This window comes from Aptenodytes patagonicus, chromosome 1, assembly GCF_965638725.1.
Source record: "Aptenodytes patagonicus chromosome 1, bAptPat1.pri.cur, whole genome shotgun sequence".
NCBI classification, from domain to species: domain Eukaryota; kingdom Metazoa; phylum Chordata; class Aves; order Sphenisciformes; family Spheniscidae; genus Aptenodytes; species Aptenodytes patagonicus.
Genome location: NC_134949.1, coordinates 198021659 through 198165837, shown reverse-complemented (window position 1 = coordinate 198165837; position 144179 = coordinate 198021659). Strand labels below are relative to the sequence as shown.

The following is a 144179-nucleotide window of genomic DNA, read 5'->3' as shown; positions in this document are numbered from 1 at the left end:
CTATCCCAGTGTTGCTAAAGTCCATGCAGTCCCAAGAGAGTAGGCAGGAGCAGCTGATATCTCCTGGCCACCTCAAAACTAAGACATATGGAGAGAATCGCTGATGAATTTTGAGATGTATCATGTGACAGGTGCTTTTGGCTCTGGTTGTCTGCAATGAGGGGGAAGAGGTGGAGAGGGTCTCAGATGGATAGTTTTCTAGTGGATGTTTAAATATGCCTAGCCATGAATCATTCTTGTCTATGCTGACCACAGAGCATCACATCTGTTGTTTTTATGGTCAAAAAAAAATAAAAAAAGAAAATGACTAATACATCCTTATATAGACAAGCCACTTGAGTCAAGCCTAAAGCAGAGTCTGCTAATTGGACAAAACCATGGCTCGTAATAGCATTTTAACATTTCTCCTGCTTAATGTTTGTGTTTTGGTTAGTTACTGGAGGGTGTTAACCTAGAAGTGGTCACCACAAGGGTTTGAAGTTACAGTAACACCCCATTAAGCAGAACATGGCAAATTCACTTCACACCTGGCTTGCCACTGGTAGCATTTCACACTGAAGGCTGCCAGCCAAGCCAAACAGCAGCACAGGGATCCATGCAATGACTGACAGTTTTACAGCCAGGAAAGCAGGCAACGTTCTTCCATCTCTTGAAGAAAACATGGGGGGGATTCAGGCAAAGACTGTGAATCGACCATGTCCATATCTGCAGCTTGGATAGGTCTTCTCTGCCAGCATTCAATGTACAGGTACGTGCACACATATGCTCCACGATGGGCAAAGCTGCCCGGTGCATGTGACAAGAACAGCAGCAAGCCAGTCTTCATACACCACCTGGAGTCCTGCACATAGATTCAAATCCCAATAGTGGTAAAAACACATGATAAAAGCACACAAAACACTGAAGCTGCGGCAATAGATCCAGTGAAAGTGTTGGCTTGTAGGACGCAGCCTCGCCTTTCTTTGCTATTGCTGAATTAGAGCCTATGAGGTTTCAATCATGCTCTGGGTAATACTTCTGTGCACTCCAGAGCACACTTCATGGCTGGGTCTGTAGTTTTCAGTCCTCTTTGCCCTTCTTCCCTACTGATGCACTCAATAGATTACACCACTGTGGCTTCAAATCTCCTCTGCTACCATTCAACCAGTAAACATACAGCAAGGGGGAAAAAAAAATCTTTCCGTATTCCTGTAGTTCCCCAGGCTCAGCTCCCAAACTTCCTCTGAAATAATGCCAGCTGCTTTACATAGGTGCTATTCCTGGTTTTATTTATGTATGAAAATTTATTTAACCTACAGGGTGGGGTTTGCTTCTTGTCCACCGAATAGTGCCGCCTTCAAACTTGATCTGTTTGCGGCATCCAAAATAGAAACATTGCTCTAACAGTAATTAGATCAGAGTTTAAAAGGATCAGATCCTCATTAAGGCTTTTCCTCAAAGACTTTACAAGCTTAGAGCTTGAAGCTAATCTTCAGTGTCAGCTGAAAGGGAAGCCAGGGGGGTTGAAAGAGGGGAACAACAACCGTAACTTGCATTGGTGGCTATCAGTGAAAAGAAACAAGGGTTTAGTGCTGCAAATAGTTAAATCCATAAGATCCTTGAGGGAGAGCCACAGCCTTGAGACTCTCTTAAGTATCCCTGCTTTCAACAAGACTTCAGTGTATTGTAAAGCAAAAGCTGAATGCCCTGACTTTCCCACCCTCCCTCTCCCCCCAAAGCAGCTGTCACTGCAGGCAGCCACATTGAGCATGTGGAATATCTTTGGAGGAAAAATCCATAATGAGGGTGCCGAACCAGCCAGATTTGCCCTGGCCTGGCTTAATTCAGTCTTCCAGAAGCTTCATCCTCTCTTTTTTCTCTCTGTTTAGTCTTGGTTGTTTTCCCTTCGTCCTGCCACACTGGTGCCCCTTCTTCCACACCCTGTTTCTAAATAGCGCAAATGAGTCACAAAATATCCTGGTGAGTTAGCAAGGGTTTTATCATCCATGTTTTATAGATAGAAAACTGAGGGACAGAAATATTAGGTACCTGACCTAATCAGTTCTAAGAATGGCACAGACCCAACCTACAAAACCATCTTTCCTGTCTCTATCCATTCATTCACACACAACCCTTGCACAATGTGTTTCTTGTTTACTTTTCTGTCCTTGCAATCAACTTCCTTTCCTTGCCTCCTGTCTATATCTTCAGTTTCATTACCCCTCCACTTCTTAATGATCTTATTTCCTTCTTGATCTTTTGCTACAGTCCTCACTCCCGTAGGTCTTTATTGGTACCCCAAAACATCCCCTTAGCAGGGTTCAGTAGATTTTCTTTGTGTCAAAGCTTTGCACAACCCAGGAAAGCCTTACATTTAAAAGGTATGAAAGGCAGCAAGAAACCTAATAGAAACTGTCAGATTTATTTCAAACTATAGAGATGGGTTCAGGGTACAACTGATTCTTAGGGCCTGGGATTTAATATGGTAGATGAGCTGGAGGAAGTAATCCAATTGATCTAAGTCTTAAATATGGCCCAGCTCTGCTTGCTAATTAAAAGGAATAATTATGCATAACCTATAAAAGCATTTGATTTCGTTTTAATGGCTTTTGCAAATTGCATTACTGGATCATTTGTTTACAAGAGCAACAGATTGTAAAACAAATCTATCACCTCTTACCCCCGTTATCACACTGATTATGATGAGCTGTGCAGAATATAAAACTGAGTAGAAACACATCCATATCTTTGATAATGCTGAACTTCAAATTTTCGTCATATAAAAAGATCAGTTTCCTCTTTAATACCCAAGATGCTTGTGGTCTAAATCTAACAGTATTAAGAACTGTATCTGTACCAGGTGAATGACATCAAAATGCTGGTACACAAATGAACTGATTATAAAGATTCATGAGACAAAGCGCAGTCTAAAATTAGGGGCCACTGGTCTACTATGAACCCTGTTCATGAGCCACTGAGTATGTGTGATATTACCCCTTGTCTTACCTCCTGACACTCCTCAAATATGAAGGAAGCACCTAAAATAATTTTCAGTGTTGCAACAATGCTTCTTCCGCATTACACTTCACTTCCATTTATTAAGATGAGTTATCCACTTCATGCTAAACCCTGACATCTTTTTAGTCACTAATTAGCTAAATTCCCATCAGACCTGCTGCTACACAGTTCTGAGATTTGTGTAGTCAGTCAGGCCTGGCCTAATCAGAGTGGTTTCATTCTACAATCAGTCCTCAAAGGTATAAAAGTACATAAAAGGATAAGAAAAAAAAAAAAAAAACAGAGTGTTACCTCACATTGACTCAGTAAGTCTATGGGAGGTCTGAATAAAGACTGGGTAAGAGCCGAAGAAAGAACCTGATAAATCAGCACAACACAGATGACATCGTCAGTCTATATAAATGCTTTTCTGATAAAATAAAAAGAAGGTACCAAGCTGGGAGAAATATTTTAAGTGCCTCCAACTTAAACAGAAGTAACAACTAAAAAGAGATTATGCATTCTGTACAGAAAGTCAAGGATCTTAGATGTCAAAGCAAAACAACAACCAGAGTGAAGGACTCTCTAGTTCAGTGGTTCTCATAATGGAGAAGGAGGGGAAAGAAGAGCAGACTATCCAGACTTCACCCCCCACCACTTTTTCCCTCTCTCTGACAGCCCCCTGAGGATCATAAGAATTAGCTGAGCCATGGGGAGCCTGAGGCAAGCATGGTGTGGATGCTGCAGCCAGCCCATGGACCAGTCCCATCTCCCACCTTCATGTGGGATCTGGGGCCAGGCCCACGTAGGGATTTGCCAGAACAGGAATTCAAAGATCACTGTAGGGAGAGAAGGCAGCGTGAGTAGATACTACCGACTGCTACACTCAGGGAAAGGTAGAAAGTTTGGAGGGGAGGTTAGCAAGGCAGAATAGAGGTTATGTTTCTGGGAAGATGGGGGCTGGAGAGGGGGTAAGAGGAAGGATTTCAAATTATTGAAATGTAAATTATTATCTAGTTGAATTATTATTGAATTGAAATCAATTCAATAGTTCATTAATTTTTGAAATTATTTAAAACTATGTTGAAGAGAGGAAAAAGGAAAACCTGACTGAGAAATGCTGTTCTGCTTTACAGATGAGCCATTACACCTGCTGAGTGAAAACAAAAGGGCTAGGACCATCACCTTATGCAAGATAAAGAGATGCACCTGCTAAGTGAAATAGATGTTCTGCTCATACACTCCAGCTAAGGCTCTGGGCCCAGATCCAGCCAGTAACAAAAATCATAACTTCTTTTTTGCTTCTGACTTCTTATTCCACTTTTAAATTATAAACAAAGGTTTATACAGTTTGTTTGGTCATGAATCTGGCCCCTCAAAATGGCCCTTTAAGATTTAAAAACTTCTGGAATTTGTACCAAAAAAGAAAGCAGTGATATGAGAAAGAATGAAGAATCTGTGCGGCGAGACACCACCATCTCAGAAATGCTAACAGAGAGCTTTTTGCCCATGCTAATGAATAGCAAAACAGATCATATTCCTATCTGCACTAAAATCAGAGTACTTTGTTTAAATCTTTACTGCTTGTTAAAAGAAAAAAAAAAGTAAACAGTAGGGATAAAAGAGGCAAATAAGTCTCATGGGGCCAAAATCTGCTTTCTGAAGCAAACATGGCTCATCTGGACTTCCATCAGACTCCTCAGAAACATCTTAGTTCAGGCTGTGCCTGCAAGTGAGCAGGCACTGTACCTAACATAAATATTGCCATCCAGTCAGAATGAGACAGATACCTTTTTGCATGTCAAAACTTATTTAGTAACTCAACACTGATATACAGGTATTGTGGAGCACCTTTCATCAAGCTCACAGAACCCCTCGGTAAGCACATAAAATGTCTGAATGCAGTCAAATTTTGCCTTTCTTGCCTCATCAATTTTTGCCTTCCCAGCCATAAACGCTGAATTTCATCCCTATTCTGGTTTGCTGGGATGCAGCCACCCTGCCACCCAAACCTCTCTTCAGCATCCTACTTCTGTGGCCTCTACACAAAACACGCAGCAGCAGCTACCTAAAATAAAAAATGACCAAAATCTCCTCCTGAATTATGAAGACACACACAACTCTTAAATTGTGGTGTTTAGCACAGGACTACTGTGGTGTTTAGCACATGGCTGTCCTTCGCTTTGTCTTCCCTTTGCATCATTTACACCCATATGTCCCAAACCTGCTGCTGGATCAGCCTGGGAAGACATACACAATTGAGCAGCCCTAATGACACTAATGACCCCTCTCTCAGGATCGGGGAAACTGTCCTGAGAGCACGGGACCTGGTTCTTGCATCCTCGTTACGTGGATTTGTGCTTTGCATGAGGCAGAAGTCCTGCTGAAGTCAGTCAGGAGCAAGGAGAGATGGGTGAGAAGAAGCAGGACAAAACCATTCTGGTCACACCTAACAATTTTAGTCAGGCAAGCAACATAACCATTTTTAACAGGAGATTTAAGTTTTGAAACTCTTTATTTAGCGATTACCAAAAAAAAAAAAAAGTACAGATAATGGAATGCAGCAAAAGAACAAAACCCCTAAGCCAGGGAGTGCTTTCTGTTTGCCCATGCTGGAAGAGGTCTGCACCTCCAAACTGCCTCAGTCCATCATGGAGGCACAACCTGCTCTGCAGGAGGGAAAGTGACAGGCACTCACTTCTGCCTTCTCCACCTCAGCACAGTCATACACCCACACCTAAGCACCCACACCAGCCCTTCTCCACCAGCAGGAGTCCACGTGGCTCTCCTCTGTGCTGGGTCACTTCTTGGGTTGCTTAGGGCCCCCATCCACTCAGGCGCTGTGATTTCCAGCCGGCACTGGTTAAAAGGAGGGATCTCACAGGCAGGTGGCCACACATAGGACCAAATGCCTTAAGCACTCCACGGCCCTCTGCTTGGGTGTCCCGCAGGGGTGTGGTGGGCTGACCATGGCTGGCTGCCAGATGCCCACCCAACCACTCTCTCACTCCCCTTCCTTAACAGGACTGGGGGGAGAAAATAGGATGAAAAAGCTTGTGGGTCAAGATAAAGACAGGGAAATCACACACCAGTTACCATCATGGGCAAAACAGACTTGACTTGGGAAAAATTAATTTAATTTATTGCCGGTTAAAATAGACTTGGGTGCAGAGAAACAAAGACAAAAGAGGGAAAAAGACGAAAGAGAGAAAGAGAAGGAGAGGGGAAAGGAAGGAAAGAGGAAGGGGAAGGGGAAGAGGAAGGGGAAGGGGAAGGGGAAGAGAAGGGGGGAAGAGAGAGATAAAAGAAAATGGAAAAAGGAAAAGAGTGACAAAGAGAAAAGAGAAAAAAAGAAAAAAAAAGGGAAAAGAGAAGGAAAGAAAACAACCCGGCAAGTCAGGACTAGCTGTTACTCCCGAATACCCTGCAGCAGTGCAGGGAGGGCCCCGCAGCTGAAGCCAGGGGAGGATGAGGAGCGGAGCAGAGCAGAGCAGCCTCAGTTGGGGAAACTGAGACCCACTGCTTAAGCTCATTTGGAGGTCTACTCTTCAGATAAGAGAAGATACCTAACTCACTTTAAAGATTGTCATGACATATGGCTTGCGATGATTCGTCATGATACATGGTTTGAAATGTACTGTCTTTATTTTAAGTTGATTTGTAGATTGCAAAGCAAGGCACATTTGTTGTTTATAGTATAAATGCAGTAATCTATGAAGATCTTCACCGACTAAACAATTAACATCAATTCTGGCTGTAGGATTAGTCCCTTACTAAAAACACTTTATGAATACAACATCCTGGAAATATGCCTCACATATTCCTGAACGAGACTTCAAGCCCACCACCACACTAGACATGCACATGGGACGCATGCACAGTGAGCCTGCACTTGAAGCTCTGCTGCCATGAGATAAAGGTGAGAGTCATCCTACGCTCTTGGACCTGGAGAAAAACATATTCTAGCACAAGAGACCCCCTGGTTTTCTGCGCAAGGTGAATTTTATCTGAACTGCCACATAAACTGTCTCAGTTCTGTATTTCAGTATCACACTTTGGTGCCCTTAAGCTGTCAGAGCCTGTTGAGATGCAATATAATGTTTTATTTCTTTCATATATCTTGAATGAGAGGCTCCTATGTAGGAGACTGTGAAATAAATTTCTGTCTCCATCATGCTCTGTCTTAAATGATGGGTCTGAGACTCTGGAACACGTAGCCCTCTATATCTGAAAGGTTTGGGTAAGAGGTGAAGTGCAGGTATCCCTGTGTAACTTAAATATACTTGAACAGGCTATCTCAAAACACATTCTCTGACTTCATATCTCTCCCTTATGCCCCATAAATGAAATCTCTAGACAGTTATTAGGTTTTCCCTAATTTGTTTTTGTGGAATGAGGATTCTCCACATTTGCACCTAACTTCCTAGGTATGTATCTTCATAGATGCCTCTTTCTCTCATGATTCAGATATTCTTTTAAATGAAATGTAATATACAAAGTGTGCTTTTTATTCTATTTATACTTTTAACTCTTAGACAAACAAAAAATTTGTTCCAATTCTCTGGTTGTGATTTCTTGTTGGTTGGTTCATTGGTCAGCTCTAAGCTCAGCGACCAAAATATTGAAAGGGTTTTCAGGAAGTCACCTAGTGGTGCCCAAAGGCAGAATTGACTATACATCAATCGTTTTTGGCAGCTGCTTGTCTAACCTGTTCTTAAAAACCTCCAGTGATGGATATTTCATCATCTCCCTAGGCAACCTGTTCCAGACCATAACTACCCTTATCATTAGAAAGTTTTTCTTTCCAGTATGTAGGATCACCTACTGGAAGACATGTCAGTCGCTGAGAAATGGTTTGAGATAATGCTGTGCTGTCATCCAAATCCACCAGGTGCTTACTTAGGCCCGACATTTGGTCAGGAATACGCCATGCTTGAAAAATACAGAAATGTTTTTGAGCCACTCCCCAGGCAACAACTGATAGCAACCGGTTCAGATTCAATTAGCTATTGGCCCCTTAGAGGCAATAAATATCTCAGTGGCTGCTCCTAGATATCTTCCACGCAATGAATAGGAATGAACTGGAACCAACACTTCTCCAAAACACTTAATTCTTAAAGAATAGCCATTAAGGGGAAGAAAAAAAAAAAAGGAAAAAAAGGTGCCCGGATCAAATACTGAAAGCATCCAGACCCTGATGAGATCCAGATGGCATTGTGAAACAGATCAGATTAGACTGGATTAAGCCAAATATATATTCCAAGTTCTTTTGTCAATGAGCAAAAAGAAGAAGCTTCCAAGAAGGCCTGCTGAGTTTGTAATTTAAACTGGCACTCCCTGCAACATAACCAAATCACTTTAGTGATAGGCAGCCTCGTGAATGCATGCTTATTTTGTGCATGGCTGTTCTAATGCAAAAAAATAGAGCAATTGTTTAATGGCACACGAGAAAAGGCATTTCCAATGGTGTTCTGACCAGCAGCTCTTATTTGGTGTGCACATTTCATGAAGGAAAATGGAGGCCAGGAGAAACCAATCACTCAATCCATTTTGGCTAATTCAAATTTCCGTGCCTGAGATTCCTGACTTTACAAAGAAAGAGACAGAGATGCATCTTATTTCTTCATTAACTTTTGTAAGAAAAATATTGAAGCTGTTCTCCTACTCCATTGAAAAAGTTTTCCATGGAAACCAGATAATGAGAGTTAAAAAAGAAAAAGAAGAAAAAAAAAAAAAACCAAAAACACCCCCTAGAAACTCCAAGTCTCAATCACAAGCCCTTCATTAAAATTTTATTCTATTAAGATCCTAGCACTCACTTGGTCCTCATCCAAATGATGGCTGAGAGATCTCGCTGAGCCACCTACTTTTTTGCTTCCATTATCTGTCAAGAAAATCAGCAAGATCTGTGCTTGTGTGAAGGCTCAAACACGTGGAGGGAGGCTACGATGTACAGGAAAATCCTGTGACCCCAAGGAAGAAGTGGATGGCACATGAAGCAAGCCAGATGTGAGAGCAGATGAACACTGCGGTGGTTTTCAGTGGTCCCACACTGGACTTCCAGGGGACTTGTGCCTGAATTCAACCCCTCTAACTCGAGCACGTAACTGAAGTGCCTCTTCACCCTTGGTGACCTCATTAGTCAGTGGAGGAAGACAGATATTTCCAGCCCACCCAGGGCCTGCGCTGCTCTCAGAGGTCTCACTCTTCCACCACCGTTGACAGGGGAAGTTTGGAGCATCCAGGCTCCTAAATTAGATGTTTCCTTTAAGTGTTCAAAATTAGGATGCAATCAGGGCTTACTGCACGGTGGGATAAAAACAGGGCATCTTAGCTAGGCAGCTTAATGCCTTGTTCAATGTATGATGGCAATCGGGGGACACAGGAACCTATGAAAGAGTGGGGAGGCCTGTAAGCTGTTCTAAGAAATAACCTCTAAGAAAGTTTAGAGTTGACTCCAGAGTACAGAAAGGGCTTTTCACCCCTTTGAGATTCTTCAGGACTTGGACAACATGGCAATCCTGTCTCCTCAAGACTCAGCTGGAGAAAGGCGATGCAAGAGCCCCCTGACCAGAGTACTCCCTGCAGACACAAGAACCCCTGGGCAAGCCCTCCTCCTGCCTGACGGCATTTCAGACCACTTCTCCTACAAGACAGCTGCAACAAAGGCATGGGGCATTCAGAGGAGCTCTGCCTGGTTTTGGCCATATAGTCACCATCTTGGCAGGCTGGGAGATCAGTTCATTTTGGTAGATGTGATCAGAATATGTCAATAGAGTAGGTCCTAGAGCAAAACTGAACTAATACCTAGCTAAGGGTCTACTTTCTGGCTCTGTGTGTGTTTGTGCACATATGCATGTCTGCATGCACAAATCCCTGTGGATTCCTCACCAAGGACCTAAATCACTCAAGTCAAGACTGTCCCCAGATAATGCATCCCAGGTTTTAGATTGAACCTCTCGTTTTCTGGCAGTAGGAACTTAGTCAGCATTTTGGTAGTGTTCACACACTGCAGACATGATCATTAAAAAAGGCTTACGGTTGGCTGCAGCCAAGACTCCCTGTTAGACCCCTTCATTTTGCAGCACTAAGGCTGTGTCCTGGAGAGCCTGTGGCAGCATCCCCTAATCCTTTAAACTCAACCTTTCCAGGTTACCGAGGACAAGCAGTCAGAGGATCGGTATGGTTCAGCCTGTGCTTTTTCAGTTGCATGTTAGACTACCTCTCTTTCACTGTCCCCAGCCCGAAGCTGATCTTTCAGGCTGCAGTGGCTCTGGTGTTTACCTCGCAGAGGTCTGCAAAGAGGGCAGCTGCCTGCGTGCCCCAGGGCAGCGTGGCCTGGGAGGAAGCACAGCCCCAGGTGCAGGAGAGCTGTTGTCCGGGTGAGCAGGCTCTGCTTCTGCAGCTAAGCAGCCTGGCCTTGAAGCGGCCCCTGCCCGGCTGGGGAGAGAGCACCCAGCTGAGCCGAAGGGCTTTCCCTCTCAGGCACTGGGGCGGCCCCGTCCCCATAGGTCTGGGAGCACATTACTGTCATCTCCATCCTTCATCCCATCCCAGCCACTGCTTTTCAGCACAAAAAGGAATAGCAACTAGATGTGAATGTAGGGAAAGCAGAGGGTCCTCACCTCTCCACAGATGTTATTTTGCCCAAACCATTGAGTCTGTAAGAAGGAAAAAATTAGAAAGAAGAATTATTTAATCTTAGTTTGGGCATGACTAGTAATTAAGAAAAGCTTTGTACTACCAATCCGTACATTGTCATGAGATCCTATTTCTTGATGATAAACAAACCTAGAAACTGTGGTTAGACAGGGATATTAGATTTTACTGGTTGAAAATATAACTAAAGATTATAAGCCTAGAGCTATTAATTGGTCTGTCTTCCATGTATTGAACAGCAAAAATTGCCCTGGCACTAATAGCTGGGAAAAGAAGAAAAAGAAACGACTAAAGTTGTCTCTCTTTTTCCTTCCCACCATGAAGTCATCCAGAGCCAGTTCCTTATCCTAATAAGGGCTAGTTAATAACTCATTTTAGAAAGAGTAAGTATGCACGCTTTCATCTTGCACCATGATTACTTGCTAATGATAAAAATAAATCTGTTCAGGCAGGAACTTAGGGGGGTTTAGAGTGGCCAAAAAAGTCACAATTTCCTGAAAGAGTATGCTGAACAACTGACATTAAGTTATTTTCCCAAATCCGTGTTGAAAACCAGCCCAGCTGCAGGTCTGACACTTTGAGGTAGGTCAGAGCTCTATGGTCCCCTATGAGTTCAGCCACATCAAAATTATAAAAGGTACATCCAAAGGGAAGCCAGTCAGTGGGAACTCAAGGATTAATTAATGGGTCTGGTACCCCTCAGCCTTCAGATTCCTCTCCTGCAGAGACAAAACCTGTACAGAGCAAAAATCCACTTCAGTATTCTCTTCTCCCTTTGCTCCTCACTGAAGGCAGGTCAGATAAGCTTGTTCCTTGTGAGGCTGCTTTCCCTGTTTGATATAAGGTGCTTATTTCAGCTGAAGCAGGAATTAATATTAATCATTCATTGCCACCACAATCTTGACTCATCCAAAACTGCAGGGGTAGGTTTTCTTTACAGCTCCAATTAAAAATAGAGGTGGCCTTATCCTTCTAAAAAGGAACTGTTGGCAATGAAATACAAATGACAGAAACTTTGATGCCTCGGGATCTTCCATCATTCTTTGCTGTGAGGCTCAAAAGGCCAGCAGGTTCCTGACAAAAATGTATTCAAACGCAGATACCCACTAAGATTGGCTTTGCAGCTACTATAAAAAGTTTATTTATTTCTCAGTGATCAAACTGTTGTTATGATTGGCTGGAATTTGCATGTTTCCAAAATAAATGACTGGCTACAGGGGATGCTTTAATGGGTGGGGCACTGGTATCCAGCCATAAAGGAGTATGCATTTTTAAATAAAATTATATACTTGTAGTTGCATTTTGGCTTTTATTTGCAATGGACCAAACCACAATAATTTCTCAACAAAAAATTCAACTATTAACTACTGAGCCCTAACCAAACTTGGACCCCAAAATGAATTTGCCCTGAAGGATTAAAGTCAGGAGATCACTTCTGCTAAGATGTGATGCTATGAAGTGTTTCAAAATACAAGCACTGGGACATAAGGTTGGCTTTGGAGCAATCTGCCAAGCAGGCTTTCGCTTCCCACTCGCCAAGGCAGGGAGGATCTGATTTGGTGTAGATGTCACAGTTTATGCAATATCACCCAGCAGAAAACTAAAATGCACGTGTCCCACACTGACTCAGCAGAATGGGGTTACAGGGATGTGGTCTGGTGAGGAGGGATCACGCACAAGCTCAGGTCACTGGTTTCCCCTTCGTGGCCTTCCTCCTCCCAGGCAAACACCCTGTGAGCTGGCAGCTCCTCGGGGTGCCACGTAGCCTACACCCAGGGCAGCACAGCAGATGTGCGAGCACCCAGCCACTACTGCCCCCAAAATGTGCCCATGGGTATGGGACCAACAGCCCAGCTACCGGGGACCCTCTTTGTGAGTTCAGGGATGCTGACACATGTGAATCATCCTCCTTCCCTCTTTCTGGGTTATTCCTTCCCTCCCCCAAAACCACTATTCCTCTGCCTTCCCCCTGCATTCCGCTCCCACCAGACCCATGTCATGAGTGGCACTTCTTAATCCTTTCTAGGGGCCCCCACTTCCCAGCCACGAGCTGTTAAGTGAGAGTGCAAAATCTGGCATGTCTTGTGTGTAATGAATTCATGCTCCTCTCTTCCTGAGCTCAAAACTCAGCTGGTGGGGACAGCTCTCATCTTTCTTTTTTCTTTTCAGTTGCTTGCGAAGGGACCACCCTTCATGTCTGACTCACCACCTCGCAGGCAGGCCCAGAAGGAGTTAACTTCCTTGTCACCCTGCTTTGAGGTTTCCTGCTTTGTTACTGCAAAGACTCTTCATATAGCGATGCAAAGGAAAAGCGGGGGGGCGGGGAAGCCCTTCTGGTTGTAACACCTGGTCACGATCTGCTTGCGTGAATAAAAATTACACTCCCGTTTCTGTCGAGTTGAAGACAATCAGGACTACTTCCCTGCAACCAGAATTAAATAAGCATACAGCCAGGCTGAGTGGGGAACAGGGAACTGCACAGTGGTCAGTGTTTGAGATATAAGCCCCCTCAGCTGCTATCAGCTTCAGCAGCTCTGTCTATACTGCTGCAGTGGAAGGATGTACAGACCAGCCCACAGTCACAATGCTTTGGGACTAGCCCCTTGATGGCAGACAGGCTATGTCTGTACTGCACAGCACATGACCCTGGATCTCTGTCACAGTGGTCCCCTATAACAGTATTATTATTTTTCATGCTTTTCTTAACTCAGAATATCTGAAGTAGTGAGGACTTGGCTCCACCCCAGGGGCATAGTGTTATGGCACCAAGAGTCCATGTTGCATACTCCTGGGGTGGCAAGAAGGTATGTGGGCATGTTTGAGGATACACAGCCCTCTGAGATAGCACTGGATAGCTGTGTAGGGTGAAGGCACGCACACCTGGTGCCCTCCTGGTGGGCACTATGAGCTGTTCCCAGGACTCTGCCAGGGCTGCGTCTTGGAGACAGATCATTGAAGAAGTTCAAAAGAGAGCCAGGGAATGAGTTAAGCAGTAGAGTCAATCATGGATACAGTGCTCAGGCTTCTTTCCTGGCCTTTTCTATCTAACACTGTGGACATACCCTACGAGGTTGAGGGTGCAGAGTGTCATGCGGACACACACCCTCTCCGGGAATGTCCACAGTGGCATGCCTGCAAGGCTTTTGTCACGGGGAAAGAGGAGCTAGCAAGGATGTAGGATCCACTTAACCCAAATGAGCTAATCCATGGCAGTTATGTATGAGTCTGCTTTCTGTCTGTAGTAAATGCAAAGAGGGCTTGGCTAAACCACAGTGATAGGGGGTTAAGCTGGGTCAGATTTCCTCCCATGTGCCATAGGGTAGGAGCATGCACTCAATTACCATGCCCCAGCTAATGCTCGATGTATTTATTGTGCCACAATATGTTGATCATATGCCTGAGCCTCAAGACATGATTAACATTTCTGGTTTGATTAAGTGAAAGTCCCTTTTGAAGCTGCAAGTGATGCCGCTACAATCTATCAAGCAAATATGTATTTATGAATATTTAAAAATGCTAGTTATGCAAATGTGCACTTAGGGAATTTAAAAATACATGTAATTAATCTCTTTGTGGTTGCTGTGATCTGTTGAGTGAATACTTATCCAAGGAGAATAATCAAGCCAATAAGCCAACAATGACTATTGCAGGAGGATATTCAGTTGTATCTCCCTTCTCCCCAGGTGATGGTAACACACAGTGGTTCTGGAGCAGACAGTTATCTTATGTCTTCAGTCATTTCTCTGCTAGGCTGCAATAGCTCAGGCTGGCTGATGAAGCATTCCCTGTCACAGTCACACCTAATCAGCGCGTTAAGACTCATTACAAAATCATTGCTGCAAAAAAAAAGTGTGCAGCACCTTTTCTAGATTAAATGTTTGTGTTCACATCCTTCATCCCATCGTTCACTTCAGACTATGTCCTCAAAGGTACTCAATGCTTATTTTTGTAATGTCTGACCCCACAGCACCCCATTCTCATTCCCAAGTGCGTGTGATGCCCAAGGAGCATTGTCTAAAGAAAGAGGTCCTGGAAACCAGCCAAGTTGGGATTCACTTAACTTAGCAGAGACACAAAGGAAAGACAGGGTGCTTAAGGTATATAGGGGTTGTTTCCATCATCTAATAGCTTAGCTCCCACGCTTACTCCTGCATCTTGGTCCCCTTGCCACCCATACTGCATGTATATTACTTCACACCCAGGATCTTTTTTGTAGAAGTCAACAAGATAAAACATTAACACAGTAATAGCAGGACAGACATAGCCTAAGAGGCTAAATGGATCAGCAGTGTGTATCTGCTGGGCAGTTAGCATTCACACACTCACTAGCTGTCCAGCTGCTCTCTCGTGACATCCACCTAAGCCTATCAGCCTGTTCTTGTGGAGCAAACAAATGGCTCTAGGAGCCACACATGGTCTCCAGGCTACACAGTGTAAAGGCCCATTGAAGAAAACTGGTATCTTTGAGATTTCTTTCCATTTGATGAATTTGATTGAAATTAGATAATGGATTTAAAACTTATTGGGGGCGGGGTGGGGGAGAGCTAGCAAGAACATACACGCAGAATATATTCTCAGAAGACTTTTGTATAATTTTCTCAGAAGACAGTATTTTAAAAACTATCTTTGCACATAAATCTCCTTGGTTACTTAACTGGTGATCTGTAGGAGATTCTTCTACCTGAGCTGGAGCAGACTAAACACATTTCCCCTTAAGCTTTCAGACATTCTGGGGTGGGCTTCTAGCTAGAGCTATTTCACTTCTTCCCTTATTCCATATCAATTGGTGATTGGCTCTATAATCTGCTCAACAAGGCTTTCATCTGAGATACAAAAGACTGAGGATCAGATCCTCCTCATAACCCATTTGTACAGTGTTTAACAGGCAAGATTAAGAAAGCCTCACCCCATAATTCTCCAGAGACAATGGTTCACCGTGTTACTTAGATCAGAGAGAAGATTTGAACCTGAGGGAGGATGCTTTTGACTGCCAGGGTTCCATTCTTCCTGCCTGCTGGACAAGTAGCCTTCACCAAGACACCCTCTGAGCACACACTTAAGGTTTCACCAGAGAGCATCCACGCCATGACTGGAGCCAGCTTAGCACCCACCCTGTGTGCATGCTTAGGATTTGATTTTCTGGGTTTAGTAACCATGATTTTCAAGACATCAAGAGAACTTGGTTGAAATACCTTTAGATTCAAGGCCTCATGCATAATTGCAGTCATGGTGGGAAAGGCACCATGGCAAATACTGTTCTATCTCCATGGCTTTCACACCATGCTTTGGCTCCTTATCCGGTGACAGAGCTTTGGTCCATATAGGCCCCTTCTTTGGAATAATCTCCCATGAAAACTCTGGGTTCATGTTCTCAGGATTTCTCACTCATTCTGGCATTAGGAGCGTGCCCTTGCCACAAGGCTTGCAGAGGATTCAGTCTGCAGCAGGCCAGCGTCCCTGGGGGTCACTGGCATCTACCGCTGGCCTGTCCATGGAGTCCATCAGACCATACTGCCCACATGCTCCAGCGGTTAGGATTCAGCACAGGAACCCAAGAAAATGAACAACTATTTAGTCAGCATTGACTCACATCCTGAGAATAACACTAAGCCCTAAATATTACACACTGTCAGCAATATATAAGCAGCATAGCCAACTTTTTATTTATTTCACATATCAACTAAGACAAGCAGTCAATTTCCAACTCCAGACTTGCCAGAATAAAACAGAAAGCAGAAAAGAACTAGTTAAATTTTCAGTGACAAAACTGAGAATGCAGTACAAGCATTTAAAAATAATTGCTTTGAAAGCATGGGAGCTGGGTCCATTCTTTCTGGAAGTGAGAAGTATATCAGGATCCTCAAAAAGGCATTTGAACAGGCTACAGACCTGGGATACAGAAAGTAAGGGCAAAATTCATCCTCATGCAGATGTCTACAGCAAGTTTGGGCTGCACTGAAGCCCACAGTCCACATAGTCCTGAGTACTCTCCATCACACAGGTTGTAACACTAGCACTCTGTACTTGTGGTAGCCACCCCATGCAGGAGCAGTGCTGGTCCCAGAGAAGGTTCAGGAAATGCAAGGGCAGCTGGGTACCAATGCAATGCAGCAGACGATACTGCAGATGGTTACATTCACTTAGTCATTCCTTTCCAAAAGCAAGTAAAGGCAGCACAGCCTTTCACAAAACAGTTGGTGAAATCTAGACCTAGGGCCAGGCTTGTGCAGAGAGGTGAAGTTCAGCCTGTAGGGAACAGGCATTAATTTCATAGGTACCTTTATTAGCCACATCTGAATTCGCTACTACCACACTTGTGACCACAGGAGCAGCAAATGCACCTCTAAACCCTGCCTGGAAATCTGATCAGTGTGAAAGGGACCAATGAACTTCACCTTAGTTCAGCAGAACTGACTAAAGTTTAGGAAATGGCAGCCTGTTTCTAATTTCAAACGTCTGTGAGAAAAGGCAAAATCAGGACCATTATGTTCAGCAGTGCACCGACTGACATTTTCATATGCTAAGTTTCAGTCACAAAACCACTTATCTCTAGTGGAAATATTGACACAGATATGAACAGCAACACTAAACACTTTTAGAAAAGCATTTTATTCCTGAGCTTAAGACCTACTGTTTCAAGTGGCCACAACTAGTAGTTCTCTTAAGCAAATTAAGTCCAATTATCTGATGTCTAAATTATAATCCTCTCCCTCCTCAGCTCCATTTGCAGCAATTTTTAGCACAAGAGCAATAACAGTTACGCACACTTACCTAATTATAGATAATGATCTTTATAAAGAGCTGCTAGAATATGCTAAGCATCTTAGCATAAACATACCCATTCATTCCTACAGCAAGAGTATGGTAAAGCCTAGTGATCATGGCAAATAGTACCCCTGTGGAAGCAACCTGCTCAGTACAAAATACTGTTAGTCAAATGACCTACCTCCTCCCTTTCTTCCATCCCATCGGCTGCAGGTGTTTGTTCCCAGCTCAGAGAGAAGATATCAGTCCGTCCCTCACATCAGCAGGTTTTAGGAAAGCATCCTTTATTGCCTCTGATTTGTGACGCTTTCTGTCTTTGCTGCCGTGACACAGGTCAGTCTGAAGACCCATTTTGTCTCAGACCCCACATTGCTCACACTGTTAAATAAAAATGAATGACCAGATCCTTCTGCCAGGGCAGATTAAAGGCACCACTTGTTACAAAAGGGTCAGATTTCCTCAGTATGATGGGGACAGGCAATGTAATAGACCTCAAGTCCTGTCCACTACTCTTCCTTCCCTTCCTTGATCTTTGTAGTCTGATTCTGGACACTGATGTCACACAAAAATTAAACAGTAAGTGAACAAATCCTTTTGGTACCCAATGATTGTGGGTGAAACTATATCTGCACCATACCCCATATACTGAAATATACCCTGTGCTTTATAGATTTTTTCTCACGGAAGGGTTCTTTCTGCTAGGGACAGGTAAAAGGAAGAAATCTCCTATCCACCTATAAAACTAGGAGCCTGAGCCCAAATGGGGTGCTTGTGGACCTGTGGGAGGCCATGGTCACATGAAGAAAAGCCCTACCTCCGAGCGGCCCTATGTCAAGGCACAGCTCTATATCCCTGTGACCTCCAGGACCCCTCATCTACTGCTGCTCCCCAACCCGCAGCAACCCCACAGGTAAAGCAAAAGGCTTCCCAGCAGCAGTAAGCTTTCCAGGTAACTTCAGGGAGCTGGAAAGGGAGAGGATAAATGCATTGTAAATACAGATTCCCTAGCACCTGGGCAGCGGAGCAGGAGACTATCCTGACACTAAGGTCACACCTTTGCCTCTCCTGACATTGCATCTGAGTTGTTCAGGAGCAAACACTGCCAGTTGCCAGGATGGTCTGTGCCACACTTTCCAGCCCTCCCTGCATGACAAAACCAGCTTCATCTCACAAAGGGCAGCTACTGGAAAGACAAGCTCTCCTCTTGCCACCATGAACTCCCATTGGCATGTCTCTGAAAAACAGCTATGCTGCTAATAGAGAGCTAAAAGGAGCTGAAATACAGGTCCTGCATGAGCAGGAGCAGCCACCAAGGGCCTGGGGAGTCCTTTGGCCAGTTTTGGAGGACCCAGCCCCTATTGTGCTGTCTGGAGCACATACACTTTTTCACATCTGAGGACCGGGTCTGCAAGCTCCGGGGAGGCAGGCTGAGCAGCAAGTGCATTTCCTACCCCTCACTACCAGCAGACCTGAAAAACCACAAACCGCAGGGCTGGGAGGGGCTGTGGGAGCAACCTCTTCACAACAGAGTGGTCCAGCATCTGCACCTGATGCAAGAGCCTCCTGAGAGAGATTGTACTCGCCAAAAAGTTTCTGCCGGAGCGGTTTGTGCTCTTGCAGCTTTGACAGCACTGGGCTCACCCCTCTGAGAAATTATTCCTGTTTTGTATCCCTGTGAAATAACAAAAAAGAGGAAGCCTAGTGCAGATCCCAGTTCCCAGTTCTGTGCTCTGGCCCATCAAATTGCCAGCGGCTGCCTCGGGGCAATGGGGGCATTACAGCAGCCTGCGGTAGCGAATTTTGCTACCCTGGTCATCTGGTAGAAACAGAAATTCCTGCACAGGGCATTGTGAGAACCATCACATGGGGCACTTAAAAGATGTATTTCCATGAGTTGTTGAGGGTCTGTATCTCTTGAGAATACAAATAAGCCACTTCTATCAGGGGAAACACACGAGGGAAGCACCTTTGCTGCTGTCAGGAACAAAAAGAGATGCAGCAATAAGAGAAAATTAGAAAATGGCCCCATTAAGGCCTCAGCTGTTTGATGCTGCCAAATTAAAAGGTCTAGTCAGAGAAAGGCATGATGCTGAAACAAAACTGCTTTGAGAAGAGGCCAATCCCATGCTTGGGAAAAGCAGTAGAGATGAGGCTGTTACAAAAGAAGTATGTCTGGTGAAGGACCCGCTTCTACGTGTGGTACACTATCTGTGTGAATATCAGCTCCGATGTAAACTCATATGACAAGTTACTGTACAAAACCTTTCGTAACTTAGAGGTGAGGTTGCAAGACTGTTAACCTTACCGGCGCAAACCTCAATGCTGTGGACAAACCCATCTCACGGCTGCTGTTTGCAGCTTACAGCCAGACCCTTCCCACCGTCTCCGTACAAAACAACCGTACAACATGTTTTTAGGAAAGTCACACTAATAGCGTGCAGAACGGATGAGCGTGTAGCTGGTGTGCTGGGTTATGAAGACTTCCTGCCTCTTACCCAGGAAGGGCATGGTCTGCAGGTGTCATCTGGGGTGAAAAATAAAGCAGCTCCCAGTGACTTATTCCTAGTTACCACTTTAACTTTCAAGGTTTGTGTTAGTGAGAGAAGCCACATTGTATTTATATGGAAATATATAGGTCTAGAGAACACATGTGATAGTAGGAAAGTATATCATTTTGGGCAGGCAGAGTGCAATGGAAGCTACACACACACAAAACCCCACTCCTTGCAGTGACAGAGGAATGGATGGTCTTGAAGATGTGCCTACAGTGCTTTTGCATGACCAACCTTTGCATGCCCCAGGCATGCGGAAAGCAGAGACCCCAGGGCTGAGGGAGGCTTTCCACCTCAGCCAGCTGCTCACCGTAGCAGCTCTGTGAGAATCACCCAAGAACAGCCTCAGCTGGGTGGATTTAACTGTCAAGAAAAATGTTGTTTCCTGCTGATATGAGCAACAGCACTAACTCTCTTCTGCACAGAAATTTATTATTTGTCCCGTTTTACAGATTAAGAAACAAAGAAACAGAAAAGTGCTGTGATCCACCTGACCTAGAGTCAGGCCTAGCACCCATCCGAATTGGCCAAGAGCTTGCACTATCCACTCCTGTGATCCAAGACTTTCTCTTCAAGGGAATACACCAGCAGTATCAATTTTAATAGTGTCAGCCGGGAGTTATTCTCTGGTGAATGTGTACAGACATACATTTTTCAGTACCTGAAACTGCAGATTTTCTACCAAATAGGCTCTGCTAAGTGATCTGAAATACTTGATCAAATAAAATCCTGATTAAATGAAGCTTTCCATAAAATACTTCCTTTGCATAACTATGAAATGTGAAGGGCATGTTCTCTTCTGCATACACAGGCCTCTTGCTGCATAGGTCCAATAGGCATTAATGATCCTAGTGTTGACAACTATTTGCCATAGACCTAATCTGGAACAATAATTCTTACAATGTCCTTGAATAGTTTCAGCTGATTCACCACAGAGCTCATTCTTTACTTTTAATCACTAATCTTTTTTTCCCCAGTTAATACTATGCTTTGCAGAAAAGATGGTGTGCCTGATTTGTGTTATTACTACAAGTATTTATGAAAACGGTGTTTTAATGAGACCAAGGCACAGTGGGTCAGGTCCCCATCTCCAAGGCCAGGGCTGCAGGGCACAGTAATGTCTGTTTTACTAAGCAAAATCTAAGCTAGCAAGATGAGCTGGCAGCATTGTGCATGGGCATGAGACCTTTTCTTCCTCTTATCCTGTCTTTTTCAAAAGAAAAGCAAACCCAGCATGCTCTTCTAACTAGCTGAAAGAATAAGGAAGTTGTTCTATAGCGGGACACATCAATGGGTACTATATTTCACCCAGGGACAGCAAAGAATTCAGTTTCATTACATCATGATCAGTGGAGAGGATGAAATTGTTTTATCTACTTCTAAGCACAGTTTTCATCTGTCTTAGCCAACAGATTAAATAGAAGCAAAGGAGCAGCACCTGCTGTGATTTACAGACTGCTGATGACATCAAACACGATTGCTCAGAGCAAGAAGGTACCCCTGGCTGTGCTGCACTTTCCTGTTATGATGCCCCCAGCAGCACCCTCCAGGCCTCGTTCCCCAGCCACCACCTACTTACCCAGTCTCTGGAGACTCCTCAGCCTACCAAGTGAGCATGTCCCTTGTTACACCAAGTGGGAAAGTTTGCAAGCACTGTTCTCTTATTTTGTGCTCTCTGGTCACATCTACCCTCACACAGGCATCTCCAACAGAGAGGTAGAGCCAACAGAGACCACTCAAAGCTGTGCAGCATAGTGCACACAGTTGCGTGAACATCTTGTAGCCCAGGAACCCCGTAACTTCAGGCCTATGCAAAATATCTTTAGCACAGGCAAGACATGATCATGGTGTAGCTACATCTTGAATACTGTGGCATATTTTGGCCCTTCCATCTCAAAAAGTATATAGCAGAATTGGAAAGGGTAGAGTGAAGGACTGATATAAAGGCAAAAAAATGAAGCAACTTCTGTATAAGCAATAGCCAAGGAGACAAGACCACTTCAGTTCAGAAAAACAGGGACTGAGGGGGAATATGACATCATACATAATGACATGTATCAAATCCTGAGTGGTATGGAAAAAACAGGGAACTTCTCTTCATTTTTCCCCTCATATGCAAAGAACTAGCAGATGGCAGATTCCAAACAAATGAAATACTTCACACACGCACACACACAGGGTTCAGCTGTGCTGCTCACAACTGGCTACTGTGGATGATAAACAGTTTAAAAAGCAACTGAACAAGTTCACAAAACTTGTGCAAACTTTGACAGCTTAGAAAAAAGAAATAATCTATTGACTGCTTTTAAGTACAAGGCGACTCCCCTCCCTCCCAGCTGGGGAAGTGCCTAGACAGGTAACTGTTGGGAGTTGGGAAAACTTTCCCAGGAAAGTGTGCACTTGCCCTTCATATCCTTATCCTTAGGTGCCCACTCTGAGCCTGCTGGGAAGAATTGCCTGCCTAACTTTGGTCTTACCCCTACAGACACTCTTAGGGTGTTTCTCATGACACACAACTCTCTGGTTTCAGACCCTTAGCAAGCTGCTCAGATCATGTCCAGGCAGCCCATCACCTATGGGAGTCACATAGCCCTGCAAGAAATCCCATACCCTCTTCTTCATCTGGAAGAGATATACATAGGATCACAGTTTTGTGAAGGCCCTTTACAGCCACCGTGGTGTTGCAGAGAGATTACCCATGCGTCATAGTGGGATACAGAGGGAAGAGGGGACTGTGCTGGGGGACACTTATTACAGGGAAAAATCCACATAGCAGGCCACTAACAAGCAGAATCCCAGCCCCTCAGCTGCATCAGGCAATAAATAGCAGGAATTACCCTTCACAAGTAGCATGATCCCAGATCCACCCAGGCCCTCTGACAGCTCAGCAGACATCACCAGAGAGGCTGCCATGGGGACTCAGAAGGTCTCTCTTAGAGCCATCCACTCGAGGAGAGGAGAGGAGAGGAGAGGAGAGGAGAGGAGAGGAGAGGAGAGGAGAGGAGAGGAGAGGAGAGGAGAGGAGAGGAGAGGAGAGGAGAGGAGAGGAGAGGAGAGGAGAGGAGAGGAGAGGAGAGGAGAGGAGAGGCGAGGCACTGGGGCAGCCCTTGGGAACACCTTAGCCAGGGCAGTGCACGTGTGGCCATTGTTTCTCTGATTACAGCTCAGGCATGTTGACAGACTGCATCTGTTCCTAAAGTTCCTCATTTATTTCCTAATTATCTTGATGTATAAACCTTATGTACTACCTTACATGTAAGATTTAGTTTTGTGCCTGCTTGCAAAGCTTGTTTCCATTAGATGTTGCTTCACCATAGCTAAGAATAAAGGACCTCAGAAGGAAGGTGCTTAAGTCACTTAGAAGGAGTTGAGCTGTGATTCACAATAAGCTGGAGGTGATGGCAAGTGCATAACATCAGGCAGAGTGTGTTTTCTTTCCAGCACAAATCATTTCACTTGATATTTACCCTCTTTGGAAATCTACAAACACAAAAGCATGAGATAAGTGCTAAGTATTAGCTGAGGGATTGTAACACTTCAAAGAGATGTCGCCACCATGCTGGAACTTCCTTTAGCAATGAGGAAAAGACATTGCCATGAGTAGAGGAGGAAAACATAACCCCTTCTCATTCAGTCACTGAAAGCATAATTGTAAATCACCCTTGACCAGATCACATGAGAGGAAGAAATGCTGTTTCTAAAGTTGTTCATAACTCAGTGCCACTAGCACTAAATGCTCCAAACAGTTGTTTTTAAACAGGGGACAGTAAAATTACAGTCCTTGCCATGCACATCAGCAGTGACAGATAATGCAACTAAACAGCTTCTATCACACTTCTGCAAATTAAATGCAAGTGTTCTCAAAGGGGTGGGTTTGTATTCAATCAATGAACAGCCACAGGGCAATTAATTACTGAGCGTACACAGTAAAAAAATTCCCTTTCTCCGCAGGCAGATGGTTTAAACTATAGACCCTGCACTGCTGCTTGAAGGTGCGCATCCTAAGACCTGTGGCGTTCTGTCCATTTATGTCAATGGGAAGTCTATCCAATTATAATCAATGTGAATATCATTGTCCGAGTCTCTGTAAAATGCAAACACACATACTACAGGTTGGAGGAAATTACAAGTGAGCCATTATAATGATTAAGTAACCGAGCAACCTCTTGATAAGTTCCAAGTAATTTAGTTTTCCCTGGGGCCACGCTGTTGAGTCCATACAGTGAGCAGCGCCGGCAAGACAGCGAGGGGCTGGCTGGGAGGGCAGCCATCCTGCAGCTCTGCTCATGCATGCAGAGTTTCTGGAACATTCACCTCCTTAACCACGCTTCCACTGAGCTCACTTTTTAAAGCTACAATTATGTTACACGCTGCTGCCAAAAAAGCAGCTGACACATGATGAAATTTTAAAGAATTCTATTTGCTCTCTGACTACAGCACTTGTCCTGTCCCACGTTACTTCTCTTGGCAACTCCATAGAAAGTCAGATTTTCTTTGGCCAGTTCCTGTAAATAAGGATTTGGGGAGTGAGCACGTGGCTGCAGACCCCAGGTCTACCAAACTTTCTTCTTTTAAAGCGCTACTTTTCAAGAAACAGGGAACATTCTGCTGAGACGAAGAGCGACATTGACTGACTTCTTTATATTGAAACTATTTCTTGGTCCTGTTTTGCAGATTAAGAAACCAAGTCTTAAAGATGGGTTGCAATTTAGCTAGGAGCAACCCCACAGGAGAGGCACATGGAAATGAGCATCCGCAAGAACTTGGATTAGCATCTGGAAGTGTCTACACTGCCACATTCCTCTGACACAAACCCCTGAAGTGCCAGTGCCTGAGTAGCACTACTCGCTGCGCACAGAAATAACTGCACAGGACCTACACACAGACCTATTAGACAATTTCAAATGTCTCTCACAACATAGAGAAGTACCCAAAAGGCTGGAAGGAAACAAACGGGTATCCAAGCACAGGAGGGGTTCCCTTAGTGAAATCAGGTCCCTGGAACCATCGTCTCCAACATCAAAGTGTACCTTCAGGTGCTAGATACTTCTGCAACTCAGATCCACTTCAGTCCCTGGGGGAAGACATCTTCACAAGTGCCGTCCTCACCTTCATCTGCAAAATAATCAGGTTCTACTCACCCTTTTTTTACGGGTCGTGTGTTCTCCTTAAAAATGTCTCTTAACTTGCAGGAATATGGCAGCGTCCCTGTAATTTAACACACATTACATGCAACCATAGCAATGAGATAGCAAAGCCTTCTGGCTTTAACCACAGCCCACCAATTAATGTTGCGTAGGCAAATGTAGTTCAGAAGCAAATGAAGCAAAGGTTATAAGTGCCACTGTGTCATTTTTCTAAATAGGAGAGAAGTGAACACCATAATTTGAATCTAAGGTCGTTTTCCATATTTTTCATGAAAGAAACCAAATATTTGGCTATGAAAGCAGACCAACTCTTTCAAAAAAGACCTGAATGGCATTTTTTTGTGATATTAATGCTGGCCCATCACCACCAGCACTGTAGTCAAAGGCGTGGGGAGACTGCAGTTGATTTCAGTAGAGCAGGGTTATCCCAATGCCACGTGCCTTTGAAGACCCAGCCCAGAAAGTCCTCCCCATGCACAGGTTGTGCAAAATCAGGGCCCAAATAGCAGAACTTCAAAGTGGGAAGGAAGTAGGTAAAGAAGTGACAGCAGTGAGTTTTGATGAAAGGGGAAGTATCAGTCCGTAGAGAAGCTACTAATAAAATTACTCAGGGAGCAGCCTTGGCCCCATCTTGTTTAATGTTTTTGCAAGTGACTTTGATATACAAAGCAAGCGTGCTGCTGATATTTGCTCATAGCATAAAGGAGACGTCCCATTTTTCTAGGGGAGGCTTGCAAAGCCAAGAACTGGAGGAGCAAGGTGACTGGAGACATAAAAATGGGACGAAATTCAAAGATACTCAACACAAGATCATATATTGATGGAGTAATAGTGAGAACTGCTACCATAAGCTGAGAGCTCATTAACTGGAGATGACTGAGGAGGAGAAGAAGCAGGGAGCATTAGTTAATTATAGGATGACTTAAGCTACCAAGTGATGCAACTACAAGAAAAAGCAAATGTGATGTTAGGATATGTCAGTCAAGGTATTTCCAGAGGAGACAGGTAATTGTTGTCATGGCATAAAGAAGTGGTGCAACATGGAAAGGCAATAACATACAAATGGCTGCACTAGTTCAGACCAAGGGTCCTCCTAGCCCATTACCCTTTCTTACAGGAAGAATAATAATAGGATAAGCACATGTAAGACTTCCTTCTGATACTCTCACAGCCTCAAAACATTTTCAGCTTAGGGGATTTCCTTCACTAGTTGTGGTTTGACTATTAAGCAACCCACAATGGATTTTTCTTCCAAATGATTCTCAATCTACCCTTGAGCCAGCGTAAATTCCTTGAATCCACTGTGTCCTTCAGCAAGGACTTCCTCAGGTTTACTGCTTATCACATGAAGAATCACCCCCTTTTTTTTGTTTTGAATCTAGTTCCCAATAATTTCATTGTGTGGCCCCTAATTCTTGTGCGGGATGAAACCAGGAACAGTCAATCCACATCAACCTTTTCCCAAATGTTGTAGACCTCTATCATATCTTCCCAAGCGGCCTCTCTTCCAGGCTGAAAAGGCCCCCTGTATTCAGTCACTCCATATCCCTGATCATCCCTGCTGCCCTACTCTCAGTTTCAATACACCCTTTCTAAGCTAGGGAGAGCAGGCCTGCACTAATCATTCAAGGCATGGTCAAGTCACGGGTTTAAACAGTGGCATAATGATGTTGTGTTCTCTATTCTCCTCATAATAGTTCCTACATTTGATGTGGATGGGGATTTTTTTGCTTTCTGATGGGTAGAAAAGTGATGTTTGCATGTCTAATTCAGTCATCCATGCCCAAGAAACGTTAGCTTCACCTTGAAGAGGTACTGAAGTACAAAATCAGGCTAAGATAATGAAAGACATGAAGAGTCCATCATATGAGTTGAGTTTAAAATAAAAGTTATTATTCCTGTCTGTACATATCACAGAAAGCACCAGGCAAGGAGCAGAGTTACTGAGGATAAAAGGCAGTGTTAGGGCAAAGATGTAAATTGGGTTTGGATGTAAATCAGGCTTGGATATATTCAGACTGGTGATTAGAAGAAAGCTGGGGACTGACTCTGGAACAGCCTCTCAACAGAAAGGGGGTAAAAAATGAAATTAGTTCCAAGATGGGGCACAGTCAGTTTGTGAAAGGACGGTTGCCTGCAGTACCAGGAGATTCGTAACACAGGAAGGCCCCACCTAGGTATGCATTTAATAACATATGAGGTGCTTCACACCAGCTCCCTCTGCAGCTCCATTTAGGCCTTCCCAAGGGCGATGCTGCTTCCTTTCCTTTTAGCATGGAGTATGTTTCTTTGCACATAGACAACCAGAGACCTACCAAAAGCATCCACAAAGAAGTGAAGGCGGAGGAGGCAAGACAGGCTGTAAAGCTTGCTGCTGGTTAGGGTTACGAGCCATTACCAGATGAAGAATTAGCTTGGGCAGGTACATGGGAGTAGGAAACCTACAGTAATCCTTCTACCTCAGAGCAAAGTGGTGGGAGGAGCAGGTTACATAATCCCTAACCATTTAAATAATTCAATACTTATTAAATACTTAAATCATTTAAGCCATTATTTATGGACTGACTAATCCCCTCATTTATTGCTCCTTGTGTAGACAATCTCAGAGTAACCATTACTGCAAATACCTGAGCTTATAGTAGGTCAGATAACAGGAGTGTAGAACTAGGCACTGGATCGACAAAGAAACTGTTTTGGTTTGGGATAAGGGGCTTTTTCGTAGGAGTTTTTTTTCACTGGCCTTAGCATTTATAAAACCTCAGACTACCACCACATTAAAAAAAAAAAAGCCAGAAGTTTTCAGGCTCACTGTTTCCCTTATCATTCAATATATGACCAAAACACTAGAGGATGCAACATGGAGAGTGAACTAGTCAAAGGTATTGTTGTATACACTGGCATAACGCAGGCACATTTCAGAGAAGTGTAAGGCGACTTTAAGGCATTTCTTTTCTCTTGGGAGGTCAGAAAACTGGGAGGAGACATTTCCGTATGCTCAAAGAGATCCTGTCTCACAGGCAAGAACAGTAAAATTCTTCCTTACTAAATCGCCAGTAGGGATGGCAACTGATTCAAAACAGTGAGACCAGTCCTGTAAATCTCTCTTTACCTTGGCTGTGAAACAGCTGCCAGTCACTTTAATGTCACTGACAATCTCAGAAGATTCAGCCTAGTGACACTGGTTATAATGCTGTGCTTTAGTGCCAAAGTCATCCAGCCAAAATCCAGCGTCCAGAGGGGCAAAGATTTAGAGCTGCCTACAAGTAGATCTTGTTAAATAATCTTAAAACATGAAAACATGAAATATGAAAAAGTAATGTAAGTTTTCTATAAGGTGCATGTAAAAAAAAATGCATGTAAAGATTGTTTAAAATTATTTATTTGATTACTTGGTGTATATGGGAAGTGCACAAATACCTTTTTTCTCAACAAAATTATCTTTTGCCTGTCATGGAAACACGCAAATGCCAGTTTGATAACCACACTCTAATTTTCTTTCAAGAGTAGAGGAGGGATGGATCATAACGGTGGCTGCAGAGTTTCAGAGGTCCAGCTTCACACCACCCCGCTATAGACACCTCACAAAGAAGCCCCAGCTTCCACGTGAATGAAGAGAGATCAGCATAGAGCAATGCAGCCTCCCTAAAAGACAGTCCCAGTAAATTAAAATTCTTGAAATCTTATTTGGAAAAAAATGAACAAAAAACCCCTCATGATTTCTGTTCTATTCCCACTGGGGCCATGCCATCTCATCATCAAGAATAACAGTAAAATCAATTCATTATGTTCCATTGAAGGCAGCCTCAGGAGAGAGATCAAAGAATGAGAGGAAATGAAAACTGACCGACTTTATCACCTTTGGAGTCAGTCCCAAAGATCTCAAATTAATTTAGATTGGTGGGGCAGTGCTTAAAAGCTGGCAAGTCCTTTACCGGTGCAGAGCCTCTGTACAAACCAGTGAAGTGCTGTTGTCTCTGGGGTTTTTCAATAAGCGAAACATTTTTGCGACCGCTAAGTACTTCTTCCTTTGGCCATTTCAAGTTTATTATCGGAGGCAGGGAGAATACTTTCATGTTTTCCTCTTGAATTCTGCAGGGAGCCATCTCTCTCTCCTGAAAGACCCAGCGGTGACATTTCTGCATGAAAACTCTTCCCCCATGGGAGACTGCCAGCCATCGGCCCTTCCGGCTCCTGGCACCAGCCCTTACCAGCCAGCCGCCCCGGGACAGCATCCTGAGCCAGCAATGGTGCCCGTGGGAATCGGGGGCTGCCTGCAGTGAATCTCAATCTCTGGTCAAGAGAGCAAAGCAGTTCCCCGAAGATGAAAGCCACGGGGAGTTTGCCAGGGTTGCTGCAGCACAGGAACTCTCTGGGAAGGGGCTGCAACCCGAGGGGGATGCTCACATGGGAGTGGGGATCCCCATGCCACCAGCTGCAGTGGGCAGCACAAAACCTGACCCCAGCCTCCCTTCCCTCATCCACACTGGGGCTGCAACAGCTCCCGGAGCTCCCTCACCCTGCTGTTTATTTTTGTGCCTTTCCTAGGAATTGGATTTCAGATGTTTGAGAACAGCCCTCTGAGCACTCGTTTCCCCTCCGGTCTTTCCTCGCAATGCCTTATCATGTTTAATTTTCAAACCAGATCACCATTTCCTTTTCAGCCTTTAATACCCAGGCCCTTGACTGTGAGACACCAGACAGGCTCTGCGCAACTGGCTTGCCTTATCCCAGGCCAAATTTCGCAGCATCCGTGGTACCACATGCCAGAGAGAGAGAGACAAGCTCCTGACAGACACCTTCCCTTCCCTCACCTCCTTGGCAAGTGGCTGCTTACTGGAAACACCCAATTAGTCAGTGGATCCCATTAGCCCTGGTGATTCAAAGCTGTGTCATCTGCAGCTGCAGACGGGCACTGCTTTTTTTCCCCTCCGCTGCGTGCAATTCTCCAAATGGCGTGAAGGTATTAAGCATCTCTGGCCTGATTTCTTAGCAGCCAGCAACACGGAATCTGAGCCCAAAAGGCTTGGGAATCTCCCGCAAAATGAGACGTGCTTGATACCTCAACACCTTCTGCATGAGCCATAGGATGCTTTGAACTGCATGTTTCAGAGAGGAGACAGGCTTTAAAGAGGCTGCCAGGTAGCCAGGCATTCCTCACCGTGCAATCAAGCCCCACCACCAAAACCAGGGCCCTATGAAAGGACTCTCTTTTCAGCTACTCACTGAACATCCAAAAAAAAATGAATTCCCTTGTTCAGCCCCAGTTCTACATTCAGTAGGAGGTAAAACCTCATGAAAAAGTTATATTTTATGGAACAGTTCCTGATCTTCCAACTTAACTTACCACCTGAGGACTCCCACAGGGAGTCCCACAGGGACCATACAAAGTTTGCAGCTACTACTGCATCAGCCAATTTTGAAGGCTCAGCCCTGAAAGAAAGCTGCTCTGATGAGCTAAGAAAAGACGCATTTATTGCAATCAAAAATCTGTACTCTTCACAAGCAGTTTGAAAACTGCCACTTTCTTTTGCTAGCTGCCTCACCATGTTGCCTCACTGGAGGGCAGCTAATATTTGTGGAGGGTCTCCTTGCCTGCTCTCCCCAAAGCATGGTGGAAATACGTCGTGAATAAACCTAGACGTGAACTGTGTGCTCCAAAAAAAGAAACTCTGTCCCAGTCCATCTCTTGATCCACAGGCATTCAAGTTTGCGTGCAAATAAAAAATTTTAAAAAAGTTGTGATTTTTTTTTAACCGTCTGACAGCTGTTCCTGGACTTGAATGCAAGGAGTCGTTTGTCTCGGCGTAGCTCTTGATGGATAGATCCACATGATCAAAACCACTTTCAAAAGTAAAGTGTAGTCAGGCTGCTGGCAAGCTCAGAGGACAGAAGGGAAGAAAGACAGAAGGACTTTTCAACTGCTTTTCCTGGTGGTCAGTTCAGCTGAGTGTCAAAGTACAGCGATAGTCTAAAGAAGAGATGCTGCCACTGGCGCATGCCAGCCTCGCCTGTAAATAAATAAAAGGCATCATTTTCCTCTGCTATGAATTTGGCACTTTTCACCAACACTAAATTGATTTAAAACCTTCCAAAGGAAAAGCCTCAATGTTTAATTTCTCTGGCTAGCCTTAGATTCTTGGCCCTACTTTTATTTTCCATAACATCCAGTTTATTTCTTTTGATGCTTGTTATCCTTCAAAAATACTATTGTAATTAGATCATGACACTCTACAACTATCTCCAAACTTAAATATTCCCTTTCATTTAAGACAGTTTATGTGTAAATTTCATAGGATTTTGAACAATGTTATCTTGAAAGTACACAGTGTTCAGAGCCAGGGTGAAAGGAAAATAAACTCATAGAAAATAAAAAGCAATTCAAACTTCTGCCCAAAAAACTCAAATTAAATTCTTTTGATCCTCCAGAAAAACTTACTTGATTTTATTTATTTTCCCATTCTTCTCTGCTTCCTCTGCTCAGACCAGGAGGGAAATACTGAAATACCACGTGAAAAAAATATTTTTTTACTGTAGTTTCAGCTCAGCAAGGACTGGAAAATTAAAAAGAAAGCAGTGTGACCTGAAAGTAATCTCAGTTCATTCACCTCAGGAAAGCTGTCTGATTAAGGGCCATTATGTAATATATTATCTGAAATATGGGTCTGTCCATTTCAAACTGGTGCAATGCCACAGACTCACCAAGGGTCACCCACTGCTACAGCCAAATTCATTGCTCCCCAAATTCCTCTGATTTCAGCCTCACCTAGTTCACCATCAAATTGTTCTCTCTCCCCTATTTTTTCCAGAGTGGCTGTAGCCTAAAACCGGAAGACTTTGCTTTCTTTTCCCAATTCAATTCATTTGTTGAGGAAACCTCTCCAAAAGCAAGCAAACTAAATAGCAGCTGGCTTTTAAAGACAAAAGGTTCATGCTCAACCTCTGTTCATCCCCATGTACAGATGACTGCTTGGGAGTTTGGTTGGCACCTCTCTCTAACTGCTGGCTGCCAGCCTTGAGGGCCCCTTTCCATACCAGCATCCAGGGGTGCATCCATACATTTCCTCCTGAGCTTCTGTATGGGCCAGAGACAGGTCCTGGCCTTGGTTTGGCAAAGCCGCATGACCAGTCACATAAATACACCTTCAAGACGCTGAATACAGGAGCAAATGAATGCGGGGGGAGGAATCTCTGATTGAGAGCTTGCTGCTTTCAAGCAAGGTCACAAGAAGAAGTGCCAGAAAAAAAAAAAACATGCAAGAAAAGATATTGGAACCAGCTCCAATAACGTTCCCACTGCCTTTGCATACTACTGGCACCAAATTTCTGCAAACCAGTGCCCCCTCCAAACCAGAGAACGATGTTATGGATAGGGTTATACAGATGTCCCAAGGCAGCAAGACAACCAACTGAGTCCCAGAGGTGGTCTCTTTTACCACAGACATGTTATGGGGTCCAAGCACAATCACCCACAGACTATCTGACCTTCCCAATCCTGCTGCTACAAAACAGCCCACTGTGCTGGGCAGGACTCAGATTTTATGTTCATGTTCTGGGTATGTAATCTCTCCCTAACCTGCTCTAACTGCCATCTAAATCAGAAGCTTGCAGTGTAGGCTTGATTTCCCTGAAGTTTCAGACTTTACACTCATGCTCCCAACTTTCCCATCCCCACATCTCAACAACCCCATCCCATAACAAGGCATCTAAAAGTCAGCATTGCTGGAGTCTAAAAGGACATCAAGGACATTTCTTAACATGCTAAGGAGAAAAGAATCACTTAAAAAAGAGACCTTTCTTTACCATTGGTGCACTCAACTTTTAGGAGCCCAGACCAAGCTCCTGAGACTTTTAAAACTGCGGAGAGTTTAAGGCACTTGGCTTTAGAGCAATCGCCACAGAAATCTGTTGATTTGGTGATTTGTTTCATGTTGATGGGTAGGTTTCAAAGCAGATAAAGATAATTCTCCTTTTTGGCACATTTTGTAGGTGAAAAGCAGCTTTCTTGGGCCTGCCTGTGCAATTGTCCTTCCCCCTTCAAAGCAGACTGCCTTTAACAGCCAGTCACTGGGGTTCATTGTCCAAACCGTGAGCTGTTCCCCTGAAATCGCTTCCTCTCCCCCTGGTCTCTGTATTCCCCTAGTCCAACAGGCATGTTCTGGAGAGCAGCCCTGCAACGAAGAGGTAATGAAAGCCCAGGAGGACTCACATGATCAGCTTGAACTCACCTAATCTCCCCGCAGTCAAACACCTACAGTGTCCCAGTGCTCCATACAGTGGTCTCCAGTGGTTCTCACACAACAGCATGAAGAGCAACCAACTCCATTCCTCATTACCAGATGCACTACATAATGCTCAGGTACTGCATTTCTTAAACTCACGGGAAATGCTGATTCAGCCTGTACCTAATGTAAAAACTCTTTAAAGGGTAAAAAAAAAAAAAAAAAAAAACACTCAAATATTTTATCCAAACATTAAAAAAACAAGCAGTTCTTTTTCAGGCAACTTTGGAGCCCTTTTCTGTGAGCTCTTGGATACCCCAGAGCCAGTTGGCTTCAGAAATGGAAGTTCAGTTCAGGATCCTTAGGATAAAGCTGTTGCTGAAATCCACAGGCGTTTCACCTCAAGGGTCAAAAGGAGTGACCATTACGAGGCTCTTCTGAAGGTCTCCCCCTTTAAGACCTCTTTATCTTAGTCCAGTCTAGTCTCTGGGAGCCAACACATGGTAATAGCATTAATCCCATTCTCTGTTGAACAGGTTTGTTTCCTTCCTCCGCTGATACCCAGTACAACTCCCAACATCAATGCACCACTAGCAGGAAAGGTTGTGAATGAGCAGTAGCGCCAGAGGCTTCATCTCTTCTCACTTTTTGGGACAACGGGGTACTCCTCAAAATGCTGGTCTCACACCTCCCAGGTTGAGTACCCATCAGAGGGAATCCTAGCCCCTCTCTTAGTTTTCCCCTTCTGGAAAACCAGTTCATACTGGGAGGAAACTCATCCAAGCTTAACTCTCCCAGTAGAAAACTTGGAAACACTTTTGGGTGTTTTATGAGCAGGTCAGACAGACTAAATGGGTGCTTTGTACAATTCAACTAAGTACAATTCAAATTTTAAAAATGTGTAAAAACAATAGAAGTGCAAAGTTCCCAGGAATGAAACTGGCCTCTTTCTTCTACCACTGGAGGAGTTAAAGGGGATGCTCTCTTCAATTAACGATGGTAATACACCCAGTACGTCCCAGGGCCAAAATGCTCCTTCAGTTCCCGCAAGTACAAGATGGAAAGAATTTCATGAGACATTATCAGAAAGAATTCACAGTGAGATAAACACTTACTTCTTTCATTTGTTTTAATTCAGACTTGACTTGTCACTAATAATTATGACAGAGGATGTGATAAATGTCCGCTCAACATTTGTAAGAACAATATGCTTTACTCAAACATGAGAACACACAGGAAAAAAGGCTAATCATAAACTAATTATTTCTTTCACTAATCATTACTGTTCTGAGTCACTGTTTCTACAAATTGCCTCATTTTTTTTCCTTCAGGAGTGGAGCAAAGGAATATTTCAACCTTGTTTTCTTCCTTACCTTGCATCTTTTTCTTTTCATGTTCCTATGTATTTTATTTCTCCTTGTCAAGAGTATGTTGATGTTCCAAAACCTATGTTTGAATTTTCTAGCCTTCATAAATCTATTTAATGGCTAAGAGCAGCTAAAATACCAAAATGCTAAACCTGACTGTTTTCATTCACATAAAACGTAGCTCCTGGGAAGTTACATTCTTTTCATGGAGTTGGATGGAGCTCAAATGACAATTTATACCTGTGCTTTACTCCTCGTTCACCTGCCACCTTTCCAGGGGGTGGAAAAGCTCTTCAGCCACAGAAATAAGACCTGTTCTTATTTTGGGCCTCTGCCTTGCTTTGCTGCACTTCAGCAATGGGTGAAATATCTTGAGCAGACCACCTTCTTAGCATTCCTAAAATTATGATAGTTTCAAGGTCTTGACAGTCCCTCCTGCCAGGAGAATGAAAGTCACACCAAAAGCCCCGGAGAGCAGGCACCTCTCTCAGGTAGGAGAGAAAGGTGGTGAGGAAAACGACACAGGCTTTGTTGGAAGATTACAATTGTTGAACTAAATATATTTAGAAAAGTCAAGGTTTCACTGAGTCAAACATTTCCTTCATGAACTGTTGAGGTTCTTTCATCAACGGGACTGTGTAAAAGAGCAAAACTGAACAAACACTGCAAGATGTTGTATTTACCAAGAGAGTTTCACAGACACAGAATACCTGCACTTCTTCTGGGTACGTTCCATAGAGCAACGTGGACTCTCAAACCTACCTCCATGCCCTCCAGAAATGGGACCATGTGTCATGTTGGACACTTTCAGGTTTTCATGCTGGCGAGCAGGGTTTCTGCATATCTTAGGATTTCATCTTAAAAGACAAATTCTAGATCCTGCAACTAACTGTGTAACTCCTATGGTACTGAGTGCTCTCACCTTCTCTTGGCTTCCTAAAAAGTGCAGAGTTCTCAGCTCTTTACAGTAGGATCTCAGCAACCAGCTGGGTTTAGCCCTTGATAGAAATATACTGTTTCTTAGCTAGGAAACTCAGGTCTGTCTTTTACTTAACATTCAAGAGATGTGAGAAGTTCTGGATATTGCACGATCTCTGGGGAAAAGAAAAAAAACACCAACGACCAACAAATGAGCAGGGGCAAATTAACAAATTGCTCTTTAGAAGCTCCACAATCTGACGGTTACATAGCAATTTGGAGTTATTGTCAACAACCCTATCTCCTTGGAGACTGGCTGACGCTGCAGAGAAATATTAGATGGGAAATTAAGGTTAACAAAGGGTTTCCTACTGTTGTTCCTAGTAATATAAGCACTTTACACATCAGTTCTAATTCTGTTGAACTGAGAAAAAGGAAATGGGAGAAGAAAATTTAAACAGGGACCCTCATTCACAGCAGAATTAGCTAGCAGAAACCCCTATTAAAATTAGAGGTACCCCATCCTCCATAGACTCACGTTCCCACCAGCAAATCACTGGTGCAGCCTTACCTTACCTTGGCTGGCTTGTTCAGAGGCAATCTTTTGACTGTAATTGCTTTAAAGTTCCATGATTTTGCCATTAACTCAAGTTCAATAGCTGTTTTTCAGCAAGGTCTTGTTTCTGTTCAGGTGGAAACATGACATGGTAATGCCCTCAAAGACAGGACAAATTGTTTATCCAAAAGCTCTCTCAGGCCTGATGCTGAGAGGCAATGGACAAGCCCGACAAACGGCGCCACTGATTAAATGCTTGCTCAGCACTGCTCACCACCATGTACATCAAATGTTTCAACTGAGTATGAACTCAAGTCTTTTGATAACAGCTGTTCTGCTTTCCAGCAAGGCTTTGACATAAATCAAGCGAAAGACAAAAATTCCCATTTCTCTTACATAGATGCATCAGCAGTAATGAAAATATTTCAAGAGGTCTACAAATTCATTTCCAGTCAGAGCCTGCCTTTTCTGCTGTTTTCCCAAAGTACTGCAATATTGCCATCTTGCACTGAGAAATCCTCAGGTTCAGACATCATACTGCCAAATCCACATTAGCATGAGTGGTTATGATTCTCCATGTTCTCACATGCTTGGAAAAAAAGGTGGCTATTTTGAAGTAGAAGCAGCACAGCATGCCTGCTTAGTGGAGCTTTCACCAGGACCCTGAGAAGGAGCTAACATTTCCCAGGTCAGGCTCCTGTCTGAAGAGAAAAGACTCTCACCCTTCTCCTCATTCATGTGGAGAAGAACACATCCAACCTTCAACACTGAATATTTCTATCGCACCGGGGCCAAATGGACCTCAAGCACCAAGTTTTAAGTTCTGCTCTGACTCAAAGACTAATGGCCATCCTGTGAGTGTTCTTGGCTGCTTCCAGCTCTGCCTCACAGGGATAAAAAGGCTTGTAGACACTCAGGAGGGAGAAAAAAAAAAGAGATATTTACTTGTCTCTTTATGTGTAGAAAACAGCCTTGGCCTGTGCAACCTCTGCCATCACCATGGGTCTAGCCACTGCTGCCATGTACTTTCCTGATCCTTTTTATTGCATTAGCCTCTCACTTCATCTTGCTTTTGGACTGAAAGACATTTGGAGATGGACCCATCTCTCTGTACAGTATAGCATACGCTGGGTAGAGAATTACACACAATGAGCTTTCAGAAAACATCATTATAATTTAGAATTCAAGATATCGGAAGTCTGAAATTTTGTAGAACTTTTCTTCCTTTTGAACAGTATAAGCTTGGTTTAAAAGAACTGTGATAGAGTGGAAACAATGCAGACTGGACAGCACAGAAATGACCTGCCAGTAGCAAAAGAGCTGATAAAATTCAGGCATTCTCGATTTGAAGGGGAGTGTGAATATATTGGCCAGTATTTCCTCCAAACCCTTCTAAAATGCTTCTGTCGCTGTCTATCTTCCTTACCCCTGGCTCAAGCTACATCATGCTTATTTACCCAGTTCATGCCTCTGCATCCCAACGGTCCTAGTCTATATTCCAGACCATCTCCTTCCTTTCACTGTTTCCAGTTTTCCTTGTTCGGTCAGTCCCAGCCTCCCCTTTTCTTCAGCTGCCTTTCCATCCACCTCCCTCTTTGCTAGTTCCCTCGTCCACCTAAACTGAATTTCCCCCCCATTCAATCTCCCAACATTGTTTCTCTCCCCTCTTGTCACCTTTACCTACTGAGGTCCTTATTTTACGCCCTCCCCCACACCCCATATTTGGATAAGAAAGCTTTCTCCTCCACACTACTGGGGCACCAAGAAAAGATCATGAACACGAGAGCTGTTCTCCATCCCGTTCTCACTTCCAGCAGCTGCTCCCAGCTCAGCCCACAGCGGTTCAGGACACAACCACAGGAGATGTTTTCCAACCCGCCATAGACTAAGATGCTCTACAGGGATGGAGCGTGCACATGAGGACATTGCCAGGGCTGGAAGATGGCCAGTGAGGAAGATTTCTTCAGGAGATTTGAACTCTAAAAGGACCTGCAAGTTTCTACCCCAAATTTGTGCAAAATGCAGATTCCATGGGCCTTATAACGTGATCAAGCCTGAAGAGATTTTTTACAGGGATGGAAAAGAGCCATCTTTGATAGAAAAGCAACCATTTCCTACTGTATTTTGAATCTCTGCTACAAAACAGAGGGAAACATGGAAATGAGAACATTAAAAAAAAAAAAAAAGAAAAATCACTAAAGTAATGAATTTTTTAAAAATTTTGACTTTATCTTGAACTCTCCTTTGGGGGGGAAAAAAAGCCATTCTGGTCTCATTTGCCAATTATACTTACCTTATGGTAGCACACCATATTGAAAATTTCAGCCTACATAGTTGAGCCTTGAGAACGTGAGTAATAATTAAAAACAGAATACTGAGCTGCCAGGTATCACATGACTTTAATGATAATCAAAGCTACCAGCCCCACCAATAATCACATCTTTAAAAGAATAGAAATGAACCAGCCATTTCTAACCTCTTTATGTTCATTATTGCTACACCCTTTTTTTTTTCTTCCCCGTCTGCCACTCTTCTCCAGCTCCTCCCATCCCAGCCTGAGTACCTTGCGGAAAGACCAGTCGCAGCCTGGGGGTTATGATTGTTTTCTAGGACATGTACACAGAAGATTTCACTACAGCTGGCAGTTTAATGCTACGGCACGTTGTACAATAACATAGTAATATTTTCAAGCAACTGTGTAATGCTCTATTCTTTCTGAATCAGTCAAGAGTTTCATTATCTAAATCCGTGTGAGAACACAGGAAGCTGTGTTTCCCCAACTCCTGAAATATCTGCCTCAGGAAGGAAGGTATATTGTCTTTTTGATGCCTCTGTTTTGCTTGTGAGGTGGTTCTGTGCGCCTGTTTTGCAACAGCACTACAAAAGCAAACCAATTCAAATCTCCTATGGAAATGTCATGTTTGCTAGACACAGTTTGCATCCTTTTAACTCAAGGATGACTGGATCTTGAGCATATCTTTAACATTATCAAAACCTCTATGATCTGGGGAGCTCCAAAGTGCAATCTGTTTGAGCTGCAGTGGGAAATTAACAATATGAAAATGATTCCCTGCATTTCAATCACCCCGTGTTTTTGTTTTGAGAAAGGGAAATATACTTCCTGAAAGTCTTTCACTAAGTCCAGGACAAAAAAAGAAAACCTACCCTAATCTTTCCTTTTAGTGTGTGAAAAATAATATCTGCAGCGAGGGATGATTTTTATGACCTCCGAAGGCATGAAAGCAGAGCTGAAATAATAATGATTACCCAGACTTCAATCTTTCTCATTCTTTGTCTACACAAATCCTACTCCAGGCACCAGGAATTTGATCTGACTAATAAAACCTAAAAATACAGAGATTCAGCACAGTTAGGAAAGTAATACTAAGCAAGTTCAAGTTGCTGACATGATAAATCTCAATCTGCAAGAGTAAATCATCAAAATATCTCTGTGAAGTTTAACTTCTTGGATTTGCAAGGAGGCTAGTTTTATAATGCTTCAAAATAGTTTCTTAAAATTATGCTCTTTTTTCTACTCTCTGCTTTTCCTTCCCTACCAACAAAAGACAGTTCAGAGAAGCACTTACACATGCAGGTACAATGAGCACACCGTCAAGTCCCACTGGCATCAGCTGGGAAGTGAATTTGAATTCGCACCAATATCTAAACTACCCCTTCGACTGCTTCCCTTGCAGAGTCCCATCCTTACTGACCTGCAGGAACCTCCCTCTGATCTATCTGTGTCCGGTCCCTGGGCCCTGACCCGTCATGCCCATGCTTCAGTTTAGCTGCAGGAATAGACCCACTGGCTCACAGGCCTGCTACTGGCTGCAGTAGGCTTTGGGTTAGACCTGGGAAGATTGCTACTATACATTACCACAAATGCAGGCAGAGACAAGCAAGCTTTGAGACAGTTGTCAGAAAAGGCTGGCAAGTCCCCTTCTGGGCGTTGCTTCAGTCACTAGGGGACAGCAAGAGGGACAGACAAGTGCCCAAGGAACAGGGCAGAGCAGGTAACTGAGTCCACTGAGGAGACATCCCCCGTGACTCTTTTCCAGAGAGGGATGTGATCAGAAAAAAGTCAATGGTGAGAAACAAGCTTTATACGAGGAAAAGGAGCACTGGGGGGCCTGAGCCATGCTGCAGTCTGCCGTGCAGACTGGCGTTTATTCCTGTGGTGAGAACACAAGGTAGCTGTAAGCAACAGCTCAGCCTTGTGCTCACCATTAATTCAGGAAATTTTATATCCACCACATCTACTGTTCTCATATTTATTGGTCTGGGAGATTTGGCGTGTTCTAGCAAGGCTAGTGGAAAAGGATAATACTTGAAAAGGTGACAAAGGGGATTTTCTTCTTGAGCTAATAAATGTTTTTAGAATGGCAAGATGTTCCTTAAGTTTACAGGATACCTTCTCCCCCTAGAGAGACTCATTAGACTGGATAAACATTTCACAGCAACAAAATAAAGCCTAGAAATAGCCCCAGTGAGCTCTGGTAGTCCATACTACTTGTTATTCTCTCTCTCAGCTTACAAAGACAACTTGATTTTTTTTTTAAATTTCACATATCCATCTTTATACACAGTCAACATTGGCCTACTGGTATAAAATAGAAAAAATTCTGAAAGGTTTAACATAGTGCTTTCAGGCCATGTATATTATCAGTTCAGAAATCTTCCCCACAACAATCTACGGTAAGAAATGAAGAACAAAAAAAAACGCTCTTAAAAGGCTGCTGAATAAGGTAGATAGAACACTCGTTCAGGACTCCTTAATGTGTTTTTTATATTCTCCCATGGATACATTTGTACTTTATAATTCAGTTTCTCCACTGTCCAATTATCTACAGACAATTTAGTCTTGGGTGGATTATAATAGGTTCTGCTTCAGTTCAGCCAAGACAGAATCATAGATGGTTGGTACAAGGCCAGCAGCAAAGGAGTGGCAGATTGCTGAAGTATTTTCAGGGTCACTTCTCATTCTGAGCTTCCTACAGTGTGTCCAAGCATATTGTAATCTTAGCTTTTTATGTTCAGCACATATCCAGGTCTGAGAGAGAAGTTTTTACTTCCCTGCTTATTTCAAACGTCTTTGAGATGGGAACAATTACCAGCTCACCTCTTGTGTAGGGTCCACAAATAGTCTACCTTCCCACCCTCTGTCCTCCTAACACTGCTGTTTCTCTCATTTTTTCAAGACCAGCAGCTAAAGACACTGCTCTCTTACTGACCAACCTATCTGATGTACAATCAAGCATAAGAGCTTGGTTTTGATTTTTATTTTAACCTTTTCACTTAGGAGGACCAGAACTTGGGCAAAAATTCTCTTTAAGTGCTTTTTAAATGACAAGTCTACACTCCACAGTTCAACTAGTGTGATACTGCATGTGCCTGGGAATATAGTGAAAGAGGGATAAATTGAATGTGTTGAGAGCTCAGTTATTACAATGCACTAATACCATAGTCCTTAACTTCTCTGTAATTCTCACATGCAGCTTCCTGTAATATTATAAAGTCCCTATTGTCTTGTACAGAACAGAGCCTGGTACTTTCCTCCTTTTTAAAATATACTTGACATTTATAATACCATCAAAAGCTTTGAGGTTTTCTGACAAAAGCTCTCAAAGCCTTGCTTCCTGTTCTGATCTACAAGCAGACATAAAATTCACAGCAGAGCTGCATGTGCACCAGCAAACCCTCAGTTTCTAAAGGGTTTGTGTGTTTTAGGGTTTTTTTCCATTCTGCCTCTCCCAACATGCACTATTAGCTGCTACTCTGTTTGAAACTCAGCACCAAGGTGGTCTTAAGCCCCTCTTTGAGTGAAGGAAGGCTTTCAAAGTATTAGATGCCAGACACCGACACTCTCTTCAAAGTAGATTTCTGGAGCCCCTGAATGACCCTTTCCATTGTCTGGTATGCTTTTTCCATCATCTCTCCATCAGAGCTAAAATCTGCTGCTTTGGGATGTCGATGTGGCAATCAACACTGTACATTGTGAGCTAGAAGTGATCCAGGTGGTGCGAGTCCTTATCCCAGACCAGCAGGCTCTCTCTGCTAGCCCTCAATCTTTCTGCCGAACCGAGGGAATGGTCCACCTGATTCACACACACAACACAGGTCCAGCTTCAGTGGCTTCCCTCCAGACTTGGAGTCCCCAGCTGGCAAGAGCACCTTGCTGCATAGGTGTGCAAGGTGACATGAGCTTTGGATCCTGCCAGCAGAGACATGCCTGGAGCCTCCCACGGGGAGCACCCGAGCTGTTCACAAACAACTATCCTGGAGAGCAAATATTCCATTCCCTCCACAGGTTTCTCGACATTTCTGAATTTCCTATTGTTCCCAGAGAAATAGCTCCTGGATTATAACCCTGCCTGCTGGAGTACCTCTCCCTAGAGCTAGGAATATGTTGATTCTGTGAATAATAGAAGGACCTTGGCAATAGCTTCCACCGGATAATATCCATTTCCTCCCACTAAACAACTCCATTTCCATCATAAAATATCCTTAGAAGGATATTTTTCATTTAGATAGTTGTGCTGTCTCCAAGATCAACCAGTCAGACAGGTCTATAGGTTTATTCCTTTGTCTCCAAAATCTTTTTAGCCTGATACACCCTTAAAACCCAAAGGCACAACTGAACAGCCAATATCCACAACATCATTAAATCCTTTGCAAAGGATTTAACTTCAAGACAATAAACTAACGTAGTCAGTGGGCTAATATAAGCTAGGTTAGCTTTCATTATCTAGCTTCTGGCAGTGACTCTGCCAACTTTATTGGGACTGTTTACATTGTAGATGGCCTCTTAATTATGTCTCCAAAAGTCTAGCAGTATATCTTGGTCCACACCCCTTTTTTACAGCAAACAACAATGCCTGTCAGTGCCTCTAAGTGACTGTTCTGTGATAATTAGCCCTGTTTTGCAGAAGTCTCTGGGCTGCAAACAGCTAAGGACACTCAACTCATTCCTCTCAAGAGCTCAGCCCCAGGTCCTAAGACAACCACCAGGCAGCTCTTCCACACACCTAGTTCCCAGAGCGTTTTTTCCCATGGACCATTTCAGAGCCATGAGGCGTGTAGTAGCAGAGCCCCTTGTATCTGGTGGTCTGAGAGGTATATCAGAGAAGAAAGTAGTGTGCTGTGACCCTTTGCGCAATAGGAGATAGTGCCACAGGGTGAAGGGTCAGTGTTCAAAGGGGCTGAAGAAGGTGGGCTACTCCCAGCACGCACATCAGCATCATAGCATCTTCCCCATATAAGGCAAGACATCACATAGCAGCTGGCAAATCTGATGTGCCAGTGAAATACAAAGGGTACTTACCATGGCCTCAGAGATCATTAGGATCCACAAACTACAATTTAGGAACCACTAACTTAGGCTTTAATAATACAGACAGTCCATACATGGCTTAAATTTTTGTCAGAACTATTCACCTTTATGGATCTGCAGACAAACAACAACTTTTCTTGAAGTCACTGCTCCTGTTCTAAAGCCTAGTTTCCAAGCTTCCCACCAAACATTTTCACGTTACCAGAGGAAGAAAACCCTTAACATTACAACTCTTAAGCAACAACGATGTTTTTGGAGTAAGATAATCAAGACAGTCCAAATGCTTATATTTCTGACTCCTTCATGCCATAGGAGTGGTAGAACTGCTTAACTCTATATATTCTGATGTTCTGATGTATATATAGAGTTCTATAACTCTAGTATTCTGATGGGCACTAACATTTAGACCAGGAAGACAGAAGATGAAGAAATCAATAAAATGTGTGATAAGTTTAATCAAAACCGGTATTGTCAAAATGTCAAAGGCAATAATCATCAAGCAACTGTCTTAAAGGATGCTCTATAAGCAGAGAATCCCCTCAGGCTTCCATGACTGACAGATCATGAGTCATGATTTGATAGCAAACTTTCAGTGCTGCATTTTGGCCAAAACACAAATGCAATCTTTGGATGTGTGACCAGACCTGTACTAAATTTATGCTGGGAACCATATGACCACTGCTGGTTCAGTGTACCCAGCTCTGATGTCAAGGGGAACACTGGAAATCAGAGAGGAACTCAAAGAATGACTCAAGGGTTTTAAAGATGTGCTTTATGAAGATTCCAATCACTCCAATTTGTTCCTCAAAGAAGATTAAGAGCGAAAACCACAGCACTTTAGCAGGGAACAGAAATTCATCCACTCTATCAGAAAATATAAGGACAAGATTCAAAGGCTGAAGGCAGAGGTTAGGCAACTGGTGCAGCATCTTCAGCAGGGTTGGTTACTTCAGACTCCCTTTATAGTCAACAGACAAAAATAGGGTCTTACAGGATCCAGTTCATCTACGCCCATTTTAGATGTCTAACTTCGGATGAGATACATCATACCCCAAAAGTGCCTCTGTCTCTTCACTGACCAGAGAGAGAATCTGGGGTGGAGGGAAACAAGCTTGAATCTAGATACCCCTTTTGTAGACATCTGAAGTTGTGGGAGGGAGAGAACCCAGCTAGCCTAACTGGGAGTCAGATTCACTTTTGACAGCACTGGGACAACATACCAAGAGGCAGAGTAGATTTTCCTTCAGCAATGGCATCTAAATCAGGGTCAGAAGGTGCATTGCTGCTGTGACAAGTCCCATGACCTGCATTATGCAGGTGGTCAGGCAGCACTGTTGCAGTGCTTCCTTCTGGCCTTCCATCAATCTACGCTTGGCTAAATTTCTTGCAAGGCAGCTTGAATTCTTGACATGAGTAATTCCATTTATTTACACCATCAGTCTTTGTTCACTGCCTATTGTCAGTAACAATGGCTATGCTATGCAGGCTTAAATAAACATTGTATGTGTGCTTGTGTACACATATGTAAATATATGTGTATAACGTGTATGTATACACACACAGTTTTTACATTTATGCCTGGATCTTGATCAGCAATGAGCAAAGCAGAGATACCTGTTCACTCCAGTACACTTGGATCTAGGCTGTTGGTGTCTTTCTTCACCAAGCAGCCCCTTGCTTTAGAATGGTAGCAGTTTCCACCTAGACACTTGCAGTGGTGAAGATTCACCAGTTTGCCAACATACAGTATAAGAAAAAAAGGCAAGGTTTGTTGATACTGTTTATTGATTTCCTGTGAAGCAGCGACCATTTCCCACAACCCAGAGAGGCAGAAGCAACAGCAGAAACATATCCAAAAAGACCATTTAAATTGCTTTGCAAGCATTGTCAGTTTAGGCTCAGTAACCAGACATAAGGTCTTGCCAGCATTTCTTCTTGGTTTGTCCATGCTCCTGGTAAAAACTGAAATTTTTAAAGAAGATACCTACAAAGGCTAGCCTAACATCTCTGATAACAACATTCACACCAGTTGCTTGTTTTTCTGCTCTTCAGGTTCCACCTTGGCGCGAAGCAGAGGCCGAATGAAAAGCAGGAGTTAGCTAGGCCAGTTCACGTCTTGTGTTGCAACTTTGTGGGAGGGAACGCTTGCTCTCGCTATTGTAAATTAGAGAGAATAATTCCCTCATCTCTGGCTGGGGTGGAGCTGCCACAGAATTGCACACCTTTGCTTTCTGAAACCCAGCCAAGCACTATTACAATTCCATGTGTGACCAAGAAGCAAACAATCAGCTTAACCTGTCCATGCTAGCTTGGGTCTGGGACTCTCACTGTCCCAGCAGCCCTAGGAACAAAGATAATAAAGCAATGGGAAAAGAAATAGAAAGTGACATGGCTATTTTCAAACTACCAAGTGAAATCTGTTCTTCCATACAGGACATAGCTCAGATTTGTTGGGTCACTGTTATACCAAATCAGAACAGCTGCCAGACAAGAATCCAATCCACTAACAAGTGGTCGAGCCACCACAGGGAGAGAGGATAGTGTTACTAAGAAAAGTTGCTCAGAACAGAGGACGTCTGGTTGCTTTCTGTATTTTGCCAGGTGACAAAAAATACTTTACTGCAAGCTGAGGAGTTTTTCAGGCACTTTTTTTTTCTGTGTTTGCTCTGAGTCCAAAACTTGAAGTTAGCTCGAACACCTGCTGCGTTTATCAACTCAATTCCTTGGAAATATCAGGGAATGGCCAAAGGGCTCCTTAAGTTCTCCTGTGCAAGGCGCTTGTACACACGGACCTCCTCACTACTGTGTGCACAAAGGTGAGAGGGAAGCTCTAGCCTCAGTAAGTGGCCTCTGTAGGAACAACATATAGGCATATATATGTGTTTTCCTCTGAAGAACTCAAAGCATTCAGAAACTATCGTTAACTAAGCTCCTAAAACCTTCTGTGAAATAGGTAGGTACCCCCATGGCTTTGGGGACACGGTGTAGAAGCTCTGGAGTCATATGTTCTTTTTTTTTTTTTTTGCCTTTTACCAGCCCATTTCAGTTGAGAGTGAGTTGGCTGGAAGCTAAACAAATGCTGAAGCTGAGACCTTAAAACTGGAACACATTTGTGGATTTAGCAGCTTAAATTTTCCAACAAATGCAGTTTTATAGCATGAAGTCTCCAAAGCTGAACATCTCAGACCTAAAGACATTGGGCTTAACCTATGCTCAAAGGTCCCTCAGCACCTGATAGACTTCACAGCTGCTGAGTTTTATTGCTAGAACCAGACAGTTCAAACTGAGGACATCAGCCAGTTTAATAAAAGCACAGCAAAATATCCCAACAGTGACCTATTCCAAGTATTGTGTTATGGACATGCTTATCACAAAGTCATGTTTGAACAGGTCATTAGACTGGAAACAGCAGCTTACTACACCTGGTTGTGGAGTGCTTGACCATTGCAAGGAGAAGCTGAACTCTCTGAAAGTAAAATCCATCCCACACCAACCACAAGCTCCAAAAAAGTAACAGCACTGCACAGTCTAAAGATGGTTTCAGCTTCAGCATTTATTTAGCTTCCAGCCAGCTCACTCTCAACCAAAACAGACTGGTAAAAAGATAAAAAGAAGAAATTACTGAAAAGCTTCTGACACCAGGAGCACTGTTTGGAGTTATCTTAATCAAATGGATACGGCTTTGCAGAGGAAAAAAATGTGGCAGGCATGGGCAAAGTAATATTTAAAGCATGGCCCTTCGGGGTTCTCACAAAAGTGAAAACTTCCTTGTTTGGCCAGTGCTCTCTCTCACTTGTGTTCACAAACACGGACACTGGTATAGGTCTCAGCACGTGCCTTTTAGGCTGGATAGCAATGTCTGGGTTTCCCTGTGCCTTGCTTTGGAGGAAGTGCTGACCTAGCATAGCTCCATCTCTTAGCTACAGCTGCTCTTCCCCAGCCCCTTAATTCCCAGGACCTCTTTTCTGGCAAGTTATTTTTTGGCTGAATCAGCTCCCTGAACTAGTTCCCTGAGCAGCTGCCCTGCGTGGTCAGCAAAAGGGCCAGGACAAGTAGCCGGAGTCTTTTACGCTCTGCAGTCACTAACGTGTGGAGCCACAGATGGCACTGAGTTTGGCTGGAGCTGAAAGGTGTGTCTCAACTGTTTGTTTTTGCAGGTGAGTGCCAGTTTGCATGGACCACTAATAGCCCCATCCCAAAACTCAGCACTTGGCTACACAAATCCCAATTCCAGTTTCCATGAAGACTGGCAGAAAACCAGTCCCACACAGCCTTGACAACAGGTCTTTGAGGGGTGCCTGCACCCACCATTTTCTTGAGACTGTCTCCCTAGACACCACAAATTCATCTGCTTCACCCTGATCCTGCGAGCAAACAGGTGATAGATTAGAAGCTGATACAGGAAGCGAAGATGTATTTAGCAAAATCTGAGAACAGATTTGATGTCTTGGAAACAAAACCCAAGATATATCCCTGCTTGTAGCCCTAGGGATTCAGGCAACATTTTGTCTTTCGAACACTGCTTTCAGTTCTGAATAATCACCATTTCCATTGCCATCTGCCTCGTTTCAATTCCACTGGTACCACGCTTGCACGGAGGGTGGCTCTACCTGGTGTCAAACCCTTCCAGATGTGTTCACTTTCATGGCTCACACCTGATGAGCCACACAAATACCATTATTGACTCCTCCAGGAGCTGGGAGTCCATGGTTCCCAGCAGCCTGGTGGCCAAACACTCTCCATATGTAATCTAGACTATTCATTTTATACAGGACCGTTAATACACTCCATAATATTATACAGTTATTCATTCAGCTATGAATACCTTTATTAAGCTCATTGTTTTGGGTACGTTATCACCTTTGGCATAAAGACCATACACTGCCACATGGGACATACTGGCTGAGAAGCTGCTTTGCCTGGACATGTGACTAAGATCACGCTCCCCCAGCAATTTGTGCTGGCTCTCTGCACCATAGTAACTCTCAGACCAGGGATGTCTTGCCCAGCCACTGGTTTGAACGCCTGATAACTCTCCCTAGCTTTCTCTGTTCTGCACTGACCAGCAACTGAGTCTGCTCCTTCCCATTTCTTTCGCCATCTGGCCCTTACCTCTCCTCCCCAATCCCATTTCATTTACCCCCATTCCTTTCTGCAACTCATGTCCTTTTGGTTTTCTTTCCCCATAGCTTCCCTCTTGCTAAACACATTAAAATCAAATATGAAAGAGTTAGACCATAACACTGCTTGGCAGCATGCTACTCAATCCATTTCTTTGTTTTCCCTTTTCCCACCCTGCTTCCCTTTTCACAACAAAGACCATAAAGGCCGCAAATCAGAGATGATTTCCTGGAGGAGGTTTTTCCAACACCCAGCCCAGTGGGGCCCCATTCTGCCATATACAATGTTGATAAGTAGCAGTACAAATCTCTTCAAAGAGGGGAGGACCATAGGAACATGGAAAAAAACAGGTACCCAAAAGCCTAGCACCCCTTGATTTCCATCATCTGTCAAGGACTATGTTCATATCTGCACTCCAAATTATTGGATTTTTTTCAGACTGTGTCATACTAAAAGCAAGTCGACTATTTCTCCGCACAAACCTAATAACTAAGACGTGCCTTGTTCAAATATATAGCTAAAATGTGTTTCAGAATTGCCTATAATCCAAAAGAGCATGCAGGAATACAGATTTTTATTTTTTTTTTAATTTAAATTCACTGACCAGAGACATGGTTTTGTCTTGAGAAAAATAAGTCAAAAATCCCCTCTCTTCTCATTAAACCTGTTCCTATCAATATATCAGAATCCATTCTCATCTGAGCAATAAGCAAAAAATTTTCAAACATGGTAAATGCATCTTGACCTTAAAAATCACACTTTTAAAGCTTTAAAACAGCACTCCCCTAAAAAATGAGAGTTGCCTGGAGAAGTGGGACATTTTTTCAACAGATAGAGAGCACCCTGAGTAAGCACAGCTGCTCTCTTCCCATGGTTTCCAGTGCCACTAAAGTTAGAGGCTGCTCTCGCAGCTGCTGAGCACGATTTATTATATCTGCACCACCAGAGTCCCTGAGAACCTGAACACACAGAATCGGAGACCATCCTACCTACTGCCTTTGATGAGTGTTTTCCAACTGGGTAAACTAAATCCTTAAAAAGAAAACAGAAAATCAACGCCATCGTGTGCCCTGCAAGGACTGCTCCCTTCATGCAGCAATGGGCAGGGAGGGCTCAGGGCTCTTGGCGGGCAGCTCCCAAGCGCTTGCGTTTGAAGAGCGACTTACCTAAGCGGAGCAGTCTTCAGAGCTGGGGCCAGCTAAGCCTTTGGCAGTGGGCTAGGCAAGCCTTCGTTTGCCAGGGTTCATGCTCTCCCCTCACGCCATGGGTAGGAGTCACATTCCAGCAATTAGCACTGCAGCACCAGAAACGCAGAGCGAGCAGGGCTGCCTGACTGAGACCCCGCGCCAGCAGATCTGCCAGCTGGATTTCATCCCCTTGGCTGCCAGAAACAGCTTCCTATCATCACTCAGTTAACTAATGCGCAAAAGGCAACGGTAATGTTGGTATGCAATTGCCTCTTAAATTAGGGAATTATGAGGCCTTCCTCAGTCAAATTATGAGGATGCACAGAAACGCAGTGAATAAGGGAGCTGTCATGGTCAGCTGGGTTGTGGGTTCCCTTTACATGGCCAAAGGTGCAAGAAATCATAACTTCTGCTTGAGTAGAAGTTACCACTTCTCCACAGAGCCACAGTAACTGACTGTGTAAATACCACCAGACCACCACACGTGAGAAAAAAAAAAAATTAAAAAAAGTTGATACAAACCACCTCCAAATTAAGTGTAGTCAGAGGGAGTAGGCTCATGTTTTATTTCGCATTTGCAATAGCCTCAGAGTATCTGAACAGCTTTTGGAGTGGGTGGCAGAGAGCTTCCTGAAGCTCTCATAATGACCTCAACACATCTTAACATTGCTAATGGCTAATGCAGGACAAACTAGGAAACTTTGAGGAGAGGCATAGCTGCCTTCAAAACCGGTCATACAAAAACCATTGCTTAATACAAATTGTCACTTGCAAGCTTTTTCAGAACAGGAATATTTTCATCATGTTTGGAAAGTGCTTCACACCTTGCGAACACTACTAATAAAAACAAGTAAAAGAGAAGCTGCTAAATAATAACAGATGACAATATAAACAGGAAGGAACTCTGGATGCCCAGTCTGGGACATTGCACCCATGATTTGGGCGTCACTAAGCCATTGCCAAACCTATCGCCAAGGAGAAGGTGGGTGAGAAAAGACAGGGAAGAAGGAATGGATCTGCTTGATAATAAAGCCTAACCAATGCTTTATAAAACACATGGTTCTATGTTACTCAATTTGAAATACATTAAAAAGTCCAGGTTTCAATCGGTTGAGGTGCCAAACATTAAGTTAATTTAAACAAGTTACAGGTTGCTTTTATGGAGGTTTAGATATCTCCATTTTCTTTTAATGGTGGAAATTTAGAGAAAATAACCACTCGCTCTTGAAGGCCAACATACAGAGGTGACAGCTTTCTTAAAAATTCTTTTTGAATGTTTTGAGAAGAGTCAGCATTGATCAGACTTCACATTTCAAACTTTGCAGAGGAAGCAGCTTTGGACACAGATCTAAGGAAAGAAAGCTACGCTTGCAATGCATATGGTAGTCTATTAGCATTATACTTTCAACACTTGAGTGAAGTCTGTGATTTCCTGCATGTTGACTGGTGAGCTACAGCATAAATTCACTCTCACCCAGTATTTATAGCTGCTGGCATTCAAGACTCAGTTGCGATGTCTACTTAGTGTCTCTTCACATGAAGTCCTATAATGGGCTGTCTCAGCTACGGGCAGGATAACAAGCCTTACCTTTCCTTGCATCTTTAGGTCAGCATTACTTAATCAGTTATGGTGAGTTAACAAGCCTAGTGTCATTCTGCTAACATACAAAGGAAAGAGCTCAAACTATGGATCCGGCAAGAAAATGCTGTTCTGTCCTCCACTAGAACTCCATTCTACATGATTAAAATATTTAGAAAGAGATAAAACTGCATATTTCACACACATTTCTCTTCTGGCTGACCTGAGCTGTCAGCACTGGAGAAGCTGCTACCACTGACACACTATTACTTCTAGACCAGTTCTGCTAGGCTCACTGTCCAGTATCGCTGTTGACTATCTTTGAAAAGCTCTCACATGCCTACATGAATGACTTTAACCCCTTACCTGCCAACAAAAGCAAAAAAAAGTAGTGCTTTAGTCATGGGTGTGGAAGGGAGGCTTGGATTTGCAACACACTGTCTTATCCCTGCCCTAAGCACAGCCTCCATAGAGCTGCTAGGGAAGGGCTGCTTGGGAAGAACAGAGATTTTGTTTCTCCCTGCTCTGTCTTCCTTGTGCACTTTTTTCTGCCCTAAAAGCTTACAAATCTAACGAGGTATTTTGCATTTGTTACATCACAGCTTATTACAGTGAGAACATAATCTCAGTTGATGCATCCCAGTGAAAGGTATCAAGTAAGACTCCCAACACAGAGAGAGCCAGGCCATGACCACTGACAGAAAACTGGAAAGGGACACATGGATGTTTGAAACCTCCTCACAAAAGGGTGTCCAGCAGCTGTTTCTGGCTGTACCTATACCCAGCACAGCTAAGAATCTGAAGACACCCTTGTAAGGTCAGATCAAAGGTCCACTTACGCCAATGTCCGGTCCCTGATAGTGGCCAGCAGCGGATGCGTAGGAGAAAAGAGCATAAGGAACAGGCCACCGACTGAGTAATCCCTTCCCTGGTACATGCTCCAAGCTTCCAGCAACTGGCCATTTAGAGACTTCCTGAGCTAGAGGCCACATCCGGACCATTGTATTTAATAGCCACTGATGGACCTATCTTCTATTAATTTGTATAATCCTTTTTCGAATCCATTTATACTTTTGGCCTCCACAACATCCCGTGGCAATGAGTTCCAAATTTTAATTATGTACTGTGTGAAAAAGTACTTCCTCTTCTTTGTTTTAAACCTGCTGCCTGATCATTTCATTGGGTGCCCCCAATTGTGTCACAAGAAATACTGATTAATCATTTCCTATTCACCTTCTCCACAGCATCCACAATTTTACAAAACTCTATCACCTCACTCAACTATACCCACCCTCACTCATCCCTCCTTCTATTTAGTCTCTGCTCCTGGCTCTTCGTAGCCCTGCAATACCCTCTTTGAAAGCCAATCAGCATGCAGTATTTATGATACGGGTGCATTTTGCATGTAAGCAGTAGCACAACAGAGGTTTTCTATTCTCTTCTCCTACTCTTATTTCTACTGTGTCTTTTTGTCAGCTAATTGTGAGCTAAGACTTGCAAGAAATCCTTCCAACGACTGCAAGATCTTTCTCATGGTGGTGGCACCTCATCCAGGGTTCATTATGCATCCACATGCGCTAGACTCACTTTTCCCTTCTCCCCTCTGCATTATTTCACATTTATCAACACTTAAACATATCTGCTGGTTTATCAGCTAGTCACAAAATATGCTGAAACCCTTCCGCAGCTCTTGGCACAGCCTGACATTTCACTATCCTGTATAATGATGCACTGAGTGATTTAGGTCATCAACCGCTTCTGCTGAGTGTTGTTCAAACTCATTGAACAGCACAGGTCCTTGAGGGAAGGCAGTGGCAGCTTCCCTAGTTTGGAAAAGCCAAGTACTACTCGTACTTAGATGGCCAACCCTTTAAAGCAGTGTAGGCACTGAGAGGACCTCCATTACATCCCAGTTGTCTCAGGAACTTCAATGAGAAAAATTTCTGAAGCCACTGAAAATCCAAACAGGTTACACTAATGACCCGTGTCCCCACGCTTGCTGACTTAGCCACATTTGTGACGCACAGCTCCCTCCAGCAGGTACATGGCCACTGTTTCCCCCCATCACTCCACGCTATTACCGAGTCTGTGTTACACGTTCTGTCAAGTTACCCCATGTGGAAGCCAAACCCAGCTCCTCTGATCATGCTAGGACACCTTGCAAAGACCAGCATCATCCTTTTTTTTTTTTTTACTTCATTTATCTGGCACTCAGTCCTATTTAAGCAACGGGTCTCCCAGCACTTATATTGGGAGTCCAGCATATTCAACATAATTATATTGAATATTATTATTCAATGTTATTTTTGGAGTCAATACTAGCCCCATCTGCCTGGCATGCTGCTCAGTCACCAGCAGGCTCTTGGCTTGCTGTACCTACCACACCAGGACCACTGAGATGAAGACAGCCAGCTGCTCAAGGAGACTGTAGGCGGGAGGGCGGCACTTATTTATGCTGAAAATAAACTTCCAGACACATGGGCTTACACCAGCAGAGTTTGCCTGTGGCAGAATGAGACACCTGGGCTGTGAAAACCCTGCTCAGAAAGCCTTCCTGTGAAAGCCTTGCCTTGCAGACCAACGACGCTCAGTGCAAGGGTTAAAGGACACCGAGGCAGGGTGGGAGAGGGCCAGTGGTGGAGCAGCTGCACGGCCCCAAGACAAGCCCCTTCCCCAGGACTTCCCCCCAGCAGGAGAGCCACAGGCCAACGAGACTTCCCACCTCAAAGGGCTTCTAGAGTCATCCATGGAGTGAATCAACTTTGGCTCTGGGGCTCATTTGGGCATTAATTTGAGAGGTCTGTTGTATGGGCTGAAGGAGGAGGAGGAGGCAAAGAACTTCCTTGTCACAGCTCAGCCATCACCGTTGGGGCTGAAAGGACACAAAGCCTTGCCTAGCCCAACTCCTCTGAGCAGGGTGGAAAGATATAAAGAAAAAAAAAAAAAAACCAAACAGTACCACTCCTCTCAAGTACTGTAAATTGACGGGGTGAAGGGGGAAGAAAGGGAGGAGCCGGAAGCGGTAACTTATTTGGACTCCTGAAATAAGACTCCAGCTCTCACAGGGTTTCACAGCTCGTCACTTGTTTTCACCTGGTCAAAAAGACACAAGCAACAAATCAGCCCAGGATGTTGTGCCATCTGTGGCTGCTACTGGACACAACTTCAAAATCCAACAGAAAGGAAGCTCTTTTTTTGCTACATTGAGCCCTTACCCCAGAGAAATCCAGCCTCCTTTGCCCTTCAAAGCAACCACTTGCCCTGCTTCATCATCCCAGAAACAGCTCATTATACCTGCAGAATTTCTCATCCCCCCTCCCTTTCCAATGCATATACATGCACTTCTATAATGGGCTTTTCCATGAACTCCTCTTACTTCAGCAAAATTGAAGTTGATTGAATATTTCAGAAACAATTTAGACATTCCTGCCAAACTCCACAGTTCCCTGGAAACCCAGCAAAGCTCTTGTGCAAGCTCTGGGCAGTTGCCTGCTCAGGTAGTGTCACTCTAGGGCACCGAGAAGGAAATGCAACCACTTGGAAAGGCCTCTTCATTTAAGGACAGCATGAGCAACTATAGATGAGCACACAGCAAGGATGTAAAATGTTGAGGTTCCAAGTCATGAACAAGCTCCTTGACAGATTCTTCACTCCACAGCCCTATTGCACCCATCAGAAGCTTCCTGCAGTGCTCCTCCAGTTGTACTGCACGAAGCCCTCATCCCTTTTCCCATCATCTCAGTGATAAACACCCACGCAAGAAGTTTAGTCGCAAAAAATACATGCAAAATTTCTGAATGCCCCAGGGTCCAACAGCAAGTAGAAAAACATAAAATAAAATAAGATGGGGCGCTGTCCCTGCCTCCTCATTTTAGCTATCATTTTGGCACATGCCAGAACATTACCCCAGGCAAAACATCACCAGGTAATGAACAGGGATTTGCATGCAATTCCAGCAGTGGGCATGGCCACAGGCACTGCTCAGTGCAAGTATTTCCTTCTCAGGGTCTTCACAAAACCCATCTTTGCACAGCAGCTGCACAATAAATGGCCACAACATCTAATGCTATTTGTATTTTTAATTGGATTATCAATTGACGTGACATAAAGTTTCTGCACAAAAACATGTTTATTACATTGATGCAGAACTGACTCAGAGCACAAGGATGCTTTGAGGTTTCTATGCTTGATCAGCAGATTCAAATCCCTTGTTGCCAGATTGGCATAAATTGCTAGCCGGTCCCTTCCCAAGAGACAAGCTTTGACTATCTCTCCCGACAGCAGTAACTAGTCATGTACCAATTAGACGCGCATCCTTTCCAACAACGGCTTCGCGAACACCCAAAGAGAGTATCTTTGGATCTTACAGCCCTCCCATTCCAGGAGTCGGGCTTTTCAAAACGTCAGTGAAGATATCCTCAGCTTCCCCTAACGTGCAAAACCCCTTCCAAAATGTACACTGAAGAAAAAAGGGCAAAGCTGAAATAAAGGTGGAACTGCAAAGTACAAATGTCTTTAAATATTCCTGTTTTTTATGTGCAATGATACTCTTGCGTTCTTTCATGCTCTTTAGGTCTACCTCCGCTCACTTTAAGATCAAACTGGCATTTTTGCCAGCAATTCATTAAAAGCCTGCTCTCTGCCACCCCTCTCCCTCCCCACCTGCAGGCAAGCAGGGATCTGGGCCTCACAAGACTACTGTGGCGTGGGTGTTATTGGCTGTCTGTTTTGGCAGCCTCTCCCTCCTTTCTTCCAGCTCTGTTTTGAAACACAATCTAAATTTAAAAAAAAAATATATATTAGACATTCCTGCTCTCTCTACTCACATCAGCGCTCCTGCCACCACAGCGTAAAGCACGGCTGCAAAAGGAGCAGCACCGTGCAGGTTGGCCTATATAGCCCAAATGTTCAGCAAAGAAAACAATCTTATTCCAAGAAAAGGTACGTACTTCAGGAGGGCAGGAGGGGCAGAGGAAAGCAAGAGGCAAAAACGAGGGAAAAGAGGGCCAAGAGGACTTTGTGAACCGTCTCGCTTTAACAGGGGGAGCAGAGTGAAGAGAAAAACGTCTCTCCAGAGCCGGCTCCCTCCCACATTTAATAGCATTAGGATCTAACATGTAATTTGGACTAAAAGACTAATTCTTTCCTGCGGTTTGATGGATGTTAGCGTCCCATTTTTTTTTCTTTAACAATGTATTACATAACATTCTGATACGCTAATTACCATCTCATGTCATAGCAATTTTATTAAGAGCTTACACTTACAAATACCCATTCTGAAAGGATTTCAGGACTTTTTTGTAATTTTCTCTGAACTAGGCTTGTTGAAGTACTGGCAACACAGTCTGATGCTGCCTAATGCAGCTTCCAGTAACAAAGCGTCTCTACACAAAGATCTCTTGCAAGTCCTAAGAGTCAGGCATGGATTCTTCTTGCGTTTAGTCTCAAAGACTTGTAAACAAGTTACTTTTAGCACACTATGTTGTGATAAAACACTGGTAACACAAGCCCTGTTAGGTTCCTGTACCTGCTACAGTTCCAATTCCAGAAGCAACGCCAAGAGAGAGAAATTCCTTTATACCAAGTAATGGAAAATTTGTTAACTATACTGCGGTTAGTGTTTGCTCGTTAATATGGTATCATCTTGCCAGGCAAGACTTGGTACCATGAGGTATTTTTCCATATAAAATTGCTAATGCCATCAGGATTGTCCAAATGGGATCATCATCATCATTAAAAAGATTACGCGGTAAGGAAAGTGATTACGACAACATCTGAGTAGAAGGATTACTAATCACAAGTAGAATCCTGGTACAAATCTCATTCTCCATATACAAGAAAGGACACAAAACCTTTTAAACATAATTTATATACATTTATGGCTTTATACAACAAACTGTCAGGGATTGTTCTCGTGTGTCTGTAGAAGTACATCAGGCACTTTTTCTGAAAATATCCACGTATGAATTTTAATTTTGCAATGTGACTAAGTCAGAGCAGTGAAGCGTTGAAGAGCTGTCACACCACTCGCAAGTAGAACTAGCAGTATGTACATGCCAATCTCTCACGATATTGCTGGTTTGTGGAACACCCTCAAAAAGGAGGCCAGTTGTAATGCCAAGTAATTTGCTTTTTGCTTGCATAAACCATGCTGCATTTTACATTATGATTACCAAAATAATAATAATAATGAGAATACCTTATTTAAAATCAGTCATAAATTAAGGATCCTAGCAATTTCATAATGAAAATAGGAATTTCAAATCAGTAAAAAAATAAAAAAGTACTAACATACATCCAGTGGTTTAACAAGTGCAAATTTTATACTGTTTTACAATTGGTCCAATTTTAACTTCTCTTCTTAGGGATGCTCTGTTGACTTAAGCCGATAATAAGCAATATGACTTTTGCTTATAAGTGTAGGCAAATTGTCAGTTTATCAAAGCAGAGCTTTCCAATTAATGCATCTACTACCTAAACATATATCATATAGCTATATTATGGAAACAATACATCTTTATATTTAAAATATCTGAACAGCTCTATAATACAATAAACTTTTAATAACAGTACAAACCAGAGAAAAGTCAAAAACAAGGCTGCATAGGTAAGATCATCTGCACAATTCACAAACCAATCATTTACAACAATTCTGACAAACTAAGTTACTCCAGAAACTTGGTACTTTTACTAAAAAAGGATTTATTACTAGAGGTCACATAATGTTTGTTTTCAAGGCAGACAACATGCCCCTTCACCAGACTTCACAGTTTTCCAGAATTACAATCGCAAAATATTAGAATGGCGCCACAAAAAAAAAAAAAAAATTTGACCACACAGCCCAAACCTCTGATTATCTACAACTGCTTTCTCACAATAATTAAAAGGGGCTTCCTACAGATTGTTGTAATAGAATGGCTACATTTATGTTCTTCATAGTTATAAAAGGAAATGAAGAAAATATCTGTATACAGGAAGTTATACAGTAGCAGTAAATAACAAACAGGAGGTATATTGTTAAATGTAGCATGTTCAGCTGCAACCCCATGGAGTATAGCATTAAGTACTGCTTTCTTTGCATGCAGAGGTGAATTTATGACTACTTTGGCCTATGCATATCAGTGCCCATTTGGGAGCAAACATTTTTGCGCACGCGGCAGAAAGAAGGATCTTCAGAAACCCATGTGTGAGCCCTGCGCTTCCTCCGCTGCCAGGATTTACCATCAAGTCTCAGAGACTATGAATTTGATGGTGAAGATGCTACTAGAGATATTTGCCTGTAAAAGCAGGCAGCTTCATTGAGGCTTTGGCACTAAGAACATGTCATTTTGCTCAACTGAAGTTCAAAGACCGATTTCACGCTGAGGGAGATCCTGTATCACAGGACAGCTTAACATCAACCTCTGGAACTGCTGACAACCGTAATAGGATATCTAAAAAAGTAGGACCAGCTGTAATTAGTAGTGATTTAAGCCCAACAGGGAGCTAAATGCTAGCACATCAATAAATACATTGCAGAGCCTTAGGAAAGTCATAACAGGATCATTAAATACATGGCTTGTTACTAGACTTCATTTTCTTGGCACATCCCATTTCTTTCTCCACCACACGCCATCACTACAGGGAAGATATGTTTCAATTAGAACATTTTCCAGTTGTGGGCTACGTAGACAAAACAAAAATCAGTGAAAAATATTTATTTCTCCCCTTCTTCACAACAGCCAGCCCTAGCACAAAAACTGTTCATCCTGTCAGTGCATAAAAAAGCTCCAAGGATTTCTATAACACGAACGATGTGTAGCAACCAGTGAAAAGACAGGTGAGGCCCGTTATCCACACATCCATGAAAACTGCATCATGCGATTACAAAAAATCAGAAAACATTTATCCAAGACCCAATCCTGAAAATGCTCAGGTAGCTGTCAGTGTGTCTACTCCAACAACAGCAGGTTTTTCCACAGAAACAAGGCCTTTATCATTAATGCTCTCCCATACCCTAAAGCTTGTGTATTTGTATCAAACTCTGCCACTTACTTTATCTTTCTTATTTAAAAAAACAGTGATGTTTTGCCCTGTAATTGGGGCTCACAAAAGTTTTAGCCTCCCACTGAAAAGCAGCACTTTTGCCTCTTCAAACATACTGCATTACAACAGAAACACTGAGAGACCCTAAAACTAGTGCTAATTAAGACAAATGACAATTTCGTCATTAATTTTTCTAAAATCATGGATTTTCTCCAAAAGGTCCTGCTCTTGAGTACACAAACATTATGAGACCTCCATGAAATAAATATAAATGTGAAGCATTGTACAAGCGTCTAACAATGAATACTTAACACTTTGTGGTAGTCAGAGTTAAAATGATAGTAGAAGCAGATGACATTTTTAAAAATGCATATATAAAACTGATTAAATATTTCCTAAACATAAAGTTGTCTATATTTATACATCACACAACAAAAAAAGGGACAGAAATGTTTTGTATTCAAGATACTTATTAAGCTTTTCCTTTATTAGCACTCCCAAGTGCTAGGGAAATTTATAAAAACATGTACTTAATCCAGTTAAAATACTGTACAAAATGAAGAGGTTATGAATGCTGCCAGATCTCAGATTTATTTTTTTTTAAGTTGCCTATGTAACAAAAGTAGACTTTAATTATAAGAAAAATAGCTTGGAAAGTATTCCAAAAATTATCTTAAGTCCAACAGTAAAGTCATTAGTCTGACAATGAAATCCAGATATATTCTTGCATAAATTTACACGAATACAGGTAACTTATCAAATGGCATTTAACCTACTGTTTGCTCTGAATAGTCAGTGAGTTTAGTAGGATCATATTTAACAGGCTATTCTGTTCCCATATGAAATGTGTGGCAATTTTGAGTAAAATAATGCAGTTCGTACTGCTGCAAGGCAAGTCCACAGTTATCTCAATTCGTAAGAACACAGGTAACTTCAACGAAGGTTAAACTTACTTAGGGCATGAGATCATCACAGTATTCTTACAAAAGTTTATAAACTTTTCTTGGACCAAAACAGATAGTCTTAAAAAACAATTCTTCTTCTACAGATCATACTGTACAAAACCGAAAGCACAACATGATGTAAGTAAGAGTCTTTGCTGTGATTATATGGTGTAGTGAATTTGGCACTTCAGAGTAATGAAATTTCCAATGGCACAGTTCTTATCTACAGCAGCACATAACCTGCAAACCTTGGGCAAACATCCTGTACAGGAAAATACTCTGTCTGCTGCCAACTCTGACAAAAGGAAGAAAAAAGAAAAAAAAGACCCAAAAAAAAGCTAGTGCATGCGCACAGCTTTGTCAAGAAAATTAAAAAGGAAGGTGAAGGACATCTTTGTACTGCTTTTCTCAGTTCCTGCTGTCAGACAAGTCTGGAGTATTTAACCGTAGCCTAGGAAGAAAAAAAAAAACAACAAAAAGAACAAATTAACATTCACACCAAAAGGTTAAATCTATTAAAATATGCTCAAACTAGCTTTAAGATAACTTAAATGGGGGAAAAAAAAAAAATCATTAATTGCTAGTTACCAGCAAGCTTTTTGTTTAAAATATCAATGGCAAGACATTAGTGCTCCACATGAAGTAACAGAAGTTGGTATGTGACAATCCTAATGCACTGGTGCAAACTCGATTTACAAACTAATAAAGGACTGGAAAGTGACTGACTCTAATAGAGGCACTTCACATGCCAACACAGAAGACCACCCAGATTTTAAGCATTTTGACATCTCTTTTCCCTTTAGTTGTTTTTCAGATTTATTATAAAAAGCACAGCTTACCTCCTACTACATCCTAGCCTGACACCCAACTGTGTGTGGTTGTCTTTACGCTGTGCTGAAAACTTTGGTTAGGCAATACACTGTCAAAGTTAAAATCTAACGTTTCTCCATCCATAAGGTCATTACGGATAATCGACTCCATGTCACAGTCCAACCGTTCAATTAACATGTCATCTAAGTCACTGGGAAGCTTCTCCTGGTGGAGGGAAACAATTCCCACCCTTCCGTAGCCATTGCAACTGTTAACAGGGGCGTACGGGTTCATAGCATTCATCTGCATTGGGTGACTCATAGGCACTTGTAACGAAGTCTTCACTGTCGACAAGCGATTTAGACCTGAAGTATGTGACATGGTGTTCACTGTGTGTGACAAGGCACGACCATTAACTGCAGGTGTTGGCTGGTTATGTCCTTGGTGAGGGCGGGCGTTAGGGTTCATCATTTTGTTGTGGGGCGGTTGACTGCCGTAAGTTGGCATCACCGAGTTAGCAACCATCAGCACACTTTGGCCCAGCGCCCTGCCACCAGCCTGGGAAACACCAATGTCTACTGATGCCAAGATATCATTGTGCGGCGGAGAATCAGAAGTCAGTAACTCCTTCAGAAGTCCTGCAGGACAGTTATATTGGCTCATCGATCCATAGCTTGATTTACTGTCTTGAAGAGTCTGCATAGGAATCTGGGGCAAAGAGTTCATGCTAGCTTGAGCATACGTAAATTTCCTGTAGTCTGGATTTGGTGAACCTATACTTGTGGTCGAGGATGCAAACGAGTAACCTGGTGTTTGCTGCATCAGGGTAGCAGATGAAGACTGGGTTGACACAGTCATTGACGTATTAGGTGACAAGAGATTAAGGTTATCCAAAAGATTTTCCATGTTCTCAGAATTACTCATCTCTGAAAGGCTGGGTAGAGTAGAAGTCATTTTGGTGGCTGATGATGGGTATACCATGGAGTGCACATCCCCATCTCCAAGATCATCTTGCTCTGGCAAAATAGGAGAAAGTCTTCCGCTAATCGTACTAGCATTAGAGCTAGTTCTAGGTCGAAATGTACTCCAGTTATCAAAGTCATCGTTGCTGTGAGAGCTGGGGCTCGCAGGCCACTTCGAGAACTGCGATCCGGGGCTGTCACCATTTCCCTCTTGACCAGACTGAAGGGATGCTTTTTTCTTGGCAGCTCTGCCTCTGCTTTTGGCAAACTTGCTGTTGTTATCCATGGATGCCGCTCGCCTCCTAGGAGATTTGCCACTCTTTCCTCCTTCAGGATTGAGCATCCACCAGGAACTCTTCCCTGTTCCCTCATTCTGCACTCTGATGAACTTGCTGTGCAGAGACAGGTTGTGACGGATTGAATTCTGAAAAACAAAATAAGGTGTAAGAAATGGAGAAAACATGCTTCTTTTATGGTGTACTAATATTTGCCTTTGCAAACATACTCTCATTTTGTTAGAAAACATGGGTTAATCATGAAATGGGAAAACATGCCAGTCCGGAAACATCTTTTATCAGCTCACCACTCAGAACTGGCTGAAACAAGCTTGCAGAGAGTTGCCATGTCAATTTGTCTGTCATGTGGCCTGATCACATCTGACATTATAAAAAGTTAAATAAAATACTGAAGGAGCTGTTCTGAAATACAAATTCCTCATAAAGGAGACAAAACATACCAGAAGACCAAGAAGACAACTGAAGATCTCATTATCAGCTTCACTCTAATGAGTTGAACCTGATTGCATTTAGGTTTTTTTTTTTTTAAATCATTTTAAGCGAAGTTCAGGAATGCTAGATCCTGTTCTACGGTCCTTATAATGGCATCTCATCATGCACATCCCTAAACCCTGCAAACATGCCAGCCTGTGAGTATTGCCACTGAACATTAGCGAGGTTTATATTACTTGTTATGTGATAAAACACGTATAGAAAACCAGTTGAGGATTAAGTTCTAATTTCTATAAACAAACATCACAAATTGCCTAAGAAATCGTAAGGGAGAAAGGAATGCAAACAGCATAGACAAAACTGCATTTAAAACCTCAGTCTTAAAACCATCTTTCACTTTCAAAATCAACATTTTAATATGCAAAATTGACTCTTCTAATACCTGAGGGCACAAGATATCTTGTGCTGAGACTGACCAGAGGTACTGAAGCTTTTCATTATCTCCTGAGCCATGAGTAATGTTTCATGTTTTGCTCTTAAATAAAAAAAAAAGAAAAAAAATCCAAAAATCCAAAATCCAAGCCCACAGGTTGACCTGTTAACAGAAGACTACCCTTTGCATTACCAAGCTGTAGATAAACATTTTTTTCCTCATGTAATTTTCTGCTGAGCACAAGTAAAGAACATGATATCAACAGAAAAGCTGTCCTATATTTTGACATAATTGCTAACAAAAGGCCACAAGTTCAAAGAGTGCTGAAATAGGCAGCCATAGATGTTGGTAGGAGGGTAGGACGGTAGCACAGTCTGCATGGGGACCCACAGTCTGCGCTAGGACTGCAATTCATGCAGAACAAGTAGGGGAGAACCACAAAACAACACATGAAATGGGTAAACGGGAAATTAGACCTCAATGGCAGAGAAATCAATGACACAGTAGCTGCCTTCCATTCATAGTCATTTTTAGCAGGTTGTCTAAAGAAAAATTTGGGGGAGCAAAAATGGAAAGACTGTTTCTAGAAAGCAGTAGAGTAAGGCTGATCTGGACCAGCAGGCCAGTAGGCCAGTTATCTCAAAACATTAAATGCCAGACCTACAAAAACGCTGTTCTGTCTTTCCTGTTTTCCTGCCTTTTTCCTCTCATCTATCTTCTCTTAAGTTTTTAACTTGACCCCCAAGACCCACTACAGCACCAAACCATGACGATGATACAGCTCATGGAGCTTTGCATGCCTTGTGAGGCAAACCAGAGGACGAGGGACACAGCCACTGCTCTGGTCTCTGGCTACTTTTGCTGTATTTCCCAAGTCGGAGTGCTGCCTGTGACAGCAGCATCTCCAGAAATGTCTTCACCTTCTCTACTCTACCTGCCCTCCTGTGTACATCTGCTTTCTCAAAGATGCACATCTTTCCCCATTGCCTATACATCCAGCTGACAGAAGAAAAGGAGCAAAGACCATAAGGAGGCATGCCAGGTGAAAACAGTCACCTCATGGGGCCTGGCTCAAATCAGAGACAACAGGCTCAAATTCCCTGTAAGGGCCACAGACACGTTGTGGACCACAAAAAGCCAACCAGCCAAAGCAGGCCTGGCCACCTACAGAGCTCAACAGGAATGGTTACTCTGGGGTCAAAGAGGAGACCTTCAGCAGATGAGGGCAGCAAGGAAGTGTTACAGTCCTGTAGCACCTTACAGACAGCAGTGTCCTGAGACTATCCCCCGAGGAGTGCAGCTTCACCCCAAACAGGGGCACAAGGTGCTCTTTGACAGCAGAAGGTGGAAGAACATCGCCTCATGGCAGCTCGCTCTTCAACCAGCACAGCAAGGAGTCAAACCATGTGCCTAACTTCAGAAGCCTTTCCATCCTCTCCTTCCCCTCCAAAGAACCATCTTTAACAAATTATCCCAGTTAAACAAACACCAGTGACAATTTGAGTGTTTCCTTATTCAATTTTGAAAGGAAGCCATTCTCATATTAACTAATTAACGTAGGACTGTGTCTCTTCACTGCAGGTAACCCTGCAATCAAAATCTCATCCTCTCTCTAGCTACAGGGTGTTAGGGAAGGCCTTGAAATTTTATTTTCGCCAGGTGCATGTAACACGTTGGGAGGCTAAGCCCAAAAATCCATCTTTGGACTTGCCTGCGGCCTCAAGGGCCAACCAAGAAGCCTCATGAGGCCGGCCCAGTGCAGCCTGTTGTTTTCACTCGAGAGCCACAGCCGAATCCCCGGCTGACACAAGTCCAGCTCTAGAAATGTCGCAAGAAAGTTGTTCTGCACGTCTGTTGATTAAAAAACCTCCTGTGCCAGTTCATTTTTTTACGGTATTTTGTAAACATACCCAGTTGGCTCAGGCTTACTGTTTACTATCAAAATAGGCATATCAAACACACAAAACATCAGGCAGAGAAAATACCGTGCTAAGGCTCAGTTCCCTCTTCTCTGCAACAGAAGTGTTAAATATTTAAGAAATCACTGCTATTCCTTAGTCATCAAAAACGTTATAATCTGGTATTATTGTACTGAGGACATCTGAGGTCGCTCTTTGAGTAACAGAGCTGTCTCCTAACTCTGCCAGCAATGAAAAAAAAAAAATTTTCCTAACAGGAAAAGGTTTGCGGCCCAGAGCTTGTTACATAAATTCCTGTTTTTCACGCAGCCAGCAGGACATTAAAGAAGCTATGATTTACTAACTTGGAAAAAGTGTTGAAGAGGTAAATCTTGTGAAAATATGCACTGCTGTTAATGATGTTGTGTCTACAAATCTTTGCCAGACACAAACATGACCTGATAAAAAAGTATAGTTTTAGCAGTGGATCTTGGCAGCCAGAGGAGCAGCGCAGCTGTCAGCGGCCGGGGCACCCGGCGGCACTGCCGGCCCCAGCACGCTGTGAGACACCTCCAGCCACGGCTTTCGGCAGGACTTTGAAGCAAAGCCTCCCAAAACCTAGCCTGAATGACGTGAAAAGCAAGTGGCCGCAGTTTGAGGCGGGTTTCCGTGCAGCGGCAACTTATGCCAGATTGATCTGAGAGCATCCACACTGGAATTTTATCAAAAGCTCGTCAGGACGGCAGCAGGGCTGCTGCCACCTGTGGGGTGTTTCCTGGGATTGAGTTTCCACCTTTGAGATAAAGCGCAGAGAGCCTCCACTCCTCCTGTTTGGTCTGCGAACTGATTTCATGCCATACTTCAGCATATGGACTGGGAACTGTGGATATGCTTATCGCCACTCGCTGATTTAAGAGCCAAAATATGCAAAACCAGTATCTGCTAAATGCAATGTGATGAGCACATACCAGCTAATAAAACTCGTGAAGCCAAGAAAACGATTCCTTTGAATATAAACATTTATATCATTCAGCTGCATTTCCAACATCTCCTACAGCCGAACCACACAGCCCTGCTTGCTGCTCTTCTAAGCAACAAAAAAACTCAAACGGCTTTACGTTTTAAAAAAAATTAAAGAAATAAATGTCTCAGCCATTTAATCCTGGGGTGCAAGTAGCTCTGCTGATAGCTAATACTGCATTTAAACCCAAGAGATATTCATACTAAAACATGCAACTTAAGTTTAACCTGACTTACTGCTGAAAAAATCATACCCCTATTACAATTGAAGTTGAGGTATTTAATTATTTTTTCAGTAAATTGTTTTGGTCTTACCCGAAAACACAGTTGCTTTGTTAAACCTGACAACATCGTAGGCTTGTACTTACTGAAGAGAGACCACACAGGCATGCTGGACATCTTTCCTCCACCCCGACCCTTGGAGCATGCAAAGGAGAGGGAAGCAAAGCAGAGCTCCTGCTGCAGAGCTCCTGTTCAACCCCACTGCAAACCTCTCCAAGCAGGATCTAACTGTGGATCTATGAGTATCCGGGGAGCTGCAAGACCCAAAGCTTGTAAAAGCACCTACGAGTGCCCACGGTCTCTCCCACCCTCATACACACAGGCACAGACAGCACCCCTTCAGCCACAGTGCTGAGACAGCCACCAAAAGGGAGAGCAAGGAATGGATGCAACAGTCGATACTTTTTACAAAAACAAGTAGATTTGCTACCAAGGTGCATATGCTGATGGTATTGCAATAAAGCACACCATGGCATCTCGGAAAAGAGATTCCTCAGTAACTAGTAACAAAGGCAGAAGGAGTTGGCCTTTGGAAGCAGATGCAGCCATAACAGAGTGGGAGGTCATAAGAGGCCATAAGAGCAAGACTGCTTCCATAATACACAGGTCAGGCATTTCTATTAAAATTAACAGTCTTATGACTGCCCACCAATTTTTCGTTCAGAAGACATCTCAGCAGTCCACTGCTTCCTACACGTCATCCGAGGGGACAGTCTACACATGCTGCCAGTCTGCTTGCACTACCATCAGCTGAAATGAATGCAAATACAGATTGGGGCACAGTATCTGACTGTAGTTCTCAGATCTCTCCAAACAATATCTGAAATGCATTTGGAAGCTGGAGAGAAACTTTCAGGGAATATGACACTCAAGACTGCTTCTGCTGTGACCCTCTAAGATAATCACAATTCAAAAAAAGAAAAAAAAAGAGAAGGGGGGAGATTGATTATTTATTTATTTTAACTGATAGTTTGAGAATATTACAATAGGAACATGCCTGGCAAGAAAGTCAGGGTTGAGGACTGGTAGATGTTCTGGTTTCAGCTGGGATACAGTTAATTTTCTTCCTAGTAGCTGGTACAGTGCTGTGTTTTGGATTTAGGATGAGAATAATGTTGATAACACACCGATGTTTTAGTTGTTGCTAAGTAGTGCTTATACTAGCCAAGGACTTTCCAGCTTCCCATGCTCTACCGACTGAGAAGGCTGGAGGTGCACAAGAAGCTGGGAGGGGGCACAGCCAGGACAGCTGACCCAAACTGGCCAAAGAAACATTCCATACCATATGACGTCATGCTCAGTACATAAACTGGGGAAAGCTGGCGGGGGGGGCCGCTGCTCGGGGACTGGCTGGGCATCGGTCGGCGGGTGGTGAGCAATTGCATTGTGCATCACTTGCTTTGTATAGTCGTCTTATTATTATGACTACTAGTAGTAGTAGTAGTATTTTATTTTATTTCAATTATTAAACTGTTCTTATCTCAACCCACAAGTTTTCTCACTTTTACTCTTCTGATTCTCTCGCCCATCCCACCGGGGTGGGGGGGAGAGTGAGCGAGCGGCTGTTTGGTGCTCAGTTGCCGGCTGAGGTTAAACCACGACGGTAGGTTCAGAGACCCATCAGCTAACATCATCACTGTTGAGAGGTGTCTGCCATGATCAGTGGTGGCTGGCACGAGCCAGCTGTGTTAGCGTGTCACGTCACTGCCAGCTTACAGCAGGATTCAGAACCAGCAAAGTCCCTCTATGGAGACACCACCAAAGCAAAAGCTTTGCAGCAGAGAAGGGAACACCCCAGGCTTTCCATATGCTGTTACAGAGGACAGCAGACCTGTCTCTCAAGGTCTGTGTATGGGGACTCTACAGCAGGTCCAGATGTTCAAACCACCCTCCTCTTGGAGCCTCAGTGGCAAGCACACTCTAAAAAGAAGTCATAAAAAGACCTCCTAGGAAAGTATGCAAAGGACAGGAAGTTCACCACCACACTTGCTCAGGGTGCCTTCAGCATTAACAGCCAGACAGCAGCAGCAGAGGCTAACCGTGGCAAGTGGCACCACATAGCATCTATCCAAGGCTAAGCTAGACTATGCCTGGTGAAACAGGCATGGAATGCTTGGAATAGTTACACTGCCTGCCCCCCCTTTGCTGTGGTTTCCAACCATCCTGCCAAGTTTGCAGGGGCAGGATGAGGAGGCTAAGGAGGAAAGAGAACATTGGTAACTCCAGACGTACCAGAATTTCCTTTGGTATGACAGTCTGGTGTAAGGCAATCCTGTTTGTCTTATCTAATGCCTGTGAGATACAAGAAGTTCAGATGCAGATGCTGCACATGGAGCTTGGGTTTGCCTCAGAGCTAGTGTTGGACACCCAAAAAAGTTTGGTCAACAGATAGCACAATTGTTCATAAAACAGCCTTAGCCGCATTTCTCTCTCAAAAGCGTTCCTGATACTACAATGTTCACAAACACAACCGCACATCTGGCTGCAGTGTCAGAGGCTTCAAACGCTAATGAAATAGCTATCTCTGCCACCCGATTGCAGCATTCTTTGATTACAGCTCAGAAACCTTCCTTGTTGTCAGATAAGAGCATGGACAGAAAGCACGTCACTTAGCCTCAGGTCAAAGAGTCATATTTAGAAGATGCTGGCAATTTTCCACCTGCAGCTGCATGAAGGTGGAAGGGCAGGATTTCCTCCTAAACAGGTCATGCTTTTTTGGGTCCTTTGTTCTTGGGGGGGGGGGTGCTTTTGTTTTACTTCATTTTTGTCCTGCGCTGTTATATGGTTAAGAGGTGTCAGCTGGAAAAAGTGCAGAAACACTTCAATCTTACTCGAGGGACCTTGCACTGTTTCTCTGTGCTTTTCATTACAGATGGTGCCATAGCGAGAGTCTTTCTCAGAACACCATCCATGAAACACAATCTCCAAACATGGAGATACTTTCATAGACTGTTTCATTTGATAAGATTTCAGCAATGCATCCCTTGTTCCCTGCATGAATGTACAAGAATGGGACAGACTCTATGTTATCACTATATGGTCGCCATACATGTCTCTCCTGCACAGAGGGGGTCTCCTGTGACCACAAGTCAGCAGCATTAATCTAAGTCCTGTGCATTCTGCAGTTAAGTCCACAGATTTATACTCTCCTATGCTTCCTTCTCATAGCTGTAGAAGACTAAAAAACTTTGGACAACAAAGGGGCTTGGCCATCCTCCAGGTTGTATCCTGCTGCCACACATGGCACCAGGGACTGGATGGGATTTCACAACCACTGGAGCTTTCTCCTCTGGAATATGGTACATAGTAACAGAAAAATACATGCACAGCTCCAGACATTGATGTTTAAGGGACTTGGCTATGCATACTTACGTGTCAGAACTGGCAACTCTACTGACATGTATTTGAGTAATTCCCAATTGCTATCCCCAGACACTCTCCTCTGTTCTAGGCAGACTCCTTTGAAGCACTTTTCCATAATGGCAGTTTGGACATTTCTAATGAGATGATAACACGCGCCTACAAGGGCATTTAGAAAGAATGAGCATAAAAACCATTACAAAGGTAAAGCATGAAATGGTTGAGTATACACACAGAGGGCAAGCACACTCCTGGCTACTGTTCAGATGTGATGACCCCCAATCAAAACTTCTTATGACCACCCTTATGTTTTCTGTACCTCCAAGAGAGAGCCAGAGCCAGAGCCACAACCAGGTTAATGATCATCTATACCAGTGCCAATACACCGTTTTATAACTACATTTATTTCTGTAACCACAATACAGGCATGATATAATATCAACACAGCATACACCAAATATATAAACATTTGCTAGTATTTCAAAGCCGAGGAAACTAAGTGACACTGATTAGGAAAAACAACAGACGAAGATGCATATGAAAATTGTGAGATTTTTAAAAGGGATTTGTCAAATGGAACTTCCTCCCTCTCTGGTAAAATCATCTGGGAAGCCAAGACAGCCAACAGGTTTGTCTAAAAGCTATCGGTTTTCAGCGGTGAAAGAAAGGCAACCATAAGAAGGCAGCACAGTGTTATAAAAAACCAAAAGCAAATAGCCATCAGGATAAAACAAAAGTTGTGAAGTGTAGAAAATAAGGGAAGAAATGAATATCAGATGAAAAAAAATCAAAGCTAGCAGGAATAACTATGTATTTGGTGATCCAGACAAATCCTAATACTGCCTTTACAAAACTGATGCTGTAAGCTTTCTATTCCAACAGACGGAAAACAAGTGTTTGACAAATATAAGGGTTCCACATTTGTAAATAAACAGTTCTGTTTTCCACAAATATGGAACATATATATATATGCATATGTACATATATAGCTTATGATGAAGCACTTCCCAAGTTCACCAGTGACACAGGAGGCCAACACTGAGGCCTCACTGAAGAGGAACATTTCAAAGTCAGGATGCCCTTATAACTGGGGCCTTTTCTCCTCCCTCTTTAAGCGCTCTCAGACCTCTGGCCTTCACAAGAAGCCTGTGCTGCAAGTACGTCAGTAACACAAAAACAGCAAAGCAGGAGGACGCATGCATAACCTGGGTGCCCTGACATCAGTCTCAGGTGCTTTCGTAGAAAAGCTGATAAAGGGTTCAGTTAATAAACCATCAGAGGTCAGGGATATAATTAATGTCTTTCAAAACAGTCCCACAGAATACAGGCCATCGCGTGTACAAGAAAAATACATCTTTTGTTCAAGAAAGGTAAGCAAGAGAACACCTGCAGATATGCCAATGCCACACCGAATGACAGTGCAGCCAAGATTAGCACCACGCACCACTGCTTATGTGTGCTCATCAAAGGGATTAAAACCATTAAAATTATCTGTAGCGCAATAAGCCGTGAGGAAGGCTGCTGCTGTTCGTGACAGGCAGCTAGCTCTCTCACCATTATTCACTGCAGGCTCTAACGCAGCAACCAGGAATGCAACTGTAGAGGGGACGCAGGCACCACAGCAGCGGTAACGGTTTGAGGCAAAACTATCCTTGAATGCAGAGCACAAGCAGGTTATTGCAAGGAAAACACGAATCACAATTATAAGTGAAGTTTATTAAAATAAATAAATAAAAATTTGGAGTAACAAAGTAGCAGTTCACCCATACAATGCCAGAATGACTAATAGCTTAAAATTTTATTCTGCAACTATAGTAAAGAGAGACTAAGGGGTGGGGGTTTTTTTTTTCAGCCAGTGGGAATAATTATGATCAGTAGGACAAAAAATGTTAAATCACTCGTTTCCTGTTTAACAGACAGCCTGTTTCACCTCTGCCACTCTCCACAGTTACACCCAATTCATCACAAAGACTACAGCACTGTTTATAGAAAGCTTCCCCCTTTTTTTCTTTTTAAAACTAAGCTGCTTTTTATTGACATTTGTAAGCTCTAATGAAGAGGTACAAATGTGTATACATGCCAAATATATCAATACTAATTAGACCAGCATATCATCTTGAAAGGAGCACTAGAAACACGTTCTCACCAATAAGAAGCAGTAAGGTGAGAAATAGGCCAAAGTCTCAGTGTAAACCACAGAGGTGAGAAACATCACAGTCCGGAAATAGGGCTCATTTTCTGCATTAGCCTTTGTGGACATGCAGAGAACTTCCAAGAATTTTTTTTTTTTTTTTTTTTTTAAAAGGAGGAAAAAAAATAGATATGATTACTTCAAAAGCTTTAACAGGATAAGTGAAACAATTGGAAAGATCCCTGCCTGAGGATTCACATAAGCTTTACATATTAAAAGCTCCGCATAATAACCGAAGTAGTCATTTGCCACTTGCCTAGGTAAAGGCACAAGCAGACCTAACCCTAAATGTTTGGTCTCAGTCGGATGCTTTACCAGGGAGCCACACATCTTCTCTTCATCTTCATGGATCAAGAGTATTTGCTTTCACAAAATCACTGATAACCTAAAGGGTTGGAATGATAGTCACGACCTGATGGATTTACAAGCAATGCGCTACCCACAACAGTGGAAAATGAGTTAAAACTGAGGCTGGAAAAGCAAAGCAGGATGCACTGGAGACATGGGCTAAGTCCACGACACTTGCCCCGTTCGCTGCGCTGCACATGGACTAGCCGTGGCTAGAGAGGCTCGAGGACTTATTTCACCTGCAACAATGCCCATGATTCACCTGCCTGACCATAGACCTCTCCTTAGGGACACGAAGAAGGAGCAGCTGCCAGCTTGCAGCTGTGGATCCACGGACGGAGCCAAGCGCACCTGCAGCACTGCGCCTGCAACTCCTACAACACACAAACTCATCTGACAAGGGCAGCAGAGAGATGTTTGCTTGTTTGCAGGAAAGCCACCGAGCCTGTCTGTATTTCTTACCTTGAGGAGCAACATACCAAGGGGGATATACAGATGCAATAATGCAAAAAGTTGGATTGACTGAGTCTTTGTGCAGATTAAAAAAAAAAAAAAAAATCTACTTATTACACTTGTACCAGCATAGCAGAGGGACCCTTTTCCTTTAGCAAGCAAAGGAGCCAAATTCTCCGGACATGGGTGTCACTGAATACTAGTTTTTCAGAAACAAAGATTCAATGAAAGCAGCATGCTTCCTTTGCAGCAGGGTTAGCTGTGCCCCACAGGAAATCCCTGGCTGAAGGAAACTGCAAGTCTTGTAAAAAGAAGGGCAAAGCCTTCCATTTACAGGCTGAACGATATCTTACGCTACATCTCACTATGCATTTGATCTTTATTTTGATTACAGCAAGTGCAAGGATAGGCTAGCAAAATTTAAGTATAGTTCCCAGAACTACAAAAAGGAAAATAAAACAGAGTTGAGTGGGTTTTTTTTTGTTTTAGTGTATCTTCAAAGATTCTTTACTGCATCTAGTGGTAAAGATGCTGAAGGTTTCACATTTGTAAGGGGACAGTGTCAGCTTAAAAATAACAACAACCCTCTGGATTTCACCTAATGTTGTAAATATCTGATGTTGCCATAGTAACCAAGAGAAACTGAGGAAAGAAGACAGGGACATTTCTCTTTCCTTTAGTTTCTTTTGTACATGAGTACAGTCCAGTGTATAAAGCCACTGTTTTTACTACTTATTTTTCCTCTAGCCGGTTCTCCCTTTATCTGTCTCACATATAGAAAGAAAATAAAATATCGTTTTCTTATTAACAAAATATTAGCAGAAAAAATAGATTTCTTAAGTTTTTATTAAAATAGCTTAAACAGGATCAGATTTAAGTTCTCTTTAAACTACTACATCATCTGCCAAATACGTAGATAAAGGATATCGCCTTATGCAGTCAAAATTTGGGTTTTTTTCTTTGTGTTCTGTTTTTCATACTTGTTCTTTTTTCCAAAGTTACAAGAAACAAGTACCGATTTCCAATTACTCCTTTTTGTACATCCTAAAGAGGCAGCACATATACTAGGTATTGTGTTTCTACTCAGTTTCTTCGAACACAGTTTGCCTTGGTACTTTTTTCCCCCACCACAGAAGCATGCCAGACCACCAGCGCGCTCTCCTTGGGAGAGCTCTTTCCAATTCAAGCTTGCTCGCATAGCCTAGTAGATTTTATATAACACGATTTACTACTACAATGCCCACAAAAAGCCCTCATCCAAATTTCATTATAGCCTTGAGTTATATTCCATGTGTGCATTGCCCCTCTCCACTGTCTGGCCAGTTGCAGCCACCCTCTTTCACATAAGGTGTGGTTTACACTTAAAGGGGTTTTAGTTTATTTTCTCGCAAGAGGGTCTCAGGACTCGGAGGACTCCTGACGGGTGGTTGCACTGTTCATGCTAGCGTCTTCCTCTCGAATGCTGCTTTCCGTGACATTCTCCAGGCTGCAGTTTGAAGAAATGCTGGCGCTCATCGCTGGGTTTTATGACATCTGTTCAGCATTATAAAGCCACAGTCGCCCAATCTTGCAAAACATGTAGCACCAACTCTGAACCAAGTTACCACCAGACACACAACTTTCAGCAGGCTACAGGAGGCAGAATACTACTTCTCAGAGCAAGTTGGGCACACAGAGGAGGGAAATCTAAAGGGTAATTTCTTCCCTCACACCAGTTTTGGAAGCATTCCTATTCCCTCACTACTGTAGGCTGTGCTCTGTACTTAACAGACCCCTACTAAATCAAAGGACTATTTACAATCTACATACTGGCAAGTCCACATTCCCATAGAATGTCATCTGGCAACAGCGACTTAAACCATCAGCTCTGTATTTACTTGCTTTCCTCCTTCCCAAAAAAGAAAAGGAAAAAGGACAAGAGAAAAGCATGTTTTTAATGACAAGAATGGAATTAATAGAGTAAGGCCAAGAGCTCTGGTGCATCAGCATTCATCACAATACTCAAACATCCATTTTTTTTAAGAAAAAGGAAAATATTACAATGAGGACAATAAAAAGGAAGATAAGCCACACCGTTGTGGCTTGGGACCTTTTGCATATGCAACTGGTGCTAGAGAAGTGCAGAACCATGCTGGACACAAACTAAGACATTTCCCAGAGTGGGATGCTGTTATGCAAAACCGAGCTTTGTTAGGCATTTTGCATGCTATTTTTCCTCTGCTAACTAGGTCTAATTAATCTCCCCTCATTACTATTTCTCTCCATTTGATATACGCAAGGAGACTGGCCTCACCGCGGCCGCTTCAAGACCTCACTCATTCTCCCATTTCCCTGGACAGAGCCTGACACAAGGAGCCAGCCTCTGGGCACACTGGGGACTGCCAGGTGCAACAGGAGGTGTCCCAGGAAGGACATTGCCATCACCCTCATCAGTTCAGAGAAGAAAACACTGGTTTTGAAAAGCCTTCCACCCCCCCTTCACCAATGCCACAAACTCAAAAAGCTCTCATGAACTTTCGGATGAGGCTCCCACCTCCTGGAGGTCACAGTCTTTGCTTTGTGCAAACTTCACCATCATCGGTCCCATCCTCCTTCAATGAAAAACCCATGGGTAACTGGGCAGCCTAAGCCTGCCTGGCTAGTTATTCAGATTTAAGGACTGCAACATCCAGCTTCTCAATCACAAAGGCTGCCATGGGCCTCCCATCCCTCCCGTGCCTTTGCCCAAAGACAGGGAAGGCAAAGGAGCTCTCCTCTAGCTTTCCCCAGACGTGCACTAAAGAGCTATGGCAAAAAGTACAGCCAAGACAGCGAGCTAAAATGCCCTAATCAATTCAAAGGGCTGCAACAAGAAAGTCTGAAGACACTGTGCAGGGACTTGCTCAGTATTTGCCTCCTTCTGCCCGCTTTTGCTTCTTTTAAGTACCGCAGTGTAGTTTTCCCTCTCGCAAATGTTCAGACAACACAGCCCCCTACACAGCTCTAAAGAGGCGCAAGCTCTTTTCTTGAGAGACTTGGCTTCCTAGGTCAGAATGGGGCACTCGTTTCAAAAAATAATAATAATTAAAAAAAAAAAAAAATCACAGGACACAAACTTACATCAGATTAAAAATAGCAAGAATGTCGGCAGTAGGAGCTGTCATTTGCAATAGCTATCAAGACACAGGAAGTTATTTACTCTGTGGATCACATAAGGGCCTGTTTAAAAACAAGGATGAAGCAGAAAGAAAGCAAGCATGTTTACTGAGGCTTGTTTTCCAATATTATTTATCTAGCCAAGTTTGTTTATAAGTTTTATAATAATTTGTCATGGATACATCTATGGGTTTATGTCCACAGATTCATTAAACTGCTGGCAAATTCCAGCAGACTCTGCAGCCTTTGCTGCTCTTGTTTAATTTTTGGATTATTTTCAGTATTGAAGATATTACAGGGAATATTTCCACATTTTCATTTTGTTTTAAAAAGAAATTAAAGTCTGCCCCCGGAAAGTCAGGTGTTTTCAAGTATTTTGTTTGTTGATTATTCATGTAGTCATAAATTACGCACAGTATTTGGCAAGCCATGCTTTTCTCTGTTAAAACGTTTGTTTTTACTTTTTCAGTTATTGTTTAGATCCTGGTCATAACATGCTTCAGGTTGTTTTGAACAGCAAAGAGGAAATAAGCAATATTTTAACTTATATCACACTGTAACAACATTAAGTGCCTACACAGCAATATGCTGCCTATTCAGTATTTTCAACTTTCTTCCTGTCCGCTGCTGACTTACAACAGCAAGAAGATAATTCATAATTTTACACAACTTTGCAACCTGTAAACACAGCTATGATTTGGCTCACAAGCATGGTCAGAACAAAACACAAACAAAAAGGAGGAAGAAACAGGACATAAAAAAAAGAGCAGAATATAAAGTAACCATATTTGCTGAAAGTTGGTTTTGAAATCATAGGAAAACCAACAAAGCTCTTCTGCAGTCAGCTCGCACGCACCCAGGCATTGCAGGTAACACAGCTGGAAAAGGCAGAGCCCCAGCAAGGCACTGTTTGCCTACAATCACCCTGACACTAAGGCAGAGAGTTAGAAAAGAGACTTTGAACTACATGCCATCCCCGCTGCTCATCAGGATCACCGTCTGCTGTGGACATGATTACTAACCCATCGTGACTCCTAAGAATATGCCCTCTGGATTAGAAAAAAGAGAGACATTGTTCCAGAAGTCACACAATTCATACAAAACAGTCTCCGCGCCAAAGTAGAAATTACGGAACTACATTTCAGGAATTTCTCAAGGATTTCTTCTATAGGGTTAAGTTGGACATTATGTTTCAAGCACTCAATTCTCATGCAGCAGGATTTCTACCTCTCCTCCATTAGAGAAGTCTTAGGAATCCCAATAAATAAGAGGGAAGAAACATGACTGTTTCACTACGTGTTTTGCTTTGGCCATCTTTGTGAAAAATATAGCTTCAAAATTTAAGAGTTTGAGTTTTGACATAACATCACATTCATGCCTCAAGTCCTCCAAGCACACAGGCTCAAAAAAACAACTCTCTGTTCTCAAAAGGCAGAGTGAATGACCCCACCTAAAACCACCTTATTTTGGATCCCCCTAACATGAACGTTGAAAGATCTCATTTTCTAGGAAAATACAGATGTTTGACTCAAAAATAAAGGTGCTTGAGAAGATAACTCCCTCTCCCCACAGACATCTACTGTCTACCCAAGCAAACCTCAGTGTGCTACAGCCATCCAAAAATATCCTTATTTTGGAGGTGGAACACATTTACCAACTTACCTGCAGAACTTTTCTGGCAAACCAGCAACAACAGAAGAACTTCTCCCATCCCTAAATTTCAAATGTTAAACTAAATAAAAGTACAAGGAGACATGCAAGAAAGAGCAGATCTGCGTATCTGTAAATCAGAAGACCTCATGAACCTTTTCTAGCTGTGAACTTCCAAAGTTGCTATGTCAGCCCCTGAAACATAACAACTGGGGATTGGGCTGAGCCAAATTATTGCCCAACTGGGCAATAATAGTTGGGGCAAAGATAGTTTTCCTAAAGATAAGACCGTGTGCATCAATCCATTAATTTTTCTTACTTTTCTGTCCCACCATCAGTTGTACATATATCAAGCTTGACACCAGGCATCATCATTCTCTACTTTTATTTTAAATTAAATTAAAGTATACCAGCTTGACAAAGCTACAACAAAGGAGCCTCCACAATAGAGCTATAGAGCAAAAAAATGGAGCCTCTGTCTGACAAAGTTGGCATCTGAAGCTTCAAAAAAGCAGCAGTCGAAGTTGAGAGTAAACATAAATAACTGCAGTATATCTGCTTTTACACTTGAGCAATATTGAACGTATCCACTTCACAGTGCTTGGCTTTAAATAATAATAGGAAAGCTTACCTACCCTACCCCTTCTCCCTCCTTTCCTCTTCCCCCACCCACTACTCCCCCCGAAATAAAAATAATAAAATCAGAGAAGATAACAACAGAGTAATTATCTGCTCACAGGGCAGAGTCTTGACCTCCACATTTACAAGCTAGTTGTTGTTTGCTGCAAGATCAAGTTTGTATCTCTTAAAAAGATTACCATTAACAACTGCTCTAACTATGTGTTCGTCATTTACCTAGGAAGGAGAGGGAGCTGAAGGAAAGGACTGGCTCTGTAAAAAAGGTACTGTTTTAAAACTCAGCTTTAGAGCAATGAGTGAAGAATCTGGACCTAGTACCTTGAAGATACCTAGGCACCAATTACTATTTCAACAGAGTTTAGTACCCCCTTGCACATTCCTTTTAATGAGATTCTCAAGGCATCAGCTGAGTTCTGGACCTACCACTTAAAAACACATTGCACGTGTCAGGCTCAAATAATGGAAACTGGCAAAACGGACATGGGCTCAATCCTTCTTTTTCCTCCTCCGTCAATTATTCAAGGGCCCTTCATTCACTCCTCCACTGCTGCCTACTTCCTTTAGTGTCAGGCATCTCTGGGGCATCTGATAAGGAAGCTCAGAGTTATCTTGCTCAAAGTTTGCCTAACAGCAGCCATCCCACACACACATATATATTCAACATATTCGACTGATTTTCCAAGGAGAGTAGTAGCTGAGTAATTTTGACAACAAAGCCACAAATCTCTGTGCTTTACAGCTCTTTAAAAAAAATAAGTGATATTTTAAACAGACAAGACGAATTTTTTAGCAATTCTCACCTATTTCCGTCTATTTTTGTGTTAAGTATTTAAACGTGAAAACATTCAAGATTGACCGTGATCAACCAAAGCATTCAGATACACATTCACCCCTAAAGAGAATTGTAGAGAAGTCTTTGACTTCTACAAATGCAGTGATTTCTACACAGTATGGCTGTCTAATAAAAGCAACAGAAACACATTTAAAGCAGGCTTAAGGGCTTTTTACCCTAAGAAAGAATTTGCCAGAGAGCAGCAGTGACAAGGCGCTTGCTTCCTGGCACAGCTAAGGGCACACCACAACCTTTGCATCAGCTTGCATGACTCCTCTGCATTGCCACAGAGGTGGCCCGCTTCTCAAATAGCCTTAACCATACAGATTTTTAATTTTTTTAATCAAGTCTATTGGCAAGCTCACATCCTTTCTACTGTAGCTGTTCTCAGCTTGAAGCTCACAGACTCTTAGGGCTTCCAAAATACTTTTAAAATCCTTCAGAAGGCAGCTAGGGGAGGTAGTGGCAGTCAAATGTCCTCTCTCTGATTGCACTGGCTTTCCTGTAATCCTGGCTTAAATACACCTGCACCACAGGAAGAAAATAGACAATTTTAAGTTGCTGACTCTAGAAAAAAGGCAAGAACCACCTAAGATTAAACCCAGCCCCCAGACTTTGTCAAAAGGCTGATTTAAAGGATAAACCCAAAGGAGATTAACACAAGTACGATGTCAAAGTACACTCAAACAACAACAGCTTCTTGACAAACACTGAGGGGTCATAAAAACCAGAACATTTAAGAAACCAATACTGCAGAGGAGAACTGATAACCCTGCAGTCTGTGTATGAAGGAAAGCTCTCCCGGACCAGGTTCTGGCACCTGGTAAACTCCAACAAACAGTTTTGGTTGTAGTGATGCAGCACAACTCACTGAGCCAATAACCAGAAATGCAGCCAACCCAGATGACCGGAGTAAGAAAATCCTCCGAGAGACATATTGTCTAACGGAGAAGGTGACACTGCCATTCCTCCATGCACTTTGGGACCTGGTGGTTCTCCTTTCAGCTGCCAGGAGCAGGGGAGAGATGCAGTAGTGCAGAAGCGCACAGTTTAGAAGGGGACATCCACAAACCCATCAGCAATGTTAGCAAGGGACAGGGAAAGAGGCAGACTCATCAGCTGCCTCCTCTCATTCCTGCCACAGGGGGAAAGAGGCTTTTGGGATCATTCCTACCGAGAGACCTGTTGGCCCCTCACAGGCAGGGAACAAACAAGAGCAGGTCCCAGGTTAGGAAGCTCTGCCAGTTTGTGGTCATCTTCCCATAAGAGTGAAAAGACATGGGGGGAATAACCCCATGTCCGTAAGAAAGATTTAAAGACTATGACTTGTATTGTACAGCAGTTTCATCATAGCTGTTCAATGAGCCACATTAGATACCAGCCGCTTGGCAACACCGGGGAAAGGAGTGTCGGCCGCTGAACCAGGCAATGATTCCCTGAACACTTTGGGTCAACCAGCTCCTCCAAGGCAGTTGTGGGCTTACGGGGTGGTAGGAGCAGACACTGCCACTCAAGCTGTTTTTAAGCTGTTTCTGCTTCAGATGAAATCAGGAACCTGCAGCCTCAGCAGCAGCTTCAAAATAGAAAGGCTGCTTCTTCAAATAGACACCCAGAGAGCATCCCTATGGGAGCTTCAGCTGAACATAATCTTGATTCCTAAGCACTGCTCACTAAGAAGCGCGGCCAATGTGACACAAGTTTTCCCATGCAGAAGATACTCCTCCATATCTCAGTTGCCATCCCCTGAATCTGCATGTTACCGGACTCAAGGCCATCACTGACCGAAATTTTCCTCCTCCTCCTTCTCCTCCTGCCCACACCAAGTTTACTTTATTTCTGCCGGAATGACGAAGTCTCCAACACCAGGACTGAACACTGGCGCTTTCCCCAACAAAAAAAACAATTTCCCCACACCAATTCCCAGGCAGCAAAAGCTGCCAGTAAACAGGTTTCAACAATTCAATATATTAATTATGGACAAAACGTACACTACTCAAGTCAACAGAAACTTTACCATTTATTTCTCTATGTCCGACACTCATTTTCTATTAAGTGCATTAAAACACTACAATTAACATTGCTAGTTCTACTGTATGAAGGTCTGCACTGCTTTGGTGCTATTTTTCCTTTGCCTACATTTTGATACAACATGCTTGAATCTATTTGTTTCCTTTTTTTTTTTTTTTTTTGAAGATTAGTTTATTACCCATCTTACGAGCCCCAAGATAAGAGAAAAGGCAGTAAAGGCAGTATAAAGAGCACTTGTGAAGATTCAAGACCATAATGATGATTGGGGGTCACACACAGAGGAGGCTGACACCCTCACTGGTATTTTGGTTGTTGGCTCTCTTAACCACTTTGTGAAAGCCTACCAGAGCAATAACAAACAGCCGTGAAAAATAACTTTCTCTCCCAAATGCAGCTCTCCCAGATGAGTCGAGACACACAGACCTGCAACATGCAGTAAGCTGCCCTCCCTTATCTACAGCACAACTGCTAACATGCGCTCCCGCCAGCCCGGTGCCTACTCGTGTGTGGAAAGGCGGAGGGAGAAGAGGAGGGAGATGAAAAGGTGCCCGGCACCTTTGCCAGATGTTCGGAAAACACCATTTTCTCTAGCGCAGAGAAGGAAGCAAACAGCAAGCGCTGCAAGCGCCATCCCTCAGCCATGGCAGCATGCACGCACATGCACACGCATTTCCTCCGGCTTCAAGAAAACAATGAAGTGTGGGGAGGCCGGCTTTTATATAAAGTACGTACCAGCTATGTATAAAATTAGGAAAGCAGCTGCTTCAAAAGCTCAGTCACCCTTTTGTCATCAACAGGGCTTTAATTAGTACCCATCTGCTTCCTGTTTTATACTACAGAACTAACTTTCACCTGTTTCAGCAAAACACCCCTTCCCCCAAACGCAAGTGTGTGCATACACACAAACACACACAAAAAGTTAGCAAACACTGTTACACTTAAGTAATTAACATCAGAAATCCTTGTTCTGAGTATCTAAGCTATTTATTTGCTTTTTTAAAAAGCTAAGCTTTGACAGAGTTATCCAATTTCACAGCCTACACCTTTAAATCACGCGCATTATATACTTCACCATTAATATTAATTCATTGGCACATGGGGACCCCAAAGGAGGACTGGAGCCCTGTTGTACTGGTACTGTAGGTACCTGCCCAGAGGACTCACAATGGAAGTGTGGGTTTTTCCTGAGGTCCGTCACACACATGAAAGGATTTATGAATAAACAATGGCAAGGCTGATAGTTAAGAATGGATTCAAACTCACCCCATTGTTTGAAGAGAAGAAACAACACGCAAAAGAAAAATATTACTGAGGGAGGAAATAGCTTCACCTTTGAATTTCCTGACATTTTTCCTCCCACGCTTTTCCCCTTCATGCGTCAATTATTTATTTATTTTGCAGGGAGAAGACAAGTGAAAGTTAAGTACACCAGCAAAGCTACGTGCTGTCAGACCTGCCCACCTCTCCTGCACGGAGGAGCTACCAGCGCTTGAAAGCTTGCCAGGCACGTGGTATTCAGAGAGCAAAACAAGAGCAAATGAAGCACCAGGAGAAAGAATTGCTTGGCAATGGTCAAGCAAGGAGCACCGCTTACCTGCTCCTAGGCCCAGGAGCACCACAGTTCTACAATTCCAGCACAGGAACAGGAAGAGGGGCGAGTGCCGAAAGGAACAGTATTTGTAAGGACTCTACATGAGTTTTGTGAGTGTGTGAAGCTTTCTCAAAGTTAAAGCTGCTCATTGCGGAAAGGAGCTTTTCTTAGCACACCTTTAGCATCAGCCACCACCTCCAATGCTGCTTCTGCCAAAATAAACCTGGCAACCACTCAACTCATGCTCCAGTTTTGGAGCGGGAGGAGATCATTCTGTTTTTAAAGTTAGCAACCTCATCTGCAACAGCTTTACCAGACGCACAAAGCTGACCTAACTCTCAATTAGAGTTTTCTCCCGTAGCATCTTGGAGCTGCTTCCCAAGGTTTTGGACCTGCCTGTCTGCAGGTTCCATGAGATTCACCTCCAGAAGGCTATTTTGGAAGACTGAGAATTTTTTTGCATTCATTTGAAATCTTAAACCATTTACTAGGTTGGGGATTTAACTTTTCAGAGACTGCCAATTAAATAGGAGAGCCATGAGAACAGGTAAACATATACACTCCAGTATCAACCATGGCAAGTGCATTTATTCCCCTTTCTTTCCCACTCAGTGACAAAACACAGTTCTCCTGACATCCCCCTTATTAGGGAACTTTTCCATTTCATTCTTTGGGGTTGGAAGAAAAAGAGAAGGATAATACAAACATCTGAAGACTGAAAAGTCTGAAAAGTAAAAAAAAAAAAAAAATCCAAGTAAACAGAATTTCACCAGTTACCCCTTGATGTAGCTACTCATGTTGTTACCATGAGCAACCAGCCTACAATACCTTCCTCTGCCCCCTACATGATCACCCAAGGGAAGAGCACGTTGTTGGCAACACCAGAAAGGTCAACACTGACAACTCAATGCTGTTGTTTTTAAGACTCAAGAGTATTCAGACTAGGTTCCCTAAGAAATTTATTTGTAGCATACTGCCATTTATTATTAAAACAACACACCAAAGTACCATCTATCTCTGTACATACATACACAGGGGAAACTGAGAGATTTGTCCAGCATCACACAAGTCTGATAAAGAATAAGAACTGTCATTCAAAAGTAAAGATTGAGCCTTGTTTTTAACCTCCAACTTCTAAAATTTCTCACCATCTCTTCTACTATATCATTGTCTAGCAAAGGCAGGATTTTGTCCGTACACTAAAGGGAGGTACTAGTGAAGGGAATGAGCTCTGTCTCTAGAGGAAAAAAAAATCAAATTAAAACAAACGGGCTTCCAGGCACAATGCTCTGAGCAAATGAAATTGGTGAGAAAGGATGGAGCAAAATGAGCACCAAATGTGAGAACTCTTTAGAAAAGAAAGGTGGATCACATCTAACCCAACTGCTGCAATCAGATATGGAAAGAGTAGGGGCACTAGAGGCTTGGGTTTTTTAAAAAAAGATTTTATAGGTTTTGTTCATTGATAAAACCAAATAATCAATTTTCTACTAAAAAAATTTATAACCTTGTGTTTTCACCTAGAAGATTACACCACCACTTAGATATTTTTCCATGATATCTCAAGCAACATATTACAAAACTTCATCTGGGACTGAAACAACAGATTGTCTCAAGAGCAAATGACAAAATATTTGTACCAGAAATCCTGGCAACGTTGCGTGCAGATGGGTTTCTGAAAAACGGGGTTCCAAGAATAAGTCACCCACGGTTCCAAAAATAAGAGTTAAATTCAAACAAAAAATGGATGTTCACTTAGCAGGGCACTGCAGTCCCTCCCCAGGGTCCCGCCCTCACCGCACACACGAGACTCGCTAACCACAAGCCTCTGAAGTCTGAGCTTCAGCTAAATACACGAGACTGGGGGAATGCAACCAAGTCCAACATCCTGGCCACGTAACCCAGAAAATGGCACGCTACGGTGTGGTCAGCCATTTTACTGCCGATGGACTTGAACCTGAGCATCGGGCAGCCCCAAAATTGCATGGCCACCATCTACAGCGGCTCTGAACTGCAGCAGGAGAGGGACCATCCTATCAAGCAGGGCTAGGAACATCCCTGCCTGCAGTCAGGGATGCAGGGATGCTGGTCGGGTCTCACAGCCTGCTGAGGCACGGCTGGGACCACCTCCAAAACACTCGCCCTCCCCAAAGCACCAGGGCAGGCGCCATGTGAACTGAGGCACAGAGACATGTCACACTTCGGTGGGGGGAGCACCGGAGCATGACTGCACCACGGCAGAAACAGATGTCTGAGACTACTCTTATAAACAGGGATGGAGAAATTTAAAAACTGCAGGTTATTTCTCCTCCTCCCCTTTTTTAAAGGGAATCAGAATCAAAGTTCATTGGACGGTACTGACCTTTTTTTAAACAATTCCTGGGTTTTGAGACACACTGCTCTCAAGGCTCTGTTTGGTTTTGAGAACCTTACTGAGCCAGACAACCATGTTTACTGCATTTTTTTGTTTTTACTGTCAATAGCTACTGACCTGATAGGGAATTCCAGGATATTTTGAAACAAGAGTAAGAAAATAGATCCTTGTTTTAAAAGACTTATTTAGTCAATATATTCCCGATCCCTAGAATCTAGAGCCAACAAACTTTTCACTGTTAGCTTGTCTTCCTTGGCAATGCCCAACTTCATATATAAAAATGCTGTTCATAAAGGCTATGCAAAGCTAGTGATGTTTGGTGGGAGACAGGCACACATTAACAATTCTAGCCTGAGATGAAAAAGCTAATACAAATTTTTTGAAATTAGGCACTCAACTGAGACCAAACTTTTCCGTTAAGATGATTTAATAACTGGCTTGATGTATTTTGCATAAAAGACTTAAAATGTAATATGGATATGGCGGAAGGAGAAGTGAAACAAGAATGGGATAATGACATTTCATGATAACAGAGAGCATTACAGCCTGATGCACATAAGCAGTGTCCTCCCTTTCCTTTCTTCCCCTCCACATTTCCCTCTATATATGAAGTTAATGAAACGTTTGGGGTTTTTTTTAAGCTTAAGAGATTACATAAAGATCAGGGCTTAAACTAAAAGCTTGGCCCAGTAGAGCCAAGAGTAGACTCAGTAGAGCCCAAAGGAATGTGATAGGAGGAACAGAAAACAAACTCAGCACCTCATAACATCAGCAAATACAGTACGCATCTATATTTTTGGTTATAATAATTACATAGCCACACACTGAAGTTTACTCATTCTCTGACATAGCGTAAGCTTCCAACTTATAATCCCCAGTTTTCAAGAAAAACCAAAGCTGTTGGTGTTACCACAGCAGCCATCTAGAGTATACACTATTCTCAACATATAATTAGTCCAAATGACAATTAGACCAAAACTTAGTTTCTGCCCCCCAAAAAGTCAACAATAATGCATCAAGCTGATGACTTTAGAAACCCAACCACTTTCCAGCATTTTACCAGCTCTCCATGATAGTCATCTTACTTTGACCAAATACATTTATTCACATTGGATAGTCATGTGCAATTTTTGTTGCTTCAACACATTTAAGGCTTATTTAAGCTGCACTGCAAATTCTTCTTAAAAAAGACATACACAAGAAGGCTTGAATTAATACTCATCCAATATAACTTTGTTTTGAGCAGGTCAAATCACTGGACAGAATCTGCAGATGACCATACAGATTACTGCTGCCAAGAGATATGCCTAAAGTCACACGCAAGGCTCTCTGCCACAAATTTATTTAGATACTTACTGTATCTAAATAAGCGTTCATTGGATCTATTAAACAACCTGCTTACTCAGGACAAGAAGTATTACGTGCCAATTCAAAGTTTTGACAAACAAAAGTAGTCAAAACTTCCTATCACAGTTAAAAAAAATATTTTTTTCTTCTCTTTTCTTTCTTGAAAAATTAGGCTAAATGAGAAAAACAAAACATGCAGCTTTGCACAGTTCAAATAAGGAATATGGGAACTACCTACACGAGCACAAGAAGACCTGCAGGGACTCAAAGGCCAGTGATAAACAAACAGCCCTAACTCCACCTGATATCTTTTTCTTTAGAAGAGAAGCATGGGAAGGGTCATTCAGTGACAAACCAAAATCAAATGACAAGTCTGCAGTCCTACTGGACCCCACGGAAACGCAAACTCTGCTTCAGAAGCTCTGGATTTCAAGGGAAGTGGGAAGAAGGTTTCCTGCTAAAGAGGAGAGACGGCAACGTGACCAAGTAAGACCTTATTGCATCCTGCTCCTTCCTATCTCACCTGGCGCTGAAGTTCAGCAAAACTGGATGAGCTTAAAAACTGCTAAACTGAAGATGACTTCCTTTGTTACGGGGAAAGGCAAAAGACAGACCCCTGAAGCACACATGTGCGTGCAGATACCAGCTGTAGGAGGACACTGGCAGCTTCACACTCATCCTGAAACCTCCTGTTCATGGAGCAGCTGAACACAAGCAAGTGAGTTCCTATATGCTTAACTTCTAACAGCAAAAGAATCACCTTCTGCCACCATACTTAATTTTGCATCTGGACATTGCAATAAGAACAAAAAACAAGAACAAATATATTTCTTAGAAATTCCAACCTTTTAAACATACTAAGTACATTAAAACTAGCTTTTTAGAGCCATCAGTGTAACAGTAATCTTAATGATAAAGCATTACTAACCCTCAGTTCAGTCAGAAGTTATTTCATAATGGAGAGCAACCCTTAAAAAAGAGCTCAGATATTCAAAGTCAATATTTAACTGTCGCTGTGTCTGTATGACTACTAACATCCCGAAGTTTGATTTACTGCTAGTAAAACTCTTAAGCACAGCTGTGATGAGACATCTTTCTGCATCCAACTATAAAGGTGACTTTACTTTTAAATTGATTCATTTAACTTCAGTGTCATTTACTTCTGTAGTATCTCAATCATGGCAAGAACACACTTCTGCTTTAGGCCACAGAGAGATGATACATTATAAGAAGGAAGAAAGAAAAATTCATTTTCTATATTAATGCAACAAGACCACTCACTTTCTCTATATAGTGATGTTACCTATACTACACCTCTCGAAAGGGGGGAAATCTTCTAGAAACTTTATTATAGCAGTCACTGGACTCACAGCCACCTAATCTTGCCAACTGGTGGGTGCTTTGCATTACAAACACAACCACAGACAAGACAGGGTAACACCAATGGTCCCCAAATTCAGCTGGTCATGACACCGAGGCCAACAGGACCGTATCAACCCGTCAACAACTTCATTACTTTTCCCTGCCTCCTGCCCAACCACAGGCAGCTTCTTGCCACCACAAGCACAAGGATAATTTGGGCAGCATATTGCCCAAAAGCCAGGGATGGAGTACACTGGAGTACAGACACATGGAGTTATGGCAAAATTCCCAGCCAACAACGTTGCTCTATTTTATTTTCTGTGGGCTTCATCTGGCTGATCTTCCTCAATAATCCTGCCCAGACGCAGAGCAGCTTTGCAGAGATCAAATCACCCCACAACTGTTCCCCTCTCACCCAAACCAAGGCCAGGCTGTAGCATTTTTAAGCATGACCTCTTCACCTAACAGAGGTCACCTTACAAGACTACTTAAGATTTTTTTGTCGTCCCCTTTTATATGTTTTCACTTTAATCCTTAAACCTGGCTGTACCCTTTGGACCACAGGGCTCTCTACACAAGGGAGCTGTTCATCCAAGTTCACCTGTTCACAAATCAGGTCTCTACGTTATAGATCTACATCATTTTCTTGTGTTATGGATTATCCCGTCAACATAGGGGTTGTGTCCCATTCTAGTGGGCCTTCTGCAGAGGAAGAAAAACAGTGGCCTCTCAAGCAGGGTGTTACAACCTGAGATAGGAGAATATGGCAACACACAACCAGTGGTATGGGAGCAGCATAACATTGAATCAATGAGGGAACATGCATCTGCAAGGGAGTAGTAGGAGCACACCAGCACCCCAGCCTGTTACCAAGGTCTTTAAACCACTATAAAGACTTGAAATGGGCTTTTGAATGAAGATAATGAAGCATTTTTGTGGAAGGTTTCTCTCAAACAAGAGACCACCAAAACAGGTTTTGTACAGATGCATCAAGTAGGCAATGGAGACAGATACTGCAGGTGAACTAGAGGCTGGCGTGAACATCACAGGAGTGAGTAAAAGTGGAAGGGAAAATAACAGTAGGTTAAATGAGGCCCTGAAAGTGAAGATGAGACACTCAGATCTGATGCGATAGACAGACGAAGGGGGAGGAGGTGGTTAGGCAGAATGCAGCATGGCCCAGCAAGGGATATGGGGTGCCACCTTTGCAACCACACTGTGAATGGACACGAGCATGGAAAAGGTGCTTTTCTCATGGTTAGAGAGACAGTGCAAACACAGAGCAGCTTCTGGCTTCTCAACAGTGATCTCCAATTTGTTTGAAATGTGCTTCAGATCCTTCAGCAAAATTGAAAGTGGTCATTTGCTTTCATAACACCACCTCATCAGGTCCCTGGCACTATCTCCCCTTCTCCCTAGGGAATCACCATTTCCCTGTTTTAAGAAAAAGCACCTTTACTGTGACGGTGGTAAAACAGTAGCAAAAGTTGCCCAGAGAGGCTGTGGAGTCTCTACCCATGGAGATATTCAAAACCCAACTGGACCTGGTCTTGAGCACAGCCCTAGCAGATCCAGCTGTGACTGGACTAGATGATCTCCCAGAGGTACCTTCCTGCCTCAACTACCCTGTGCTTCTGTGATCTCTCCCTTAGCCTATCTCTACTGATGGTCGTCTCATATACCCTGGAGACTCTAGCACTGCCATGGGAGAGATGGCCACGTACCCTGTCTTAAACAGCACTTTGATCCACACTGCCTCTGTGCTCTTTTGACAACTTGGCCCACGGCAATTCCAAAGGAATTGCACTCTCTGTATTTTATGAAAATCATAAAAGACTTTCAAATACTTAAATGGAAAATTACAAGGGGCGTCATGTTCCCAAACCATCTTGAACACTGACTCATCACTGTCCAAGCCTTCCAAAACCATGTCACTGTGGCTCCAATGTACTCTATCCAGCCCTTGAAACAGAGCTGGCCCAGCACAGCTTTGGTTTACACTGCTCTGGAGCAGGTTTCGGTGAGACAATGGACTTTCCGTACAGAATATAGTCATCAAACAATGACTTCTCCATAGAGCACAGGATGGATTGAAGAACAGATGGGTTGAGGAGATGTTACCATCTCTCTACTTAGGAAAACAGCGTTCAGACGCAGTCACTGCAAGCTGTATTTCAGCTACTGTACGGACAAAGTTTAAATCACCCTTAATAGGCCCAGACAGCTATGAGCATGCATCTGAGGAGCTCTGCTCAAAAGAGCAGCAAGCCTCTCCTTGCTCCCTCTACATCCCCAAGGACATCCATCAGCCTCAAGGCTCCTCTGAGAGAATCCGGGGTGCGTTGTCAATGGGGGTGTCCAGCCCTTCTAGCTTCAACCTGCAAGGAAGGTGTTAGGAGTCATCTGGGGGCTGGCTGACATTGTTCCTGGTACTTTGGAGCTGCAGGACAGCTTTATGGTCACAGGCTCTCATTCCAGCAAAAGCAAGACTGCAGAGAAAGTAATACACAGGTCAAAAAGATAATGAAGACATTGGCAAAGCAACTAGTGCTTCGAGTAAGGGGAGTTCACCTAAAACAGCGTCAAAGATTGCAAGTATTAATGTTCTTGATGTTTATACTTACAAACTTTTTTTTGGCATGTGAACTTCTCTCTCCCGAAGAAATTACACAAGCAGAAAAAGCAGAATCATTACAAAGTACTATCCATCAATAAAGACAGACCGGCAACTTCCTTCAAATTAATTTGCATTAAGCATTCTGAAAGCATTTCTTTTTCTGAAGAAAATGTTCACTATAAAGTCTAGTTCATTTTCAGCTCATTACCTCCTGATGCATTCAAATGCCATCAACAAATAAAGACAAGAAAAGAAGAAATATCATCTCCCTCTGCTCTCATTTATCATTACGGAAGTTTGGTACAAAGTCTATCCTTAAAAAAAAAAAAAAAGGAAGAGGAATCAAATCCCACAAGCTGTAGCAGGCCCCCAGAACAGAATACAATTCTTAATGAAAGGAATGCAAATAGCTGTCATAGTAGATAGCTTTCACAATGGACTAATTTATTAATTTATTTTTAAAGCAAGACCATCGGAGAGAAAAAAAAAATTTCAACACTGAAATGGATCAAAATATCATTTTGATTAACCACAGCTAAGACTACAGATTTCTGAAAGAAAATTCCAAGCATGTTCACAAAAATCAGACTATTTTGATTTTTTGCCAGACAGGCTACCTTCCAAGAATAAAAGTGTGGGAAAAAATGCTAGTACAGTGACAGAACAACATCCCCAGTTCTCACTCCTAACAAAGAGACAAACTGAAGATAAAATGAAAGAATTGACAATTACTTGGTGGATCTTAAAGCTCATGTATTCCAAGAACCAAGGTGCAATAATAAGTGATGTCATCTGGAGAAAGCAAATGCAAAGGCAAACAGAGCGTCTAAAAAAGCACCAAGATTTTCCTGAGCATTTATCAATGGCAAATACTAGAAGTAATGAAATTTATGGATGAAGGCATTTTTCTATTAATTACTGTGAAAGAAAAAATACTACTAAACTTCAAGCCATACTTTCATTGCCAAGGGTGGTTTTTTTGTGGAGATAAATTTACTTCTCCCATTTGTTTTTCATGGGCAATGCAGAGACATCTTTAATACGCAAACTATGTAGGTTCCACCAACCTAAACTTAACATTTTAAGTGTAATCAAATTAACATTGTCTCAAGCATATCAAGTCCATAAATTTTTAAGCTGCTATAAAGCAAGAGGCACTTAATGCAACTTTTTGTTTGTAAGGAACCGGGCAGTACTCAATGGTGTAAACACAGCCACCTGTCTCTCTCCAAGTCTTCACGTATTGCGCGAGAGCCAGCATGAACATTTGTTCGCCTAAAATGCTCGGCATATGGTTGAACTGACAATTTAATAATATCTCGATAAGGATGTTGCCAGATTTTTGGCGGGAGATAAGCATGTTTTATCATTAAATATTTGTACTGCAGTAGCACCCAGAGACCTTGAGCAGAAAGGGGCCTCGTTGTGCCAGGCACAGAGGCTTACAGAGGCTTACAGAGTCAGTGACCCAAAAGGCTGACAGCCCAGGAAAACCAGGCTACAAAAGGAGACTGAGGAGGATATGTACTACATGTACGACACTGGAAACAAGTCTTCCTCCCAAATACACCTACACCTACCCATTAAGGCTTCTCCTACAAGTCATAATTGATCTGGAGACAGAAATGAGAAGGATCCACTCTGCACCAACCTCCCACCATGCTGAGAAGCTATACTGAATTTAATGGGGGAGAGGATTGGTTCATCTTCAAGACCTTTTCTTCTTTATGCATCAGAAAACTACACTTCAAAGGCAAAAATCAAAGTGGACATTCGTCTTCTGGACATACCAGCTAGTGGCTTCATTAGCAGCACCACACATTGAAGCTTTGTTTCCCACAAAGTTTCCTTTAAAACACTGCATGTGAGCATTGTTCTGGCATTGCAGATCATTCTACCTGCAACATTTATAGCATACTCTTATTTACAGCCTATGATCCAGTGAAAATCCCTCTTCCTCCCTCCAATTCCATGAATATGATTTTTTTGTTCCCAGGATATCTTCTATCCTTAACGACCAAGTGAAGAGTGAATAGAGGATTAAGCATGAAATTGAGTCTTGGGATACCTTCATTCCATTCACACTGCTAAAGCCAAGTTATTTATGTAGACATTACTGAAAATAGTTCTCCTAGGCTGTGCATTAAATCCAGTGGCAACCCCATAAGAACAGAAAACAGCCCCCTGTATAGCACAGCTGTCTAAGTCTTATCCCTCAAACAAATTTCCTGCTCAGTGATTTCCTATTAAAACGGCCTTTATTAAACCACGTGCCAGGAGACTGAAAATAACTATGACCCGTGGTACAGAGAAAAGATGAGAGCAACAAAAGTTTCTATTCAAAAAGAAACTGTATGTGTGGAAACTTAGCAGCAAGACTACAAAAATGAAAGACCTCATCACCAGTAGAAATGTCTCGAGTCTGATTCACCTTAATCTTTAGACAATGACACAATGCATTTGCTCCACTTTTACATCAACGACATGAGAATAACTGCTGTAGAAACAGGATTTTAGCACATAGATGTTACATGTCTCTTAAAGGCTGCATGCAATTAAAGCATCTGCCTTTGCAGCAGCACCATCATTTGTGTATTGGCCAGTCTACATAGTTTTGTTTTTTTTAAATAGAAACACATCACACACAAATTAGCAACAAAACACTAATATTTTTAATACATATATACACATATACCCTTAGATCTGTGTGTGTATATATCCTTAGATGCTCAGATGAGGCATCCTGCAGACTTACATTGCACAACAGCTGGTAACACCTCCTTTCCCCCCTCTCCACCCCCAAAGGAATAAGCAGGGGCAGGCTCAGATAACTTATTTTCATCTAAGGTTCATACCAACACACAAATTCTAGAATATTTTTGCCTGGCATGTGTTTTCAATTGCTTTTTGTGTATCACATTTGCTCCGACTTCATATTTAACCAAAGGTTTGTATTAAGTAACCCATAGTATTTTAATTTGCCTTCGCAAGTCCCATCCACAGCTGACGAGTGAACTCTGTCCTTATTGCTATTTGCAGACATGTCTGCACATGCAAGTCAGCCTTATTCTGCCTTCTTGCTTCTAGGACTTGAGGTAGCATACACAAGACATCATTTCTAAGAAAGTTATAATGGTTTTAGTGAAAGTTATTCTAAAAGACCAGAGACCCTTACTGCATTTTTTTTTTTAAGATAGCCAACGGGATTAACTTTTTTTTATTTAATATTTTTGTGGTTTCTTCCTCTTCACAAGAAATATGACTGAAAGCTTCAACAGCAGCGAGTACTTTCTTGAGAAGATTCTCAGCTTGTAAAATTTAACATGCATTTTATGCACACCAATTACAGTAATACTACATTGTATTTTAGGAGTGCAATGTGACACTGTTAGCATTATTTGCTATTCATTTAATCTAACATGACAAATTAAGACAATGAAAATATAATATTTATGAAGATATATGTGTAACTTGAAAATTCAGTGTGTTCCAGCTATCCATCTACTTTAAGTTATAATTACATGCTTTCCACAAAATAAATTCAAGGCCCTTGCTTGACTGTGAAGGTGTTTCACTGGATAGATGTATGCCTTGATCTTGAACTCTAAATACAATAGGTCCCAGGCAGAGAAGAAACTGGAGTAGAAGGATCTTAGGCCTAATTCACTGCAGGCCATTTTTATATTCTGAAATTCACTTATAAAACATTATTTGGCTGCAGTCAGGTAGCGAACAAAGCCTGCAGGCAGACAGTCGTAAGTGCACTCAGATGAATTGTTCTTAATCCTGACATTAGGCCTGATGGCTCAAACGTCTCCTGTTCTCACCAGCTCCATCTCACGGATCCCCTGCCATGGGGTACCGCCTGCCTCCTCCCTGAACATCAGTCCTTCCCCCAGCGGGTGAGAAAGCCAGGCACAGCTTCCCCTGGACAGACAGAGAAATCCTTTTACGACTGGAGCTCCTCCCCGCTCCTTCCTCCCTGCGTTCGCTATCATTGTGCTGTAAAACAAACTGGAGGAGAGATGTCGGGATAACAATCGCAGGAAGAGAGCTTGTGACAGCCTGGCCGCAGAGTTATGGTGCCCTGAGACAGGAGGGCAGAGGTTCACGCAGGAAACGAGGCCGAGACCAGGACCCTGCCCTGGCCGGCAATGGGCCTCTCAGGGCTACAAGTTTCAGGAGGGGTGGAGGGAAGAGGAGGAGGAAATGTATTTTGCTCTTTACCATTTTAACAGAATCAAAGTACACGGTGGCATAGAGCCTCTGTACAGCACAGGCTGCAGGACGTTTGCATTTACAAAAGATCTCAAAGATTCACGCTTAGAAAAGTCCACTTTGCTTGGCTCTGCGCTGCTCAAAGCTCGCAGCGGGCTCTGCTCCATAGCATTTTAGCACCACACAAGGAATTCAGGCGTCTCTCGCGCTCAAGTCGGGAAAAATTTCAGCACCACCTCCCGCAGAGGAAGGACTTCTCTGGCTCCCAAGATGACTTCCAAGAGTGGCAAGAAGTTAGTCCTTTAAAGAAAAGCATCTGCCAAACCAAAACACAGACTTGCGGCTTCCAAGGGACTAGGATGCATTTGAGAGCTGCTGCAGTCTCCGACACCATTAAACATTGGCTACAACAGAAATCATGCAATAAGGAATGAACTAAAAAGGATCTTTAAAAAAGAAATACATTTAATTTAGGTGATTCAGAGTACTGTGTGCTCTAAATTAAAGCAATCCTTATGATTTCAGATTACGCTAAAGCAAGCTATGCTCGCTCCTTTCTGGTGACCGTGCTCTTTCTCTCCTCACCTTCTGCTGGAGGAGAAACAACAACATCACATGCTGCGCTGCAGGTCTCGGATGGGATAGATGTTCATAAACACTCGGTCATGTGTCTGTCCCGTTTTCCACATTTCTAACTTCATGCCATTTATTTATAGGTTTTGAAATTCCAATATAAACATGAGTTTAAAATCTTCTAAAAGCTGCCCATTCTGGTAATAGCAGAGCTTCTGATTTGTTTATCTACATATACTGGAATAAAAATACAACTTTCACTTGTGTTTCTCTACCCCATTTCAGTCAAAACTCCTGTTTGCCCAGACCATTCACAGCAGAAACACTGGGCTTTGGCTGTGCATACTCTCATACTTCTGGTAACAGCTTCCCTTATATTTTACAGCCCCTCTAGCGTGTTACTGCAGCCAGTGACTCCAAGGGTGGTTTTGAACTCGGCCTCCCCACATAAACGCCTCTTTGAGAAGCTCTAGGCTGGTACCACTTTCATGCTGATACATGTGATAGAGGCCAAAGTCTCAAAGCTATAAAACCCGGCAAGTTCAATCACCCGCGGGAGAGGGAGGCACAGCATTCTGCCCACACATAGCTGTAGAAAAAAAGCATACCCAGACTTCCTGATCAGATTAGCAATTCTGGCATCAAACCCTCACCCAGACAAAATACGTGTGACTGATACTTGCCTAGGATCAGCTCACGGTTTCTCAACAGGGTAGGCAAAATTGAATCTGGTGGCATTACCAGGTTGGTAAGTGGGAAGCTGAGAACAGCCCTAAAAAGGTGTTTTCCATTCCCTGCAGCATGATAATCCTCCATCCATCTACCTCATACATACTCCCACTGCAGCATGCCCAGCCTATCTTCTCAAACACAGACACAACTAATCACATCTGTCCAAGCCTCATTCCTTCTACAAAGAGGCACACGGAGGACAGGGAGGGGATTCGAGACAGCCAGCATGGCTTCACCAAGGGCAAGTCCTGCCTGACCAACCTAGTGGCCTTCTATGATGGAGTGAGGACATCAGTGGACACGGGAAGGGCTACAGATGTCATCTCTCTGGACCTCTGTAAGGCCTTTGACATGGTCCCCCACAACATCCTTCTCTCTCAACTGGAGAGGTATGGATTTGATGGGTGGACTGTCCGATGGGTGAGCAATTGGTCAGATGGTCGCATCCAGAGGGTAGTGGTCAATGGCTCAATGTCCAGATGGAGATTGGTGAGGAGTGGCGTCCTGCAGGGGTCTGTATTGGGACCGGTACTGTTTAATATCTTCATCAAGGACATAGACAGTGGGATCGAGTGCACCCTGAGCAAGTTTGCAGATGACACCAAGCTGAGTGGTACGGTTGACACGCCAGAGGGACGGGATGCCATCCAGAGGGGTGGGATGCCATCCAGAGGGACCTGGACCAAGCTCGAGAAGTGGGCCCGTGTGAACATCATGAGGTTCAACAAGGCCAAGTGCAAGGTCCTGCACCTGGGTCAGGGCAACCCCCAGTGTCAATACAGGCTGGGGGATGAAGGGATTGAGAGCAGCCCTGCCGAGAAGGACTTGGGGGTACTGGTGAATGAAAAGCTGGACATGAGCCAGCAATGTGCGCTCGCAGCCCAGAAGGCCAATCGTATCCTGGGCTGCATCAAAAGAAGCGTGGCCAGCAGGTCGAGGGAGGGGATTCTGCCCCCCTACTCTGCTCTGGTGAGACCCCACCTGGAGTACTGCGTCCAGCTCTGGAGCCCTCAGCATAAGAAAGACACAGACCTCTTGGAGCGGGTCCAGAAGAGGGCCACAAAAATGATCAGGGGGATGGAACACCTCTCCCATGAAGAAAGGCTGAGAGAGTTGGGATTGTTCAGCCTAGAGAAGAGAAGGCTTCAGGGAGACCTTCTTGCAGCCTATCAGTACTTAAAGGGGGCTTATAAAAAAGATGGCAGCAAACTTTTTAGCAGGGCCTGTTGCGACAGGACAAGGGGGAATGGCTTTAAACTAAAAGGGGGTAGATTTAATCTAGATATAAGGAAGCAATTTTTTATGCTGAGGGTGGTGAAACACTGGCACAGGCTGCCCAGAGATGTGGTGGATGCCCCATCCCTGGAAACATTCAAGGTGAGGTTGGATGGGGCTCTGAGCAACCTGATCTAGTTGAAGATGTCCTTGCCCATGGCAGGGGGGTTGGACTAGATGACCTTTAGAGGTCCCTTCCAACCCAAACTATTCTGTGATTCTATGATTCTAAAAGCCATTCATTCTCCACCTTGCCCTGCTGCAATCCCTAATCATGGTCAGGCAACTCTTGGGCTGCTGCAGCAGGGAAGGAAGCACCAGGCTGGTGGTTGCTTTGTCCTGGGGAAAGTAGGCAGTGGGGTAGGGCAAAAGCACCGGGACTGAGAGTCAGGCTTTCTTCTTTTACTGCAGTGTGATGAAGCTGGAGTGATGACTGACACTGCTGAAGAGGGATTTCCTCCCACCGAAATGCAGGCTGCTCCTCCTGCTGCAGCAGAGGGCTGTGCAGACGAGAAGTAAAATAAGCCATCTGGGCACCAGGTCGGTCCTTGCAGCCTCTGGTCCAAATAACACTGGCAGCCATCACCCTGCAAGTTTCAGCCACGCCATAGCAGTCCCCAACATCCCCTTTTTTCCCCCAGTTCTGTAGATACCATCATTAGAAGGTCCATTTCCCAAAGCAAATGCCACTAACTGAAATGCAGAACCTCTTTCTAGGAGCAACTTTTTCAGGGTGCATATTTTATAATAGAGGGAAGGTAACAGGAATGCCGTAGCAAGGAAGAACAAGCCAACTTTACATTTAAAAAAATGGGAGGGGGCACAGTTGCACAAAGCAATGGAGTTCTCCATCCCAAGAACAGCAAAAAGTGTGCAGGCAATACACTTAAAAAAAAAGGATTGTTTCAATGTCCCAGAAAGAAAGATGATGCAAAACCATGTCTAAATACTTCCTACAATGCAACTGCTTAAGACTTCTTTGCTGCCTTCTCTGACTTTCCATGGATATCACCTTAGAGGGCAGAGGCTTCTTGGCTTGATAGTCAGGGGGTGGGTTCACAGAGCAAGGAATGGCTCAGAGAAATGAGGTGAGTGGAGGCACAGGGGCAATAAGGACCACACCATGGTTTCTGACGCATTATGGTTTGGGTTTTCTCTGCACTGTGAGCTCAGTGCTCTCACTGTAGTCTTTTCAATGAAATAATATGCTTCCTAGAAAGACCCTTCCTGTTAAATATTTGGGATAACTACCACAAATAGGCTCTAGCAAAATACTGCTCACAGATTTTTTTCAGTCTCTATGTAGGACAAATCCAGAAGTGGTCCAATTATAAATACTTGTTCTTAGAGGAAAAATTCAATTTTCTATTAATGAATGCTCCCAAGTTTTCCCCAGAAATATAGGGTGAAATATACATATATTCAGCTACAGTTTCTCAACAAAAATTCTTATCATAAAGCAAATGGCTTGAGAGAAGCCCACATACTTGAGCTTAATACAAATCTAGCTTGATAAATTGATGGGAATATGGGGTTGGTAGGATTTAATTAATTCTTAGCCTTAAACCAGTCTTTCATAGTAAGTGTGAAGCTAATAATATCAAATAACTGTAGTAGAAAGATACTTGGCACGTGTAAAGTAGAGTTAATCATCAGTACGTTCCTGCTTTATGATTATAAAGCTGCTCATTATCCAGCACTGTGCATCTAAGGGAAGATGTAACCCCTACATTTTTCTTTACTAACCTGGATTTAAATGCCTACAATTTAGTCCTGCAACTCTCATTTTTATCTTAAAACTTTTACTCCCAAAACATGTACAATAACGTCTTTGCCATTTCATAAATAATTATTTGCATCAGTCTTTTGAAGTTTAAAGGAAAGTATCAAGCAGAAAACTCTTAGCTGGATATGTGGCTTGCCTAGAAAAGGACTTGTGGTAACAAACATGCAATGCTGTGCTACAGCCAGACTAAGTAACAACAGCAGAGAAAATACAAAGTATTTTGACAACACAACAATCTTACTAAAAAACCACCTTGTAACTCCTAAAGAACATCTACTTACACATTCTTCGTTGACACACATAAAAGTGTAATTTATTACTGTAAAAGTGTAATTTGTTACTCAAAATATCTCATTAAATCAGACAGCTCTTCCTACTTACACATCCACATGACCCCAAAGAAGGCACCTACTGACTACAACTCGATCTCCAAACCTGCTACCTGTCTCTCACATAGGAGCTCCAGTGCCATTCGCGTGTTAATCCTGTTCTGGGAGAAGCAGGTCCTGCTTGACTAACCTGATCTCCTTCTATGGCAAGGTGACCTGCTTAGTGGACGAAGGAGAGGCTGTGGATGTGGTCTACCTGGACTTTACTAAAGCCTTTGACACAGTTTCCCACGGCATTCTCCTTGAGAAACTGGCTGCTCATGGCTTGGATGGGCATACTCTTCACTGGGTAAAAAACTGGCTGGATGGCCGGGCCCAAAGAGTTGCGGTGAATGGAGTTAAATCCAGTTGGCGGCCGGTCACAAGTGGTGTTCCCCAGGGCTCAGGATTGGGGCCAGTTCTGTTTAATATCTTTATCGATGATCTGGATGAGGGGATCGAGTGCACCCTCAGTAAGTTTGCAGACGACCCCAAGTTGGGCGGGAGTGTTGATCTGCTCGAGGGTAGGAAGGCTCTGCAGAGGGACCTGGACAGGCTGGATTGATGGGCTGAGGACAACTGTATGAGGTTCAACAAGGCTAAGTGCCGGGTCTTGCGCTTGGGTCACAACAACCCCATGCAGCGCTACAGGCTTGGGGAAGAGGGGCTGGAAAGCTGCCTGTCGGAAAAGGACCTGGGGGTGTTGGTCGACAGCCGGCTGAACATGAGCCGGCAGTGTGCCCAGGCGGCCAAGAAGGCCAATGGCATCCTGGCCTGTATCAGAAATAGTGTGGCCAGCAGGAGCAGGGAAGTGATCGTGCCCCGGTACTCAGCACTGGTGACGCCGCACCTCGACTACTGTGTTCAGTTTTGGGTCCCTCACTACAAGACAGACATTGAGGTGCTGGAGCGTGTCCAAAGAAAGGCAACGAAGCTGGTGAAGAGTCTAGAGAACAAGTCTTATGAGGCGCGGCTGAGGGAACTGAGGTTATTTTGTCTGGAGAAAAGGAGACTCAGGGGAGACCTTATCACTCTCTACAACTACCTGAAAGGAGGTTGTAGTGAGCCTACCTTGCTGTCGGTCTCTTCTCCCAAGTAACAAGTGATAGGGCAAGAGAAAATGGCCTCAAGTTGCTCCAGGGGAGGTTTAGATTAGATATTAGGAAAAATTTCTTCACCGAAAGAGTTGCCAAGCACTGGAACAGGCTGCCCAGGGAAGTGGTTGAGTCACCATCCCTGAAGGTATTTAAAAGACATGTAGATGTGGCACTTAGGGACACGGTTTAGTAGTGGACTTGGCAGTGTTAGGCTTACAGTTGGACTCCATCTTAAAGGTCTTTTCCAACCTAAATCATTCTATGATTCTCTGGTTCTGCAAACAACACAGCCAAACTCCATTCAAAACCTATACCTTCCAGTTTTCCCTTCAACACGAGTCCAGGCCAAATAAAAAAACATAATAATCATTCATTAAAGTAACTGACAGATTACCAACATGCTTCATGTGAAAAATAGAGGGTTCATAATATAAAGTCTCCCTTTGGGCCCACATTGCCTTTCAACTTGTCTATTTTGTACACCCTCTTCCCATACTGTAATTTTTTAGATTAGACATGACAGTATTTTAGCCTAGAATCTAGTATTTCCTCTTCATCTTGGAAGATCTGTGCAGACCCATGGCACTGGGAGCTGACAGGCCCACAGAAAACCAGATAAGATTTTGGATATTTGGACAATTTAAGGAAAACTACACTGAATGAGTACTTTAGTTTCTTCTGCATGCAAATATGCTGAGATGATGCATTTATGAAGACACAGCTTAGAAGACAGACTTCATACACAGAGCTTCCCTGTCTCAAAAAAAAAAGGAAAGCAAGGAGACCAATAACTTCATTCATTTCTTCTATCATACAATAAGCTAATAAGTAAATGTTAATGCCAGACTTAAGAAAACTGCATGTTCATCATCACATTTTTTTCTCAGGAAGTCTATGCCTTCAGCTGTCATATATTCTTACACACACTACAACTTCAACACAGCTAGTGAAAGTTCCTGGGCTACTATGATGAACTGCTTGTACCTCCCATTTTGCCATTTCCAAGGAGCCTGAAGCTATCAGACTCCCTCTGCTAAGTTTTAATTCATATGCTTTCTTCTGTCCTGATTTTGACAACACATTAAGTACCACATACTCCCTAAAGACAATTTAAAAATGAACCACCAAGCAGAATTTGCTATGGAAACCTACCAAGCAGTCTTTTTGATGTCTTGCTCAAATTATCCTGCACAGCTAAATGGGCAACCTGCACTGGTTAAGCAAACAATTATTTTGACTCCAATCAAATATCCGATATTGCATACAACCAATATTGCAAGACACAAATGCTGCAACACCAGGGTACTTTCTGACCACCCAGGGAGGGAAGAGACAAAATAGTAAAATGTGTATTGCATAGAGGATTTGATGGTTAACTACAGAATACCTTTAAGTAGTAGGCTTCAAGAAGACACGAGTAGACTCCTCATCAAGAAGAGACGGGATGAAGCAATTGAAGGGCAGTGTAAGAGTGGATCATGCAAAGTCTAACTTCTTCAGGAGAATAAAAGGCAAAAAGGTAACTCTTATATGCATAGGAAGTCTCACTGAATCTTGATTTAGCATTTTTACTCAAACATGTACTCAATATCTGGCAAGCAAAAGATTATCTGGTCTCCATGAGATGAGCTCAACAGGAAATCTCAGCGTAAGCTTAACTCTGAAGTTAACTTCTCCATCTTCCTCATAAGAAAGCAATTCAAGTTCTGGTGCATATGGGCTCCAACACAAAATCAAGGCGCCAAGTTCTTCAGCCATGTCAACCAGTTCTTCTACCTGCAGTTTGCTTCTTGCAAGTAACTTTTGCTTGTGGCAAATGTGTAAGGGCACATCTGAATCACACTCCATTTGTCACCCACTGACAAAAATCAAGTCAAGATGAGAATCTTTCAGCCATGCAGCTCAGGGAACACATTAACCAGATACCAGATTAAACCAGCTGATCAGCAAAACCCAATCTATTGGACCGCCAGCCACCTCCTCCCCAGGAAGCACCCGGCCTCAAGTCAATGCTGTTCTAGGAAAGAGCAATGAAATATTGGCAAGGCCCCCGTACATGGAAGGGGGTGCAGCACCCGCCTGAGCAAGCCAGCCTTCCTCCCAGCATGGTGGGATGAGGTTGTCTGAACACCAAGGCCCAGAGCAGAGCACTGACTATGCTCTTATTTTTGAAGACATTCTCAAAGTAGACATGACTTTCCAACCTACCTTCCTACTTCTCTGTTTCACTGTATACGTGGAGCTGTGGGTTTGAGTAGACTAGAGACATCCAGTCACAGGTTGCCCACTGTGATGCTTATCAAAGAGTAAGAGACCACCTACTATGCTCAAATAGCTATGTGGAAAGAGTCTTCTTAGCTCATCCTCTAATGAGGATCTCAATATCCCTTTCCCAGTCATCCTTCAACATTTATCTATCAAAAGGCCATGAAATTCATGCCATGAGATGCCCTCATTTATCAGTAAATGCAATAGTATCCACAGGCTGTTACTGAAAAAGTAGAGTACAAGATGATCTGTCATACATTTCATAGTAAAAGGAGCATTTTAGGAGTTGGCTTGGCCAGTCAAACACTCAAATTCTGGTTATTTTTATTCCCAGGCCATATATTTTGAAGTTACTTATACAAGCGCCAAACATGATGGGACAGATGCTTTCACAAATGCAAAAAAATGAAACCCAGGACATATCCAAAAACGCACCAGAGCATTTCTCGGGCTATACACAAGTGCGAGGATAAAGTCAGTCACCCAATGTCAAAATACAGTTACCTCCAAGGTGCGATGAAGCAGCCGCTCAGCTTGAACACTACGGGATTTTTTAGAAGAAGGGAAACTAAGCTCAACTTCTCCAGCTGAAGCTGCAGAGGAATTTGAGGCAGGCAGAAAGTAATTATTCAGCTGGAGTTTGGCCAGGACACTGGAGTTAGTACTGCTGTTTTTGCAGACTGTGTCAGGGGACTATGCAATGACCACCAGCGCTGTCTACTGAGTCATCAGTGCCGCTTCCCGCAGAACCCGGGTTCTCCTTGGAAATCTCCCATTTCTGGATTGAGCAAGCCCAGCCCCAGTCAGTTTGGGAACAACGCAGGGCAAGGAGGAAGGGCGAGAAGTATAACTATTAGTGTCACTTTCAAGAGCAGTAAAATTTACATGGATTAAAGGGATGAAATCTTTATATATAGTAAAAAGGATCATTATAATTAAGGCATCTGTCTAGCTGGCACCACCTACAGCAAGACCTGCAAGCAGTAATTGTACAATAACAACGTCGTGTTTAGTGTGAGGTTTAGGACTTTCTGCCAGAAAACCTAAAGCATCCAGGTTGTAAAACACTGTAATAAGTAGGTAATCCCCAGCCTGGCGTCCAAGTTACTGCCCTAACCTGTTCCTTACGATTATAAAATGTCTCAGTGTCAGCAGGTTCACTGTGAGTCAGAGCTGAAATAATAAATGGCTTATTTTCCATCCTGATGGAGGAAATACATCACGGCTCATTGTGGCTCACTTACTGAGGCTTTTTTTTTTTTTTTAAACAGGAAAGTGTAAAAATAACCAAGTCATTCTGCCTTATTGCACTTATTTTTTATTAACAAAGCCCTTATTACAATCAAATTAGAAAAGAAAAAGAAGCATGTTTTCAATATGGTCTGCAAAAACAATACCTTAGGAAAAATACAGAAGAAAAAATACTGCACAAACAACCAAAGAATATGAAATTTGTGACAAATAGCCTCTTTGCCAAAGTGATTCTACTATTTGGCTCCTGTAAACAAAGGGTCGCCTGAGCTGAGGTAAAGGTCTAGGCTCTAACCTCGCCTGCGCTTTTGCTCCCAAGAAGCTGTCTTTAATCAGGTTCCAGTGCTCCCAACATTCTCAGAACTGCTCAGTCATGCGTTTGCACACTCAGGACCTCTGGTTGTAAACTCCAGAGGAAAGGTGCTATCTCTTGCTTCGTGCATTGCTAGCAAGCAAATAGTGCCCTACTTCTGACAGGTCTGCCCAAACACTACATACAAACCACACAAATTGTCCCACTGAAAAGTATTAAGAGACAGATGAAACACTACCATTCCAAAAATACTCATCCTTTACCTAACACAGAAATACAAAATAGCAGGAGCATTGCAAGCAAGGACCAATCAGTCCTTACACCATTTGCAAACTAAAAGAACTGTAACAAGCAGAAGAAAATAAGCATCATTACTTTATGGACTTAGACAAAAAGCACAGACATATTAAGATGGCTATTTCAAGCTCAAATTTGGAGCACATATATATTTTATACACACACAGTGGCCTATATACATAGAACACTTAACAGAATAATATAGAAAAAATAGAATATAGAAAAATCTATAAGCAAATTTATATATAAAGTCTTAAGTAGCATCCATTTTTTAAAAAGAAAGCAAAACACCTAAAATAGTAGAAAACAGAAATAGACCAGTATTTGCACAAACTGTAAAAGGAAAAATCTGCGGTGAATATCACAAAGACAGCCCTGATTGTTTCCAGGGGAAATATCTATCTCAAAGAATTGCAAGCTCTCTGACTCTGCATATTTGAAATATATGGTAATTGACATTAGATATACAAAGAATGCAAAATTCTTTGAATTAAAATAACATGTACTGAGAATATAAAATTTCTCCAATATTTCATTGTAGGAAAAAACCTGACATTTTTCTGCATTATATGTAGAATAACAACTTGTAAACTAATGCTTTAGACTGGAGTATGAAAAGCAAATGCTAATTCCTGGAGTACTACTGCTAATAAACTGGTAACCAATAACTACTAAGTTATTTATGACCAAAAGTATAATACTGTACCAAAAATGCAGATAAAAGTACAAAGTTGCTTTTAAAGTGGTGTCTCTTGACTACAAATTTTTTAAACGCAGTTTAAATGGACAAATGAACAATTTCCATTTCTCGCATATCCTTTCTGCAGCTTCTTATGCATGCTTCGGTAACTCAAATTTATCATGACCTTTAAAACCTCCAGATCCTTTGGGTAACAGTGGTCAGAACTCTGAGCTACAATTGCAGCAGGCCAGACTTTTTCTTCCCATGCACGTCTTACCGTGCCAGAGTTTGCCTGAGAGACACACTGCAGTGTTGGTTTCCACCCCATGCTGCTTTCTAGCTGAAAACCTCGAATAATTCGAGTTCTGTTCTGGTGCTATCCATCAGCCCTAATTCCTGGCCAGCCCTGAAAGCAGCTACTTAAAAGGACTAATGGTCTTGCAAGGGAGTCACGGGACTTTGACTCACGGTCCCAGATTCAGCTCCAGGTTCCACCACCAGCCCCCACGCAGCCCCAGGCCTCTCCTTTGCCCCATGCTCCTCCTCAGCTGCCCCACTGCTGCCAGCAAGGACACCGAAACCCCTCTCCTCTTCGGCCTCCCTAGGCTTTAGACTATTTTGTGGAGGTTTCTGATACATTCAGGGTTGCCTTTGCTTGCAATTGCTCCTCTCAGCTGTCCTCAATACAAATACATGTCAAAGTAAGTGAAAATATTGGCATGTGAAAGGTTGATACACTAAAGCTATGCAAGTACGACAAGCCATGCCATGGTTTCCTGCAGATTTACACCACCCCCCACCCCCGTGTCCCACACAGTTTCCCATGGGCATAACCTCAACCCCACAATCTGCACCTCCCTTTACAACTTGGCTACTTTCACTCCTTTATCTTTTGCAGCCCCCAAATACTGCAAGCCCCCAGTACATGCCTCCAAACTCTACAGCACCCTTCGGCCCCTCCTAAACAACGTCCCCTGGGGGGTCCACCAGGTCCACGACAGAACGTGGACTGGCCAGCAAGTTACTACCCACCAGGAGCAAAACAGGAGTTCCCAAGCACGGCTACTTAACTCTTGAACTGAACCTTCTTTTTTTTTTGGTGATGTTTTATGACAGCTATAATAATGAATATTACAGTGATGAGCACAGAAGCTGGATTCATTACTGCCTTGTGACTCATTAAAGGTTTTTTCTAAACTGAGTAAAGTTTCCATAATTTTTGGACCACATTTCACATCAGAGCTACACTTCAAAAAGCGTTACAAATCAAAACAATGTCGATGACAACACTACAGGGAAGCACAAGCACCTGGCATTCAGAATGGCAAGAAATTAGGATTTATAAATATCCCACAGATACATTTAGAATTTTTTAATCCCTTTCACACTTTGGATTTCAACCCCTAAAAATGCAGGAAGAATGGTTCATTTTAAGCTTCTAGATTTTTTTTTTTAAATTTATTTCCGTTTTGGCTTGTGATGTGGACAGATCCGTTCAATGACATTACACAGCACTGCTTCTGAAAGCAAAAGTCTGCTCTTTTCTATCCTACACCAGTAAGAGCAAAAAAATCTCTTGCTCCTGACCCAAAGATCATGGAAAAGAATACATGTGTCTAAAGACAAGACTTGCAGACAGACGTCAAACCTTGTACTGGACCACAAAGTTGGAAAAAGCACACAAGCTTTGAGTTACACCAGCTCTTCCTTTAACTCTTTTTATTACTTTAATTTTCTGCATGGGAATAGCCGTTTTCTTAAATACAATTCATAGCAAGTTACCTTCCTTATTAATTGCAGCTTGTTTATCACATTCATTTAATTCTGTATCTTTTTCTTTTATTCTCATCTGCATTTACAATGTTATTGAAGAGTTCATGCTTCCAGGTAAAGATTGTTTTTTTGAACTAATAGGAAATCCTATGAGGTCTTACTGTTGCAGTTTTTCTCCATAACAAACCCTTCCATTACATAGCAGATTACATACCTTTAAGATATTCCTTTTCTTTGTGACACAAATTGTCTTCTTTTTAGAAAGTAAAATTTTCCTTACTAAGCCTCAGCAAGAGAAAGCGGGATTTTTACAAAGCAAAAAATGAGAAAAACACAACAACTCATGGCACTCACAATTTAACTCACATTTCAAAGTCTTCTCATTTCCTCTCTCGCCTTTTCTTATAAACACCACAACTAAAACACATCTGTTTGCTTTGATTTTCAAAACTCTACTACTCCCAAATATGAGGAAATTTCTCTGCAACCCGCTGAGGTTACCGGCACGTTATAGCCTTTGTCCCCATATCGAAACCATCCAGCCTTTGCAGACTTTCTAGGAAGCACAAAACAACTTGCAGTTCAGATATTTTTTACGTCTGTCCTGGGAGTGGGCAAGCCCGAGACTCACAGAGGTCATGGCCATCTCTGGCTCAAAGAGCATATTTCATCATACGCAACCAGGATGCACAACATACTGCTCTGTATCCTCGGTCTGGCTTTCAAAACAGAAAAGGGGGAGAACCCTCTCCGACTGCATATGCATGAGAGTTATGCTATTTATCTGAAAAAACACACCTACGCTATGCGTGAATTGTGTGCTTGTGCTCAGTCGTTAAGAGACCAGAGTCAAGACTTTTCAGTGCTGGCAAGCAGGGAGTCAGGCACTGGTTAAACCCCATGTAAGACTGTCACCTTTCCACCTCCTTGGAGGAGCAGACTGTTGCTACTGCATGTGACACCTGTGAATTCCCTACAGACTAGGAGATTCTTGCTTTTCCAATCCTTCTTAGAGAACCTTCTTCCCAGTCCTTTAGTGGCTACTGTGGTATGGACAAGAAGATGCCCAGAGCTTGGTTTCCAAATCAGTTTGCCAAAATATAGCCTATACAGAGAGAAACCCAGAGGTTCCTAAGCTCTCAACGTCTGCACAACAGGGCAAACTGGGCCAATCCCTCAAGGAGCCAAAATACAAAGTCCTCACATGACCTGGAAACAACATGGTCTGAGATACCATCTTAGTCACGTGCACTCAGGACTACAGGCTCGAATTTGATGAGGTTATTTGTCAACACTTGAAACTGTCCCTTGGCATTTTCCCTAAACTGATGGTGTCTCATAATTTGAGCCTAAAAGGACTTCTGGGGATGTTCACAAGCGCTGTCTCCTTTCTAGGGAGTTATTCACCATGCCTGATGAAGTTTCTCCTTGTGAACAGCTGGAGCAGGAACCTATTCTCTTTCACCGACTACCGATCCCAAATAGGCCAGCCTCCTAAGCTAAAGGCAGACTACATAACCCTCTTCATATCTAGCTGTCTTCTTTCCCTTCTCCTGTTACCCAGGGGCTTTCCTTGCAACACCAAGAGGTACTTTGAATCACAAAAGTCAACACATGGAAAGGAACCACTAGCCTTAACTAAAGGCAACTATTAGGCTTTCTAACTTCAGGCAGTCTCACACCGAGTTCAGAAGAGAACTGTGGTCTACACATCAGCTAATCGGTCAGGGACAAAGAAGAAACCTCTATTTCCTACTTTGAAGCTTCGATGATGCAGAGGAACCTCAGAACCTCATCAGACTCTCGCACAACCGGTTCCCATCAGCAGTTACACACATGATCTTTAGGTTGCCAGTACAAGATGAAAAGTCAAATCTTAAATGGTAAGCAAGATCTACTTTCCTTACTGGTGCTACCTATGTGAACCTTAACGCAAGATTTACATGGCAGAAGAAAAAAGGTGTTAACGGGGAGAGGGAATATTCAGGTCAGTACAGATATGTTTTGCTACTCTATTTCTATTCCTCATGTAATAAAATTCAGTGTAAGTGGTACTTTAGCAAATCAGCAGCACAAGCAATAAACCTGGTCAGAAGTTTCTGACAATAAAAACATCCTGCCCTCTGATTGTTTGGGGTTTTTTTTCCTTAAATTTGGAAGGAAATTTCACATTTCAGTATAAATCAGACCATGTTAAAGACATTTCTAGGAAAAGGCACATTTCCTACAGCAAAGCTCATTTAACAGTCACTTAACAGCAACGAACTTAAAGCCTTGGTTGGCAATTTCAATTTCACCTCTGCATGATTCATGTATCCCAGGGATAGGCCTGAGCAAGGGATTCTCCCAGAAAAAGACAGACTAATCAAATTATTTCAAGTCAGTCAGATATTCGCTTTATGCCATCCGGCCCCGATGGCAAAATCTCTTGTAATAGCAGATCTTCCAACATTAAAAGAAAAAAAAAATGTTCACGGGCTAAACACTGGCTTAATCAGAGCCAAGAGGCAAAGCTCCTACAGTCAGAAAGACATAAATATTATCACTGCCTCATTCTCGTTCCTAATCTTTCACGCTGCATTGGAAAGTGGCTTATATACATATATATGCACCCCATTTCAGACACACACTTGACAGAGCACAAAATTACCCCCACGTGGAAGGCAGCATTGCTACATTGCATCCCAGTGGCTGGCACGGAGAGGACAGATTTTTGCAAGATGCTGAAAGATCCCAGCACAGTGGCTGGGACTGAGCAACAAACCTGAAAAGGCTCGAGGCTCTCCACCCCTCTTTCTGAGCAGATGGGCCATCCACATGTATCCAAACATACATAGTCCAGAGGAGCAAAATTCTCCTTTCCAGTTTCCTTGACCTCCAGCAAGGAAGGGAGACAGAACTCAAGTCAGTCACCCCAAAAGTTTACAGAGGGCAGCACGGCAAAGTCCCCCATCATGCCCGCGTCCCCAGCCTTGCGCGCAGCCATCGGGCAGGGACACCAGCCACTGGGCCACCGCAGGGATGCTACCCCGAGAACTGGCTCGCGAAAACGAAACGCCGCCCTGGGCCACAGCTGCAAATTAAACCCTGTTGTTCAGCAGAACAACTGGAGCAGTTTGGAAACTTCTACCTCAGAAGAAATCTCCGCAGCCACGGCACCGCCCTGGGTCACAGATGGGCTAATGTAAAAGGCCTGAAGGCCTTGGCATGAGTTGTATTTTATGCACGCATCGTTTGCTGCTACTTTTGTACAACATGCCTAGCTAAAGACACCTAACCTGGTAAGTGATTTTTGGTGTAAATATTTCTTACCTCTGTCTCAACCTGGATTATAACTTGAAAATTTAAGATGTTTGGTGAGCTTTCGCTTTAGCCTGGTTTCCAAAGGACAGGCTGCAGCATCAGTTTGTCTGCTGGGTATCTGCGCTATATGGCGCGGCAGCTGGCTAGTGGTGAAAAAACACAGCAAATAAGCAAATACCAGCTCTTGCCCCAGGAGTAGATAGGAAACATGGGGAAAAGATCAAGCAACAGTGCCGATAACTACGGTGGGTTATTCTCTTCCTCCCCTCCCACCAACCTCTCCAAGCTCCAACAGCTTCCATCTCTCCCTTGGGAGAGCTACTCAGCCCTCCACCTCCCCTGGTGCCCCTTCTCTACACCTGCCAACAAAGTTCTTGCTCTGATAATCTTTGAAAATTAAAATATTTCTTCTCAGCTATATAGTTTTGAAGTTGACAGCTTTTATTTCACAAACGAAGAACCTCCTGCACACTCGAAAGCTTGCCAGCCTTTCCCCCACAGTACCCTTGGCTGTAAGTAAAGGCACTGCCTCCTTTAAGAGCATCATGATGCCACCGCCGCCACTGCTATTTCCTACGTTCTCAAATCCAATGCAGAGGGCAGTCACATGCTCCTGTTTATATATCCCATAATATAAGGCCCCTATTTATCAATAAATGCCTTGAGGTGCAGAGCAAAGCCCAAGCTAATAAAAATCTGCTAGGATTATCTGCTGGTGTTTCACATGAGCAACAGCAGTGGCCAGGGAAAAGTGAAGGGAAATGAGGATGCAGCAGAGAAAGTCCAGAGTAAAGAGCAAAAGGAAGGGGCTGCTATAGGTATTTGAAGAGTTGGGGAATGAGGAGGGAGGAGAAGGCAACAGAAGTAGAAGCCTAACTTGTTTTTTTTTTTTTACTTTTTTTTTTTCCCAAACTCTAATCTAAGGCATTAAAGAACAACTTAAAAAAAATACGCAGACAAACAAAAAAATGCTATGTTTTGCTCAGTAAATAACTAACCATTGGAACCCATGGCTGCAGGATAACTACTGGAAAATAACTTGCAGTGATTAAAAAGGGATTAAATGGGTTTTATAAACAACAGTATCTGTTGTTAAACATGCTAAAATAAAATTACAAGAGTTAATAACCCGTTTGCTTCAGGGCATAAACTAATCCTCATCTAAGGGTAGCAGAGATCTGCCTGCATGTCAGCTCGATATCTGGTGCAACAACTCCTCTCCATAGGCAAGCAATCTTTGCTTTTAATTCCTGACATTTAAAAATTGTCTTTCTTGCCTGAAAAAGAGAGCATGCTATTGTTCAGGCCTTCAACTGACCTCACATAATTAATTCTGGAGTTTACCAGATATATCATTCCCTTGAGGGACGGGGGTGAAAAGCATGAAAAGGGAGGAAAAAAGTTTAATTGCTCCACACTTCAATATTCTGCTCTCAAGTTCTTCAAATACAGTTTGTCAGGGCACTACAACCAAGCACATGAGAAAATTCTCATAAAAAGCTTAAAGACATGAACAAAGCACAAAATCTATTAGTACTTTTCGGTGCAACAGTTCACCAGCCAAATCAGTTTAGGAGAAAATTAGGTCTTTAGAACAGGCAGCAAGGGAAGATTTTTGATATATTAGAACAGAAGAATTTACTCTGCCTGGTAATAATTAAAGCATTATCTAATATCATAGCCTATTCTCAAAGATGGGATAGGGTTGAAGTACAAACTCTTCAAGATTATTATTCCAGCCCTCTCCGAACCCAAATCCAAACCCATGAACCTTACAAAACACAAGATGGGACACGACATGTCCAATGGTCCACTGTGGTTATGAATTTTTGGTTTCAAATGCCAGCTTGCTCTTTCCCACAGGTAAGATGGCTCCCGTGCTGGAGACACTCCTCTCCTGGCTCAGGAGAGCTCCTGGAAGAATAAGTCTTGAACATCAGCCCTACAGGACTCATTCCACAAGTGACCTTTCCCTCTACACTGCCAGGCTACCCACTCCAGTTTCATTGGTCTACAGCTTTTTTATTATTTTTTTTTTTATTTTTAGGGGGGTGCAAATTACAGCTGGCTCAGTTTGGCAATCCCAAGGGTCAACATTTGAACTGTGTTTTCAAAAAAGGACTTTGCAATGCTCCACTTCAACTCACTAGCAGGCCAGATCAAGTGTGCCCTGCACCTTGTGAGTCTCTGCAAAGTTTGGCACTGACCACCCAACAGAGCAGTATCAGTGCTGGAGCCACATGTTAAACTGATAATCAAAGCAAGAAATATAAAATGCCTGCTAGGAAAAAAAAAGCTCTGAAACTTAAATTAGTTTTACAGTAAATGCAAACATACTGTTTCAGACCACTGTATGTATATATTCCCTCCCCTCCCCTACTGCTGAAACAGCAAAGCATGCATGGCAGATGGCATGATTCATCTGAAAATTACTCTAGCAGCACTCTATTAGCCTCTAAGGAGTAAACTAGGATAAAAATATTCTGAATGTTAACTTAAACTAGGCAGTTGTCATGAGGAGTCATCAGGTCAGTCTACTTGCTTAGTTTGCAGAATTTTTCTTTCAATCAACAATAAGCATTATGTATGAACATACCGTCTTTTACTTGTTCTACCTACCAGGAATTAATACAGAAGCAAGAAGGGAAGCAACTGAGGGACAAAAAGGTTTATTTTCCCAGACGTAAGTAAAAAAGTACCAGCCAAAGTCAGGCCAAGAGCTACAGCACATCACGTTAACGATGGCACCAGCCATTTCTGGCGAGATGGGATAGATTCAGTTTCTAGAGACTGCACATCTTAGCTGGGAGAACAACTTCCCACAGGCCCAGTAGCTGAATGTAAATCTGCTCAGTTGAAGACATGGAAGGGACCTCAGGAAGTCTATCCCCTGCCCCAAGGCATCAGCAATTATGTCCAAGACATTTGCAAGAAGCTGCTTGGTCCATCCACCGAGGGAGCCAGCCCCCAGTCGCAGCCCCCCCAGCTCACTCACAGGTCCACAGAGGACACAGGTAGCCAGCAGACACCCCCAAGGGGGTGAGTGAATGCAGCAAGGGGCATCACGCCTCTGCTCAGCTGCAGTCCCGCTCCGGGCTCCCAGGGTAGCACTGTCTGCCAGCCCGGCTGACACGCAGGGTAACTCACCAGGGAAGTGACAAAACAAATGCCTGCATCACATTTAGTGTCAAGGCAGCCTTACCAATCAGCCTGCCCCAAAAATGCAGTTAGAGCACCATGCCATCAGTCTCCCTCCTTCACACAAAAGACAGGAGTCAGCGGTGCTGCACGTCTTCTTCCAGAGAAATTAAAAACCATAGGAAGTAAGGAATTGGGTTCCCAGCTGCAAGGGACACTGAGCACTCGCTCACGGACCTGTTGGACTAGCACACAATGCCTCCAACTGAAACTCCATCACTCACTTGGAAAAAAAAAAGAGACAAAACACACACTTAGATGGTGTGCTGACATTATGCTGACAGTACAAAATTCACTACGGTGCAGGACACTGCCCCAGGACTGACTGCTGTAACGTTAATTGCCTGGACTCTGGGTCCCAAGCTAAAACTCTCCTTTCCAAATAAACAGTCCACAAGAACCAATTTATTCTTTTGCTCCATCAACAATAATCCTCAGTCAACAGAAGCTGAATATTTGGTATGCTATAATATGCAGGTTAAATAACCAGGGGGTGAAGCCAGTAACGCAGTTGCCCTCATCTTTGGGGAGAAGGTGGTGAAACTGTGCTTAATGTCATCTCTTCAAAAAGGCGTTTTCTACATATGTATATGCTACCACGTCAGCCTCATTGCATAACCGGGTTGTGCAATCGTTGCAAATTCATTTACACCTTCATTTTTGTTCCAGAGCTGCAGAAGGGGGAAAGAGGGATCACTGTCAAAGGACGGGGTGGACTTTGCAGAACTGGTCTCCTCGGCCACAGGAGGATGGTCTGGAGAGAGGTCGGAGGCAGTGGGAGGGCACCAGGACTCCCTCACTAATGCCACTACCACTCACCCACAGCAGACGTTTGGAGCAAAGTCTTAGAAACCTCAAAGCAAAGGATGACTTCATAGCATCAGGGAATGACTAGCGTTGGCTTGGACTGCAAGCAGAGAAGATTATGGTTTCTCCTTTTAATACTTATTACTATGTCATTGCCACAGAACTGTAAAGAAGAAATAGGCAAGAGTGCAGTATCAGGTTTTTATAGACTGAACAAACTGGATTATTCAAGAGCGACTCAAGCTTCCTAACAAGCATGGAAAAGTCTGCATTAAGATAGCATCTCTTTATTTTCCCAAAATCAGTTGCAACAGGCTGCATTTTAAAATACTGCTTTAAACTCCTGTCCTCATTTTTATTTCAAGAAGGCATTTACTACATTTGTGGATAAGGGCGCAACACATCGACAGCACCAGGGACCAGACCCTAGACCAGCATTAATACTCCACCAGCGAGAGTATACACTCACACAATGTTAGGAGAGATGCTCAGCTCTTGCAGCAAAGGCAAACCCACAGCCATAAAGATCTGACACCACAGGTTTGCTCAGGGGCTCTGTATATTCATCAAGGAAAAAGGGGAAATAAGGCAAAAAAATTAATCCCCCAACTTGAGCTGAACGAGAAAGCTCCTGGTTCAGCCCTCTCCATCCCTCTCTGAGGTTTCCTAGCATCGTGCCACCTGCATTTAAAATGCAGAAGTGCCTTCCAGCTCTGCCTTAATGCCATCCCAAGGATGGCAGGGCCAAGATACTGTAACAACTATGAAAAAGTGAAGCTGCTCTGAGTTAAACATGCAGTCACACTCTGGGTTTTCACATCTAAAAAAAAATTAAACCTTTTTTTTGGTATTGCTTCCTTCACTATAGATTTCTAGTTATTAACCAAGATCTAAATAGATCTAGCTAGATAAAAATATGTAGTGCATTTTTATTTATGTTTGAGTTATATAACACAATTTGATCAGATCACACGTGAGGCTGCATCCTCACCCCGAATTTCAAATAGGTTCTGGTTTGAGCTGCAGATCCGTCAGCTGAGCAGAGCTCAGCTCAAAGAGGCAGGGCTGAAGTAGGACAAGCATAGCAGTGGCGACAGGCAGACAGCAGCTGCAAATACCTGAGCCAGATCTGGCTCTGGCAACTTAACCTTCCTTAACATCACCACAAAACTCATTTAAAAAAAAATTAGCAGTAATACTAATGAATCTAATCAATAAACATTTATCTTGGAACAACACTTCCATCATGAATCTTTCACTTTAGCAAAAGCATTGCTTTCCTCACCCGAACCTCCGGAGACACTGAAAGACCTTACTGAGGAATAAAGGCAGCAGCACGGTATCCTCGGGAGAGGCCAAGGGATGTACCTTAACTGCTTTAAGTAGCGAGGAACATATGTGGTGAATCACTACAAACTTCTCCCTGTAACTGCTAGGAGGAAATGTGATTCCTTTCCCTGACCTCCTCTTCACACCTGAGCGGCAAACAGAGAAGTACCCACAAACGGGCCCGACAGGCAGCAGTGTTTCAGCAGGACCCTGCCAGCGGGCTCAGCTCTGGTACAGAGCAGCCGCCGGGTCACAGCTCCAACACCCAAAGAAATCTGCACAGCAGCACCCTGCCAGCATCAGGGCAGAAGTCAGGCTCCAGGCTTTCCCGAAAAGCCTTCTGCTCACACCTCCCCACCTCTTCACGCCTTCCAACGCTTGCATCTGAGAGGACTGCTGTTAAGGGCAGCTGGGAGCAGCCCTTGGACCCGGCCCCACAGCGCTCTGATGCTGGAGCCTCACAGGGCAGTGCTGCAGGGGAAGGGGGAGAAGGGGGAAAGGAAAGAAGAGGGGGACTAACCAAACAGTTACAAATTACACCTGCTAATTACACATTTCCAGAGGGGAGACAACAGCAGGAATAATCCCTCTTCTCTCAGCACGCCACCAGGATGCCTTCAGAGCCAGGTTTTCTGGGAGAAGGGGTTGTGGGGGTTGCAAACAATTACATTTAATTTGAAGGTTCACATTTGAAGAGAATATTTTTGGAAAGAGAAATCAACACGTTAACAGCGAGCAGGAGCACGAAGCACATAATCCTTTCACATCCTGACAGGGGAGAACTGCGGAGGCCTGCTATGAAGCATCTCTGAATAACAGCATCTTCATTTTTTGAATATCTAATTAGGAGTTTCTATATATTGCAAAGCACCGCTATAAGATATAATTTAGTTGGCAAACACTAAAGATCTCTCTGTCTGTAAATATGCTTTTGGCAATCAAAATTTAAATCTGGATATATATATATATATATCTGAGATATGTACAGCACAGGTACTTTTTTTTATTCTAATAATTACATTCAAATTAGCAGATTAACTTGAATCAGTTTTAAGCAAATGCAAGCTACAAGCAAATCAGCCTCCACCACCACCACCACAGTGTATTTTTGGATTGCTAGTATCCTTACTCCCTTTAGCGGCTTCAAATACATTTAACATATATTAAAGGGCAGCAGATGAAGTGAAACAAGTTTTGTCTAATTCTAAGAAGGCTACAGATGCCAGAACTTAGCACCGACTCAGACTTGAAACTCACACATGCCAAAAAAACATTTGCAATTGCGCTAATTCCCACTGTGGGAACTGAAAGGCAGCTTCATATAACACAATGGGCAACAAATTCATTCCTTTAATTTCAGTCGCCAAATTTTAATTAATTTCCATCCAGGCAAACATTAAGCGTTTCTGCTGATCTTGCAGGATGTAAGCTCATTTGCACAATAAATGCGGTCTAACAAGTCACCACATTTATAGCAAGTTGCTTCAGTCTTATCTAACTGCGTAGTTTGAAAAGTCAGTGATGGGTAAGTGAAACTCCACCCACGTCACAGTTTCTGGAGTTAAGCATAAGAAAACTGAAGAAGTTGCTACTTTCTCATTGCAAGCGAGACTGCCAACAGTATTTGGACAATTAGAGTCCATATCTGAACTACACATATGGCTCTTGGTTAGGAAGGGGGGGAAAAGCATGCAATTTTCAATTCAATTTTCTTCTACAAAATGAATGTCCGTATCCCAACGCTCCAGAGCTCCACTTCCCAAAAAAAACAAAGTCAAAGACCCTCTGCTGCCCGCTCGCGGTAACTGCCAAAAAGGAAAAAAAAAAAAAGGAAAAATCAAACTTGAATTAAATTGTATAAGTTTAAATAGGTCAGCATATAAACAAAACAGTCGCAAGTTCTGCCTGTGCCAGGAGGCACTTATCACTGCAGCATTAAAGCAGAGACCATCAGCAAGAAGAGGGATTCCCCAGGAGGTGGATCTGCCAGCAGAAGGGCAGCAGGGCAGCCAGGGAATCAGCCTGCACATAGCGGCTGCTGCCCATCTACGCACGGCCAGCTCCAGCCCAGAGATTTAAGACCAGCTCCAGGTGAACAGCAGCGGTGTAGGGCCCTCCCACATATAGCACTTTTGCTCACTTGCTGCACTCCTCCTCTGCAACATCAACAGCGGAGCAAGAGAGCGGTGCCCCGGCCGCTCAGCTACCGAGCTGCGGAGCTGCGGATCAGCCTCACCAGCAAGCAGCTGCCCTCTGCATCTCCTGCCTTTATGAACCTTCAACTTTCTCCAAAACTACAGTCTCCATGGAGAGCACAAAGGCTGCTTACATGTATAACTCCTTCAGGTATACACACTGCACATGATGAAAATTTCATTCTGGTACTAACTAAATTAAAAGGGGGGGGGGGGTGTCTCTAACATTTTTAGAGGGAGACGCCAACACCCAAGAAGCAGAGAGCAGCCCACTTCATCCTTTCACATCTTGACGCAGGAGAAGCATGGAGGCCTGGCATGAAGTGGCCTCTGAACGATAAAGATTTTTAAAAAAATGAAGATGCTAATTAAAGAAGAGCTCTTACATATTACGAAGCATAGCTAGGAGATATCATTTAGTTGGCAAATACTGTGGGTTAAGGGCACCTCTGCTTGCAAGCACTGTTTTGGCAATCAATCCAAATTTAAACCTGAGTATGTACTATTTTAGAGACTGTGTCCCATACATACACAGTACGTTCTCTCAAGTACGCAAGTGCCAGGCTCCAGAACTTACACCCCTTAGACCTATGCAACAAAAACAGCCTTGACAAAACAAAAAAGGAGCCCCACATGCTCAGATCAACATGAACCTGGGCTGCAGTTAAGATAACAGCAAAGCACTCAGGGAAACATGGGCTGCTTAGAAATGCCGTCACAGCCATCCCTGGCACGCTGGCTTGAAGCGGCAACGGGACTGAATCCACTTCCAGCTGCATGGATTCCTCGCATTCCCAAAAATTAGGTTTCTAAGGCTAGAACAAGAGAAGACTTGTACCTTTAAGTTTAATTAACTCTAGAATAAGACCTGTTTTCAAACAGAACTATAACATCATTGATACTGTGCAGTGATGCAAGATGCCTTTAACAACAGTAAGTTGTCTGAGCAAATCGAGTGCTACCCTCCGCTCCTCCAGCAAATTTCTAATCTCTGTCTGATGTGGCAGCTGTCAGAGTCCCAGGAGGTTTTCAGTGACCACATTTTTAAACCTAGCTACTTCTGGTCCCATGTACCACAAAGCAAAGCTAAACCTTTACCATTTACTGCAGAAGTGCTTCAAAACTAAATACATTTGCCTCCTTAGGTATTATTTTAAGTGATCTGGTAAAGATCAGTATCCACTATCAAAATCTAGCGCAAGCACGAGGCCTAATGAAGTTCTTCACAGATAATCATCAATCCAGTAAAAGCAGCTGACTTCATTCTTTCTATTCCTCCACCTCCTCCGTTAGGAATGGAGACCTACCAAGAAACTACATGGTACAGCTGCTGCACTGCTAACTTAAGACATTTGCGTATCACAAACTACGGTACAGGAATGAAGCACCTTTGTTTGATGAACACACGTGAGTAACATTTACTAAATATATTTAGAAATAATACTTAAATTTATACTCAATAATACTCAATTTATTTCATGCTCAAGCTCTCTTTGAAGAACAGCACCTCTGCTGCTCCACAGTGTGACTCTTCCCGGTGCACTTCATCCATTTCTGAAGTGCAGCCTACCATCACAAAGAGCAGTGTTTCCCCAATATTTAAAACCCATTTTGGCACACCAGACTTACAAACAAAATGCTACAAAATTCATTAAAGTATTAGTATGTACTACCATATGCTTAACTATGACTAGCTGCAGCCAGCATCAGTGAATTTGAAGTTCCTTCTTCATAGCAGTTGACAATAAAGTAAATATATCCATCTTTTACATATTTCTGAAAGAGGAAAACAATAAACTATTTACCAGATATCTTCAGTATATATTACTTCAGTATTCATTACTCAAGGTTATAAAATCATTGCCATTAGAAACCCTTCTTTCATATACAAACTTTCACCCAAAACAGAAGGGGCTGAAGGTTGAATCTCTGTAGCCACAGCCCTACATATTTCACAAATCTGTGGCTGCAAAATGTATCAGCTTTTTTGTTCCAAAAACCAAGCACTCATTTTACAAAATATTCACCAGTTGTGTAAACAGAGGAGCATATATTTAGGTATTATTATGCTTTGGAAACTGAAAAAAGTGAACAGACATCTCAAGAGTACATCATTTCTGGAGTCTTACAGAAAACCTAAAACACCAAAAATATTGCCTGTTTTATTGTTGATAATTGTATTAAGAAAAAACAAACCTCACATACCTTACCTAAACATCTTTATCCCCTTGCACCCCGCTGCTTCCCCTTTCCGTCCCAGGCAGCAAAAGCCCCAGTTCCCTAAACCACCAACTATCACCGACAACTTGTGAAACAGTGTAAGTGATACAAAAATAATGATAATAAGGAAGCAGCTGAGCGTGTCATAAGGAATATGGTGGCAAAGAGAGCAGTTACCTCATTTTTGTATTGAGGTTCTTTAAAGTCAGGCACTTCAGGAAAATTTAGTTCATCATGTCAGTATACAAAGCCACTCAGGTGTTTTGTTTTGGTGTTTAACCTTACCTATAATCATACAAGTAACTGAGCAGACATCACAGCAAATAGAAAATGGGCGAAGAAAATGAAAAGTATTTCCAACACATAATTCAAGGCCCTGATGGGAAGCTCAAAACCACCCATGAATGCTGGGACACATCGCACCAGACAGCACAAGCCACTGGCTGCAAGCGCATCTTGAGCATCCCGGCTGCGGAACGGCGACGCGGTCCCTCCCGGCCGCAACCTGCCTGCCGCGCCGCAGGATGGGGCAAGGGAAACCGACGCGCTGCCCCAAAAACGGGGCAGCAACATACAGGTTTGAGGCCAGAGTGGGCTTTTTCCTTCAAGCAAGAGCAGAGGTCAAAAGGGCAAACATAAAAGGAGAAACAGAGTTAAGTTTAAAAGGAACAAACGGTTAAGGGCCGGCATTGCGATACAGCTTCGCCATGAGTTATTCGGGCACAGGCGGGGAGAGCACCTTGCACCTGCAAAGATTAACTTGAACTTTCCATACCTGAAGCTCCTCACTTACTAAGCAAAATGCAAGCTGGTGACTCACAGACAGACAAGGAAGGCTGCTACGAAGGACTTTTTAGTGGCAGTGAGCAGATATGCAAGCCACTAAATAGTAAAACTCACAGAGGGGTGGGCAGAGGCCGGAACTTGTCTGGCCGTTTCTCCGAGCGTGCCTCTGCTGAGATGAGGCGTCGCAGCAGAGCAGATGCAGCTACAGCTTCCAGCTGTTGAGGCTATTACTAGTGCCACATGTAAAAAGGTATGACTGTAATCGCATTTAACTTGGCAGAATCCAGAAATAGAAAACTAAACATAAATACTTGCATATGCATATGCATGTGTGTGTGCTGCATGCATGTATAATACAATGCATGATGCTAGGGGCTCCACAGATCACCTAGGGAAGTGTCTAAAGGGACAGAGGTAAATGCCTACAGGTATTGAGGGAATACACAGCAATTCTTCAAGGCAATCTTCAGCTGTGATATTTCCATGTAGAAAGAGAAATGTGTGATAAAAACCTCAAATTTCACTTTAAATAAATTGTATAAATTTCCACGATTTAAATGGTTCACCGATCTAGAATCAAAAGCTTTGGAAAACTTCTGTGAATATTATTCTTGATTTCTAAAAGTCTTTCAAACATATACTTTATACTACATGTGGCTTTCGAATCAAATACACCACAACCCAGAATTTAATTTTGCATGGAGACTACTGCACTATAGAATAGAGTCATGACCACAGAGTGTTGCTACAGTAAGGCCACCCAAAGCCCCAGTCCCACGCCTGTTTTGTCCTCAGGCTTCCAGTCTTAAATCCATTTATCCTTCTGCAGCTAGATATCATCTATTCTCATTCCTTCAGCAATGGCAACAAATAAATTTAGGTGATCAAGTTTCCTTGGGACTAGAAGTCGAGGAGGTGTAAATACCCATGCGACCTTAACACCTGCCACTGTGAAAAATAAACAACCCATCCACCCCAAGATGACTGCCACCAAAACTCTGTGTTTACTGTTTAAGAAAAATTATAGGTTTTGATTTGAACCCATTTTCAAAAGCAGGCTAAAAGGATGAGACCATTCAAGGAAGCTAAACTGTGATAGCTCCTTTATGATAAATCTCAACAATCTTGCCATAAAGCAAAGACATCATGAAATATGCACATCACAGAGATGTTTTATATTTTATATACGATGATTAGCCAAAAAGCTATCAGATTTGAGTAAAGAAAGAGTTATCTACAGCTGCGGTGAAGTTCTTGGAGGACTATAGACTGTCTTAAGCTCTATGTCTCCCACTAGCACAGGTAAGGGAAAATATTGCTTTCACTTGACTACTACTAGGAGAAAAGTTTCATCCTTCCATGCAACTTTCACAATAATTCCTTTCTTATCTCTGAACCAGATCTTGTTCTTGCTTCAGCTTTCTCTGAGCAACGGCTGGTCGCTATCAGCACTCGTTCACATTCAACAATACAGCAGCAGGTCTGGCAGGGCGCATCTTAAGTGCTTCATTCAAGGTAGCCACCGCACGGGGGGTCGTGCGGACTTTGCTCCCCTAGAGTTCAATAGGGGGGTTTGTTTATAAAGGAAAGTTTGTGCTAAGAAAGTCTGGAATAAAACTACTTTGTATGTATAACTGAGAACAATTTTACCTACTTTAATAAGCTACTACTGATAATTTTATGTTACTACCTTTGACTTCTACTATTTAAAAAGCCATTTTTGTTGGAAAGTTTTTACCTGAAGAACTTGGATGCTATTCTGAGCTCCCAACAGATACTGCTGACACCACTGAACTTCTTCATTCAGTGAAAGATGAAAAAGCAGCTCAACATCAGATGTTAAATTGGGGCAGTCCACATTCACAAGCATTAGAGCAGTTAGCCCTCATCTTCTGGGTGAGAAACACAGCCTTGCCACTATGCAGAAAGTGCACATTCTTTTTAGTTTCTTGTGCATTTCATAGATTTTGCGTATAATTTGATAGGTGCCTTGTTGCACTTACAAATACGCAAACTCCAACAAGATGAAATGTCTCGAAGCTTTACTTAAGGGGGGGGGGGAACCCACCCTCTCTTTCTCAGACTGCGAAACACCCGCGCACAATGTACTCCCGGCCCTAAGTCAATGCCAGACTCTAACGCGAACCCGCGCTCCCTCTGTCAGCAGAAAAGTCCACCGCTAATCTGTGCTCATCGCCGGAGCGATGCTCCTCCTCTGCCAGGGCCCTCGGCTGACTCAGGCTTCGCTCCCAGCTCTGCGCCCGCACCTACAGCAGGTCCCCGGCCCCCAGAGCACGAGCAAACCAACAGCTCCCGAACTGGAAGGAAAAAAAAAAAAAAAAAAAAATATCCTTCTTCGAGCTGAGCCGTGGATAAGTGGTGATAAACGAGGCAAACGGGCTGCACGCCTCAACCAGATCAGTTATAGCATTGACACCCAGCGGCTGCCCATAACTAAACCTGAAAAGGAGTTTAAGAAACATTGCATTTATCTGGCTAAAGTGGTAAAACCTGCCATCATATAACTTTCTGAGCAGTCTGGCAGTGACCCAGCCAAAGGAAGGGATTAGGGCAACATGTGTCCAATGCAAAACACAGTAACTACTTAATTATGGTAGGAGCGTACATGTGTATTTACCCGCTAGCAGTGGCAGGGTACCTATTGCCCTCTACCAGAGGGTACCACAGCCAAAAAACATACCGGTAACGGCTGCCCCTGTCACACTGGAGGTATGTGGGCATAGGAAGAGCTCGCTCTGTCAGAAAGAGGAGTACAAGACTTCTTATTTGCTGAAGCACCACAGGAAGAGCAGCAATAAAATAGGAAGCGCCTAATAAGTTACACAGCTAGCAGAGTTTCTTATTTGCTCGCTTGAATTTGGGAGTTCTTTGCTTTGATTTTATTTTGGTTTGTTTGGTTTTCAGTTTTCTTCTACTCATTCCGAAATTGATGCATCTTTCTTTTTTCAAGGAGACTGAAATACCACTGGGAAAAAAACCAGCATTTTCAAGTGACAAGTTACCTTATTTAAAAGTTGTCAGCTATCAATCTTTTCACTCCTATTAAGGGTTTTCATGAAAGATGTCTTCAGACAACTATCCTTCAAATTTTTTAGTCAAACACATCGATAGAAACTAACAAATTACTTTTAAAAGCCTTAAAAGCCTTCAGCTAAAAGTGAGTTTAAGATTAATCTGCATTTCCTTAGCAGGATGTTGCTCACATCTGGAAAAAATAAATTTACAAAAATCTGATGAACAAACACTCCTAGCTATGCAATTAAAAATACATAAATACACTATTTGAGTTGACTTTTTTTAAAAAGGCAAATAATACAGATACTAGAAACTGAAGCGAAGAGTTTGGCTGGCCCCAACAGGACAGAAGTCACGAACACACCAGGACGCGCTGATACCGTGCTAGATGCGTGCACCTCACACATTTATTGCCATCATTTAATCCCTTGCAGAGCGGAGGAGGCTCTGCCTTTACACAGACAGCTAAAGCTTATTCTGACAACGTTCTCACGCAACAGTGCCACGAAACTATGCGCTCTACCTCCGCCACAAGCAGGGCCACAGGTGGGTGACATTTGCTCGACACAGGCCTTGGAGGAAGAGGATTTGTTTGCAGCAGCGTTAAGCGTTTGCACCCACGGGGATGCACAGCTGGAGGGTACCACACAGCCACCACCACGGTGGGCAAGGGCCAGCGTGGCCACACAGCCCCACGCGAAGCGACGCCAGGCTCAGGGCCACCTGCCTGGGAGGGCGGCCAGTGCCTGCGGGGCCCCCCAGGGACCTGGCGAGAGGGTCCCCCCGGGGACCTGGGGGCGAGGCAGCTCTCCGGCAGCTGGCCTTACGGCCTGGCTTGGAGCAGCACCGGCTGCTCAGCCCCAGCCTGCCCAGGGCTGAGCAGAAAACCCTACCGCCAACAGGTTACGGCTACCAGCCTGCTACGGGTACAGAGACTGCGCTGCAGGAGGAAACTGTCCCACTATTTAACAGGAGAAAGACGCTCCTGCAACCCAAGTTTAACAAAGCCTGATCAAGACAAATACAGCGGCTTACTCATTAAACACACGGTATTTTTGCAACCCTTGTCCTGCCTCCGCTCTTTCCCCATCCCTGTTTGCTTCTGCCCCCTCTCCGCCGCCCGACGGCAAACCCCGCCGCGCCGGGGCGGCTGCCGGCACGGCAACCCCCCGTCCCGGAACGGGAGTCCCAGGGGACGCGGCGGTGCCTCCGCAGCGCCCGACGGCCACCCCCACGACACGGGTGTTGAACCCCGGCCCCGGCCGGCCGCCCCGGGGGAGCCGGAGGCGGCTGCGCTCCCACCGGGTTTGCCCGGGGACGGCGCCGTGACACGACGTGAACTTTTGCTTTCGGCGGTGCAGGGCGGGCGGGGAGGCGGAGAGCGGGGAGGCGGGGGGGCGGCCCCGGCCCCTCCTGCGCCCCACGGGGGGGCGGGCAGAAACGCTTTTTTCCCTTAGGATTTTTCCCTTCGCAAGGGTGAAAAAAGTAAAATTTTAAGGAGGAAAAAAAAAAAAGCATGGAGCCGGGGCGCTGCAAAATGCGCGGCGGGCAGCGAGCAGCCCGGGGGAGGGCAGCGTGCCCAGCCGTTTGCAGCCCCGCGGCTCCCTGCCCGGGCGGCAGCGTGTGCAGCGCCGAGCACGGCGCCCGCAGCCCCGCGGCGGAGCCTCCCGGGACCCCTCTCCGACGGGGGGACCCCCATCACCCGCCCCTCACCTTCCAGCCGGCCGAGCTGTTGCTGTCGCCCTTATCCTTGAAGTAGGGAACGCTCTTGACCATCCACTCGTAGATCTGGGAGAGGGTGAGCCGCTTCTCGGGGGAGCTCTCGATGGCCTTGGTGATGAGGTCCGCGTAGGACAGGTTGCCCCAGGCGTTGCGCCGCGACGAGCTGCTCTTGCGGGGCTGCCCGGCCACGGGGCCCGGCGACAGACCGGCCACGGGCGGCGGCACCGGCGGCACCGGCGGCGGCACCGGCGGGTGGAGGCGGCAGCCAGCCTCGGGAGCCGGGAAGTCCCCGCAGCGGCAGGCGGCCGCCTCCGGGGGGGCGGCGGCGGGGGGCAGCGGCGCGAAGTCCTCGCTCTCCTCTAGCAGGCTGAGGTTGCTGATGAAGTCGGCGCTGAGCCCTCCCGAGGCGGCGGCACCGGCACCGGCCGCGGCCCCGGCCGCCCCCTCGGGCTGCCCGCCGCACGACGGCGCCGGGCTGGAGGTGGCCGAGCTGGGGGGGTTGAACTCCGGCCGCGGCAGGGGCCAGGTGCAGGAGCGGGGCCGCGGAAGCGGCTCGAAGTCGGGGTCGATGTCCACCAGCTGCGGTGCCTCGGCCATGGCGGGGCCGGGGCGGGAGCGCGGCGGCGGCGGCGGCAGCAGCGGGGCGGCTGGGCTCAGCGCCGCCGCCCCATGCAGGCTCCGGGCGCGGACCAGCGCGGCCCCGACGGCGCGGCCGCCAACTCCCCTCGCGGCTCCGGCCCCGCCGCCCTGCCCCTGCCCGGCTCCCGGCTCCCTGCCCTCCGCGGCGGCAGCAACAGCAGCGACCCGGCCGCCCGGCGCGCACCGACTGGAGCGACCGCCCCGCGCGGGCCCGCCTCCAGCCTTCCTCCTCCTCCTTCTCCTCCTCCTCCTCCTCCCGACGGGGAGGGACGGCCCGCGCCGCGCCAATGGCAGCGCCGCGCCGCCCGCCCGCCTCCCGCCGCGGGGCCGGTTTGGCAGGAGGGTGCCGGTGCCCCCGTGCTGTTTCTGGGTGGTTTTTGTTTTCCGGCGGCGGAGGGGGGTGAGAAGCGGCGAGCGGCCGGCGGTGCCCCCCCGCAGCCCCGGGCTCGGCGCCGCGGAGGGTCGGCGCGGGCGGTGCCGGAGCTCCGCCGGGGAGTGAGCGCCCTCCGGCCGCGGGGTGCGAAGGAAGTAACTGCTCGCACGGCGAGCTGTGGGGCGATTGCCACGGAAGATGCCCCCGCGAGTGTTTCTGCCTTGGTCGCTGCCGGCGGGGGCCTGGGGGCATCCCCCGGCTGCAGCGGGGCGGCTGCGGGGGGGGGGGCACGGCGGGGGTGGGGGTCCAGGCGGCTCCCCGCTCCCACCAGCAGCCCGGCGGCGCTGGCTCCGTGCGGAGCGCCGCTGCCGCCCGCCTGCCGGCCCCGTGGGAGCCCTGGCAGCCCCCGCGCCGGGGGGGGACGGGACCGGGGGCTGCGACAGCTGCCCTGCCTCCCTCCCTCCCTCCCTCCCTCCCTCCCAGACCGGCTCCTCGCCAGAAAGTGTCTGCGCCTCCCGAAGTGATAAACCTCCCCTTCGGCTGAGCGTGTTTTCATACCGTGAGCTGGTGTTTTATTCCGTGGGCAGGCACGGGAGCTCGGGATAATTTCATTTTAAGTCAACTAATAAACATACTTTATATTTTTCCCGGCAAACCGCAAGGCCACACAATTTAGTAAGGCTTGCATTCCCCCCTTCCAAAGAGGCAGCAGTTACAGGACATGCCACCTCTGCCTCCCGACCCCATAAACATACAAAGAGATATATGTTCGAGGCAACACAGAAGTGTTATTCTGTTTAAAATTAAAAGGAAGACGTTTGCTTAAGCGAGGGAAACGATCCCAGGGATGAGGATCAACACCTTGTTCAAACTGGCAAACCGTACTTTTTAGAAAATCTGTTTTGTTTTCAATAGGAGGAGTGCTTTTAAAAAACGTACTTCAGACATGGCTTAGTAAGTCACAAAATTCACAACTAGCCATGGCATTTGATGTTGCCTGTCAAAGAACCACTGAAGCAGGGTAACTGTCACTGTTGAGCCAGCAAACCTGTTACTCTTCCCTCCTCTCTGCACCAAGGCAGAGAGTGTTAATGTTATTTAAATGCGGCTCATTGTTCCTATAAAAATATTTTCTAAAAATGAGTAACAATAATGAAGGAGAGAGAGTGTAAGACTGGATTTAGGCCCACAGCATATAATTTAGTGACAGATCATACATCTACATACACATGCTGCCTATTATGAAAACACTTTTTAAGACATGCGATGACACCTAACTATATAGTTAGTGCAACATATGCATAAGTGCATAGTAACTAATCACATTTTAAAGCACTGGTTTTGTCATGTTTATTTTCCCAAATGCCAAAGGTGATTATACCTTATTATAGGTTGGCTGCTTGTCAAACTTCAGAGTTGCTTTGCCTTTAAGTCATTTCTGTTTTCCAAATCCTGCAAAGGATTCAACCCACAAATTTATATTGTTTAGCCCACGGATTTTAGAAAACCCCCTTTTTTTTCAGTTTAAAAAAAAATAATAATCTACCTAATAACTTGCATGCCACGTTTCAGCTTGGAACAGCTTTATCCGGCAGCGTTACACAACTCGGCTACAGTAGTTGCCCTGCAGTAAGGGAGAGCACCCTGCCTTGGAGAAGCAGAGATTATATAATGGTGAGAAGCAGCCAGGGACGCGCGGTGAATGGACATGTTTAAATGGGAGCCAAAACAAAAGAAGTGCCCGAGAACACTGAAACATTTTCGTTCTCTTTCCTTGGCGTCTGAAAAAAAAATGTCTCAGAGCCAGGCTGGCACCTATCCTGCTAAAGGAAATGGATTTATTACCCAGGCTTTCTTCTAAGGATCTTTTTTTAAATCTTGCACTCCTTGCTTTTTTATTTTGTCAAAAGAAGGGATGTTATTCCCTGACCTATATTGGTATACACAGATGTTGAAAAAAAAATAGCTTTCCTTTGTCAGATGCCAACTGTGAAAACTGGGAAGAAAGCTACTGCTGGGAGATTTTAGGAAGCCCTGGTGTGTTCGTAGTTCAGGCCGGCTCGTTTTGCAGGATAAGGGTTGTATTGCCCTTTCTTGGCCCTACATGGCGTTGCCGTTGCTCACCTCACCTTCTTGGTGGGGCTCTGCTACGTTTGTGCCCCATGCCACTTATGTTCTTGCAGCTCAAACCTTAGCAGTGAATAGAGAGAGCAGTTCACAGTGAGGGGTGAGGGACATGGGGGTAGAGAGCGATAAAACCAGAGCCTTCAAAATGCTGCATTTGCTCGGCAAGTGGGGCCCCGTGACTCACAACGCAACAGGCAGAGCTTAGCTCTGCCACGGGGATTTTGACTATTGCATGCTATCAGCTGGGCCCAGGTCCGCCGAGGGTTGGAAGAAGGATGAAGGCTGATGAGACGATGCTGTGCGCTTTCCTGGGATGAGTAATCCAGGCAGTCCGCTCAGGCGTCGCCTGGGTGAGTGAGTCCTTCTGTAAGGCCCCCGTCCACGCGTACGTGATCCTCTGCTTTCCTCATAGGTTTTCTTCTCTCCAGCAAGTATTTGGGGATTGAATCCTTTCATGTCAACCAATTTCAGAGTCAAAGCAACCAAGTGACACACATGCCATGCACAATACGAGGGCCACGCAAGCTGCATGCTGTAAGCTCGCCTGCACCGCTCTCCCAGTGCACTCCAACACCATTGACCATCCTTAGGACATGCTGCCACGAACAAAACCACCCATTCGGCTGCTGAAGGGGGGCTTCCCCCTCCTAAAGCAGCTCAGCACAGCGATGGCTCAGTACAAGAAATTTTACCGCATCTACAAATGACAACGTTATGTTTATCTCATCTCCCACAATGCTGAAATGCTGATGGATGCACCACAATTCATTTTCTACTCCCACGGTTCTCCTCCTACACTCCACCTTTTCATTTCTCTACTCCTACTCCTGCTCCCATTTTCCACTTCTCTACAATACATCTCCTATCATCCTTAGCATCACGTTATATTTTTTTCAAATTAAAGACTTGAAGATTGCCTTTTATCATCATTGGAATAAAGCACAGCCTTCTATTCATATTCCAGGTTTGAGGCAGCCAAAATAAAGGATCTATACTGTCTTCTTACTACCGTCTGTATAATTCACTCTCTGAGGTTTTGATCAAATTCAGCAGGAGATTACATGAGGTTGAAAGCACTCGTACTCTATGTACAGCTCTTTTTTCTACATGTATGTGCGTGGTGAGAGAGTACAAACGTTGTAACAGAACAAAAAGCAACGATGAAATACCAGTGTGCGCTTGGTATCGTAAGAGCTGGGAGAAAGCTTATTTTCTGAGGAAGGATGGGGGAGTTCAGCACCTCCAGTTTCCTCCCACATCTCTCAGAAGGGACTGACTTTGGTTTGTAGTCCGGGTGGCGTGGCACCTCAAGCACATCCCCTCCCAGCCCAGGGTGACTGAAGGTCTCCCCACACAGCAGGGTTTGGACATGTCCCAGGTGGACGGGGCATTCGCACTGCCCAGCTGAGGGAGTTCAAGGTGCCTGAAGCTCTCCCAACCAGCCTGAGAGTTCTTACACAGCCGCTGGAGAAAGGCAGCCCCTTGGCAGTGCATTTCGGAGCAGGAGCTTAACTTCACCACTGTGAGTTACCTCCTGGGAGTGCGCATCTCTCCCCATCAACCACACGAACCACAGAGGGAATTTAAGGATCTGCTAATCCCTTGCCACGATTCGGTGGTGCTAATGCCCCCACTCACTTTACATCCTGCCCTTCGCCTCCCGCCTCGCACAGCAGCATCCACAGGCAGGTTGGGGTCCGGCTGGCCCAGGGAGAGGTGGGTGTCGCATTTAGGGTCACTCTGTGGTCAATGGAGGGAAACACGTCCCCCCGCAGGTGATTTGCCACTCCAGATGGCGGAGCTGACCGGCCACGGGGATGCTAGGCTCTCGCTCCGAGTAGTTCACACGCATTTTCAGCCAGCTGCCTTCAGGCCAGCAAATCCCACCCATTGCATTTTATAGCACATAGAAAACGCGTAATTGCCACTTCCCCTGCTGTCATGTCCCTTGGATTTTCAGGGCTCCAGAAGCGTCCGGTGACTCGGTGCAAACCAGAAGTGATGGACAGGACGATGCTGATCTCAAGGAATGACTTGCTCAAGCAAAACAAGTGGCACTCAGCCTTGCCTGGCACAAACTTTTACATTATTTCTTGTTATCCGATGTACGCTATCACCTGTACACCCCAGAAGGGCTGCAGCCCTCCTGAGCTCAACAGTAAGAAAAAGGCCGTGCCGTACAGCGTCGGGCTAACAGGCTAACCGGGCACTGCGGAGAGATGGCAAAAGAAAGGCAAAATGATTAGTCCTACTTTGCAGGGCCGCCATGAACTCACATAATGTGCAGAGAACCACACAGAGGAAGTTAAGTGCAGAGACAGACTTTGAAGCCAGGTCTACCAAGCCCCAGTCCTTAGGCTTAAAAAAATTCGTGTCACCAAATAGTTGTCAGGGTACTTGCTGGTGAGGGGTTTGAAGTTACCTTGTCTCAGCTCCACCTCCTGCTACGCACAGGTGAAAATCCTGAATGCTCCCAGTAGAGGCAGCAAGGCCCTTCTGGATTTACATCTGTATGGCTGGAATTAGGGCCAGGAGAGCTTCATAAATGCTGGCTGTGCTGCCTGCCCGCCTCACTGGACACATTTCAGAGTCGAGAACTGCCGGATTCTCACAGAGTGTGGTGCAGCTCCAGCCCCCGGAAAGTCTCCACGCAGCCCACCCCTTCTTCTCAGAGGAGATGGGGAACCACGGTTGGCGATGTGAGCGCTGCCCCAATGCCATCTCCTTCACCTCCTCACCACCTGCCGTGGGGAGCCCGGATGCTGTAACTGGGGCTCCCACAGCAGCTGCTGCATCCTCCTCCTCCTCCTCTTCTTCACCGCCAGCAATCAACAGCAAGTCTCCAAACTGGACAGCAACAGCCCGCAGCCTACCCCCTCCTCCTCCACCAATTTCTCTATAGCAGCTTTGGTGGCAGGGAGCAGCTGCAGGGCTCGGCGGGCGCTGCTGCCAGGAGGAAGGGCGAAAGGGAGCCGTCAAAAGGGGCGAAGGCAGGGTTGTGCTCTCCAGACTGGGAGATGGAGCTGCTGGGGGGTGGGCTCCCAAAATCTCGGTGCAGACCTAGTGGCTGCTGAGGTTGGACCACCCTGGCTTAAAAGAAATGCCGAAATAAATATTTAGTTAAATAAATTAAAAAAGGATTTAGTAAAAAAAAAAAAGTATGTTTTTTTTTAAATAGCTAGTAAAAATATTTACTATGTATTTTTGGACAATTTCCTTTGATGTTGTTCATACATCATTTGCCCTCAGCATCTGCAAAAAAGTAAACAATTAAGATTTCAGGGCAAGGTTTCAGGGAAACCATTTCTAAGTTGCACTATTTAAGGGAATCGGAATTTAATTTTAAATTTCCTTGTTCATGTCAGAAGCACTCGTATGCTTTTCCAGTCAAAGAAAAGAAATAATAATATGACTTTATTTATTGGTGCGATTAATGCAGCTCGAATTCCTACTAGGTGTGGCTCTTACTTAGCATTTGGACAAAACCGTATTCACTGAATAAGCTCAAGTGTGGCATACATTACTGGGAACCACAGTCTGCTGCCACATTTCATAAACAGAAGAAGAAGGTAAGCTGAAGAAAATATTTGACACAAATTCGTCTCTCGACTCTCTCACAATCTAGGCTCAAGACCTCCCATTTAAACATATATCCTCTCGCACCCACGTATACACATCCATAAGTGAAAGACTGAAGTACAATATGCCCGAGAAATGATCCTTACCAGGGTCGATAAGATAAATACCGAAGGTAGTGTCTATGTAGCGATATCTGTTTTTAATGTGTCATGTGCAATCACTGGCTGTGATGTAAAAACAGAAGGCAAGAGTTTATCAGGTTTCAGATTCAGCTGAGTCACCCGGCCCACCCCTATGCAAAGGCCAATGTGCCTGGAAGTAAACACAGTTCAAGTGGTATGTATGTTTTCCAGGGTGTTGGGTTTCTGTTTTGTCGTAAATATGATCTATTACAATATTCTCCCACATCCTACAGTCAATGTTTCAACATTTTCAGGTGCGTTTCTCATTTCTTGTTTTCCTTGATATATTGCTGGAGGAAAAACTGACTGGCTTCGCATGATAGCTTTTGTATATTAAATAATTTTATTGTGTTTGAGCAACAAACTGAAAACAGGACGCTTGACAGTTATGGTATAATCAGTGGTTTCTCTTCAGCCTGTAGGAAGGAAAATTCATGGCATGGTACAATGCAATGCTTGACAACTATTTCATCTTCTTTTCCTTTGTTTCACTGGAAAACTGGTAGCTACTTGTCATCAATGAGAAAAATAATGTATAGCCGGAATCAGCACAGAGGCTGTGGCATAAGAAAGGTTTACTTTTAAAAACAAATATATTTTTCCATTGTTGAATTCACACTTGGAAAGCATATTTATATATGTATACAACTGTATTTGCATACAAATGAGTGCATTATGTATACGCTACACAATTGCATATGCATGGTATCGTTATATACATTTTACACTAGACATATAGATGGACACGTGGTTAGACAATAATAGTAAGACGGTATTTTGACATATATGCATATATTCCTACGCTGCTGGTGACTAACACATTACAGAAGGCAGTGTTTGGGCAGGATGCTCAATAGGTAGGTAAGGTTTGTAGTGTACAAATACTGTGCACAGTGTAAATGTCCACAGCAGAAGGACGACAACCCCAGGCAGTTACACTCTCTTTCTTCTTGTGAAACACAGTAACTTTGTGCTTTCTTTTATCTCTCTGTAAAATGGGTATAAAAAATGTCTGCCCATTGCAACCTTGTTAGTTAAAAGTTTAAGCGCTTTGAGAACTGGTGCTGCAAATGCAAACCTTGCTTACGCCTGGCCTGTGAGGAGAATAGACTGATGAAACCGAAACTAGCAAGGTCCCAGCGGCAGGTACTGCCTAAAAGCAGAGGCACACCACATGCCGGCCTGAAAACAGATAAGAAGAGCAACCAGTAGTTTCAATCTTGCATTTGCATCTGCCAAACCCCGAACAGTGAACCTCGACCAGGATCAGATGAGCTCGTGCCATGTGATCAGTAATAGGAAGGCACATGGCTGGCGGCAGCTTGGTGGCTTCTCTTCTTACCCAAGAAGGAGATGGGGATCTCCAATGAGATTTAGGAGGGGGCTCGAGGCGGAGAAAAGCATCGGGTGCGAAGGGGTAAATGGTGGGGCTGTTCAGATCCGTCCACCCACACATTACAGAAATGCTGCTGCAGCTGCAAAGAAATCAGCAGTGGCTCCCTGAAAGCCACCCACTTTCACTCTTTGCTCCAGTTGTGGCTACCAACCTTGCTAGCTGATGAAGCAGCTTGCAACAAAAAAAACCCAAAACCCCAAAAACCCCCAAGCAAACAAAAAACAGAGTCGAGTCTCAGACTGGACTCTCTAGCATCCCCTCTTTGCTGGGGAGGGGATCGGTTCATTGAGGCACAGCCCCACAGGAACGCCTTGTCCCCTCCGATGGGTGCCAGAGCTGCTGGAGAATGGGAAACGCAATGAAGGGGCAGAAGGGAAAGAGGGAGCGGAGAGAAAAAAGACAAGAAGGAAAGAGTCGGGGGAGCTAAGGAAATCACAAAAAGAAGTCACAACAAGGGAAAAAACAGCAAGGAAAGGAAAAAAATAGAAAGGAGGAAAATGAGCACAAAACAAGGAGAGAAATGAGACTTGGCCAGTGTATGAAGAAAGAGGATGTGTACCAAAGCACGCCGAATCAGAGCTTTTGCAAAACAAAGAATGCACAAGAATACTTAAAAGGCACTGAAGGACTGTCATCCCTGAGCTGTGCCTCCAAGGCATAACAGGCAACCCCCTCAGGTGTCCAGGGCAGGTCTGCACGGGTGTCTCCCAGAGGGCTCACCCTGGCCACATTTACGTCCCCACCACAGTGTGCCTTGCAGAGATTTATAGGATCATAGAATCATAGAATCATTAAGGTTGGAAAAGACCTCTAAGATCGAGTCCAACTGTGAACCCAACACCACCATGCCCACTAAACCATGTCCCTAAGCACCTCATCTACACGTCTTTTAAATACTTCCAGGGATGGTGACTCAACCACTTCCCTGGGCAGCCTGGTCCAATGTTTAACCACTCTTTCAGTAGAGAAATTTTTCCTCATGTCCAAATTTAATGGGCGAACGGATCCAGAGCTCCTGTCCCTGGTGCAGTCAGAAGTAATTTTGCATCTCTCTGGTTTATGCTGCAGTGAAGTTCACCTAGTCAAGCAAAGCCAGTCCTGCACCTCATTTTCTGCCATGCGTCATCCAGTCAGCATTTCCTTTCCCTTTAATCCTGGGGCACAGCTGACATTGCCCTGCAGCACCCACAGGGTGCTAGAGTAAGCACCCCCGGGCTGCACTTACCTGCAGTGTTTCCAGCAAAGCTGGTGCTGCAAAAAGACACAAGATTTGGACTTAGCCAGCAAAAGAGCCCTCGCCCAGCGGTGCCCCGTCCCAAACAGCCTGGCACAACGCATCGACTGATGGGCTCATGGATGCCAGGGACTGACAGCTCTTAATGAAGTGGTATATCAGGCAGCCAGCTGCTCTCTTCTTGATCGACCTGAATAAATGCCAAGGCACCCTCAGCATTTCTTGCTAGCGTTCTGCCCAGGAGGACCCAGCAGTGATGGCCACTGAGTGTTTGGATACATACTTGAAGAAGGACTCAGGAGTCAAAATAAAATGGACAAGGGACAAAAATGAATTTTAAAAAATTCCTTAACATATGTTGGTTTGTTAAAAACTTGAGCCTTGTATAGTTTTGTTGCAAAACTGCGTTTTTACATTACAGGAAATTCAGTGCAGAAAAGCAGGACTGCTTGTTACTTTTCCAGATCTGCCAGATGTGTCTTCCTTTCAATTAATAGCCTCCTGTAATTTTTTTTAGTGAAACCTTTTCTTACAGCTTTTTTTTTTCTCTTCTACATGTACACCTAATCTTACTCTTTGTAAAATAGCCATGGTGTGGTTGAAAAGTCACTTTGCAAACAAGTAAGGCGCACACTTTTCTCACAAGACTCAAAAAGCATTACCCTCTCTGCGCGTGAAACTTCCTGCAAAATAAGACTTCTATCACGAAAGACAAGAAATGCAATTCTAGATGCTGAAAGTGTTGTATTAAGGCTTTAACACAGCCAGGCAGAGCTGCCTTCTCCATTGATCCTGAACAAGCCCTTCCAGCCACTCTTGATGTCTGGAGGCACCATTTAGACAAATAACAGCAACCCACATCTCTGTGGATTCTCCTCAGCCTCCATAAATAGGCACTTTCTTTGCTGCTCCATCATGTGAATCTAATGGGGGGGGGGGGGGTTAATATTGGAATTAAATCAGGAGTGCAAATACAGGCACCGGTCTGACCCAGTCTAGACCCTTCCTCCTCAACCCCCTGTTAGTAGAGGGGCACTTAGGGTGTGAAGCAGATGTACAGCCTCCTCCAGAGCAATACTCGAAATCCAGTACAGCAGTGTGTAACCTGTTCAAAGTCAGTTCCCCAAACCAGGCAGGCTCCATGCCTCAGCCTGCCAAAAGCACAGAGGTGAGGAAAGGACTTACCCTCCCCGGAGCCCCAAGGCTGTGGAGATGACTTGGTATGTCACCAACAGCCTCCAGCTTTGTCACCCTGGAGACTGACCACTAGACAATAACTGCATTTTACACTTCTTATCTTACAGTGTTGGCATCTACATCATTCAGACGCCTCCAGGGCACTAATTTTAACCAGTGCTGAACATCTGGCAGCTTCAAGACAGGGAGAAAGAGTGAAGAAGGCGATGTTCAGTCATCTTACGGAGGTCTCTGTGAAGGGTGGGAAGGTAGCTCAAGAATGGACCTAACTGCTGAGATAAGAAAAGGAGAAGACAACAAAGAAAGAGGACAAGGGCAAAGAAGCCCAAAAAGATGTCATTATGTTCCTAAAAAGCTGTCAAAATCTGGTAGCTGAGAGGGGAGATGATCATAAAACTCACCATTGAGTACGTTGAATTTCTCAGTAGCTGACTGGTTATCAAAGGCTGTAGTTTGCAGACAGTGATGGCCAAATATTTCTGACTCACCAGAACAGCTCTCATTTTTGTTTCATTTTCTGACAGATCTTCAGGAATATGTCTTTGCCCTACTGCAGTTTTGCAGCATTATGGGTTTGCATTATAACTTTTCCCCTCGATTCTTGTTTCTCCAGGGACAAGACAGTATTCTGTGGCCTAGCACAGCCCAGAGGAAAGTCCCTGCAGAAGCAGTCACCCAGATCACCTTCATCCACCCCTTGGTTTTCAGCTTGTTCCAGCCACAGGTGAGGAAGGAGACTCAGTGGTTGCTGGTGCTGTGAAATCAGCAGCCAGAGTAGCTCAGCAGCCAGATGGGTGGTTTGCAAAACATCAGCTGTGGAGCACTGGCACATCGATCACACAACTCTTCATCCCAAGCACCACTGTTACAGCATGGGTAGCGACTCCTCCTCCATCATCAAACCAAAGATTTTCCTATGGTGGTCAGAAAAAACATCTGTTTGAGTAACATCTGTGAAGTCGTGCAAATGGGTCTTCAAAAACACCTACGTCAATGGATTCTTTCTTTGATATTTTAATCAAATTCATGTGCCAAAGTCAGATGAAATCAGCACATCTCTTCCTCAGTGGGGTTACTGTCTAGCTGACAGACTGCTGCATGTGCAGCGATGTCTGAGCCAGCCAACAAGATCTGCAGCTGAGCAAGGAAGTGGGTAAGTGCCATGGAGGTAAACGCAAGGTCAAGAAAATGGCCATAGTGAGTGCAAAGGTAAATGCTAAGCAGAGCAGTGACAGGCATCCAGAAGGGATTTTTCACAAGCATGCTGGCATGCTGTGTTGCACAGCTTGCTCTGCTCCCGCAGGTTTCGAGCAAAAGCAGTCTGTGACAAATATTTTGAGAGTGCTTCGCAGGAATCGAAGCCGCGAGATGTTGAATCTGCACTGGCAGAGCCAAGCACAGAAAGTGGTGAGTGAACTTCTTCCTACACAGATTGCACGGCAGAATAAGTTTCCTGATTTGCAGAGGCTTTTTACACTTCTTGTCATAGGCAACCCTGCTATGAAAAAGTATCTGGAAACCTCTTTTGCAAAACCTTGGTGGCATATCTTGTTTGAATCAAGTGGGGCAAAAAAAAGGCCAAAAATTTTGAAAGTTGTGTGAACGACCCACAAAAGCTGTTGAATGCTCATGTTGGGCATCGTCTTGCAGCAGACGAGGAGAGCAGCCTGGCAGCTGCTGTGCTCAGCACGGTAGTGGCACCGTGTTGTTCCCTCGTGGATGATTCACAAGAGCTTGGTGAGGGAAACAGGCAATTTGCAACAGAGATTTCTTCTAATGCAGAGAGTTTAGTTAGAAACCAGAAGAGCAACCCAGGCCGTTGGAAACAATTCAGAAGTACGATTTTCCTTTTGCGAAGACAACAGCTTTTGTTAGCCATATCACTGCGGGCACAGCAAGAATGTGGGAGAAAAGCCCTGTTTCTCAATATAGTGCATGTGGCTTGCACAAAACCTTTGCTCAGCTTAGTTGGGGGAAAATGGAGTTAATTAACTTGTTATGGTGGTAAAACGGGCCTCTGCTGCCTTCTAACAACATCTCCAGGCAAACGGGAAAGTACCTGCAATCTTCCCAGCCATAAGGTGGAAGAGCAGCTTTCAAGTCATTTTTGTGCTGGCCAAGGCTTCTGGGGAGATGGGCATTTAAGAGCCTGCGTGTGGCTTCATTTAGCAGTTCAACATGTGGGTAAGATTCACCTGCCATGACTCAGGCATCTAAAACTTAATGTTTAGGTCCTTGCCAGCCGCCTTCAGCTCCATTTGTAGTTGAGGAAGAAAAACAGGCAGAGAAAATTCACTTATCCAAAGCCTGGCCTGAAAGCCAGGAGAGCTGAGCGGTCCTCTGTTTTGACTCGATAGGAACAACGTAGAGGAGCTAGCACTGACCTGGACACGAGTTGCCTTCACACCTCTACAGCTGGGTGCAAAGCCCACCCTTCCTACAGGCTGCTAGAGACATGTGCAGCTGCTTCAATAGCCCATGCTCGTTCTCTAAGGGTAATCCCAACCCTCACAAAATCAGACATCAGAGCACGTCAACGAGCAAAAGAGTTGGTAAGCTTTGGCTCTGGCTCGGCTCAAACTTTACAGTCACACCACTGACAGGACATTGACCAAGAAAGACCTCCCTCAAAGCAGTATTAAAAAAAAGTAATCTGCCTTCACAGCTATCAATCAACTGCCTTTTTTTTTAAGGCTTGTCAAATGCTTGATCCAATCTACATCAAATATCAACTGATACTTTTGAGGCAATTTCTGTGTTTGAAGACAATGTGTTGGCTAGCACCATCGCTTCAATTCTGGATGGAAAACCTTCACATATTGCTAAATTTTGAGATGACTTACAGGTGTCCAACAGCAGTGAAGACTGAGAGAGTGTATATTTTCTTTATACAAAGGTGAATCACATCATTCCAGACAAGAAACCGAAGGCAGCAGCCATGCTATATACAACACCATTTCTTAACCAGAAAGATCTTCAGCTGGAACTGCAAACCATCCTCTTTTCTGTAAAATAAATTCACAGCTAAACGTAAAATTGTATGGTTGATAGTACTGTGTAATAATAGTATTGATGGTATTAATAAAAGACTATTATTTAAAAGCATCTTTGTACTTTGCTTTGATAAAAGCTACATAAATTAGTGATCTGTGAGCGTTGTTCAACCTCTGCTACTGAATTTACTTTGAAATGCCATGCCAGTGTTGTAGACTTACTAGCAACTTAAAAATGAATATGTTGACCTGAAAATGGGCTGGTGTCAGTGGAAAGGGAGAGAAGATGGACAAGGACTTTAAAGTCTGATCCCCCTGCATGGATTATAGTCAGAATTACCAATGGCCTTTGGGAGACCAAAATATTCTTGTTTGGAAGAGCTGCAGATGGAGTCAGCTGGTACTGGTACTACGGCGTAAGGTAGACTTCCCCCTCTCAGATTGCTCCCTTCACAAAGACTCATCTTCGTTAGCCATCCTGCCGCAGGGCCCACCTTATCTACCAGCAAAGAACGCTGATTTTGTATCAGAAGTGGAGGCAGGGCAAAGAGCGATGGGGAGGCAGGGTGACCAGTGGAGTGGGAATCTCACGGCAGCAACCAGAGATTCCAGGGTGTCAAAGCATCCCGGGAATGCACTGACCACGGTGAGAGGGTTTTTTTGTCTTTTCGTGAAGGTAGGAAGAACTACTTTGAAGCAATGCGTGCAGAAAGGGGATACAAACTGAGGGTCCAGGGAGACACCGGCAAGAAGCACTGAGAATGAACTTAGAGAAAACGACATGGAAGACTGTCTAAAGCATGGAAAGAAACACACACTAGCAGTGTCTGGCTCTCTAAAGATCTGTTTCACTTAAAAGAAGCAAAACCTTTTTGCCAGAGTCTTCAGACAAGGGCTTCTAGTACCTACTGAGAAGCGGAGCATGCACAACCCGCACAGTTAAACAGGGAAAGATTAAAGCGGAGCAGGAGAGACTTTTCAGAAGACAGCTATGTTCAGTGCCAGAAGCATAATCTTGACTATGAATGGGACTCTTCGCCATTAGAAGTGAGACACTGATTCACAAAGCGATGCGGCACCAAGAAGCGGCAGGAAAGGTTTTGAAGAGCGAACCTGCTTTTGCTGAACACAGCATCTCACAGTCAGCTCAGAGTTAGAGGATCATTTCATCAGTGAGCATTTGTGAACTAGATAGATAGAAAAGCAGAACACAGCCTCGAACATGCAAACCATAAAACTGTTCACAGGAATGGAGGAGCAATGATAGGGTCAGATGCCAGGTTTCTCTGAGAGAAGCTATACCATGGGACAAGGGCTCATGAAGGTAAGAACAAACATGAAGGCTCTCAGGCAGCCATCCAGGTAACCTGGGATGAATGCCAGGGATGAATATCCTCTGCAAGTGCATCCCTTTAACTCAGCAATAACAGCTGAGGGTAAAAATGGGAATTCTTACAAAGACTACGAAAAAAATGAAGCAGAAAATGCTCTGTGATACCCCATGAGCTGAAACTCTGGCACACACAGAACCATGTGCACATTGGTAGCGATGAACTGTAGGCTCACAGAAGCATTAGGTGCTTGTGGAGGCACTCCTGATTCCTTTCAGGCGAGTATTAAATCAAAGCAGACCTACTGGGGACACAGCCCTTTGGCTTTTACAAAAGGAGGAAGATGATCAGCCTCCAAGACCAGCCCTGTTAAAACATTCTGGCTTGAAACCTCCTTTTGCCCTGTTAAAACATTCTGGCTTGAAACAGCCCGAGCTTGCATCAGCCTGTTAGCCAAGCACTAGTATCCCGATACCGTGAGAAATACAGGTTCTTTTTCTCCCCTCACTAGTTTCTTCCTCCTCAAATGTTTGCTTATCTATTGTTGTACAGAAGACACAATTATCAGTCCAGCTCCTTCACCAACACCAGCACCAGCAGCAAGGAGAGATTTCAGGTGACTTTTGGCCAGAGCCAGAGGGGTGATCCTGCAGCGCCTGGGGCCAGTGGCCGTGTGGAGGAGCAGAGTGAACCCACCAATAGCGCTGACCCACAGCAGAACAATCCTCCCACACCGGGACTCACAGTGAAGCTCAAGCCGCTCTTCATTAAAACACAGCTACCTCATTCCTGTCACTAAGAAGCAATTGCATCAAGAAGCACCACTTTGCCGCAACACCCTTTGGGGAGATATGATGCACTGGATCTGGATCACCTCTCCCAGCCTTTGAGGGACATCCGTGCTGTGCTGGGGTATGGGAGCATCCAAAAGCAGGTGTTGACATCTCTTCCCAGCAGTGCCTCTTCCAGCAGCTGCGAAACCCCGCTGAGCTGATGGTGCTCCCAGCGCTGCAGACGCGGTGTGGACACGGTTTATTGTGGGGCAGCGGCTGGAGGAGATGGCATCAAAAGGGCACTCAGCAGCAGAGCAGCCTGGAGGACAGGTTCTGTGGTGCACAGGTTTCCTTACATTGGGCATCCTCACCATTACCTCTGCCACACAGAGGAGAGCTGCACAAAGCTATCTCACTACAGGGGTGTTTATGGGCTGAGATAATCTCCCCTCTAAACAGGAAAGCAGCATATAAAGTGGGTGTGCATGGGAAAGGATCCCAGAACGTGATAAACTGGTATTCGCCACTCAGCAATTACACTGCGGCTCTCCCAGGCACGTGCACCAATGTCTGTAGGCACATCTACTGCCTCCTGGCTGGAGCAGGCAGCAGATGTTCACGTCTGCCTCCCAGGAGGCACAGGCAGGCGGGCGCTGGGTAATCTGGGACTTCTTTTTTTATTTTGGATCGTTTGGGTGAGGATAAAACACAGGGACATTAGAAAAGGTTTCTGTCATGCAGGCCATGTTCACACCAGCACAGTAGGCATGGAGGAACTGTCATCCTCTTCTGTCTTCAAAGGGCTCAAATTCATCCACATCCCACCAACTACGTCAGCCTTTCTGGGCTCCCGAGGAGACGGATTAAGGATTACACTTTATGGGGCCTTCCTTAGATGCTGTCAGCCATGAACATACCCGGGGGCATCCATCACCCTCCACTCCCAGCCAGCGCTGGTGACAGCGGGCTTCTGGCATAGATGCATCTTGTCACCCCGCTCTGCAGCTCCAGGAGAGCAGGCTCCATCCTCCATCTGGGAAGCATCCTCTGTGGTGTGATTCCTCATTTTCTCCCAGCAAAGAGAGCAAGCAGCCTCTGGAAATGATGCATTTCAGTGCCATGGTTTTATGGCCCTTATAATCAGCATGAAGCAAACATCGAGTTGGAGGAATAAGTAAATCATCGCGGATCAGAAAGAAGAATAATCCTTTGCGAGCATTTTCACAGGAGGTTATTGAAACACCAAACAAACATTATCCAAGAGACTTCTTAAGCTTCAAAATATTGCTGTGAAGTATGCAAAAAAAGATAAATATATGCCAGAGGTCTCTGTTCACGTCTGGGGTGGGAAAGCATAGCTCCTTGGCCATGTATAGCAGCCATAGCACCAGCAGTTAAGCACAGGAAGTTATGAAGAATACCACAGACATTTTACATGTGAAGAGATAAGTTACCCTTAAGAGATAAGTTATCCATCACACCCTTACCTGAGTAAGGGTGTGACTAGTCTATAGGGGTTAACATCTTTTTAGGGTGTAACAAGCTACAGCGTTCCTTCTGGGGATAAATGTCCCCAGTCCTCCCATGGAGATTTCACCTGGGATGGAAAAGCCATTTATCGGGACATCGGCTCAAGGGAAAACCTTCCAAAGCACTGGGCGAGAGCGGGGATGAGAGGCACAACATCTGGCTGGGACCGAGAACCACGGTGCCGTTTGCATGCAATTTCTCATTCATTAATGCAACTTCAGGAAAGATTTCAGAGCTTTAATCATTCCCATTGATTGTGATTAGTAATGATTTGTTGCAGTGGTTTGCAGTGTATTTCCTTACAATCCAGTTTAAGTATAAATCTGCCTTAACGGTTTCTGCATAATTCAGATAGCCTGTAAGAATTGTTCCTGTGGGAGGAAAACCCTGGATCTTGTAACACGAATTTCCATCACAAAATGCTTTTTAAATAAATCAAAACAATTGTTTTCACTTAGGTCTCCACACTGAAGCGGGAACTGTTTCTTGCCCAGCTGCTGCAAAACTACGACCCATTTTTTTGAAAGCCTATTGTGACAATAAAATTGCTACATAAGCTTTAAAGGAATGAGTGTCGACCAGCTTGTCATACTACAACATTCATAACACCTTCAGGGAGCAGAACAAACGGTTAAAAGGAAAGTTAGCTGACTCATTTCATAAGTAGCTGGTGTTAGTCGTAGCAGCTTGGAAGTTAACAGATAAAAATGTTATCACAGCCAGCAGCAATACAGCCCTAACGACGACAGACAGGCTTATGTATAAAATAAGTCCAATTAACTGTCTTAAACATGGGTGCAATTTGGATTTGGTATTAATATTCCAGCAGTATACTGGAGACCGATTGACTGCTGCAGTATGCTTAGAGGAAAAGTCTTGCATTTCCGCATCTTCCACTGGAGAATAATTTTATTTAAAGACATACAGAGACTTCAAAGTGCTGCTCCTTTCAGGTAACTAGGCCAAATTTTGTATTCAGTCACACTGGTATAACTTCAGTTTACAGTAACTCCATTGACTTCATCAGCATAATTAACTGCTGGAACAACTTACCCAGCAATGCTGTGGACTCTCCATTGCTGGAAATTATTAAGTCCCAAATGTTTGGCTCATTTGCTTGTTTTTTCTGAAAAAAAAGATGCTCTAGTTGAAATTAATAAGCCACCCGGCTTGTGCTGCACACAATACCGG

At 44.0% G+C, this 144179-nt stretch overlaps 1 protein-coding gene and 1 long non-coding RNA gene across 2 annotated transcripts; both read right to left on the bottom strand.

Annotated features, from left to right (window-relative positions):
* Positions 1-56596: 56596 nt before the first annotated feature.
* On the bottom strand, positions 56597-126266 carry FOXO1 (forkhead box O1). Its single transcript, XM_076364192.1, has 3 exons — positions 125626-126266; positions 61185-62541; positions 56597-60796 (listed from the first exon to the last, which is right to left on the bottom strand). The coding sequence occupies exons 1-2, from the start codon at positions 126229-126231 to the stop codon at positions 61198-61200; spliced, it is 1950 nt and encodes a 649-aa protein (XP_076220307.1). The 5' UTR covers positions 126232-126266; the 3' UTR covers positions 56597-60796; positions 61185-61197.
* Positions 126267-127819: 1553 nt separating this feature from the next.
* LOC143174088 (uncharacterized) lies at positions 127820-132579 on the bottom strand. Its single transcript, XR_012997908.1, has 2 exons — positions 132499-132579; positions 127820-131863 (listed from the first exon to the last, which is right to left on the bottom strand). It is a non-coding gene; the product is annotated as an uncharacterized LOC143174088 (long non-coding RNA).
* Between the last annotated feature and the right edge of the window lie 11600 nt (positions 132580-144179).

What these genes read in the sequence shown, in the direction of transcription:
- FOXO1 (XM_076364192.1), bottom strand. Translation starts at nt 126,231, where the DNA reads ATGGCCGAGGCACCGCAGCTGGTGGACATCGACCCCGACTTCGAGCCG. An exon ending in ACAGCTCGGCCGGCTGGAAG is followed by an intron (nt 62,542 to 125,625) that starts GTGAGGGGCGGG and finishes TTTGTTTTTCAG; the next exon opens with AATTCAATCCGTCACAACCT.